This window comes from Schistocerca serialis, chromosome 6 (assembly GCF_023864345.2).
Source record: "Schistocerca serialis cubense isolate TAMUIC-IGC-003099 chromosome 6, iqSchSeri2.2, whole genome shotgun sequence".
Taxonomy (NCBI): domain Eukaryota; kingdom Metazoa; phylum Arthropoda; class Insecta; order Orthoptera; family Acrididae; genus Schistocerca; species Schistocerca serialis.
In genome coordinates this window covers 602,228,915-602,368,256 of record NC_064643.1, presented here as the reverse complement: position 1 = coordinate 602,368,256, position 139,342 = coordinate 602,228,915, and the positions used below count along the sequence as shown (strand labels likewise).

Genomic DNA, 139,342 nt, shown 5'->3' with positions numbered 1-139,342 from the left:
CATGGAGTATGCTTGCCCTCGGGTTCCCTTGCAGTTCACAACAGACTGCTGTCACATCTGAATACCCCACAAATCTGGATATTTCATGACTTGTCCAGATGAGCTAAAGAGACCCACAGTGAGGCCCCTGTCATATTCTGATTACAGTGTTTCACACAAATATGCAACATCTCTATATCCTTCACAGTGGTCTCTCAACATCTGACACTGTTCCCTAATATACCCTTCCAGGCTTGGTAACAACACAAAACACGAACAACATTAATGCACTCTGCTGTTCATTCTATCAGTCAGAGAGATTGCAACTCTAATCATTTGCATAACTGCCAATGGCTTGTATGTGTACTTTTTTGTTGTGAAGTATATACTATTAAGTATTTTACTATTCTTAGGCTTTTTTGTTGTATCACATAATTGTAAAATGCCAACTATCAGTTGGGTTTTTAGAAAGACATTTCAATAGAAAATACTACATTTTCTTTCACTGATCAAGCGTTAAATGCTTTGAATAACCAAGCATCATCCATTGGGACTTTTTTTTTATCTCTCAGAGGCTTTTGATTGTGTAAATGGTGGAATTCTTCTACATAAATGTAAGTATTACTGTATGAGTGGGACAGTGTATAAATATTTTACTGGAAGAGTCCATAACACTGAAAGAAACAGTTCAGAGCTAGTTTTCTTGCTGATGGTCAAAGTACACTACTGGCCATTAAAATTGCTACACCATGAAGATGACGTGCTGCAGACGCGAAATTTAACCAACAGGAAGAAGATGCTGTGATATGCAAATGATTAGCTTTTCAGAGCATTCACACAAGGTTGGCACCAGTGGCCACACCATACAATGTGCTGATATGAGGAAAGTTTCCAACCGATTTCTCATACACAAACAGCAGTTGACTGGTGTTGCCTGGTGAAACGCTGTTGTGATTCCTCGTGTAAGGAGGAGAAATGCGTACCATCACATTTCTGACTTTGATAAAGGTTGAATTGTAGCCTATCGCGATTGTAGTTTATCGTATCGCGACATTTCTGCTCGCGTTGATAGAGATCCAATGACTGTTAGCAGAATATGGAATGGGTGGGTTCAGGAGGGTAATACGGAACGCTGTGCTGGATCCTCGTATCGCTAACAGTCGAGATGACAGGCATCTTATCCATATGGCTGTATCGGATCCTGCAGACACGTCTCAATCCCTGAGTCAACAGATGGGGACGTTTGCAAGACAACCATCTGCACGAACAGTTTGACGACGTTTGCAGCAGCATGGACTATCAGCTCGAAGACCATGGCTGCAGTTACCCTTGACGCTGCATCACAGACAGGAGCACCTGCGATGGTGTACTCAACAACGAACCTGGGTACACGAATGGCAAAATGTCATTTTTTCGGATGAATCCAGGTTCTGTTTACAGCATGATGATGGTCGCATCCGTGTTTGGCGACATCGTGGTGAACACGCATTGGAAGCGTGTATTCGTCATCGCCATACTGGCGTATCACCTGGCGTGATGGTATGGGGTGCCATTGGTTACATGTCTCAGTCACCTCTTGTTCGCATTGACGGCACTTTGAACAGTAGACGTTACATTTCAGATGTGTTATGGCCTGTGGTTCTACCCTTCATTCGATCCCTGCGAAACCCTACATTTCAGCAGGATAATGCACGACCGCATGTTGCAGGTCCTGTACGGGCCTTTCTGGATACAGAAAATGTTCGACTGCTGCCCTGGCCAGCACATTCTCCAGATCTCTCACCAATTGAAAACGTCTGGTCAATGGTGGCCGAGCAACTGGCTCGTCACAATACACCGGTCACTACTCTTGATGAACTGTGGTATCGTGTTGAAGTAGCATGGGCAGCTGTACCTGTACACGCCATCCAAGCTCTGTTTGACTCAATGCCCAGGTGTATCAAGGCTGTTATTACGGCCAGAGGTGGTTGTTCTGGGTACTGATTTCTCAGGATCTATGCACCCAAAATGCCTGAAAATGTAATCACATTTCAGTGTTAGTATAATATATTTGTCCAATGAATACCCGTTTATCATCTGCATTTCTTCTTGGTGTAGCAATTTTAAAGGCCAGTAGTGTACAATAATCACATACAACAGACAAGCATTAGCTGAGTAAAATGTAAATAATGTCTTTCAACTGGTTCTTTACAAATAGTGTCTTGTTAAATTGTAATAAAAACACAACATATACAGTTCTGTACAGTAAATGATGTAACACCTTTAATAAATATATAGTTTGAACAGAAATCTGTGGCTAAAGCAGAGTATTCCAAAATTTTGGCTGCATGCATTGATGAAAGATTGAATTGGAAGAAACTCATTGATGATCAACTGAAATGTTTGAGTTCAGCTACTTACACTATTAGGATTATTGATAAATGTGTCAGTAAATTAGCTTACTGTGGTTATTTTCATTCATTCCTTTCATATGGCATCATATTTTGGTGTAATTCATCATTAAGGAAATAGTATTAATTGCACAAAAACATGTAATCAGAATAACAGCTGGAGCCTTTCCATGATCATTTGAAGCAAATGACATAGTTATGGCAATATAGGTTACTCCAAGTTTTCTCAGAATGTTGCACCATTTTACACTGTCAAATGCTATTTCTAAGTCAACAAATCCTATGCGTGTGTGCTAACTTTTCATAAGTTTTGCTTCCATTATCAGCCGCAAACCCAGAACTGCCTCTCTGGTGCCTGTACCTTTCCTAAAGCCAAACTAATCATCAACTAACAGACTGTCACTTTTCTTTTTGATTCTTCTGTGTATTTTTATCATCAGTAATCCCGATAATTTTTACAGTTATCTGCCTTGCTGTCTTCGGGATTGTGTGGATGATATTGTTCTGAAAATCTGATGATATGTCTCCAGGCTTATTGATTCTACAACCCAATTTGAAAAGTTATTTGGTTGAGACTTGCCTCCAATGATTTTTGGAATTTCAATGGAATGTTATCTTTGCCTTACACCCTATTTGATCACAAGTCTTCCAAAGCTCTGTCAGACTCTGACTCTAATATTGGATCCCCTGTTAGCCATATCAACTCCCATTTCTTCTTCTGTCATATCATTAGTTGGTTCCTTCCCCTCATAGAGGCCTTCACTGTATTCTTTCCACCTATACACAATCTCCTCTGGGTTTAATTGTGGAATTCCTGCTTAAATCTTAATGTTGATATTTTTACTCTTAATTTCACAGAAGGTTGTTTTGACTTTAATGTACCTTGATTCAGTCATCCTGACGACTATTTCTTTTTTGATTTCCTCACATTTTACCTGCAGCCATTTCACATTGGCTTTCTTGCACCCCCTGTTTATTTGATTCCTAAGCTGCTGTATCCTGTCTTTCCCTGAACATTTTTGTTCTAACTCAAGAACACTGCAACTTTATTACATGGAAAAACATAAAAACGTTAGAGGCACAGTTCATACAACAGACAGCACACAAGTGACCAGAAGATCCGTGTGCTCTGGACTGTATTCTAATAGGGGGTGCAGCCAGCAGGTTGCGCTTGCAACTGCTATTGTACTAGCAGGCTGAGTGGCCTGTAGTGGCCAAATCAAACACAAACTTCAAGCATGAACTACGAAGCAGCACACATACAAATCTGGTAGTTACAGCACTCCTCTTCCTTTTAACTCCTCTTCCTTTGCAAAGAAGTGAGCACTTTGCTGCCGCAATGTGCTGTCTCTTGTACGTAGGGTCAGAAGTGGCATGAGTGCTGACAGGTGTGGTACCTGCCCTCCTGTGAGTGACCATATTGCAGGACAGGTGATGCTGGCATGGCTCCTATTTCCACGTCCAAGTCCAACAACAATGAAGGAGGCTGAAGCAAAGATGGCTGAAAAGGCAATGCTGGCTGCGATGGAGGTGACAGTGGCAGAGGCATGGGTGTGACAGCACAGGAGCTGGGTCCCGCTTTGAACCCTAACTGCTGAGGAGGGCACCAATACCAGCAGAGACAGTTATGAATCGTCGGCAGTGGCGGCAGAGAAGGTGACATGTTCATTTCGTCCTGAGCGTTCCATCGGGGTCCGAGGGATAACCAGGTTGCCACCGGTGCCTTCATCTTGGCCTTCGAGGGTGACACATTACCCGAGAAGGTCAAGGTGATGGTCTAACACTGTGATGTCAAGCCATATATCTCTCCCCTGATCCAGTGCTTTAAGTGCTGGAAGTTCGGCTATATGTCTTCCCGCTGTACTTCCAGCCCCACCTGTCGAGATTGTGGACGTCCATTGCATCCCAGTATTTCATGTGCCCTGTCTCCCATCTGTGCAGCAGCCGAGAACACCAGTCACCTTGCTTGCCAGACTGTAGGATTTTACAGAAAGAGAGGAAAATCATGGAATATAAGACCCTGGACCAACTGACCTACACTGAGGCTAAGAGGACATTTGAGTGCCTGCATCCTGTGGCTATGACCTCATACGCCAGTACTATGAGTTCTCAAATTCCTGTTGCCTCTCCAAAATGGGAGACTACACCTGCCCCCTTGATGGTGGAGACCACTTCCCTCCCTGTTGCTCCCGCACCACCTACTTTGGGAGCAACAACCCTGCAGAGACTGACTCAGTGAAGTCTTCCCAGCCAGGGAAACCCAAGGAACAGTGCGAGAAATCGAAAAAGAAGACCCCAAGAACAAGGAACTTTCGGTGGCAGCCACACCACTGCTATGTACAAGCTCTGCATCTGAGGATGGGGTGGAGATTCTGGCGTCTGCTGAGGACCCGGATCTCGCCGGACCCTCAAACACAATGGTCATAGACTGCTCAGGCAAAAAGTTGGTGGCAACAGGTGACTATCAGGTGTAAACTGCCTCACTGAATGTTCCATGCCTTCCCAGTCTCACAATGATATCATCCAGTAGAATTGCAGCAGTTTTTTTTCACTGCCTGCTGAGCTACAACAACTGTTAAGCTTTACACCTGCTTTCTGCATTGCCCTCCAGGAAACCTGGTTCCCGGCAATGCGGACCCCTGCCCTCCGCAGCTATAAGGGATATTACAAGAACCATAGCGACTATAATCAAGTGTCAGGTGGAGTTTGTGTTTATGTCCTAAATTCAGTCTGTAGTGAACCTGTGCCCCTTCAAACCCCTCTTGAAGCTGTGGCTGTCAGAATACGGATGACATAGGAAATATCTCTCTGCAATGTCTATCTTCCTCCAGATGGTGCAGCACCCCTGAATGTATTAGCTGCACTGTTTGATCAACTCCCTCAACCTTTCCTACTTTTGGGAGATTTTAACACCCATAACCCCTTGTGGGGTGACACTGTGCTTACTGGCCGAGGCAGATATGTCGAAACTTTCCTGTCTCAGTTCGACCTCTCCCCTTTGAATACTGGGACCGCCACCCATTTTCGTGTGGCTCCAACTAGTTACTCGGCCATTGATTTATCAATCTGCAGCCCAGGACTTCTCCCATCTATCCACTGGAGAACGCATGATGACCTGTGCGGTAGTGACCACTTCTCCATCTTCCTGTCACTGCCCCAGCATCTGGCCCACGGACGCCTGTCCAGATAGGCTTTAAACAAGGTGGACTGGGAAACTTTCACCTCTGATGTCACCATTGACTCTCCCCCCATGATAACATTGATGTGATGGTTGAACAGGTGACTACCACAATTGTTTCTGCGGCAGAAAATGCAATCTCTCACTCTTTAGGGCGCCCCCGGCGAAAGACAGTCCCTTGGTGGTCGCCGGAAGTCACTGAGGCAAATATGGAGTATCGGTGATCTCTACAGTGACATAAGCAATGCCCTTCCCTAGAGCATCTGATAGCCTTTAAGCAGCTCCATGCCTGTGTACGCCAGCTTTATAAAACAGTGGAAACAGGAGTGTTGGGAGAGGTATGTGTCAACCATTGGGTGCCATATGTCACCTTCCCAAGTCTGGATGAAGAACAGACATCTTTTTCGGTACCAGACCCCAACAGGTGTCCCTGGCATTACCACCAATGGTGTGCTATGTATCGACGCAAACACAATTGCGGAGCAGTTTGCTGAGCACTATGCTCGAGCCTCTGCTTCGGAGAACTACCTTTCGCACCCTCAAACGGCAGATGTAAAGGGAAGTCGTCTTGTTCACTACATGCCACAGTGAACCCTATAATGCCCCATTTATGGAGTGGGAGCTCCTCAGCACACTTACACATTGCTCCGATGCAGCTCCTGGGTCGGATCAGATCCACAGTCAGATGATTAAACATCTGTCATTTGTTTACAAGCGACATCTCCTCATCATCTTTAACCAGATCTGGTGCATTGGCATCTTTCCATCACACTAGCGGGAGAGCACCATCATATCAGAGCTCAAAACTAGCAAAACCTCTCTTGATGTGGATAGCTGTCAGCCCATCAGCCTCACTTACGTTGTTTGTAAGCTGCTGGAACGTACGGTGTGTCGGTGGTTGGGTTGGGTCCTGGAGTCACGTGGCCTACTGGCTCCATATCACGGTGGCTTCCGCCAGGGGACTCTACCACTGATAATCTTGTGTCCCTCGAGTCTGCCATCAGAACAGCCTTTTCCAGATGCCAACCCCTTGTTGCCGTCTTTTATTGGTCTGCGCAAAGCATATGACACCACCTGACGACATCATATCCTTGCCACATTATATGGGTGGGGTCTCCAAGGCCCGCTCCAAATTTTTATCCAGAATTTCCTGTTGCTCCATACTTTCCGTGTCCAAGTTGGAGCGTCCAATAGTTCCCCCCATATCCAGAAGATTGGGGTCCCGCAGGCTCTGTATTGAGTGTATCACTATTTTTAGTGGCCATTAACGGTCTAGCAGCAGCTGTAGGGCTGCCTGTCTCACCCTCTCTGTATGCAGACGACTTCTGCTTTTCGTACTGCTCCACCAATACTGGTGTTCCTGAGCGGCACCTACAGGGGGTCATCTACGAGGCGCAGTCATGGGCTCTCGCCCATGACTTCCAGTGTGTCAAGCACTTCTGTTGGCATCGTGCCATTCATTCGGAACCAGAACTTTACCTTCATGACAATCCACTCACTGTCGTGGAGACATAATGACTCTTAGAACTGGTTTTCGACACCCGATTGACTTGGCTACTTCACCTTCGTCAGCTTAAGCGGAAGTGCTGACAGCAACTCAATGCCCTCCGCTGCCTGAGCAACACCAACTGGGATGCAAATCGCTCTACTCTGCTGCAGCTCTACAAAGCCCTTGTTCAGTCTCACCTTGACTATGAGAGTCTGGTTTATGGTTTGGCGGCGCTCTCAGTATTGTGTGTACTCGACTCAGTGCACCACTGTGGTGTTCACCTAGTGACAGGAGCTTTTAGAATGAGTTTGGTCCACATTGCACACATTCATAATTCTCCTGAGCATCCGAATTACTGTCTCCTTTTTCAACCCGTGGCAGTTCATCTCCCACATCAGCGACCCAGGTCAGCGCTAATGACTGTGGTTGGTGTACGATCCCTTCTGTCTGAACTGGAGTCCTTCCCTTTACCACCTCCCATCCAGGTTCATCCGCATACACCTCCATGGTGTACACCTAGGCCATAGACTCACCTGGACCTTTTGCATGACCCTAAGGATTCAGTTACTCCTGCTGCTCTCTACTGTCACTTCCTCTCAATTCTTGACGTGTTCCAGGGCTCTGAATTGGTTTACATCGACGGCTCGATGGCTGATGGTCATGTTGGCATCACCTACGTCCACAGAGGTCATTTTGAACAGCATTCCTTGCCCAATGGCTGCAGTGTATTCACTGCAGAGCTGGTGGCCATCTCTCGTGCATTTCAGTATACCCGTTCAAGCCCCGGGGAATCGTTTCTTCTGTGTACGGACTCGTTGAGCAGCCTACAAGCTATCGACAAGTGCTACCCTCACCGTCCTTTGGTAGCGTCCATCCAGGAGTCCATCTACGCCCTGGACTGGTCCCATCATTCAGTATTGTCTTTTAACCCAAAACTATTTACTTTCTGCTCATAGTTTGCTATGTCTAAATCAGAGTTTGCTACATTATGAAGTACTCATTGAAGCACTCAGATATTTGAGCTGGGTTTACAACCGATTTTTTCCTTAAATTTGATTTTTGAAATGTCTTGCTTGTGATTTTGGACACCTAATTCAAACTTCACTACAGACCATACTACCCTTGTTTTATTTTTCTGCCCTAGAATGAATTTTTTATTTGCCATATGTTTTGAAGCTTTCACAACTTTTTAAAAAATAGTTTTACAGTGTATAACATATTTTACAAAATTAGGATCTTTGTTGTACTTCAGCTGATTGTGTAGCTTCCTTTTCCTCTCACTGGATATTTTTATTCCTGGTGTGATTCATCTTATCTTACTTGATGTTTTGTTGTGATATGAACTTTGTGGAAAATTTTCATTAATTACTTCAAGAAAACTGTTTAAGAATGTACTAAAAGTTTTCATTTGTTGAATCACCATCCTCGAAACACCACTTAATTTTACTTAGGTCCTCACAGAATATTTCAATATTTGTTCTGTTGAAACTTCTTGTGATACACGTTTTCCTTATATTATGTTTATCAGTTTTTGGCAGTGAGACAAACAAGGCTGAGTGATCTGAAAGTCCGAAGTCTAGACAGAATTTATGTACATTATCAAAGTACTTCATTGTTATAATGTTGTCAATGCATGTTGATGAGTGAATATTTTCTCTGGTGAATTCAGAAAAATTTAGTTTAAAGCCAGACTTTTTAATTGAATCAGGACTGAAGACCACAACAACAACAGCAACAAGATATTAAAATCTGCTGCTATTACAATTTTTTCTTCTTTTCTTTCTTTAGTTTATCTAGCAAGCACTGTAATTTAGAGAGGAATGATGTGACTAAAGCCCTTTCTGGAATTCTATAAATTGAAATGATTAACATATTAAGGTCTTTAAGCTCTATGCAACAACTTTCAAATATGCAATCTTCATTTAAATAATTAAAATCTGTTTTCACTTCATAGCTTATAGAAGAGTCCAGGAGTATGCAGAAACCTCTGTGAGATCTTTTCTCCCTGCAGTAGCTGCTTGCAACATTGAAATTTTAAATTTTATTTAAAATATTTATTGTATTAGGTCTAACCCATGTTCATTTAAACAAATAATTTTAATGTTTTTACATTCTGAGAGAAGAATTTGTAACTCACCGAGTTTGTAGCTTAGGCTGTTGGAAGATTTAGAATTCAAACCATTTATATTCTGGTGCATAAAATAAGAATTTTCACTTGTTTTAATGGTATTAGGCATACACTTTCGTAGACACTCTTCAGCATTTTTCTTTTCAGTTAACAGGCATTTTTCTTTTACATCCTCTCCAGTAAATATTAGTTTCCCTTAGTTTTAATGATTTTACAAGCATCCATAAACATTTTGCTTAAGGTCATCGAATATAGTCTGTTTTGATACGGTCTATCCTTGGCTAGACATTCCTTGCCCAAAAACTTATTTGAGTTTATAAATATAGCACCTAGTCTGTCACAACACTCATTAATTCTGGAGTTGATTCGATTGATGTAATTGTCACTCACCAACCTCCTGTATATCATTCCGCTGATCATTACCCCGGAAGTGGGGTAAGTTTTTCTGGCTGATCGGATTATATTTTTTGATTCATTAATAATTTCCTCTTCTTTGACAATAACTTACATGTTTGAATGGAAACACAGTGTATATCACAAGTTCATGACACAGTAGTGAAATATGCAGCTAAATTTTAGAATATTGAAACATGGACGTGAAAATGGTAACAAATGTGCAACTGAATAGAAAAACTGTCACCACAGCATAATTATAATAAAGGTACTTCATCTGTATCGATTTCCAGAAATATAAACGTGTACATAAATGTATAAACAACTGAGGATGGGAACAAGCCCAAAACCGGTCATGTGATGAATAAATAATCTTTTATTGTAACTGGTAGCAGAAATTTTTCTACATCCTACAACTAGTTTTTGTGTGGAACACCACACAGAAGCATGGGCATGTGAAGTCATACTTCCAAATGGCACAATTATAATTATTGTCTATTACAGAGCCCCACTTGGAAACTGTCAAAAGTTCTTATAAAAATCTGAAACAGTATTATGTAACCTACCTGTCTTAGAGACAAATAATAATCTGTGGTAATTTCAATTTAATTTTTTGAAGTAGCCTAAGTAAAACATTACGTACCAATTTTAATTAATACTTACAATTTAAACCCAGTTATAAGCTTTCTCACCAGAATTGTGCAGGAAAGTAGCACCTTAATAGACAACATCTTTGTATGTGAGGATGAAATCAACAAATTTAATTTTCAACAATATTATGAGAAAAAAAAGTTGCTACTCACCATGTAGTGGAGATGCTGAGTCGCTGATAGACACAACAAAAAGACTTTCACATATATAGCTTTCGGCCATTGGCCTTTGTCAACAATAGACGCACAAATTTAATTTTCATACAGTTGTAAATGGATAACAACTAGTACAATGGGAAGTACTCTCTGCCGCAAACTTCACAGTGGTTTGCAAAGTATGAATGTAGATGTAGGTTACAATAGACAGTTAACAATAATAAACCACATAAGTACTCCATGTCAAGTATAAACTATTTGATGAGCTCACAACAGATAGCTGTATGAGATAATGAATATAAATTTTAAATTCATTGCATTTGTAAGTAGATTTCTTTCTGCTTGCAACAGCTCTTCACTAACAAAAACTGTGAAGTGTGGGATACCAATGATGTATCAGAGGAAAGTTGGAGAACAGCAGGCACTAAAACATCATGTAGCAGAAAGAGATGGCAATACAAAATGGCCAGCATAAGGATAGGCATGCAAACTGCTTTCATCTTATAAAAGGTTCTGTTCTTTTTTGAGAAGAGTAATAGAAATTAAAATAGCTTGCAAAGCACATCAAAGATTAATAATTCTGAAAATATAGTATAAACAATATACTGCACAGTTAGAAGAGAAACAGGAACGGTTATTGAGGAATGAACTAATTTAACAATTAAAGGTTGTGACCAAAAGGCCCTTGACACCAAACATATAGTCGATCTACAGAATGAATTTTTCATTGTGCAGCAGTGTGTGCTGTTATGGAAGTTCATAGAAAATTGAAAATGTACGCAGGCCAGGTACCAAACCAGGAACCTTGCCTTTTATGAGCACTGTTCTTATTGACAGCTATCCAAGCACAACTCATGACTGCCTTTACAGCTCCACTTCTGCCCATGCCTCTCTTTCTCTCCTACTTTGCAAACCTCACAGTTGATCTGCGTACCTTTTGAGACCAGCACCCCTGAAAGAAAAGATACCGTGGAAAAATGACTTACCCAAATCCTAGGGGATTGTTTCTAGAATGGCTCTCTGTAGTGCAATATGTACAGTTATGAAACTTCCTGAAAGATTAAAACTGTGTGCTGGACCAGGACTCAAACATGGAAAGCAGGAGCTGTTTGGGTGGGTTGTGAGTTCTGTCTGAGCATCTGGCAGTAATAGTGCTGCACATGAAAGGCAGTTACCGAGCAAGGTGGCGCAGTGGCTAGCACACTGGACTCACATTCAGGAGGACGACGGTTCAATCTCATGTCCGGCCATGCTGATTTAAGTTTTCCACGAGTTCCCTAATTCGCTCCAGGCAAATGCCACGATGGTTCCTTTCAAAGGTCACAGCCGACTTCCTTCCCCGTCCTTCCCTAATCCGATGAGACCAATTACCTAACTGTCTGGTCTCCTTCCCCCGAACAACCCCAATCTAGTTTACAGCCAGATCTGACACAATTTTAATCTGCATGTACAGGGCGACAATTATTGAACTATACGAAAAAATGTAAATTAGTTACACTATGGTGTGCACACACTTTATTCAACATGTAAACGTCCCTACAGATACTCAGATTTAGGTTATGGCATGTGCGATATTGTGTGTGACCCGCTGAAGCCTCAGAACATCGATGCTGTCGATGACCTCCTGAATGACTGTTTTCAGCTCAGCAACGGTTTTGGGGTTATTGCTGTACATCTTGTCTAATATAGCCCCACAAAAAGCAATTACATGTGTTCAGATCTGGAGAATATAGCAGCCAACCGAGGCCCATGTCAGTGGCCTCTGGGTACCCCAGACCCGGAATGTGGTCCCCAAGTGCTCCTCCAGGACATCAAACACTCTTCTGTTTTAATGGGGTCGAGTTCCATCTTGCATGAACTACATCTTATCAAAATCAGTGTCATTTTGTATAATGGGGATGAAATCATCTTCCAAAACCTTCACATACTGTTCAGTAGTCACCGTGCCATCAAGGAATATCACACCAATTATTCTGTGATTGGACATTGCACATCACACAGTCACCTGTTGAGAGTGAAGAGACTTCTTGATCGTGAAATGTGAATTCTCAGTGCCCCAGATGCACCAATTTTGCTTGTTGATGAGACCATCAAAACAAAAGTGGGCTTCATTGCCAAACCATGCATACTAATTCCCATCTTGCCCCACGGCCAATTGTGCAGTTTGAATGTTCTAACACAAACTCTTCAGAAGGTATGCCAATTTTTTTCATATAGTTCAATAATTGTCACCCTGTACATAGGTACTGTGCAAACCACAGTGAAGTGCATGAAAAAACAGACTTCCTTTTTACCATGTATTAGGGTTTCTTCCTCTTCCATTTGCATATTATGTGCGAAGAATAATTGGTTAAATATATCTGTGCGAGCTGTGATTTTGTCTAATCTCACCCTCATGGTCCTTATAGGAGTGACACGTTGTATTACAGGACTTAATTAGGAAAATTACACTAAGTAACTTCTATTGAATGCCGCACAACACTCCAAAGTGACAAGATACATGATAGCATTTTTCAACATAGTCACCAAATCACTGAAAGCAACAGTCAGAACATTCCACCAATCACTCATTTCCTTGGCGATAGAAATCTAATACTTGGTCATGGAGACATTCTAGAAACACTGTGTAGCGTCAATAGGTCATATCAACCACGAACAACATAATCTTTGGGACTCAGATCACTCATCCGAGCCGCTATGTTAAGTCAGTCTGTTCTTGTACCTTGTCCTGTGTGCATGTGTATGGTCATTGTCGAAATATATGTATGTGCAGATGTTAATGGGGACAGTTTATTCCTTGTACCGATACTCAAATATTTTTCCCATACTGGTGGCCCCGAAGTTTGTACATCTTCCGCGCAACCAACAGGTTATGCCCATGCCGCCATGGCCACCTCACCGAATGCTTTGTTCAAAGATTTGGAAGCCCAACAACGATCGCCGGACATCTTCATTTCTTTGCCAACGACTAGATCTACATTAATTCACAGTGATTCGCGATCTCCAGCCACGTTAACTTCAAACTCTGTCACTCTACAATGGTCGAGTGCTCCACCGCTAACACAAACAATGGACTCGGGTTTCATGCCGCTGGACTGTGCTCGCCAACATGTGAAGTGTGAAGTGAATAATATTCAGAACTGTGTCCCTACCGATTGATTGTATAATGCTCAAAGCAATCTACATTCACACACGTACTTTCAATCTCAACAGGCCGAAACAACAGTTACTGTCGTGCCGTGTGCAGCACCGCCATTATTGCAAAACGCACCTGGCTACTATCAACCGTGACCTGTTCCAGTTTTGCCTCACTGGCAAACTAATCAAGAACATTTTAGTTTGCACAATTCTCCATGCTCATTGAAGAACAACTTAAGCTTTGGTCATACGAGTTACCGACCCCCCCCCCCCCCCCCTCCCTGCACTCACAGGGGGGCCCCGGTTGCGGCCACTCAGTCACTCGCCTTACCCACAGCACCGCCTGAGTCTGCCACACCGGCCTTCCGCATTATTTCCAGGGTGGGTCAATTTAAATCAGCGCCTGTAGCCTACGGCGCAGTTTACGGGACCCCAATGCCTACCACGCAACCGCTCGTTCCCTCAGTACCGACCGTGTCAACCGCGTTGTGTTTTTGCAACACATCAAGGACAATGCAACCTGCCATTGCTATGGACCTTTTCACCAGAAACACACCTGCGCCTACTGTGCCGGCCTATTGTATAGTCTCTCCTGTCGCAGACCAGCCAGTTTTCCAAGAGACACCAAAGCTGCCTTCGTCCCCTCCCCCAGGTCATCTTCCGAAGCTGACACCTTTATACAAGGACAACCCAGTGTCATGGTTTGGGCTTGTCGAGCATCTTTTCAAGTTGCATAACAGGTCCGATGGCAACTCTAAATTCCTGTGCCTCGTCATGCACCTCAATGATCATTCGGACTTAGTTTGCATTCTACTCCTGTCGCCATCACCTCCACCAAAATACGAGTTCGCGAAGAAGAAGATCATAAAATGCCTTGCCTGCTCACCACAAGAATTAATAATCAAGATCTTGTACAAGGACCAAACCCCATCACAACTCTGGTGCCGCCTTCAGTTACTTGTGAATGAGCATACCATGCCGGACATCACACTGTAGGCTGTGTGGTCTGCCGAGCTGCCTACTGACCTACAGATCCACCTGCTACCGCACTCCTTCGAGTCAATCGGCTCTCGTCTCCGCATTGCAGGCCAACTGTATTCATTGCTAGGACAATGCCAGCCAGCTTACCACTCACCATTAGTTGGCACAACTGCTCCCACTTTCCGGCCGTCTGCTGGCATAGGCAGGGCTCGCTCTGCCTCCATGGCTTCTACATCACCTGGCAGCATCCGCTCACTCTCTCTACCATCCGAGCACTCCAGGATCACCCACACACCACATGTGCCGGTATACAAACCACAGCAAATCGATGAGGACAAGTCTCCTCTGCTGCCGCAGTCACCACCAACACCACATCCAGCTCATCCATACTGCTGGTACCATAAGGTTTTTGGCGATAATGCTAAGAAGTGCTGCTTACCTTGGCAGCACCCAAGTCGACCGCAGGACCTAAAAGACGCCGAGTCCTGCGGAAAACCTCGCGGGCGTCCTCATACACTGCACTCTGTCCACTCGTCCGCCCTGCCGAGCGGTCGTTTGTACTTGACTGACATTTTGTCACGGCTCATTTTCCTAGTCTACACTGGTACTGATGTGTCCATCATACATACATCGATGGCGGCCCCCGTCTTTTCACCAATGAGGTCACTTCTACGAGCTGTCAACGTGTCAACATTACAAACCTTAGGCTCCGTTAAAGTTACAGTGCACCTATCTCATTCTCTTAAGTTTTCCGTGGACTTTCTACATTGCCGACATCTGTAAACCAATTCTCGGTACGGACTTTTTGTCCCATTACAAACCCTCTCCAAACGTAGTTGAGGGCTCAGTGCTACACCGTCCCATTAACACTCAGATACGGTGCTCCCACACTGATGTTCCACACTCTGTTACTCTCGTGACATGTGAGTTAGTATGCGAGTGCTCTGCCCTCGCAGGCAATATTGTGACCTGTGTCACTAACCTACTGTCAGAATACGACTCGGCGGCACAACTCTATCACGAAAATGAAGAGCTGAAACAACGCATAACACACACTTACAATGAGCTTGTCGCGGCTCGTACCTCGCTGTTGAAACTGCAGTCCACAGTTCCACCACCTAATCGAGCTTCTCCAGCAGACACAACCTCGGATACTCGTCTGGTTAGTCCAAACACATTAATTGCGTGTGACGATTCGCATCTGTTAGACTCCGCAACCCCGACGCATTCACCACGTTCAGTGCCACGCATTTTAAACAGTGCCTATAATGACAGTTGTGCTCGCGATACAACCAATCCCACCATGCAGGCACCCACCCCGCTTGTTGATAATCATTCCCCCTCTCTCGCGCACCAGCCACGTGACTCAGCGGCCATCGCTGTTCTACGTGCGATGCCAACGTCACTTTCACCTGCACCGGCTACCAAGTGCAAGGTTGACAGCAGACAGTCTCCGCGCATTCCAACTCACTCCGCACTGCATTCGCAGCCACCCTCTCCAAACAAGTGCACGCCGCGCTCATGTACTAATCATGTGACTTTCAGACTGCTAACAGCTATGCCCCGTCACACCCTACTCGTCCAAAAACTTCGTGTCAGGGCAATGATAAGTTTGGCGTGCAGTTAGTTACCATTGCCGGCCCTCCTATTAGGCACAAGGTTAGGCGGCTCAAACCTATTAAGTTGCCTGCGGCTCGGCAGCAAATTAACAAACTTTTGGAGGCAGCTATCCTGCAACCGTCAGACACCAATTGGTCTTCACCGATTCACCTCGTCCTCAAACATGACGGTTCTTTCCAAATGTGTGGTGATTACAGACATTTGAACACTCGTACCATCATGGACAATTACCCCATGCCTAACATAAATGATTTCACTCATATGTTATCGGGTGCTACAATATTTAATGTTATTGACTGTAAACGTGTCTACCACCAGGTTCCCGTAGTGCTGGAAGACATCCCTAAAACAGCTATTATCACGCCTCTTGGTTTGTTCCAATACAGCTTCATGCCATTCAGCCTAAAAAATGTGGCGCAAACATGGCAGTGTTTCATTGACTCCACCTTAAGACAGTTCGAGTTTCGCTTCGCATATCTGGATGACATACTCATTTTCAGCAAGTCAGCTGAGGAACATGAATATCATTTATCCATAGTCCTCCAGACCTTGAATTCCAATGAGTTCCAAGGTCAACAAAGACAAATTCCAGTTGCGCCAGCCTTCTGTCACTTTCTTGGGTTACACCCTCTCCACCGACAGAATACAGCCTCCCAAATCTTATGTGCAGGCCGTCACTTCACTACTTACAAAGAACCCCGAAGTTTCCTGGGCACAATAAATTACTACTGTCGTCACCTGCCTTCTGCCGCCACTGTACAGGCCCCACTGACAGACTCACTGTCAGGTAAACAGACTACAGGACTCAAACCCGTTCGCTGGACTGCACTCATGCTGGAGGCTTTCAATGCATTAAAGACTTCTTTAGCTCACACCGTGACACTCGCCCACCCCGACCCCTCGGCCGAATTGTTCATCACTAAGGACACCAGTGACTTTGCAATGGGAGCGGTACTACAGCAACGCAAGGCAGACACAGTTTCCCCTTTTCATTTCTTCTCTAAGAAACTATCAACAGCTCAGAAGAAATACTCCGCTTTCCGTAGAGAACTCCTTGCGGTCTATGGGGCCGTCAAACACTTCTGCCCCGACGTGGAGGGTCATTCGTTCTTCATCCTCCCGGATCACAAACCACTAGTAGACGCTTTCTGCAACCCCCCCCCCCCCCCCCCCCACCTCCCTCCCGAGGACCCACCCCGTCGGCGTTTCCGCCACTTTGATTTAGTCTCCCAATTCACAACCGATGTTCGCTACATCAAAGGCACAGACAACGTTGCTGCAGATTTTTTCTCACAGATCAATACTATTTCACACATCGTTGACATCCAACCTGGCCACCCTACAAGCCCCCGACAAGGAATCTCGAGCTCTCCTCATGGACCCTCAAACATCTCTTGTGTTTACTAAAGCTGAATTCCCCGGCATTGTGGATGAGGTGTGGTGCGACTCTTCTACTGGTACCTTACGCCCATTACTCTCCCCCCTGCGCCAGCAGGCCTTCAACGCTCTGCATAACCTCGCTCACCCTGGCATCTGCGCCACTACACGGCTCGTCTCCGAGCGTTTTGTTTGGAAAAATATAAAACGGGACCGTCAGACCTGGGCATGCAGCTGTGCCCCTGCCTATGCAACAAAATCGACCGCCACACCACCCACCACTGGGCAAGTTCAACATCCCCCCAGGACGATTTCAGCATGTACATATCGATCTTATCGGTCCTCTTCCACCATTGAAAAGCCACAGATACATTCTACCCACAATTGACCACATGTTCCACTGGGCAGAGGCAGTTCACTTACCTAAAATCACTGCCGAGACCGTGGCCAAGGGTTTTATCTCCTCATGGATTGCTAGGTTCGGTTGTCCGACCACCACCACCACCGACCAGGTTCAGCAGTTTGAGTCTTCCCTGTTCACCATTTTATGTAACGTCTGTGGCATAAAGAAAATTCACACCACAGCCTACCACCCACAAAGCAAAGGGTTAGTGGAACGGTGGCACCGCACTCTGAAAATTTCCTTCGGGTGCCACAACTGCCTCTGGTCCAAAGCACTTCCATGGGTGCTGCTTGGCCTCCGTTCAACTTTCAAGCCTGACTTAGAGGGAACTATCTCAGAATTCATTTTCGGAGAGAACCCAGTCCTATCAGGGGAACTCATTCAGCTTTTTAATAATACTTTATAGGTTGGACCTTGTATGTCATTTTACGTAACACACTTTCAAAAACTGTTTCTGCCACAATTGTAAATAAATTTGATTTTGAGTTAGCCTCTTCTGCGGAATATAATGGCCTCCCATCAGTGTACTCAAAGCGTTTACTTATTTTATTTTGTCCTCTGAATTATTCTTGTACAAAGGTACACATGGTGATGCACAAACACACATTATGAAGTTGGACAAGTCATAGTATAATGTGATAGTTGATGACATTAGGTTATGTGATGAGAAATTACATCATTTTATGAAGGTATTGTTTATTACAATGATATTTTAGTTCGACACACACACACACACACACACCACTTAAAGTAAAGCATGCAATTGGCATAGTTGCAGATAGTACAAACACAAAAAAATTTTACACATATTTTGCAGAAGTGTTTATTTCTCTCACAAAAATCATTCCTGCAATTAGTTTCATATTTATTCACATGCATATGGACCAAAAATTCAGATACAGTATAAAAGAAAAGATCAAGCAAAAAGGTTTTTAGATCCCCATGAAACAAAGACAGAGACTTTGTGCCTTTTTTATTTCTGCTGCCAGTCTGTTGTAATGTTGAATGATTTTATTGGACCGTGAATTCGTAATGTCAGAGGTACAATTAACATGTACTTCCATTTTCTTTCTTGTGCCCTGATCATGGACCTTCACATTTTTGCTGAATTTTGCAACATTATTTTTTACAAACTTACACATTTTTTACGAACTTGTACATTACTAACATGTACAGACTGGCAAGAGGTAAAATGAGTGGCTTTTGGAAGAGAGGTCTACAGCTGTCAGTTGGCTTTTCATTGTTCATTATTCCCAAAGTTCTCTACTGAATGAGAATGAGTTATGTGGGGAGTCTTCCTGGAATATGATACCATATTGTATTAAGCTATGAAACTGTGCATAGTAAAGAGTGTGAACAGGCTCTGGACTTTTGCAGTATGCAAGGTCACATACAGTAAAGCACACACTATTCAGCTTGCTGTTAGTTTTTCTGGTGTTCATTTGTTGTTTCAAGTTGTCCACAGGCCTAAAAGTTTTGTCTCTGATGCGGAGGATATTTCAGACCCACGTACTTTCATGTCTGGCATAAAGATTTTGGTTCTCAGATGAAAGTTCAGGAAGGTGATCTTATTTGTGCTGCTCAGAAGGATAATGGTATCCTCTGTAAAGAGTGTACCAGTACTGAAGCACTAGTTCAACAGTAAGCCATTTATGTAGAGAAGAAATAAAATAGGTCCAAGTATTTTGAACCTTGTGGACACACACTGTGCAATGTCTCCATAATCAGAGTAGTAAGTTCTGATATGTCTGAGATCTTTGTATTTTATTGCTACTTTCAGTTTCCTGCTTGTCAAATGTGAGCTGAACCATTCCAGAGAGTGCCTCTGATGAGACAGGACTGCAGTTTGTCAAGTAGAATTTTATGGTCTCTGATATCAAACACCCTTGACAGATCTAGGAAAATCCCAATTGCTTTTTGTCTAGAGCATCTTGGGCAGAGTGTATGTATTTGTATATAACAGCCATTGTGATTTTATTCTTCCTGAAGCCAAACTGTGCATCATGGAGGATTTTGTTTCTTTTCAGAAATTAATTACTCTCCAGAAGTTTACCAGACGAATATCATAGCTACGCAGTGGAAGTTTCGATAGCAATTCAACATTGAGAAACATGGAAGAGTACCAGGATGGAACACAGTTTGGAAGTCGATTGATCAGTTTTATGCTACCACAAGTGTTACGATAAGGAGCCAGCGGGAAGGGTGAGGACAGTGTGGACACCAGAAAACACTGAGTGGATACGTAATCCTATCGACAGGAGTCCTAGGCAATCAGTAAACAAACATACTGCAGTTTCATATTTTTTCATACAGAAGTGTGTGTGTTGCATTCGCCAGAGTAATTTAACTTATCATCTGTGCAAAATGCACATGACTCATAAACTATCTGGGTGTGGATGTGCCACTTGAAGACAATTCAGTACAGACATCGCCCTACTGGACAAAATGGACATTCTTCTCAACCTCATTGTGTCAGATCAGGCACATTCTGAATTGACAAACCATATCAACAGGCAAAATATGCTCAGTGAGAAAAATAATAATAATAAAAAAATAAAAAATTATCCTCCACAGTGAGGAGGATACATTTTGGTGTGGTGTTTCGACCTCCAGGATTATTGGAATTGAGGTTTTTTAGAATCACACCAAACACAGCCACAGTCAATTCAGAACATTACAGAGGCCCACTGATGATTTTCCAGATTCCAAAATTACACAGACACGGCACTGATATGACTGTTTTATTTTCAGCGTGATGCATGTGCCACGTGAGAGACAATGGCAACTTTACGTACGATGTTCACAGGCAGAATCATCTCAAAGTTTCATGGACATGAAAATTAGATTGACCAGAAGTGCAAAATTGTTAAGCAGGAATGGCTAGAGAACAAATGTAAATATGTAGAAGCTAGGGGAAAGATTGATACCACCTACAGGAAAAATAAGAGACCTTTGGAGAAAAGAGAACTTCCCGTTTGAATATCAAGAGCTCAGATGGAAAACAAGTCCTAAGCAAAGAAAGGAAAGCAGAAAGGTGGAAGGAGTATATAGAAGGTCTATACAAGGGCGATGTACTCGAGGACAATATTATGGAAATGGAAGAGGATGTAGATGAAATGGGAGTATTAATATTGCTACATCATATCTGTATACTAATTCTTCATATTGTCCAACAGGCTTTACATGTTTCCCTGTACCATACTGATATCTTCATGACAGTTTAAGCAGTTTGGATCACAGTCCATGATACTTTGAGTTCGGAGGTGATTGGTAGGAAGCTAGAAGTTCCTCAGACAAATAAGGGACTGGTTCCATATACACTTGCTGTATAAGTGAACTTTGAACCACAGGTTCTGGTAACAGTGAGATTCTTCATGCTGTTACTGTCCTTGCCTTCAACAACATTATTACGGAAAGCTAAAATATGCCATTAGTTCCAGTTTTCTGATTTTATTTTATTTCCACATTTTTGACAGTCAAGCATTAATCGCCTTGAAGAACAGTCAAGTTATTTTTGTCGGTCTGCTAAATAAATTTGGCTTTTATTAATCTTTTCTGCAGAAGTAGTCAATTTATGCCACCACATGGCATAACATTGAAATTTTCACTAAATGTCAGAGGTATTACTTGGAGACTGGCCATTTCTTTACTTACAGTTTTGGAGATACGTGTCTTTATATTTCTTCTTCTAAAGTTGTTCTGGTGAAATCCTTGATGTGTGTAACATTCACTTTTATGATAGTGAGGTATTTGAATTTTCAGCACAGCTTGTACAGTCATTTGCTTACCTTCATTACTTACACACAGCCAGTTGGCATTACCATTTGCGATATTTTCCTGCGACCTGTTAGAAATAGGTTCTTTTCAGCAGTTGCCGGAGAGCACCAGGAAACAGTTGTGTGCAGCTACGATGACGTAGAAGCCCATATGTTCATATGTATGTATAAAGCATTAAGAGAGCTGACATTATGTGATGAAAGAAACAGGACATCGGGGGATACTCCATGAGCATCGAAATTTCGTAAACCATATGAAAATGCTCAATTCACGTTGAAGTATAGATTTGTATGTCCAGTTTCACAATGAAGTATGCCCCTACCTGATATTAAGCTTTTCTGTGTGGTTTCCAGGGTTCAATACTGTATTATCTCATGTCTCATTCTTTATTATGGCATAATGCCATACGTACCTGAAGATAAAGATGTGCACTTGAAACTCAGCGAAACATTGAAACTGGCCAATAGCGTGGAACGAAACACTCCCGTTTCAAATAAATTGACTACTTCTGCAGAAAAGATTAATAAAAGCCAAATTTATTTAGCAGACCGACAAAAATAACTTGATTGTTCTACAAGGCTTGACTGTCAAAAATGTGGAAATAAAATCAGAAAACTGGAACTAATGGCATATTTTAGCTTTCCGTAATTATGTGAATGTATTTTAATTCGCTTTATAGCTCCCCACCACAGAAATCTGTTTTGTTTTCATTTGACATGAGAACTGTAAATGAAGATGAAAAAGTAAAATCACAAAGTGAACATAGGTCACACGGACACTACCCTCTCCCAACTACAACTCAGAATGCTCTGCACATGTGCGAATCTGACAGCTTGGGCGCACCAGAAAATATTTTTGTGGTAGCATCTGACTGCTTGCTGCTCCTACTGACACAGCTAACAGCCAGAAGTAGGAGTAGGTACTGCTCAATCGTGACTCAACTGAGCATGCGCATAAGCCCACTAGCAGCTGTCCAAATGAAACTGATGTAAATAGTTGTGATGCCATGCTCATTGGAAGCAATATGTTGTAATGAAGTATTACTTAGCCTTCGTCCTAAAGCATTTGACACATTTTGTTGTTTGCAGACACTTGTGTGTGCACTGTGTTTAGCTATTGTAAATAACACATTTCCTTTGCTAATGAAGTTTTCTTTTCACTTTTTTCTCTCATTTATGTTTTATTGCTGCAGTAGTGAGATATAGTAAAATTCTTTGTTATAGTGGCAGTTCTTACCAGTCAAAATCACACAAATTTATTAACTGAAAACTAAAACATGAAAAATTCCTGAAATTAAAAAAATCTTATGGTTTTCTTGGTTGTCTCGGGGTCTATACACCCTGTTCTTACAAGGTGCTAATGTAAGGCAAGTGGCAGTTCTCCAGATTCAACACTAGAAACTAGAAATGGGGCTGGACCTGTATCAACCTGCAGTACACAATCTCCACAGGTATTCTGAAGATAAGTAGGTAAGAACACACGCGCGCGCGCACACACACACACACACACACACACACACACACACACACACACACATGCGTAAAAGCTGTCTTTTCAGCCTATTCCTCACAACTGTGAGCCATTGTCGAGTTCCTGTAAAAAGCATTACAGTGGCCTTCTTACTACGATCATAATATTGTTAAATAAAATGAACTGATCAATGGGGCTGACATCAATGAAGGTGCAATGACAAGAAATGATGAAAACTGCTGCAGTGTGACGGCAGTTGAATATCTGCCATAAAAGTACATGTTGTTGTTGTTCTTTTTGTCACCTTCAGTCCAAAGACTGGTTTGATGCAACTCTCCATGCTACTCTATCCTGTGCAAGGCCTTTCATCTCCAAATAACTACTACAACCTACCTCCTCCTGGATCTGCTTTCTGTATTCATTTCTTGGTCCCCATCTATGATTTTTAGCCCCCACACTACCCTCCAATACTAAATTCATGATCACTTGATGTTTCAGAATGTGTCCTATCAACTGAACCCTTCTTCTAGTCATGTTGTGCCACAAATTCCTTTTCTTGCCAATTCTATTCGGTACTTCCTCATTAATTACCTGATCTACTCATCTGATCTTAAAATTCTTCTGTAGCACCACATTTCAAAAACTTATAATCTCTTTCTGTCTAAACTGTTTGTCATTATTTGACTTCCATCATGGCTACACTCCAGACAAATACCTCCCGAAAAGACTTTCTGACACTTAAATCTATATTCAATGTTGACAACTGTCTCTCCTTCAGACACACTTTCCTTGCTACTGCCAGTCTACACTTTATATCCTCTCTACTTCGGCCATCAACAGTTATTTTGCTGCCCAAATAGAAAAACCTGTCCATTACTTTCTGTGTCTTGTTTCCTAATTTAATTCCCACAGTATCACCTGATTTAATATGATTACTTTCCATTATCCTCATTTTGCTTTTGTTGATATATCCTCCTTTCAAGACACTGTCCATTCCATGAACCTGCCCTTTCAAGTCCTTTGCTGTCACCGAAAGAATTACAAAGTAATTGGCAAACATCAAAGTTTTTATTTCTTCTCTCTAAATATTAATTCCTACTCCAAATTTTTCTTTGGTTTCCTTTACTGCTTGTTCAATGCACAGACTGAATAATATTGGGGACAGACTACAACACTGTCCCACTCCCTCCTCAACCCCTGCTTCTCGGTACATATGTCCAACTAATACAGCTGAGCTTATTCAGAAGAGGCAAAGTTAACAAGAATTATTAAACATTTGCTTTGCCATTTAGCTTATTATTAATACTAAGGTATTCAAATGTCAACATATAAAATAATCAATGTATATAATTTCGTTTTCTACTTTATACATATTCATTTACCCATAAATATTTTCTTATGCTAAATAAAATATTTGTGTAATGATCTCGTAATTAGAAATGTTCCATACTTTTATTGTTTTCCAAACCATCAGCAAACTATTAATATTTTATTGATTCAATCACCACTTCTTTTACTTGTTACAGCTAGTGTGTATGATTCTAGTAGTCAGCAAATTTATACTGCAACTGCACTTAAATAACATGAGAAAAATTTTCAGTTAATTTCTGATTACTGATATTCACACTCCTCCATGGGAAACCCATCAACAGAATTCCTGACACACAGTATTTGTCAGCAACCTACGATTTATATGTTGTGAACAGATCAGCTGTAAAAAGTATAATATTTGTATTTTCCTATTTCTTTCTGGGTGATAAATTACCTTAACACAGAGCACAGTACACAACTCAGTCGAGAGTACAAAGTAGTAAAACTTCAGAGGATGATGATTAACCATACCTGAATAAAAGTAGCTTGCTTGCAAGTCAGCTGGCACAGAATGTGGACCACTACTGTATTTTAATGTTGTTAAACTAGTATTGGGAACAAAAGAAATATGTACACTTTGCAACCAAGTTCAGTTATTTAATAATGTTCTGTTAAACAATACCAAAATATGTTTATTGTAAACTTAACACATTCACAACTTTAGATGGCAAACAAAGATGGAAATTAACAAGTTCACCCAAGAAGGAGTGAGTGCTCTTTAAGCAATGAAATAGGCCTTTCACAATACTTTTTTTGTCTACAAGAAGTCTCAGTAACTAGCAGCTGCGAAAACATTAGCAAGAAATTATAGTACAAGAGATCTTTCAATTGACGACACTTTACTAATTCAAAACTTAAGTCTAAACTTGAAAAAACACACACTTACACAGTACATTAAAAAATGTGACACACCCGCAAGAAGTTCATTCTATTGCACAAATGCAATAATTTACAAATAATAATTCACAATATTCAACTGACAGTGTCAGGTGCTGGTGGAAGGAAGACAGTGTTAGGAGACAATGACATTTACAAAATAATGCTTTTGATGTGGCTTTGTATCAATGTCCATTATATCATTGTTAAATATTTAATAACAAAAACAATGGTATATAATTTCATACTCTTAGTAGCAACATATAGCAACTAAATGAGAGAAACCGAAGTTACCAAGGGTAAAGATGGTCACACCGTCCGATCACAATAAACAAGTGTAACGGAAGTAAAAAATTGTAATCACATTGTCCACAGTTCTTTTGGAAATAACTGATAATAAAACTTATCTTCTATTCATTTAACAATTTTTGTTTCTAAATGACTAATTACATATCACAAATAATTTCTGTATTTTCATTGCTTTCAGAGCACAGCATCTGTATTCTTAGTCATGCAAAATTGTTTATTCTGTCAAGTTTCATTCAGAGGTTAAAAAGAAAGCTCAGAAAAATGCGACTCCTGTTAGAATAATAAATATCAACATGCAGGGAATAACCTACACCCACAATATCAGTATCACCAACTGTAGAAAACACATTTGTTCATGATTCCTATTCCTTTACTGTCCCACAATTGTCAAAGTCACTTCATAGGTAATGACTTCAAAGTAACATTCACATTATATGAAATCATCATAATCGTAATCTGCATAGGCTGAATATTCATTCACAATTGTCTGAAACAAAGTGTATATACAAATTACACAATGGCCATGACAAAACAAGTTTATAAATCATTCAGAAATTGTTAAGTTCAATTCAATTATCTTTTGTGGGGAGGGAGGGGGGAAAGAAGAGAGGGGGATAGGAGAGGGAGGAGAAGGCAAGGGGGTGGGGGAGGGGAGGGGAGAGGAGAGAGGGAGTGGTAAGAGGGGGAGGGAGGGGTGAGGGAGAGTGAGGGAGGGGGAGAGAGGGAAGGAGGGGGGGAGAGAGAGGGAGGGGGAGAGATTAAGCTGAAAATAAGTTTATAAGCTAAGCAATTATATTAAACTGAAACCTTTGGATCGTGCAAATATTTATTCAGATCACAAGTGTGACACTTGTTCTTCACGTCTATCACAAAGTTAATAGTAGTTTGTAGGATGCACTGGCCATGTATGCACTGATGCAAAAAAATGAAGTCCCCATTACAACTAAAATAACAATTTTCTGATATTAAAGGAGAACACTCTGAGATGATCACGCAGAAACAGATGTAGCTCTTCACATTAGAGACTATGCTGTTGTTGCAGTAGACAATGGCCAGCAATCATATACTATTAGAGGTAACTGATAGAATACTGCCAAAGTAAAAAATAAAAAAAAGGCTGTGACGAAGGCAGAGGTAATCCATGACACACACCAATGAGAAAAATACATGTTCAGAATCACAGACTGACCCCTGTCCATAAGTAGGTGAGTTAGAATTGAAGGGTGAGGAAATGCAGGGCAGCAATCTAAGGGATAGAGGATAGGATATTGTCAGGGACAGGAAAAAATTGTTTTACTTTATGGCTCATTTTGTAAGTATCACACCCTCCTTAAATGTTGTGTTGAAAACGAAAATATACTCATCAGTTACATAATATTCATAGACATAACAGATAAAATTTATTAGAAAAGAAATGATTTACATTAAACACATTAAATTTAATAAATAAAATTAAAATAACTTTGTCACAATGTACTGTTGAATGATTTCCAAAGGAACACATTGTCATAACTTCAAACTTCTCTTCCAAGACTTTTATCGCTGATCTGTCAACACTTTGTACAGCTTGAAAACAGTTAGCCAGAGTTTGAAATTGGAAATGGAAGACTAACGGCCTTTGGCTCAAGGTTCAACTCAATAGTTTTCAAAGATACCTTCACCTCTGCCTGAAGTATTCATCCCATTATATTTCTCAAAAGCTTGCTGGTTTAATCACCAAACACTCATGGCAATCTTTACTTTTCACGTGGAATGCAAGTAATGATTTTATCCAACAATGGCAGATTTCTCAGTATCTTTGTGCAACAAACTGTACCAAAGATAACATGGTTTGGGGAGATCTTTACCACGGTATGTCAATTAAGCCGCACAGTTTTGCAGTACACAAGAATAAATATGAAAAAAATCACAAAATATGGCACTGTAGCTGCACAAATATGTAAATCAACACGGTGCCTGCTCAATTTGGTTCTATCCGCTAATCAGAGCACAGGGCATGTGGCATCATGCAAACAAGTTTATGTCGGTAACCAGAACAGTGAGACTATTTATTTCAATATTTATTCAATATTGCCATTTCATGAATGAGGTTTGTGGTGACAAGACGGTCTATTACAAAGACTGGGGGCCTATTTTAGGTTGTGATGTAATCAGGCAACATGTCAAATTGCACAACCATGATTTATTCATTTGCACAACTGAAGTACCATACTTTAAGTTTTCCATATTTAAACTTGCATGTTACAAAATTTGTAGTTTAGCTGATGAACCACACTAAACATCTCAAAAAATAAATAAGTAAACAGAACAAATAAATACATTCCTTTGCTGTATAATAAGTTGTGCAAGTGTTGGGAATGTGACTGGAAAGGGGATCACTGGAAGTATGATATTTTCATTTGACATCACTATCACTTACCAATATTAGCAAACTGTCACCTTTACACTTACAATATTTTTACATACGAATATAGGAAACTGCCAATTTCGCATTACATCACTAAAAACCATAAATTTCTTTTTGTTATTTGCTTTATTGTTTACAAAAAATTTTCCTATCCTTAGGCATTGTTAATGACTTTTGAATGTATAACACAGTATTTTAGAAATGGGGTGCCTCAAAAATACGTACTAGTGGGGAAAGATAACACTGAAAAGGTCAATAAAACTTGTCATCAAATAAATAACCTTTGCAATATGAAAACAGTTCATAACCTGTAGTTAAATTGCTACAATACCGAACGCTTCTTTGTTAAAAACAAGACACTCCTGTCACCAAAGCAAATGGAATAGTTCAAGATGTGATTGAACAGATTGGACTGGTGGGGTTATAAAGTGACCAAACTGCGAGGTCATCAGTCTCTCCATACAATATATATCAAGCCCTGGGAAGATTCCTCACAAAGAAAAGACAAACCTTAATGACCCTATTGTAACTGAGAATAAAATCAATAAAACCAAGACATAGAAGCACAAGTGGAAGTGAAGAAGGATCAGAGGGTGACTTGTTCCACTTAAAAAGCAGCTGGAGGCACCCAGGACATGTTATGCAATGGAGAGACATCCTCTGTATCCAACCAGAGTTCTTCCCCCCCCCCCCCAATACAACACAAAAACTAGCAACGCGGACAAGTTGATAAAATATCAAGAATGAGAACTACAAATGAGATAGTAAACAGATGTAAAAGAATAAAACCATTAAAAAGGTGGGGAGGGAAGGGACCAAGCGGGACCACCAAGCAAGGGCAGCCCAGCTGATATGAAATACTTATCATCCAATTTTTCAAAAATCATTAGGTTAAAAAATTTGATTTTTGCACTTCTTACAGTCTGATATCTTCACTCAACAAAGAACTGACTACTTTCTGTTACTCACCACACTTACTATGCTGCTTAAAATTAAGTAAAACATTGCACAAAATTTTTAAGATTTTGCAGAGGTAAAAAGGCATTGGTAAACTTTGTTAATGATTGATTTTGGCTCATACATTGCAGTTTAAAACTGAGAACAAAGCGATTGCTCATTACATTTTGAGTTATTGGAATTTATATCCATGGACAGTTGCGCACGATGCAGCCATTTACATCCTTGGGCATCATGAATCACGTGGTCATAACAATCATAATTTCTCGTGAATGACTGAAGGTATTGAAGTGTTTTGCAAAGGACAACCCACAATGACGCATATTTGTATGATACATACTTGAAACCTCATCATTCACCAAGGTACGGAACTAACTTATCCACAGTAGTGAGAGGTTGGTGGCTGAGGACGTGTACAGATGTCCAAAGCACTGTAGGAAAACCAAATGGTGTGTATGCAGCTAAAGGGTTAAGAAAGATAGACAGAAAGATGGGACTGACAAGAAGACAATGACAGTGAATACCACAGGTGATCAGGAAACATCAGAAGACACTATGCAAAAGCTGGCAAATTTTAAAAAGCTGAGAAATATGTAACAATATGAAATAGTAGCAATGAGGGAATAATAGAAAATACGAAGAAGATGAGTCCAGCCTTCAGCATGAACAGAGATATTTGAAGGGATAGGCAGAAGAAACCGCTAACTCACAAGACAGTTTTTGAGATATTGAATGTTATATGTTTGGTTAAATTCAAAGACATGAACATAAACACGATAAAACAAAACAAATTATTTAGGAGACAGTACTTTCTAGCAAATCCCACAGGAATCCTAAGTGGAGTGGTTAGAGATGGACACACATATGCAGAAGATAACTGTTCAGTAGCATGAGGACAATATCAAAAGAGATCAGATAGAAAAGACCAAGATATGTGGGACACGGGATCAGAAAGAATATCGCTGTATATGGGGAACAACCAGTGGGCAAGAGGAAAGACAAGAATGAGGGTTGTTGATTTAATAGGGTGTATAAGCAGACAAGGACAAAAAATTCCCAGATTATTCCCAGATTTCCAGGTAAAAATAAATTTTCTCACATTTGAAAATACACTTTTTCTGTGTTAAGTGGCAGTATACTTTTCCTTGGAACTGTAAAAGAAATAAATCCTTTGAATGGCTATGGTTTTATACACTGGCGTAGAATTTCTCAGCAGTATAGAAAAATGAGAAAAATGGGGGGGGGGGAGGACACGTTTTGGAAATATCTTTGATGTGTACCAACATGTACACTGCATATTTTCGTATTACGAAAGTATAAATGCGAATTCCACCAAATACCACATGTTACTTTCCAAAGCATTGAAATCGAAATTGCAATGGGCTTTTGTAAGCCAGTCACAGCTCATGTCACGTGATCTCGCCATCCAATGACAGCGGATATTCAGAGCACAGGAAACGTGATGTAGTTAGCCAACAAGAACATCGCTGTTAAGTGGTGCAAACACACAAATAAGAAAAGAGAATGGTTTAAATTAATATACACAGTGTTGCTACAAGAAAAGCAAAGTTTTCATGTATAATATTGGTCTCTCAGATTTGTGGAGACATAGAACCACTGGCTCACCCCACCATAATACTGCTGCCCTACAGCAGCGAGAACAACTTTATCTTTACCAGATCAGTTCTCTGTAGTACGTGCTCTATTCTACACGCATTGTGTATACACTGTGAGAATAAAAGTATTCATAGTAAGTGACGGCAGTGCAAGTGTTTATTTATCATCATAATTACCACACCTGCTCTCCACTGCCTATAGATTAAGAAGCTCCAAGAGAAGCTAAGCTTTCACATATAATGATGATCTCTTTTGCACGTGTTACACTTTTAAGATACATCACACAAAAGTAATCTTCTGGGCTCAAAATTCTTCTAAATAGCTCTTCCTCAAAGAGTCGATTTTTAAATAAGAGTCAAACGTTCTGTGATTTAAGAAATCAGTTTCAGCAGTTGCCACAGAGTGCCAGATAACAGGCGTCACCGTTCTTGCGCAGCTACGATGACGTAGTAAGACCATATGTTCGTACGTGTAAGACATTGTGTCATAAAAGAAACAAGACATCAGAGGATACTCAAAGAGCATCGTAATTTCGTGAACCATATTACAATGCGTGATTCAGCTTATAGTGCACATTTGCATGTCCAGATTCCCAATGAAGTAGGCCTCGACCTGACATTAAGCTTTTCAGTGTAAGTTTCCTTGGACTACCAGTACTGTATTATCTCAGGTTTGGTTTTTTATAATGGCATAACGTCATATGTGCTAGAACATGAAAACGTGCACATGAAATGCAGCAAACAGTTGAAACTAGTCAGTAGCATGGAATTAAACACTTCGTTTCAAATAAATCAACTGCCTCAGCAGAAAAGATTAATAAAAGCCAAATCTCTTTAGCAAACAGACAATAATAACTACATTGTTCTGCAAGGCGATTAATGCTCGACTGTCAGAAATGTGGAAATAAAATACGACATGAAACTAACAACATTCTAGCCCTTCGTAATTACGTGAATGTATTTTAATTCACTTGATAGCTTCTGGTCACAGAAATCTGTTTTGTTTTCATTTGACGTGAAGAGGAAACGGCAAAATCACTAAACGTAAGCAGGGGTCACGCGGAGACTACCCACCTCCGCAATACAACTCAGACTGCTCTGCGCATCTGCCTCACATCTACGATATTTCCGAACCCCTGCCCCAAGCATTTGAGATAGAATGCCGAAAATTAAAAAAAAAAAAATCAACTTTTCAAAAAATGTTCATATTGTAGCACATATCTTTCTGAACAGTCTGATGCATAAAACACACATGTTTGAGGAAATGTAAGACACGACATTTGGTCTTCAGTGTGCCAAAGTGCAGTACCATGCCTCTTCACACAGCATTCTTCTATTGCATGTCACTGTATTTCGCTCTGTGGAATTCAAACGTGTATATTTTGTAATGGACGTCATCAAACTAAATTCACAACAGTGGGAATTAAAATGTCCTGTGGTGTCTCTCCTGCTTCCAGTCGCCCTGTCCCTCTAAAATAAATAAATAAATACAGATAGTACGCAAGACTAGTGTTATTTCTCGATCTGATTATGTCTATTTTGTCACTGTCTGCTAGATGAAATGAAATAGTCCTGTCTAATGTTGCAGCAGTTCTAACACACACCAAATAAACAAGACTGTTTTGGCACAAATGGTCACTTTTATAGCTCGACAGAATGTTATTCTAAAAGTATCAATACCACATGCCAATTAGGCCTACTAACAGCAAAAAGCTTTATGTTAGGAAATAGTTTCACATTTCGTTTATATGCTCCAGCTTCTCAAGCATGAGACAGAAAAGTAGTAGTATGAAATTTTTGTGCAAATTTGTAATCGTCATATTCTTCCATAATTTGTGTGATGTCCCCGTTTCTTCTCCTTCCTCGTTCCAACGAACAATCTTGTCATCACTAATTCTGTAACTATTCCTGCCAGTGTTAAGACTAATTCTCTGGTTAGCTTCACTAACCCTTCTCTGGTTAGGCTTTATTATGTGCCCATACAACGTGTTTTCCACACTAATCTCAGAATTGAACTTAGCAGCTGCTAGCTGGGGACTTTTCTGTCAAAATTTCATTTTCTTGGATACACCGAGTAGATAATATTTAATCTTTCTTAACTCTTATTCCTGTTTGTCGTTTATTTGCACTCTGGTGGTCTAAATCTATGGATTTTCTACATCTACATTTACATCCATACTCCGCAAGCCACCTGACGGTGTGTGGCGGAGGGTACCCTGAGTACCTCTATCGGTTCTCCCTTCTATTCCAGTCTTGTATTGTTCATGGAAAGAAGGATTGTCGGTATGCTTCTGTGTGGGCCCTAATCTCTCTGATTTTATCCTTATGGTCTCTTCGCGAGACATACGTAGGAGGGAGCAATATACTGCTTGACGCTTCAGTGAAGGTATGTTCTCAAAACTTTAACAGAAGCCCGTACCGAGCTACTTAGCGTCTCTCCTGTAGTCTTCCACTGGAGTTTATCTATCATCTCCGTAATGCTTTCGCGATTACTAAATGATCCTGTAACGAAGCGCGCTGCTCTCCGTTGGATCTTCTCTCTCTCTTCTATCAACCCTATCTGGTAAGGATCCCACACTGCTGAGCAGTATTCAAGCAGTGACCGAACAAGCGCACTGTAACCTACTTCCTTTGTTTTCGGATTGCATTTCCTTAGGATTCTTCCAATGAATCTCAGTCTGGCATCTGCTTTACCGACGATCAACTTTATATGATCATTCCATTTTAAATCACTCCTAATGCGTACTCCCAGATAATTTATGGAATTAACTGCTTCCAGTTGCTGACCTGCTATTTTGTAGCTAAATGATAAGGGATCCATCTTTCTATGTATTTGCAGCACATTACACTTGCCTACATTGAGATTCAATTGCCATTCCCTGCATCATGCGTCAATTCGCTGCAGATCCTCCTGCATTTCAGTACAATTTTCCATTGTTACAACCTCTCGATACACCACAGCATCATCTGCAAAAAGCCTCAGTGAACTTCCGATGTCATCCACAAGGTCATTTGTGTAAATTGTGAATAGCAACGGTCCTACAACACTCCCCTGCGGCACACCTGAAATCACTCTTACTTCGGAAGACTTCTCTCCATTGAGAATGATATGCTGCGTTCTGTTATCTAGGAACTCTTCAATCCAATCACACAATTGGTCTGAAAGTCCATATGCTCTTACTTTGTTCATTAAACGACTGTGGGGAACTGTATCGAACGCCTTGCAGAAGTCAAGAAACACGGCATCTACCTGTGAACCCGTGTCTATGGCCCTCTGAGTCTCGTGGACGAATAGCGCGAGCTGGGTTTCACACGACCGTCTTTTTCGAAACCCATGCTGATTACTATAGAGTAGATTTCTAGTCTCCAGAAAAGTCATCATACTCTAACATAATACGTGTTCCAAAATTCTACAACTGATCGACGTTAGGGATATAGGTCTATAGTTCTGCATATCTGTTCGACATCCCTTCTTGAAAACGGGGATAACCTGTGCCCTTTTCCAATCCTTTGGAACGCTACGCTCTTCTAGAGACCTACGGTACACCACTGCAAGAAGGGGGGCAAGTTGCTTCGCGTACTCTGTGTAAAATCGAACTGGTATCCCATCAGGTCCAGCGGCCTTTCCTCTTTTGAGGAATTTTAATTGTTTCTCTATCCCTCTGTCGTCTATTTCGATATCTACCATTTTGTCATCTGTACGACAATCTAGAGAAGGAACTACAGTGCAGTCTTCCTCTGTGAAACAGCTTTGGAAAAAGACATTTAGTATTTCGGCCTTTAGTCTGTCATCATCTGTTTCAATACCATTTTGGTCACAGAGTGTCTGGACATTTTGTTTTGATCCACCTACCACTTTGACATAAGACCAAAATTTCTTAGGATTTTCTGTCAAGTCAGTACATAGAACTTTACTTTCGAATTCATTGAACGCCTCTCGCATAGCCCTCCTCACACTACATTTCGCTTCGCGTAATTTTTGTTTGTCTGCAAGGCTCTGGCTATGTTTATGTTTGCTGTGAAGTTCCTTTTGCTTCCGCAGCAGTTTTCTAACTCGGTTGTTGTACCACGGTGGCTCTTTTCCATCTCTTACGATCTTGCTTGGCACATACTCATCTAATGCATATTGTACGATGGTTTTGAACTTTGTCCACTGATCGTCAACACTATCTGTACTTGAGACAAAACTTTTGTGTTGAGCCGTCAGGTACTCTGTAATCTGCTTTTTGTCACTTTTGCTAAACAGAAAAATCTTCCTACCTTTTTTAATATTTCTATTTATGGCTGAAATCATCGATGCCGTAACCACTTTATGATCGCTGATTCCCTGTTCTGCGTTAACTGTTTCAAATAGTAGGGTCTGTTTGTCACCAGAAGGTCTAATATGTTATCGCCACGAGTCTGTTCTCTGTTTAACCGCTCAAGGTAGTTTTCAGATAAAGCACTTAAAAAAGTTTCACTGGATTCTTTGACCCTGCCACCCTTTATGAATGTTTGAGTCTCCCAGTCTATATCCGGCAAATTAAAATCTCCACCCAGAGCTATAACATGGTGGGGAAATCTACTCTAAATATTTTCCAAATTATCCTTCAGGTGCTCAGCCACAACAGCTGCTGAGCCAGGGGGCCTCTAGAGACATCCAATTACCATGTCAGAGCCTGCTTTAACCGTGACCTTCACCCAAATCATTTCACATTTCGGATCTCCGTCAATTTCCTTCGATACTATTGCACTTCTTATCGCTATAAACACGCCTCCCCCTTCACTGTCCAGCCTGTCTCTATGGTATACATTCCAATCTGAGTTTAGGACTTCATTACTGTTTACGTCTGGTTTCAGCCAACTTTCTGTCCCTATTACTACATGGGCGTTGTGACCGTTTATTAATGAGAGCAGTTCTGGGACCTTTCTATAAACGCGCCTGCAGTTTACTATTAGCACATTAATATTGTTATTCCCTGTTGCATTTTGCCTACTCCTACCTTGCCGCGTCTCAGGAGGCGTCTTGTCGGGCCTAGGGAGGGAATTCTCTAACCTAAAAAACCCCCATGTGCACTCCACATTGCTAGTAATTATAACAAGAGCTGACCATTCGCAAACTGCATCAATCACATAACAAACAGCGATTCGCATTCACCCGTTTGGCTTTATTCCGCTCAGCTCATATAGCTCTGTCCCCTTTTGTCTGCAAGAAATTTTATTTCTAGATGCAACTGAAATTCCTCTGGCAGAGACATTACATACACTATGCATGCATTCCAAAATCAACTTATGATTCATTCAGAAATCAACTTGGAATACGTTAAAAAATGCTAAGAAATCAACAGCGATGTGTTTCAGAATCATATGAATAATCCATAGGCCAATATGCGTTAGATGCTGGACGCTTTGTGAAACAAGGCTTTTCCCCCTCAAGAATATGAATTTCCCCCCCCCCCCCATGCTGCCCGGAGCAGACGTCCAGGTTTGCCCCCCCCCCCCCTCCCTCCAAGGCCTCTAGATCTGGGCTTGGTGCGCATGCGTGAATCTGTCAGCTTGGGCGCGCCAGTAAAATTATAATGGGTAGCATCTGGCTTCTTGTTGCTTCTGCTTATACAGCTTTAGGCCGTGTCCTACGTGAGCAACAGCACGCAACAGCTTCAGGCGACAAAATAAAACCGCACGTGTAATTACGCAAGTGTCCTATGTGAGCGACATCTGTGTCACTGCCTGTCTCCCTCTGCCACTGGTAACGTTTGAATTCAAACATGTTTGAATCTTGTCGCTTCAGCAAGCACGACAGCCACGTGTCTTCTCGGCAAAGCAGTGGAGTGGACGCGATGGCAGCTATGAAATACTTAACATCCGATTTTACGAAAACTATTCGGTGAAAAAATTTTATTCTTCCGCAACCTATAGCTTGATATCTTTAAACAATGAATGTCTGAATTTATTTTCGTTATTCATCGTAGTTGCTGTGCTGCACGAAATTGAGAATGTGGCTAGACGAAAATTTTTCAGAATTTGCAGAGGTAAAATCACATTGTGTAGACTTTCCATATTGTTCGCTTAAGGCCATACATTATTGCGCATTAAATGTAACCAGTATATCTAAATTGTATTTAAATTGAGACTGGAATGATATCACTTTTCATTCTTGAGATATTGGTTGTTATATCCGCAGACGGGTCGCTTGCGGTGCGTCCGAACCTTTCCTGCACTTCAGGAATCAAGTGGTCGTAAAAATCATCGTATCTCATAAAAGGTTCAAGATATCGAAACAATGAATTTTGGAAATGACAGCACGCAGAAAGGACTATTTTATCATATGATTTAACACTCAATACGTTTTTGTAAACGTGTGAGCAAAACAAAAGAAAGACACTATAAATTACACCATAAGGTTTTGTACAAATTTTCACATAGCCAAACAAAGGGAAAGAAACAGGTAAACGGGGTATGAAAGTGACCATGAGGTCTAGTTTGGCATGAAAATATTTAACTGCTTAAAATAATCAGGGTAATTAACGAAAATATAATTAATAAGCTGAGGAAAAAACGAAATATTTCATGAAAATCTGCTGCCAAGCTATGTAAATGAAGTGTCAAAAATTTCATCTGTTCAAGACCTAGCTATTTTGTACTTAAAAAGACACATTGGTGTGGTATTTAAATGTCAAAAAGGCTTCCTTCGAACAAAGTACGTGAGGAAGGCAAACAAGGAGTCAGTAAGATCATGCTTTCTGAATAAAACTTGAAATTAAGAAATGAAAGATACCAGTCAAATATTTTATGATGTGATTTCTGTTAAAAGAAATAAGTACATCAGAGAAACATTCTACGTGCCTCTGAATGATGCTCGAAATCATGAACAGAAAATGAGGTGCACCAAACGTTTCCCTAATATTTTTTATTTATACTTTTAGACAAATCATTACACAAAACGTTTGACTTTCCTTTCAAAAGATTTTTTTAAGTTTTACTTTTACATACTATTTAGAGTAATTGAAACACTTGGCCTTGACACTGACTGCTGTTGAATTACGTTCGCGACATCAAATATCTGTAAAATTTCATGGGTCGCTGTAATTTATTATGAATTAAATGGGTGATATACTGGAATAGGTGGGAAGATCAAGGTTTTTGGCAAGCCCTTAAAAATATACTTATCGATGCAATGTAAACAGTATGCATAGAACTTAGTATACAAAATTGTAGCTGAGTCAGTAACAATACAAGAATGTCTCGGAATCAAATCCCAGACCTTTTCCTACCGCAAAATCACGAACTGTAAACGCTACCCCTACACCACAGCTAGCTTTCATTTGCTGGTATCAATCTGTGTACTTATCTTTGCATTTAGCGTAGTTAGTCATGTAGTAGTCATTCCTCCGCATTTATTGGCTGTTAAAAGTTCTTGATCATGTAAAACAACATTCATATTTAATTTATTGATGAGATAGTCGAATGCTCCTCTGCTCATTCACATGTATTCTAAGAATTTGTCTGGTGATCTTTGTAGTTGATGATATTTATGAAATTCTCCATGGAGGTTGCTCCCTTTGTAAATTTCATGCACATCTTTCCTTTTCTCTTTATTTTCTTAAGTAAACCTAATTCTGTAGCCTTACTCTCCAGCTGCAGTATTCTACAGTATAGGGAGGCCATTTTATAGAAACACCTGGTTGGCTCTAAGCAGCCATCTTGTAGCACGACATGGTCGCGCGCACGCAGGACACCCAAGCTTTTCGCCCGATGCTGCTGCTTGTCGCTGGAGTGTTGTGTATCCTGAAGTTGCTCGCTGTCGCTCGCTTCTGCTGTTCACATAGGACATGGCCCAGCCACACTTCAGTAGCCAGAAGCTGGTGAAGGTACTACTCATACGCGACAAATGCTCATGCTCATGAGCCCGCTCACAACTGCTCAAACAAATGCGATGTAAACAGTTGTGACGTCACGCTCATCGGAGGCAATTATGAAGCATTGCACAGTCTTCCTACAGCATTTGACATATTTTGTTGGTGGCAGACACTTGTATGAGCACTGTGTTTTGTTGTTATATGTGGCATATTTCCTTTGCAACTGAAGTTTTATTTTCGTAATTTCTCTCGTTCATGTTTTATTGCTGCAGTATTATGCTGTGGTAACGGGATACAGCAATATTCTTTGTTAGAGTAACAGTTCTTACCAGCCAAGATTACAAAAATTTAACTGAAAACTAAAACAATGGTAAATTCCTGGAATTCAAAAAAATTCCCAGGTTTTCTCCTGGATGAAAGAACCCCCGCATTTTTCCCGGATCGTATACACCCTGTTTAAGGAAGAACTGATCAGAATTGAGGATCAAGGTGGAAGGGAAGGAAAACTGGAGAAGCAAGTACACATCAACCAAGGTGTCATATATCAACGATAGATAAAGATACAGGAAAAGAACAGTGTGCCACCAGTGGAGCAGGAAAGAAGAAAGGATACAGAAGCTCTCAGAAGCAAGTTGGAAGAGGAGAATAGAAAGAATGAAGAGATTCTGGAAGGAAAAGTAGATAATGCAATCCATGAAGCGGCTATCCATGGTGCAACATAGGATGTAATGAAAGAACCAGAATGGACTTCCATTGCCCATTTCCTAACTTGATGTACCTAATGCTCTATAGAAAACATACTTTTTTTCAATATTTCATTACCTTTTTTTCATCTGACCTGCATTCCTGTAAATACAGTGGAAGTTAGAACAGCTAAAATTTCACTAATTTTACTTATACCAATCCAACAAGCTGAAATTGCACATCTCTGAAAATATTAAAATTATCCAGTGACAAAAACTGCATTACTCATTTACTGGATGTATGCAATTATAAAATGAAAGAATTATGAATGTGATGATTTAATGATGCAGGGATTTATATTTAACTTCAGCTGATACATTTTCACAAAATGAAAATATTATACAGAGCAAGAGCTTCTGCATTTTTAATGCTACATTATCAAAATGTTTACAACACAAAAAAACATATTGGAGCAAAAAGCTGTAAAGAATGTACAAACATATGCAAAACTTACATTGTCACCCTCAACTCTGAGTTTTGCCTTTCCTTTGCCCTTCTTTTTGGCTTTGTCACCCTTTTCTATCTTTGATTTTTCCAAGAACATGTTTTCTATAGTGTTTTTCAGTTTCTTAAGATCAGTGCTGGACACTGTTAAAAACAAAATATTAAATTCATGTGATATCCAAACAAAAGATTAAGCAATAAAACTAAGCTCATGCCAAGATGCAATTACATACTTTGCATTATGATTTACAGTACAATTTATGCCCAAAAAATTTTTAACAATAATTGACACCAGCCCAGAACCTGTTTTAGCTGAAATACTATCAATATTTCTTACACTAACAATTATCAAGTTTACTTGGAACAACTATCAGATGTAAAATTTATTTCTGGTTTTTCATGCAACTGTTCTCTCTCTTGTTAAGTTGTGCTCCGAGGGAAATAGGCAATGAATTTTGCAACTTCAAAAATCACCCACAATTTAAAAATGCAAAGTATTAATAGGTATGGGATTCATATTTCTAACTGCAGTACATATTTTGGCTCATTTACAGTTTGTTCTGATCCGTTATTATGAATTACTCATAATATGTGCTATAATGCTGAGAAAGTTCCATTACAAATTTTCTAGAAGTTATTTAGTCATGAGACAGATAAATAAAATTAGTAAGCACAATTATATCTATCAAAATAATATCATCTAGGGGGAAAAACACCATAAGCCATAGCAACAAGTAAACTTTTAAGTACAGGAATTCACTTACAAACATGGTCAATGAATCAAAAAACGTTTAGCACTTACAGATGACTAGCAACTGTCTCTTGGAAATATCACTATCAACACTATGCCTTTGTAACCATTGAAGCATTTGTGAGGTGTCACCAAGGAGTAATAGGTTTTGAGGTGTCACCATGTCACCAAAGAGTAATAGGAATTTTCATATTTCTTAAAGAATCTATTTATTCACTAATGACAATTTTGTTCCCTTCAAAGTAATCCCCCCACGCAAACAAAATACTTGTGCCAGCACTTTTACCAATCTTGTAAGCACTTCTGCAACTCACTTTCCATCATGGTGTTCAGCTCCTTCAGTGATTCTGTTTTTATTTAATCAATGGTGGCAAAATGACATCCTTTCATAGTTTTCTTCGGCATTGGAAATAAAAAGGAGTCACAGGGGTCATGTCTGGCAAATAAGAAGGCTGAGGCAACATACTGGTTTTGTTTTTTGCCAAAAAATCATGAATAAACATTGAAGTGAGAGCATTATTGTGATGCAATTTCCATTAGTGGCTTTGCCATAATTCTGGTCATTTTCTTTGGGTTGCTTCACACAAATGGCACATAACTTCCAGACAGTACTGACCGTACAACCAGAAGGCAGGAACTCATGATGCAATATCCCACTGTAATCTAAAAAACAGTGAGAAGAACCTTCACATGTGATCTAACTTGTCAAATTTTTTTCAGTCTTTGCCCCTCAGCCAGTTATCATTGGGACAACTGGGCCTTGGTTTCGACGTCATACCCATATACCTATGTTTCGTCACCTGTTATAACCTTCTAAAGAAGTTCTGGGTGGTTGTTGACTTCATTTAGCAATTTCTGAGTGATGTCCAAGCAATGCTGTTTTTGGCTGAAATTCAGTAATTTCAAAACAGTCTTGGTCACTACATGTTTCATGCCCAAAACATCCTTAAAGATTGCTTGGCATGAGTGTAAGGATATGTCCACATCACCAGCAACCCCTCTGATGACGATTCAGCAATTTTGCAGAACCACTTTCTTTATTTCACCAACATTGTCGTCAGTAGCTGATGTGCTAGAGCACCCAGGGTGGCTGTCATCTCCAATGTGCTCTGGACCCTCTTTGAAACGTTAATACCACTCGCAAACTCTTGTCTTACTCATAGTAGCCAAAAGCCACGGTCAACATTTCGAATACAGTGTTGCAGTGTATTCCACTTTGCAAGCAAAATTTAATGCAAATTCTTGGCTCCATCTTTTTCTAAAGTAGAAATTCACTGAACACTCATAAACATGTATAACCTTTTGAACTGCAAACAAACTAAATAATCAAAAGAGCTGAAACTGCAAGCATACAAGTGCACCACCATGATTTAGAAAAAAATAAATAAATAAATTTACAATCAGATGTATTAAGTCCATGAAATTAAAAAATTCCCATTACTTTTTGATCACACCTTGTGTAATATGCTTAGTTAAAACTAAAGTGGCAACAGGTGGAAACAGGAAATTTCATACTTTCGAGACCAGTGGCTCCTTCTCCTAATAGAGGAGAGTAAAAGGAAGAGAGAGACTGGTAAGGGTTAAGATACATACAAAATACAAGTAAATAACAACCAGGCCACAGATCAAGGAAGATTTAGTGAACAGGATGAGAGGGTAAAATGGATTGTTGGTATTAGAGGAAATTTGAAAACCTGAGAACTTTGAAGTTAACAGAAGGGGACTACTATCTGTACACTCCAAGAAAATAGGTTGTCATTGAGAGATAGCTGTCAGTGCCCATTGGAAACATTAAGTTTGTATCGTCTGAGCTAGCCCCCATGCCAAGTATCTTCAAGGCAGCCGTGAATAGTAGTAGTCACAGATAAGTGAAGAGTAACTTCTCACTCATTTCTCTCTTTCATAAGACCCTCTATCTCATTTTCTAAGTTCTCAAGTTCTTCAGATATACGTTGATCCCAACAAATCCATATATATAACACTTATATATATTAACACTTGGTTGAAGAATCATGAAAGAAGGCTGTATACCTGGAATAAGCCTTGAGATACTGACAGGTTTCAGATAGATTATATAATGGTAAGACAGAGATTTAGGAACCAGGTTTTAAATTGTAAGACATTTCCAGGGGCAGATGTGGATTCTGACCACAATCTATTGGTTATGACCTGTAGATTAAAACTGAAGAAACTGCAAAAAGATGGGAATTTAAGGAGATGGGACCTGGATAAACTGACTAAACCAGAGGTTGTACAGAGTCTCCGGGAGAGCATAAGGGGACAATTGACAGGAATGGGGGAAAGAAATACAGTAAAAGAAGAATGGGTAGCTTTGAGGGATGAAGTAGTGAAGGCAGCAGAGGATCAAGTAGGTAAAAAGACGAGGGCTAGTAGAAATCCTTGGGTGACAGAAGAAATACTGTATTTAATTGATGAAAGGAGAAAATATAAAAATGCAGTAAATGAAGAAGGCAAAAAAGAATACAAACGTCTCAAAAATGAGACCAACAGGAAGTGCAAAATGGCTAATCAGGAATGGCTAGAGGACAAATGTAAGGATGTAGAGGCTTATCTCACTAGGGGTAAGACAGATACAGCCTACAGGAAAATTAAAGAGAGCTTCAGAGAAAGGAGAACCATTTGTATGAATATCAAAAGCTCAAATGGAAACCCAGTTCTAAGCAAAGAAGGGAAAGCAGAAAGGTGGAAGGAGTATATAGAGGGTCTATACAATGGCGATGTACTTGAGGACAATATTATGGAAATGGAAGAGGATGTAGAAGAAGATGAAATGGGAGATATAATACTGCGTGAAGAGTTCGACACAGCACTGAAAGACCTGAGTCAAAACAAGGCCCCGGGAGTAGACAACATTCCATTAGAACTACTGACAGCCTTGGTAGAGCCAGTCCTGACTAAACTCTACCATCTGGTGAGCAAGATGTATGAGACAGGTGAAATACCCTCAGACTTCAAGAAGAATATAATAATTCCAATCCCAAAGAAAGCAGGTGTTGACAAATGTGAAAATTATCGAACTATCAGTTTAATAAGTCACGGCTGCAAAATACTGACATTGATTCTTTACAGACGAATGGAAAAACTAGTAGAAGCCAACCTCGGGGAAGATCAGTTTGGATTCGGTAGAAATGTTGGAACACGTGAGGCAATACTGACCCTACAACTTATCTTAGAAGCTAGATTAAGGAAAGGCAAACCTACGTTTCTAGCATTTGTAGACTTAGAGAAAGCTTTTGACAATGTTGACTGGAATACACTCTTTCAAATTCTGAAGGTGGCAGAGGTAAAATACAGGGAGCGAAAGGCTACTTACAATTTGTACAGAAACCAGATGGCAGTTATAAGAATCGAGGGACATGAAAGGGAAACAGTGGTTGGAAAGGGAGTGAGACAGGGTTGTAGCCTATCCCCGATGTTATTCAATCTGTATATTGAGCAAGCAGTGAAGGAAACAAAAGAAAAATTCAGAGTAGGTATTAAAATCCATGGAGAAGAAATAATAACTTTGAGGTTCGCCGATGACATTGTAATTCTCTCAGAGACAGCAAAGGACTTGGAAGAGCAGTTGAATGGAATGGATAGTGTCTTGAAAGGAGGGTATAAGATGAACATCAACAAAAGCAAAACGAGGGTAATGGAATGTAGTCGAATTAAGTCGGGTGATGCTGAGGGAATTAGATTAGGAAATGAGACACTTAAAGTAGTAAAGGAATTTTGCTATTTGGGGAGCAAAATAACTGATGATTGTCGAAGTAGAGAGGATATAAAATGTAGACTGGCAATGGCAAGGAAAGAGTTCCTGAAGAAGAGAAATTTGTTAACATCGAGTATAGATTTAAGTGTCATTCTGAAAGTATTTGTATGGAGTGTAGCCATGTATGGAAGTGAAACATGGACGATAAATAGTTTGGACAAGAAGAGAATAGAAGCTTTTGAAATGTGGTGCTACAGAAGAATGCTGAAGATTAGATGGGTATATCACATAACTAATGAGGAAGTATTGAATAGGATTGGGGAGAAGAGAAGTTTGTGGCAGAACTTGACTAGAAGAAGGGATCGGTTGGTAGGACATGTGTTGAGGCATCAAGGGATCACCAATTTAGTATTGGAGGGCAGCGTGGAGGGTAAAAATCGTAGAGGGAGACCAAGAGATGAATACACTAAGCAGATTTTGAAGGATGTAGGTTGCAGTAGGTACTGGGAGATGAAGAAGCTTGCACAGGATAGAGTAGCATGGAGAGCTGCATCAAACCAGTCTCAGGACTGAAGACCACAACAACAACAACAACAACAACAACAACATATATAGTCTCATCCTGTCTGTCAAGTCTCCATCAATCGAGGCCCTGGATGACTTTTCTTGGGACCTTCCTTAGATCCTAAGCCTTATCAGCCTCTCGAACTCCAACCTTTAACTCTCTTCTATTACAATGTGTATACGCAAACAAGGAAAAAGAATTCTCAGAATTTTCCTGGGAAAAATACACTTTTACCTGGGTGAAAATACACTTTTTCTGGGAGAAAATATTCCTTGGAACTGCAAAACTTATCAATTCCTTAAGTGGTAAAGGTTTTATGCACCACTTCCTAGCACTTTAAGAAATGAAACCCAGCAAAAAAAGTAATGAGTTTTGAGAAGATCTTTGATGTGCAGTAACATGTACACTGCATATTTTCGTGTTACTGAAGTATTAATATGGACCCCACAGCACATTAGTTTCTGAAGCACTGAAATACAGATTGCTACATGCTTTTGTCAGCCAATCACAGCTCAAGTCACGTTATCTTGCCAGCAAATGAAAGCACATATTCAGAACGTAAGACACCTGATGTAGTCAGCCAATAGCTACATCACTGTTAAGTAGAGCGGATAAACAAATAGGAAAAGTCTATGGTTTAAATTAATATACATGTAGTATAGCTAAAAGAACAGCTAACCTTTCACATACAATAGTTTTTCTTTCTTTCTTTTGCAAGCATTACCCTGTAAGATATATCAAACACAAATAAGCCAGAAAAATTTTAAATGATGACACAAATTTCTTGTTTTCTGGGCCCAAAATTTTTCTAAGCCACTGGTCCTCAAAGTCTTAAGTTTTGAATGAGAGTCAATCGCTCTGAAACTTAAGAAATTCATCACACATTTTCACATTTAACATAATTCACCTAGTGGAAAACGAAATTTACTTTGAAAGTAACGCTTCTCGAACCACCATTTGGAATATTTTCCCGCGACCTGCTAGAAACATTAACTTTTGTGACATCACACTCACCAAAAGCAGGTGTTATGAAGTATTGCATAACCTTCGTCGTAAAGCCTTTGACATATTTTGCTGTCAGTGAACACATGTGTACACTGTGTTTTTTCGTAAGTTTTACATTGGTGTTTCTCTCTCGTTTGTGTTTTATTGCTGCAATATTATTCTACAGTAGCAAGCTAAAGTAAAATTCTTTGTCAGAGTATCAGAGTACCAGTCAAAATTATAAAAATTTAACTCAAAAGTAAGGAAATGAAAAATTCCTGGCTTTCTCCCGGTTGAAAAAAATCCTGGGTTTTCCCCAGATTTTCTGGTTGTCCTGTGGCATATACCCTCAGTATTACAAACTCCTGCTTTCCAAAAAATACAAGTTACGGCCTTTCTGCAATGTGACTATCAGAGGTGAAAGGTGGGAGGGGAGGGGACGAGAAAGAAGGAAATAGACAAACTGTTGCAAGTCCTGTGACAGTACCACCTGTCACTTTGTAGGCTTTTCGTGAATGCTTTCTGGAATGCAGATGATGTATTTACAGCACTGGTCATATGTTAAACATAATGCAGACTTCCTTGGCCAGTATTTAGACCCCTGTTGATTTTCGTTATATACGCCACAGAACACACTCTAATGTCCAAGTAACTAAATTAACCAAGGAGACATATTTTTCTTTTATTAACCTAACAACCCTACATCAGTGTAAAATTATTCATGGTTGAATAAATACTAATACTAATTTGTTTTCATTGCAAAGTCATTTGCATTGATTCCAAATGGTTCTTGGTATGCCGAAAAATTGTGCTGAGTTAGCAGCTATTTTGGGAATACTGAAGCATCTCAACATTGCTCAGGTAGGCCACATAATACATGTAGATGGAGGACTGTTTTTGTGAAAGAATATGTCACGATGTTACCACATGGGTGCAAAACGTGAGACATTACATGTCTGTAATCTATCGCTGTACTGTAGTTTTTTTATTTTCTCTTTTCGAAACAACTATTCCTGAATAAAATTTTTCACCTGCTATTCAGGTGAACTTTCATTTTCTTTTTGCTGGAAGTTATGCTAAACCATTGTCAGCTGTTCATGTCTCCCAGGCGTAACCACAGAGTGTCAGCAAGCCTGGAACCTGCACCCTAGTGCAAGAAGCAGAAACAACAAGGGTGTGTCTTCTGTGAAACAGAATGACAATGATTCTCCCTTTGAGAAAACTGCATGTGGGCCCAGGACAGCTGTTGCATCTCATGTCAATGGATAACAATTTGAGAATAAGCACGCCAAAAATCTTTTTATAAATTATGCAGTTGTATGATTCGTAACACATCTTAAAACCAAGCCATTTTTGTTATGGGGGGGGGGGGGGTGGTCTTCTCTCACTCCATAATTTTGTTAGTAGAACTGAATTGTACACTTTCTGCTTGAAGATCATCCCATGATACACCTTGTGAACACAATATGAACATACACATTACTACCATCAACAATCCGAGTTACCAAAAGAAATCATGGCACAAACAGGCTACTACTGCACATTCAACTTGCTCTACAATCTTGTGGTTATCCTGCATTCCTTACATATAAATGATATAAACGGATAACATGTTCATATAAAAAAAAAAAATCAGATTTTGAAAATATAACTGGATGGATATAATCAAGGTAGAAAACACATATAAAGGTCGAAGTAATGTCCAAGCTTTCGAAGTCGGTGGCTCCCTCTTCTGTCAGAATGGTGGAAGGTGTGGAAGAGAGATGAAGGGAAAGGACTGAAGTATAGGAAATCAGTAGAGTTTGGATGAGTCACTCAGAACCCCGGGTCTGAAAAGACTTACCACACAGGATGAGGAGGAGATACACGTTTCTCATTCTGTCTGGTAAGTCTCCCCTGACCTGGTATTCTGGGCGACTTTTCCAAACTCTCCCCATTTCCTAATCCTTGCAAGACCTTTTCCTTCATACCTCTTCCTTCCCGTTCAATACTTTTTGCCAGAAGATGGAACCACAGGTTATGAAAGGTTGCACATTTCTTTAACCTGTATTTGTGATCTCTCCTGCTGCCACATGGTAACATGTTCAGTAACTTATACTGCACAAACAAAATTTATCAAAAACATGAAATTCATTGTCAAACTGGAAAATGATTGTAAGATCATTTAGTCTTTCACTTACAATTCACACATATATTCCTAATTAGTTCCTCAGCAAATTCAGGAAAATGAGGAGACTTTGAATAATGATTAATCTTTTTACAGAGAGCTTCTCTGAATTGGTCAAATTCCTCTTTGCTGTCTGGATTCATTCCATCTATTCCAGTTGATACAATTTCTTTAACACCTGAAAGTAAATACAGTATTAGAATACTACTATTAATAATTCTGCAAAGGCATAAAGTCCACAAACGTATAACATGAAAAATACAGTTACGTATATAGCCAGCTAGTCATGTTTTCAGAGAGAAAATGTAAACCTACTAACACCTTTCATACTGTGAATACAAAAATCTCCTGCAACCAAGATAGGTCGGTATTTTTTATTTTGTTTCACAATGAGCAATTTCGGCAGTATATTGCTGTCATCGTCAGAGCTACAACATACTGATAGTCAAGCCATTACAAAAAGAATTTACCGCTTTGTATAAACAAATTATCAGTGATGAGAAGTACATAAGCACTTGTCTACATATCTTCAGAGAATTCTTATTAACATGAATTCACACAAAGATTACAATGAGAACACTTTCCGTATACAGGAAAAGACACCACATTGGGTTGTCCAACACAAAAGAGAAAATATAAAAAATTCCATTGTGAAAACTACGTGCCCAGGAGCAGAGGTCAACAAAATAGAAATTGCGGTCATCATCATAGCACATCACAGAAGAAACTGAGTGGGCAAGCAGCCTATGGTAGAGCAAGCTGTTCCATAAATGGTCAACAGGTTGTGCGTATGTGCCATGTCAATACTTGACAGTCTTATAGTCAGGGTAATTAATTCTTACAGAATTACTGACATTCTTACAAAAACTATACTGGATAATCAGTACACCATGAGATCCCAAATATACAAATGATGGACAGAGTACTTGATATCTACATAGATATGTGTGGGATGTCCTAAGCTTAAAATGTTAAATTGGCCAAAAGTTACAAACATTCTCTCATGAGTCACTGAGCCTATATTCTCGATCTTTTACAGAACACGAACGTATGTGCTACTTTTATGAATTAATCATTTGGGAAAAAGAGACACACATTTTATTTTTTCTAAATGTTAAAAAAGTTATACATTTTAACAAGTATTATAAAACACAAAACCCTTAATACAAAATAATTTCACAAATCTCTTAATTCAGATATATCAGAAGGCCTTAGGGAACAACAACTGAGAATTTCATTTTTCTACAATAAGTAGACAGAGAAAATGGACATTATATGCAGAAGAAAAATTGAAGCTATGGGAACTGAGCTTCAAAGTTTTTACTTCAATGCATACCTGCTTCATAGTTAGTGTCATCAGAATTGTCCAACAGCTTCCACTTGACGACTCTCCTATGCTGTCTAGCCATCTTTGAATAGATTTTTACTGCATTACCTGAAGACCTGAGCCATTCTATCTCTAAACAAAGCATAGCATCTGCAGTTCGTAATCCTACACAGAGCTCCACCTTCTGCAACATTTTGTACTTTAGTACAGATGAAATAGCATCATAAATGCCCAAATGAAGAGTGTTGATACCCAAAAACATAGTTATAGGTAGTCTTTTCCGTAACACATTGTTCACACACTCATTTTTATTTTATTTTGAGTCGAGTCATGAGGACATTTCTTTAGTTCACTAATATCTGTGAGGTCTCAAAATATTGGTTCTATTATGCAAACTAGCAGGAGGAATACAATGAGGGTAATTGTAAAATCACCTTGCATCTACAGTACTTGCACCAACTACCTTCTTCATGAAGACACAGTTCACGTTGGGGATTCTCACTCCTTAAATCAATCTCTCTCTCTCTCTCTCTCTCTCTCTCTCTCTCTCTCTCTCTCTCTCTTTCTGTGGCAGCGGCGACCCACAACCCAGCCAGCACTTTTCATTATTTCTGCCTAATTGCTAGACCATAGCACTTCTGAATATAGTTTATAGCAGCGGCTGATAGCCTGTTTTACCATCTCAAGTTTTTCCATCACCAAATTTCTTGCCCTTCATGCTAGCCTTGAGCCTTCGAAGTCTTGAGCTCATCCTTTTCTGAATAGGACCAACACACACTAGTTTGCAAATGCTGACACTGTTCCCATAGGGACTCAGTTCCTCAATTTCTTTCAATGCTTTTGAGTCACTAACTCCAAGAAAATTTGTGTGTTGAATGTTGTGCCATTTTTCTGAGTGTAACTACTTCTTACTCCAGCAAATTCCATACTACCAATTGGACCATAATAATTTGTCATGTAATGATTTTTACGTTTACTTTCCCTTCTATCCTTGCATCTGCAATCCTTGGAAAGTACTGATGATGTTCGGTTTGTGGGCCGCTCAACTGCGCGGTTATCAGCACCTGTAGAAATTCCCAACCCTTGCTCAGTCCAATCTAGACACCTACATGAATGATGATGAAATGATGAGGACAACACAATCACAGTCATCTTGAGGCAGGTGAAAATCCCTGACCAAGCTGGGAATCAAACCTGGGACCCTGTGCTCAGAAAGTGAGAACGCGACTGTGAGACCACGAGCTGTGGGGAAAGTACTGCCACATCAACTATCTTGCCAGTGCACACACCTGTGTGTGTAGCCTCTCTTCTGCTAGCTCACTTCAAAAGCTACGGACAAGCAAGCCCCTTCATTATTTTTTCAAGAATAGCTTCCTCAACAGCATATTTCATATTTTCCTGTGCTACATCTTCAATAGCAAAATCTCTTGTAATGATGTGTTTATCAAATTTTGAGGGTAGAGCATGGAGGTTCAGCACGCCACATAACATGGCACCTGCAGCCCAGGCATTACCTGTTGACTGTAATCAATAAACCAGTCTAGCGTTTACATTGTATTCTTTACTTGCATTTGCAGGAACATGCAAGAAATTGAAAAAAAAAAGACTATGTTTGCAATAATTGCACCTTAACTCTAATTCGCAAGCTAGTCCTACATGTATGTTTTCAGTGAAACACTACATTATCCCCACATTGTTTGCAGCACACACTGCTCTCTAAACATCTATTATCTTGTATTTTGTAGTTCCAGCATTTAGTTTCTTGTATCGTTCTTCAATTCCAGCTAGTTTTGAAGCACTTTCAGTTGTAATGGCAGCAGCATCACTCAATGTATCACCATCAGTGTAGAGATTAAACGCAACTCGGATGTCGAATACTGCTGAAGACGATGAATCAGACGATTTCTGAGTACCCTTTACTTCTTGGCCAATTTACACGCTTTTTAAATACCTTCAGTCTACATCTTGGTATGCTGAAGGGGTGACAATTTAATGACTTCACCATATGTTGACTTTCGCAACACGCAACAGATTTATTCACAAAGCAAACAATACAAATCAGACAAAATCGATAGTCAACTGTCTGTAGCCAAAAGAAAAGATAACTTTCCTGTGCGCTGCATAATTTTGAAGGGGAGACTACATATTTAAAAAATGCATTTTCCCAAAATTTGATTTTCTAATCGAAAAATTTATTCTGTACACCCCTAAGGCAAATACTGCTGGCTCTAGTGTGAATAGGCATAACACAAATAATGTGCTATTTTAGCATACCATAATTCACACACCATGGTGTGGGTGACAAAGTGTGATCTCACAGACCATAAATCCAGATTCTCCTCTGATGTAGTTGGGATACGATTGCAGTTTCTAGTTCCTTCACCTCCACTCCTAGGCATCCAGTTCACGCACCTGATACTTTAAATATTGTTTTTTGTGTGTTTGAATAGAAAGTGTTATGTATGGGTGCCATGTATGAATGTTAATAAGAATTTTCTGCAGCTATGTAAACAAATGCTCACATACTTCTCATCATTAACAATGGGCTTGTACACTGTGATAAATTCTCTTTGCAATTCTTTACTTTTGGTACATTGAGGGTCCAATGATGACAGCAAGATATTGTCAAGACTGGTCATTGCGAAATAAAATATAAACATGAAGTAATCTTGGCTGTAGAAAATTTTTTCTGTTCACCAATGACAAACCGCTACCTGTGAACATTTGCACCCTATTCCACATTATAGCAAGCTCTACAGCTTCACCACTTTAACATAAACATACTCATAAAACAAAGCAGTACACCAACTACACATCTTCATTTTCTTAGATTAAAATATTATCAGTTCATTAAATGCATATTCATAGTAGTTTTCAATATACTGTAGTAACACTACATTGGGAGAATGATATGGAAGTGGGATTGAAGTGTAATGCTGTAGGGTTGCTTACCGAATGTCTCCATTGCCACTAGCAAGTCAGCTTCTTCTTGTAATTTCTGTTGTCTCTTTTTTTCTGCTTGAAGTTCTTCAGGTGTCATTGGTTTATTCAGTGCCTCCTTAGCCTGTGCTTTTCTCATGGCTTCTTCACGTTGTTGTCGCTGAAAATACAGTTGAAAGTAAGACCGTATACTTGTATTTGAACTATTTTGTCTCACATCAGAGAATAAACTATTTTGTGTTTATGTTTTCCTCAGCCATTTAAGAGAGGAGTGTGGGGAGAAGAGGTATTTAGGGTCGCTCACAAAGACAAATGCAAGCTAAGTAAAGTTTCACTGAAGCAAAATTGACAGTCTATGAAATGACGATAGTGTTTTTTTATTCATTTAAAGCACCTATCAATCAGAAACACACCTGCAGCAGAACCATCACCTAAATGATAACATATTTATAACTTTCAGATGATCATTAAAAATAAACATACTGGTACAATTGAGACATAACTTGTCAATATATAAAATTAAAACTAATGTTGTGTGATCTTACGGTGCAACATTAGGGCAAGAAAACTGAAAATTTCATCACCCTCGAACTCCAACTACCGTAATCTGAGATGATTCCCTGGGCCAGAAGCAAAAATACTTATAATAATTTTAACAACAATGTTTTGATGAGATAACTCTTCCAGTACTCCTTTTCAAATTTCTGTACCTTACTGTAGGGGCCTCTCCCAGGCTTATGACCAACGGGCTCAATGAATCAATAGCAGCTGCCTGCAGACAAGAAACCTGTTCTATAGTGCTCCAGGATATTTAACACACTGATACCATAGCTTTCATGTCATACTTACATGGTGGGAAACAGATGGTTTTGTAGCTTGCTCTGTAGCCACAGTATTACCTATGTAAGTTTTATTGGCATTTATCAATGCAAATACACTATCCTATCACATTCTGACTGAGGAAATCCCATTCTCAATGTTGTGTCATATTGTGATGGGGTCTACCTTTATGTAGTCGTATGGAACATTGGTGGAAGACTCAGGACAACAGTTATTTCAGGGCCAACTGTATACAGCATTTGACCTTGGGTTAACAAAGAAAACAACCTCAGATAAAGCTTAACTCGGAAATCAGTTCTGTATAAATGTTAAATCCACATCATATCACTGTGAAGTAGGATGAACTTTGACAGGTAAAAATTTGTAGATCAAACTCGGGGGAAAATGTAATTATCAATGTACAATGACATGACATTGTAAAACAACACTTTTGTTTTGTGTACTGAAATAATGAAATAGTTGCTATAAACAAGTAAATATGTGATACTATGCCACTCCCACACTGCTGAAGCTTGAATTATTATCCCCCCCCCCCCCCTCCTTCGATTTGTAACGTTATGTTAAGGAAATTATCAACTACTATGTAAGCAGTGAATGCAGATAACAACTGACCGCATAACAATTCTTGGAGACATCTCACAATTTGTGTGATTAGCTTAAGGGCATTTTATAGAAACTAAGCAGCAGAGTAAGGAAAATTAAAAATATTTATCTAAATTTGGACACCAGCCAATAATGACTGAACGTCCTGTATAAATGTGCCCTCTTGCCTTGACCAGCAGTAACTATACAATATGCATTAATTTTTTAACTACCAAACATGTGTTTAATCAGTTATAACAACTGCATGTGCATGGGTGCATAAATTAAAAGCAAGTCTATGTAAGTTATTTACTAAGGTGATATGTGCAAGGCAGTGTTCATGCGATTGATTCGATAGCTCAAGAGGCTGCACTCTGGCATATAGTGCAGAGGATCTCAAGCTCAAACCCATTAAGTTCTCAGATTTTCTTTCCCCTTGGTACTACTTTCTTTACTGTATTGATAAAGAAACAACACTAAATTTTAAAACCATACCATGCTTTGTCTTTTGAGCCTTCTAGGTCACTGGAGGGCAGTATTCTTTGTGCAAGAACCTTAAACAATATCAATTATATTGTTTCCTTTAAAGATATCTCAGTATTCCAGCATGTCTACTGAGGACGACAAAGGATGAACCCCTTCTTGCAATCAAATGATAAATCATTTAAGCTGAATTTTCACTGGGAGAAAAATAGTGTGCAGAAATTGAGAGAGTATCAGTTGAAACTCATCAAAAGAAACCTACTACTGACTCTAATGTGGATGCTACTTTTAACATAAAGATTTTATGCTATAGGCAGCTTTCAGATAGCAATGCAATTTGAAAAATATGTAGCAAAAGCTTACAGAGCTGTCAACAAGGTATTGGGCTGCATTGCCTCACTAAAAAACATATTCGTCAAAATGCCTGTAGAAGAAAATGACATGAAAACCCAGTGTGATTTTTGTCAAATTGTATGTTTTCCTATTATCTTAGGTGCAACTGACTGCATCCAAATCCCCATCAAGTCTCCTGGTGGCAAAAGTGCAGAGATATTTAGGAATCATCATGGGTGGTTTTAGTTAAACATAAAAGCAATCTCAGATGCTAAGCTTAATCAGAGTGTATTAAAATGTACACAAAGCAACGCGTATAACTTCAGGATGGAAATCTGTCTACAAGCTTGCAGTATCATGAGAAAGGGAAGCTAACAGTAGTCACAAGGCAAGAGTGCGGTGTCTATTCACAATATATTTACATAAAAACAATTACACCACTTCGTTGTTGATCACAGAGACTTTATCATTTTTTCCATTCTATTGTGTTGTCATATTGGCCCAATATGATTTCCAGCAACAAATCTTGTGTGTATGGGGAGAAATTTGAAGATCCCTCTTTTTTCTGTTTACTTCCCTCCGTTTTTACAATAAGACATCTTTTATAACAAATACAATTACCGTATTTACTCGAATCTAAGCTGCACTTTTTTTCCGGTTTTTGTAATCCAAAAAACCGCCTGCAGCTTAGAATCGAGTGCAAAGTAAGCGGAAGTTCTGAAAAATGTTGGTAGGTGCCGCCACAACTAACTTCTGCCGTCAAATATATGTAGCACTACACAGGCATGCTTTGCAGGCACGAAGATAAATACTGGCGCCAAAACTTCTGAGTCAGTAAATAAGTTTAAAAAAAGGTGGAAGATGAGCTTTTTTTTCTCCGCCTCGAGTTTCGACCACTGCATTTTCATACATTATCCAATGAAGTAAATACAAATTCCGTATTGTTCATCTTCGAATGTACCAGCATTTCAATGTACTATGAAAATCCGACTGGCAAGACTGTTTGGGATGTTTGTCAATATGGCCAACTCTACGTTCTGAATTTTTTCCTACCTGTGAGAAGAGATGGTTGCTAATAGCAACTTTTATGAATCGAGAATCACATGCAGTATTCTCTTCACCATAAGAATAATATGAATATAAACATTTTGCCATGTATTCTTTCGTATTTGCTGCTATCTCATTTAAATCCTGTCTGCCTAATTAACTACAAAACTAGTGCGAGACAACAGCAAACGCGGAAGAATATACATATCATGTCATGTTTATATTAATATTATTCTTATGCCTAATAGTGATACAGTCAAAAATGAAGCACGGCAATTGACTAGATTTTTAAATCTAAGACGACTAATTTCTGTGCAGAATGTAATGTACAAACGAGGCGTCTGCAGAGATTTTCAACGGCGAAAAATTTTAGCTAACTCTCGTTCAGAACATCTATCATACGCAGTCTATTATTTGGTCCTTGTTGATCATTATCAAAGAAAGCAGCAGTGTAAGTAACAACAAATAGCACCCTCTTGCCATTGTTTCGCTAATGAGACAATTCCTCTTTTTTTATCGTAAGCGGCGGTAGCGCGTACAAAAGAAGCCATGCTGCGATCGGCGACAGGTTGTAAACACACATTATCAGAATGCGACAAACAATGCATGACACAGTACAATAACGCATTTTCAGCTTAGAGTGACGTAAACACCTATAGCAAAAGGAACAGCACTTATCAGATCAAAGAAAAATAAGCAATCGATTCAAACCAGACGAAGCACGTATAAATACGGGCCTGACGCATAGAAATGGCTACCTGGTAAAGCTTAACTGCTAAACTTATGACTCGAACCAAACTACTGTAGCTGTATCGTCATTCATTCGACCTAAATTGTGTCTCATATTACGATGGACCAACTTTGTTTCGATTTGGAGGTGCGGCCTAAAACTTTTCTCTCCCTTGAATTTCGAGTCTCAAATTTCAGGTGCGGCTTAGATTCGAGTGCGGCTTAGATTCGAGTAAATACGGTAATATACGAATGCTGTGTATCTATGATGTACAAATAATATCTGCAGTCAAATTGCAATTATTGTGTCGACAGCCAATTTTAGCAGTGCTGCCAGGCATATTTCATGCTAACTTAGACCAAACTGGAATCTCCTTTGGTGGATCCAAGTTTAGTATTATAGAATACAGCATAGTTGTAAACAGAGTTCAGTTTTCTGAATTAATGTCAAAACTGACCTCCCGTCACCAACATTTATACAATCGGCCCTCACATCAGTCCTTAAAATGTTGTGAATTCATCTGTCTACAACTTCAGTTGATATTCTAAGATAAAGCTCTTCCGCAAACAGTAATAATTATTCTGGAGCAGTAATAACATGCACTAAATCACCAACATTCTGAAAGTATTTAAAAATAATGAGATTACTGTCTAATCCAAACATGTCTCTACAGAAGATTACAGTATCTCTTCTGCTACACTTCCTCTGGACAAGGAAATGTCACCGTCAGAGTGCAATGTTTACCCACTAACAATAAGCTTGCCAGTTTACACTACTTCCTATCTTATGTCTCGAGTTCAAGCATGATTTTCTGCAAGTTATGCATTATTATACTTTCATATTTAAGTATTTTATTACATTGATCAGGTACTTCAAGATAATTTATGTTAATAATATCATTATTTTAATGGACTGTCAGATGTGATCGAAGTTCTTTTCCCTGCCCAGGGTTCTAACTGGCTATCCTCAACAAATTGCACAGTAGTATGTTCTTTACAGTTTTAATACTTTTTAATATACATGTGGCAGCACATTCTACTGACTAGCTAATGGAAAAGCAACTACTGCCTTTGTGTCACAAGTTTCAACAATTATTGTTATATTCTGCCCTTTCTGAGAGCTTTCTGCTCTGGGGAGTTAAGTTTACACATGCAATGGATGAGCAGCTGTGTCACTAGTCACTGATCCTCAGAAAATCCAGAAACAATACTACAGAATCATAAACAACATTCAACAATGAGAGCACTAAAAATGTTGCAAATATCTTTACCTTACATTTGTTATAGTATCTCTTAAAAGACTGTCTAGAAACAGAAAATAGTGCGTAAGTCTAGAACAGGTGCAAAGCCAGCCTTGACACTTTTCCTCTATGGCTTGTATGTTGGCAATACGTTAGTTTTCCTTAGCCAAAAGGAGACAGTTTTGGATAACCTGTGAGAGGCACAAAAAGAAACAATCTATTTCCAATACCGTAACTGACATCATTCAATGTTCTTTGTAGTGTCTTTAAATTTTCACCACCAGAGCTAACATATAAGGGTCAGTCCAAATGAAGTGGTCCAATAAAAATTAAGTTGGTTGCTTGACCATTTTTAAATGTTTTAATTTTTTATATGTGATTACCTTATAATTCAGAAGTTCAAAACAGTTTTTAAAAAAATTTTATCACTCACCTTTAATGGTGGCCATATCGTTTGTAAGCGCGCGACAATGTTTCAGTTTAGAGACATAGCAAATATACGGGTTAAGTTAAAACATTGCAATTGAGATGATTGCTTTTAGAGAAGTGTCCTCTACAACATTGTCTATTACACAAAATACCCTAAATTAAAAAAAACAGCAAAAATGACCTCCAAAGCTTAGCACCCAAATTTTCAAAAATCCAATTTTTAAGCCCAAAAATAACAAACAAGGAGTGATTTATGAGAGTCTGTTTTTTTCTTATAGTTAGTTCTCATACACTACTACCCTCATATAGAGCAAGAACACTCACAAATGTTTTCTTAATTTTTTTATGAATTTTTGAAATTTGAAAATTTCCTTATTTTGTTAAGTTTGGGGTTATCATCTCAGGTGGGACTGAGTATAAAAATATGATTTTTGCACATTTTGTACACCTATATGATAGCAACATACTGTAAAAATTTCAACATTGATATCCGACTGATCAAAGATATGAATTTTTGAAATTGAGGAGATAATTCACATTACAACTGATCTTATGGCTGTTGCCTATTCATGTGTGATATTGGTGGGATATAATCAATTATTATTGAAGTAAGGTACTGAATTATATACAAAAGTGGAAACATCACTGAAATTAAAGCGGATGGAGATATGTGTGTGTGTGTGTGTGTGTGTGTGTGTGTGTGTGTGTGTGCGTTGTATACCTGTCCTTTTTTCCCTTTAAGGTAAGTCTTTCCACTCCTGGGACTGGAATTACTCCTTACCCTCTCCCTTAAAACCCACATCCTTTCATCTTTCCCTCTCCTTCCCTCTTTCCTGATGAAGCAACCTTGGGTTGTGAAAGCTTGAAATTTGTGTGTGTGTGTGTTTTATTGTCTCTATTAACATACCAACGCTTTCTCATTTGGTAAGTTACAGCATCTTTGTTTTTATATATATAACATTTATATTCTTTGTTTTTATATATATAACATTTATATTATATTTAAAAACAAAGATGCTGTAACTTACCAAACGAAAGCATTGGTACATTGATAGAGACAATAAAAAACACAGAAACACACACACAAATTTCAAGCTTTCGCAACACAAGGTTGCTTCATCAGGAAAGAGGAAAGGAGAGGGAAAGACAAAAGGATGTGGGTTTTAAGGGAGAGGGTAAGGAGTCATTCCAATCCCGGGAGCGGAAAGACTTACCTTAGGGGGAAAAAAGGACAGGTATACACACGCACACACACACATATCCATCCGCACATATACAGACACAGGCAGACATATGTAAATGCAAAGAGGTTGGGCAGAGATGTCAGTCGAGGCGGAAGTACAGAGGTGAAGATGTTTAATGACAGGTGAGGTACGAGCAGCGGCAACTTGAAATTAGCGGAGGTTGAGGCCTGGTGGGTAACGGGAAGAGAGAATATATTGTAGGGCAAGTTCCCACCTCCGGAGTTATGATAGGTTGGTGTCAGTGGGAAGTATCCAGATAACCCAGATGGTGTAACACTGTGCCAAGATGTGCTGGCCGTGCACCAAGGCATGTTTAGCCACAGGGTGATCCTCATTACCAACAAATACTGTCTGCCTGTGTCCATTCATGTGAACTGACAGTTTGTTGCTGGTCATTCCCACATAGAAGGCTTCACAGTGTAGGCATGTCAGTTGGTAAATGTTTCCCTCTGTTATATTCACAACATTTATATTATTTTGACGTACTTAAAATTATTATTTTCAATTAACATCCTTCGAGATACAACTGTTCCTAAACCTGATGGTGAAAGTTAAGAACACTTTTTCTTCAGACAGCTTCTGTGATACAGAATCAGAGCACCCATTCGCTGTGGTAAGTAAACTGTGTCACTAATAGCTTTCTTGAATGATGTTCTTGGGCCAACAGGGTGGTAAAAATGCACAAAACATCATTGTTTTCCAAACTTATTCTTTCAACCTCTGCAAGCCACCACTGTCAATCATACACACATGCCACTATGACATTAAACGTTAAAGACAGAGATGTAATTTTACTGACACAATGATCCTCATAACTTTCGGTTTATGATGTTACATAGCATCAAACTAAGTTTTCTGCAATGTCAAGGAATTTGTGGAAATGCCTTGTTCCTTTTATTGCTATAGAGTTTTCAAATGTGGTTTGAAGTGTTGTTTTCATATGCAGAACCACTTCTTCTTTCTTGATCAGAAAATTGGTAATGCCTTTAATATTATCCTTGCAAAAGATATACATGTCCTGTACTGTGAGAATTTGTGGTTGGTCTTTGTAGGCTGGCTTTATTTATTTCAGGTTTTGTTGTACCTCCTATTCCATCACATGCATTTTTACCATGGCAAGATGCAAAAAAGTGCCATTCAGCCTCCAATCCAAAGTCTATTTTGTGGTTGCACTGATTTGAAAAATTCTTTTTGTTCTTATACTGACTACCACTTCCATCTGAAAAGCATATCGAGGAATCACGTTTCACTTGGGAAGCTGTTTCACTCTCACATAACAAGGACAAATGTCAAGTTTTATTTCCCTCGAACAGGATTTTTATGAACTTTAAGTGGATCACAGCACTTTCTTCCAAAAATGTGGTTGTACTTCAGAATATATTTATTCTCATGATACTCACACACTGATGTTACAGAAGAACTTATTCAAAATTTAAACAAAGTTTGTCTAACTTCATCAAAGTCACTGACATTTTTCAAGTTTTTTTGAAACTTAACCATAAACTGTTTTGTGAAACAATTCACTTGCTATCTGTCCAACAGAGCACTGTTCATCCATTTTGTTGCAGTCCAGTTAATCTCTAAAAAAAACATACAAATTACACACAGGACAAAGCACAAAACACATTCTACACTCTCGATGAAGTATGTACATCCACTCTAACATAGGTTTCAGAACAGACTGACTATAACAATACCACACCCAGCAATAATGTACTTCTTTATTGACAATAAACCTAAATGGGCATTTTTATTACCATATAACAAAAGCGAAAGCTCCTATTGTTTAATATTGGATTATTGAAAATAAATAAACTAAATGAATATTGGGTGACAGTGTTAACTAAACGTATGTCACAAATTTTATTACAATGAAACAAACAATTTAAATAGGCAACAGTGATAAGATCAATTGTAGAGTAATGCGAATTATTTCCTCATTTTCAAAAATTCATATCTTTGTTCAGTCAGATATCAATGTTGAAATTTTTACAGTACGTTGCTATCATATAGGTGTACAAAATGTGCAAAAATCATATTTTTATATACAGTCCCACCTGAGATAACTAACCCCAAACTTTAAAAAAAAAAAAAAAAAAGGAAATATTCAAATTTCAAAAATTCATAAAAAAATAAGGAAAGGTTTGTAAGTATTCTTGCTCTATATGAGGCTAGTAGTGTATGATATCTAACTATAGGAAAAGAAATAGACACTCATAAATCGCTCCTTGTTTGTTATTTTTGGAGGTCATTTTGACTGGTTATTTTTTAATGTAGGGTATTTTGTGTAATAGACAATGCTGTAGATGAGAGTTTTCTAAAAACAATCATGTCAATTGCAATGTTGTAACTTAATCCAGTGCAGAGATATTCAAAATTTTGCTAACGTCTCCATACTGAAAAATTGTCGTGCGCCTACAAATAAAAATGGCCACCATCCAGTAAAGGTGCAAGATAAATTATTTTAAAAAACTGTTTTGAACTTCTAAAATATAGGGCAATCACATATAAAAAAAATTTAAATATTTAAAGAAGGTCAAGCAACCATCACTGGACCACTTCATATGGATTGACCCATATATTTTTGCTACTCGTTAGGAATGTATACCGTAGATTGGTTTATAGTGTAGTCTGAGGTCACACTTAGTACCAGTTTGGTTGAGAAGTGGCAAAACCAACAAACATATTATGGTAAGAAGCTTAAGTACATTCACTGAACACTTCAAGCAATTATTTAGAGGACAGTCATGGATCACAGGTTATGTATGTGCCACATTACTCTGGCAATATTTTGGCTAAGTAACATGCACCACACGTGTAATTTTTTTTTTAATCCTTTGTAATTCTGTCTTTATACCGATGGCAGATTTGAAATCTGAATATATTCACTGGTTACTTAAATCCACCTAATGACTTATGTTTCCACCACACCACAATGTGAGTGCTGCCAACTTTGCTTCAGTACTCATACAAGTAACAGCACTGCCCCTGATCTAGCTATTTAATCAAATGTACAAAATATAGAATCTACTAACTACACAGCAGAAGCATTTTTTGGAGGACAGGCACCGGCCATCACCTGCACTACACACTAAGCGACTGTTTTAATTCTTTCATTGAATCCCAACAAAGGTCTTCCATTATTGTACTACCATATCACAATAATACATGGCTACAACAACATATCCACTTAATTCTCAATAATCTGACACTAAGCAACAACCCAATATTTTATTATTGTAACTTATAAGTACACACATAAAAAAAAAAGTTTTGCATCACCTCTGTTCCGAGGGTTCCAGAACCTGTACAGAAAATTTGGATAGAGATCAACATAAACATCATTTCCGCCCTTTTCATTGCTCGTGAAAACCAGACATTGTCTGTTGTACCATAATACAGAGAGACTTTCAGAAGTGGCGGCCCAGACTGCTGTACACACCGCTACCACTAATACCAGTAGCACGTCCTCTTGCATTGATGCATGGCTGTATTCGTCGTGGCATACTATCCACAAGTTCATCAAGGCACTGTTGGTCCAGGTTGTCCAACTCATCAATGGTGATTCGGTGTAGAGCCCTCAGAGTGGTTGGTAGGTCACGTTGTCCATAAACAGCACTTTCCAATCCACCCCTGGCATGTTCGATAGGGTTCACGTCTGGAGAACATGCTGGCCACTCTAGTTTAGCGATGTTGTTATCCTGAAGGAGGTCATTCATGAGATGTGCATGACGGGGGCACGAAGTGCTGCCCATGAAGATGAATACCTCGCAAATAAGCTGCCGATATCATTGCACTATCGGCTGGAGGATGGCATTCATGTTTCACACAGCAGTTACAGCGCCTTCCATGACCATCAGCAGCATACATCAGCCCCACATAATGCCACTCCAAAACTGCAGGGAACCTCTACCTTGCTGCACTCACTGGACAGTGTGTCTAAGGCATTCAGCTTGACCAGGTTGCCTCCCAACACGTCTCCGATGATTGTCTGGTTGAAGGCATATGTGACACTCATCCGTGAGGAGAACTTGATGCCAATCCTGATCGGTCCATTTGGCATGTTGTTGGCAAATCTGTACCGCACTGCATGGTGTTGTGGTTGCAAAGACGGACCTTGCCATGGAAGTCAGGAATGAAGTTGCGCATCATGTGCCATGCGTCGTGCAGCCTATTGCACACAGTTTACGTCGTAACACGCAGCTGCACGAAAAGCATTATTCAACGTTGCGGCATTGCTGTCAGGGTTCCTCCGAGCCATAATCCATAAGCAGTGGTCATCCACTGCAGTAGTAGCCCTTGGGCGGCCTGAGCGAGGCATGTCACCGACAGTTCCTGTCTCTCTATATCTCCTCCATGTCTGAACATCGCTTTCGTTCACTCCGAAACGCCTGGATACTTCCCTTGTTGAGAGCCCTTCCTGGCACAAAGTAACAATGTGGGCATGATCGAACCGTGGTATTTACCGTGTAGGCAGGGTTGAACTACAGACAACACAAGTCGTGTACCTCCTTCCTGGTGGAATGACTGCAACTGATTGGGTGTCTGATCCCCTCTTTCTAATAGGTGCTGCTCATGCATGGTTGTTTACATCTTTGGTCAGGTTTAGTGACATCTCTGAAGAGTCAAAGGGATGGTGTTTGGGATACAATGTCCATAATTAACGTCTATCTTCAGGAGTTCTGGGAACCGGGGTGATGCAAAACTTTTTTTGATGGGTGTAGTTCAAGCACTGATTACATTTATTGCTTTCCTCATTCAAACCTTCCATTACTACTGAAACAAATAATGAGGGGAAACTCCTTTCAGCAGCAATTGAAATTTACATTTGAGGTGGTGAAACTGCAAATTCTTGAATTTTTTCTGTGCAGCTTAGTGCATCATATGAAATGGGTATACAATATTCTGTCAATGGAAAATTCAAACAAAGAAACATACCTCTTTTTCAGCAATTTTTTCTTGTAAGTTCTTTTGAGGCTTCTTTGACTGGACTGGCTTGACAGGTTCCTGTTTTTCAACATCTTTCTTCTCTTCCTCCTCCTCATCTTCCCAGTTATCCTAGAACAGGAAAAACGAACAGTAGGACCATTGAGAACATATGAATAAAATGTAACTAAGTGGAGTCTGTACGAAAAACTCTTAAATAAAATTTTTCCTGACTGAGGAATATTATGCTTTGTTCCTAGCAGCTGAATTTAGTCTTTGAAACAAACTTGTTCTTTGTCACTTCAATTCTCTCTCTCTCTCTCTCTCTCTCTCTCTCTCTCTCTCTCTGTGTGTGTGTGTGTGTGTGTGTGTGTGTGTGTGTGTGTGAGCGAGAGAGAGAGAGAGAGAGGAGTTAATTTTTCCACTGGAATCATTGCTTTCCTAATGACAATCTTTTATCTTTACGGTCGTGTCTAATTGGAAATGAAGTTAAAAATAGTTCAGAATGTTAAAGCTGTAGTTAGTTTTCTTCATGAAATTAAGGAATTTTGGGTTCTGAAATATACATTTAGAAACATCTTTATGAACAACATGATGAAGACTTTGTAAAACAGCATTTTCATACATTGAAGTTTACTTCGTGTAATACATTAATGGATCCACACAAAGCATAGTTTCAAATGAAATGCAGTTGCTTATTTAGCATTAACAAACCACTCAAATATCTGTATCTAAAAATTAACACTGAACTGCCTAAATGCACACTTTTCAGCACACTAATACTGGAATTATCTGGTTAGAGTGCATAAGCTGCTGCTTTTTTCAATATTGTGTTTCAATCTCTTAAGCGAACTGCATTAGTCTTACAAACTATTTCAAAGAACTGATCATTAAATGATATTTATTTATTTTTATTTATTTATTTAGATTTTTTGTGTGGAGTCATCAATATGATGGCTTTTGCAAACATCGACTACAGTTACAAATACAAAATATATTTAGATCTTAGCCTTACCAGTAGTAATTAAACAGTAAATTGATGCTTGTCAAAAGTAATGTTTTACACATATTAAGACAGCCAATAATTTTTTTAATACTTTATTTAAACCTAACCATTTAAAATTTGCCACGTGAATAGGGAGACTTTTCAATTAAGAATTCTTTTAGTTTTGATTCAAATTGCCTTTTATTATTGTTTATCATGGACTGGCAGTTTATTATACCATATCAATGCATTAGTATATGGGCTCTGGTCAGTCATATTTAATCTTGTTCTTTGTCAGTAATAATTCTCTCTGGACCTAGTTTTGTGGTCATGTATATCATTACATTTAGTTACTTCAGTTTTCTGTGGGACAAAAAAGTAGTTAATTCATAGAGACCAAAGAGTATATAATGAAGTACTTGTGTTGTCTGAAAACATCATGGCAAGGGTCTTTATAGCCTAGTCCATGTATAATCCTTAACCCTCTTTTTTTTGTAGCCATAGTACTCTGTTAAAGTGAATGTCTGCAGCGCAACCCCATATTTCTATACAGTAGCTAAGGCGGGGATAGATTGTCCCATAATACACAGTTTTAAGCGTGTGGGTGGGCACCATTTTGGACAGTTGGTTAAGAAGATACAGCCTATTGCTGACTCTCTCTCTCTCTCTCTCTCTCTCTCTCTCTCTCTCTCCAGCGTTAATGTGTTTCTAATCCAACAGAGGTTTGAGTCCAGATGGATCCCTAGAAGTTTACACTTGTTTGCTTCCTCTGCACTATGCCGCATTCCTCATTTATGCATAAGTGGTGTGAACTGCCAGTTGTAAATATTAGTGTCCGGGAGTTATTTACATTGAACTTTAATCCTTGTGCATGAAAATATGAACTTAATTCTAGCATCCCATTACTTGCTGAAAATTTCAGTTCCTCACAATCTTTACCATGAAATAAAACTGAGGTGTCATTAGCATAATTTAATGTGCGAGTTAATGGGATGTACAATGTCATTAATATATGCTAAAAAGAGGAAAGGTCCAAGAATTGAGCAATGAGGGATTCCCTGTGTCACTGTTTCACTTGTGGATTTAAAAGTTAAGAACTTATTGTCAATTTGATGGATGTGCAAGTTTGGTACGCTGTTTCCGATTCAACAGGTAGGTGGGGTGGACAGAAGTTTCATTGATGCATCACTAATACTAAAGGCCCACAGTTTTTTTATAAGAGAAGCTCTTGGTTTACTGAGTCAAAAGGTTTGCTCAGGTCAAGGAATATTCCGGCTGTGTGCATAGCCCGTTCCATATTGCTATATACTTAATGGAATAAACTGGTAACAGCAGTAGGTGTGCTTAGGTCTTTCCTAAATCTATGCTGCAATTCGGTAAGCATTTTGTGTCTTGAGAAAAATTTAACACCTGTGAGGCATCAGTTGAAAGAGAGAATATCGTTTAGTGGAAGAAACTGAAAGAACCAGAACCTCTTAGCCATATAAATATAAAAAACATATTGTAGTAAGAATGCACTTATTCATTACAGTTACAGATTATCAGCTTATTCTGTGTCAAAAGGTTATGTAAGTCATTTCTTTCTGATATGACAGTAAATTCAGTGCACAGGTGTAAGTCATTTCTTTCTGATAAGACACTAAATTCAGTGCACGGGTGTAAGTCATTCTCTCAAATGGGGAACCCAGGGTATAAATGGGATAAATGACCTTTCACTAACAACATTGCCAGATGGCAAAGTTGCTTTGTCCTCAGATGATACAAACATTGTGATAAATAGCAAATCTAGCATAGTTCTTGAAATAACTGTTAAAAAAGCTTCCACATACATCAATATTGGTTTATAGCCAATTCTTTGCCATTCGACTTTTCAAAATCTCACTATTTGTAGTTCAGAACCTACAAGATGTTTCTACACAGCATGTGCACAAAATATGAGAACATGCAGACAGAAACATTTCATATTTTGCTGACGTGAGATGAAGGAGTCAATAGCGATGAAATCAATAAAGATGCAATGACATGAAATTATGTGAGCAAAGACTGTTCAGAAATGCTGAACCTGCAGTATAATGAACATGCTGTGATAACTGAAAATTTGTGCAATATAGGAACTCAAACGCAAATTTCCATGTGGTCTGATAATTCACAATCCTCCACCAACTATGTTCTCCAAGTGGTGCTGTCCCCTCACAATTCATTGGAGATGTTCTGGTTAACATAACTTATTGGGGGAAAAAAAAAAAAAAAAAAAAAAACAGTAAATCAACATTCAAGACCATTCTGGCACAAATTTTCAATTGTCTCAACAAATTCTTGGTACTGTGATTTCATGATAAAATCTATTGCAAGGAGCACAGCACACAATTGGTGTGACTACACAAATCTTTGTGTAATGTCAATATAACCCAATGACAAAATTTGCTAAATTCCATTCCATGATGTTATACGGATTAATATTTTGGCATAACTCATCAAGCATACACAAAAGTTTATAATATGAACTATCTGTGGTGCGCATCCAAGAACATTATGCAGAAGCCTGCTCAAAGAACTGGGCACACAAAAAGCCACTGCTTCTCTGCACCTGTAATGAAATTTGTCATAATATATCTTGTCTTTAAAACCATTAGCTCTATTCATGGAATGAATAAAAGTCCCAAGGTCACTTACTTTGGTTCTAATGGGTAAGACTCATTTAAAATAACTTCCCAGTAACTGCGTAAATTAATGTACAGTTTATGAGCAGCACAGAAAATATATTAGTGGCTAATCACAAGCTGACTAACCACAAATAGAAGTTTCCACATTTCTGTTGAAACAGACTTCAAGAATTAAAACTAAAACAAACATTTTCACAACACAGCACATTTTCTTTATCCCATTTCATTTTAACAGAAAACCTATACACTGTAGCTTAAAAAATACAGGTTACATCTGCCCAAATGTTTATTAGAGGGTAAAGTAGTCTTTGGTAACAACATTAAACAACAACTTGTCTTTATATAGTAGTAAAGAAGGTAACTGATTCTGCAGTTCTTTTCATATTAGTTTAATTTTTAATGAAATCTTGAAACACACATTACCCTGAATGCTTCAGTTTTACGCCTTTTCAATTTATTCATCCAATGTCATTAGCTTTATACAGCACTCAGCTTGTAAAAAAATGAGATTCCAGTTCTGCCCCTTCCATTGGGTGTTTTTGAAATTTCCACATCTTAAAACATTACTTAACACTTTTCCAAGCATTTTAAATGTGTGAATACCCCAATGCTTGTAAAAAAATCGCTTCAGCCGTACCATAAGTTTAAATGTACCCCATCTCAAAATCTGCAATTCAATTTTTTTTTCCGCCAAAGGTACTGGTACAGTATTCTTGTGCATCTCATCACAAATCAAGCACTGGATTTATAATCAATAGCCTTTGTTTTAACCCCAAACCTATAAGTTATATCAACGCATTATCACCATCAGGTCTTTATGTATCTTTTTATGCCAATTTCTTGTTATGCCATTTCATTGTAAAGCACTTTATATAACCTCCTGTAAACATACGAAGAGTGGAAATGAAAAAAATGCTAAGTACCAAATCACTTGTCAGGGGAATCAAAAAGCAATGTATCTGTTTTGTGCATAACTTTATTTGTATCCAAAAAATTGAAAGGTATTCTGATACCACAGAATTCTTATGCCCATATCATCAATGTAAAAAATGAGACAAATCAGAAATTAAATAAATTAAGAAAGTTTTTGTGTCAAGCGGATTAATATTATAGGTGCTATGTTTCATTTCTAATGTAAATCCAGAAATACAGCAGTAATATTTTAACTAGTAGAACTGTAATCAACAAAAATCATTTCTCATTTCTTTCAAAATTTTTTACGAGAGAAGAATAAAATTAAAATCAAGAAAAAATTGGTCACCACTGACTTCTGTTTCCCACAGAACACTATTCTTAGGATCAGATTTTGCGAAGGTCACCGTAAAACTCCCTTGTTGTTGACAAAGAAATGGCAACATTGTCAACAGGTCTTTCAGATGAAGTACGATATGTCACACACCAGCCAGTCTTTCCTCTCTTGAATACATTGACATTATCCCTTATTTGTATCAGAGTAAGAATTTCTTAATATCAGTTTCAAATGGAAGATTATGACAATCGTCATACTGCATTTGGAGATCTTATATGCCTGCACTGACAACACTGATTCAGCTGCAAGTTTACCACCAAAGTTGCAGTTTTACGCGTTGGAATTGCATGGAGTGGGTTCACAGCTTTAGCTGACAACAATCTCATTTACATCTTGTAGAATCAAGGCCTTGCTTACCCTTCTTTGGTTCCTTATAGCTGCAAAACTTGTTACAGGTCAAAAAACTGTACCCACTCACCAAAAACATGTTATCTCTTCAAACCATCTCTGGTTAAATGGAAGAGACATCAATGTATGGCATTTGGAACTCCAGCAAGAAAGTACTGCTCAGCACAAAGACCATGTGCCACCTATTAACAAATGTTTGAAACATTTTCTCCATGCTCTGACACTTTAAACAAGCCTACAGACATCCAACAGGGGGGGACACATTTATTGCATTTTACCCTACTATACAATTCTGATTTTCATCTATTTTCTCCTTCTTCAGCCTTACGTGTCTCAGTGTATCTCTGTATCCGTATACAGGAACAAAGTATTGAACTTCTCTTCATATGTTCCATGAGCAAATGTCCCATTTTTCAAAAATTCATGTCGAGAGATGCACTATCATCATACTTCCCTGTCATTTAAATACGCTTTGTATGTCTATTTTAATTACCTAAAATGATTAGCAAGTTCTATATTGAGCACATGTTGGTGTGATGCCATTTTCTTAGATACTATGATCTATCCAACCGTCTCACATCCTGAGCAAAAGTAAAAGCACAGGGCCAGTGGCATACTTATGTGTTTCATGCAAGAATGTTGTCAGCGCTTGCCGTGGGGTATGATGGAAACGAAAGTGTGTCAGCTGTTTGTGTTATGCAGATCAATCTACGCAAGTACACTGAGTAAGTAAGTAAAGGTTGTTTTAATTAAATCATGGGAGAAGGTGGCTGGATCAATGTTTATTAATACATCGAACATGTTGCTATTATTAATGAACACCGATCCACCTATCTTCTTCCATGATTTAATTAAAACAACCTTTACTAACACAGTGTGCTGGCGTAGATCGATTGTGTAGCCATTTCACCACCACATGAGATACATTTTCATGTCTCTCCAATTAATCCATGAGAGACGCACCAATGGACGATGTTGCCATGCAGAACTAAATCACTTAAATCAGTCAACTTCACATCACTCACTGCCATAATCATGAAATATTTCTCTCGAAACTCACAAATACACCCAAAAATAGCAAACAAGACCATGGTTTCAATCTCGGTGCTACAAATACTTGCCTGCCTTCTTGCCTCACATTGTTTATGTCTAAGAATCATCCCTCTCCAAAGCGAAATTTTCACTCTGCTGCGGAGTGTGCGCTGATATGCAACTTCCTGGCAGACTGAAACTGTGTGCCGGACCGATACTCCAATTCAGGGCCTTTGCCTTTTGCAGCAAGTGCTCTACCGTCTGAAGTTTGGAGACGAGGTACTAGCAGAATTGGAGCTGTGAGTATAGGTCACGACTAGTGCTTGGGTAGGGTCAGATGGTACAGCACTTGCCCGCGACGGCAAAGACACCAATTTCAAGTCTCAGTCTGGCATACAGTTTTAATCATGAAGTTTCAATCATCCCACTGGTTACGCATACTGATGCATTGTCAACTGATGAGCAGTAGGTAAGCACTCCCATAACTACTGTTGGCCCTGATCTAGACTTCAGCCCACACCTTGCTGTGGATATTAGCTCACTGACTACTTTTAAGATGACAATGTACTCACCACTATTTCAGCCGCCTAACCACTACTATTTTGGCAGTGTACAATTGTGTGGTAATGTGGAATTATTCAACTGCGAAGGTCAACTTTGCTTGATCAGTGAACAAGTATCCTTCTTTATGAAACCAATATGGTGAATATAAACACAAATAGAACACCTAAAAGAAATTTTGTAATGTACATGCTATCATATGTAAAATATTGAGAAATGGACCTGTAGTCAATATATAAAAACAATTATATGCATATTGTTTCTACAGCGAATTCGTATTTGGACAGGTGATTGTGTATCAGTAATGATGTCAACACCAAGAGGGGCTCTCACTCTTTGCAAATTATGTGGTGAGCGAGCAAAGGATTCCACAACCCATATAGCACCATTTTTTTAATCTTCTGTGCTGCAACATTTCTGTCTTTTGTAATCATCTTATGTAGGAAAAGATAAGATTGCTACTTACCATCGAGAAGACACATCAAGTTGCAAACAGGCACAATTAAAAGACACTTACAGAAAGCTTTTGGCCACAGCCTTCTTCAGCAAAAGGTAAACATACACCATTCACACACAAGCAAGTTCACCTCATGCACACACACCCACCAACTCCAGCATCTCAGGCTGGAGATGCTGGAGTTGGGGGTCATGTATGCATGTCTTTTTGTTATGCCTATCTGCTACTCAGTACCTCCGCTATATGGTGAGTAGCAATACCAGAGAAGGAAAGTTGCCACCCACCATACAGCAGAGATGTTGAGTTGCAACAGGCACAACAAAAAAGATTCACACAATTAAAGCTTTTTCGGCCATTAAGGCCTTTGTCAGCAACACACACACACACACACACACACACACACACACACACACACACACACACACACACCTGCAGTCTCAGAGAGCTGGTGAGTAGCAATTTTCCTACATTGTTGACATTCCTACCTGGAGTTTCCATTGTTTGATTATGTAATCATCTGTCACTTATCTTTTTTTTTTCTATAAATGCTATACTCACTGTTCTAGGATGTCATGAAAAATACCTGAATTGCACAAATTATGTAATACAAAGTTGTTAAGGTTTGATTTTATTAATACAGTTATTATGTTATTCTGAACTGCAGCTGTTGTATTACTTTTATGCTAATATCTGGCTATCATAATAACCATTTGCTTTTCAATTTGGATGGAATATTCTGCGTTAACAAATGGTAATGACTATTTAAAACATACAGCTTCAACTCTGATAAAGTTACTCATTATTGAAACAGAAATACTGTTTTATATATTTCTGATAATTATAATTATAATTGTTAACCTACTTGTTTATATTTCCACTGGAACAGCATTTGTGTTTAGCTAGATTTTGTTCAGATTTTACCCCATGTCAAGGTCAGTTTATTCAATTCAAATGTGTGCTGAAGACATAGCTGGACCATCCCTAAGGAATTGTTCATTTTATTATTGTTGTGCTTTCTGACTGATTTCTGGAAATTATACATTTCTGCTTTATTTTCCTCATCCAATGTACTGTAACTAGTAATGATGATACTTTACTCTTGGCCAATAATATATTCAAAAGCTATCAACATTCTGAGTCTTGTTTGCTTATTAACAACTGCCCGCCTCCTCAACCTTTCCTCCTTACATTATTGTTGTGAAGTTTTGTCAGCATAAATACAGATTCAGAATAAAAAGACATTTACACAAAGAGTTTTCTCTCTGCAGCAGTGTGTGCTCGTGTGCTCAGATTTGTAACTTCAAAGATGTTTAACTGAATAAGCCGATATTGTTAGTAATTCATGAAGTAATAATTAAATTAAGAGTAATGCTAAAATCGACGCTGTATGCGATTTGTAAGTATTTGCTCTCCATAATGATGTATGAAAATAATAATAGTGAAGACATGAAGAAGATGTAAAGACGGAGATTTAATGTAATGATGATGGTGGTTTATCAGGGTGTATATGCGGAAAAGAAAAAAAAAATTCCCGGATTTTTCATGGTTAAAATTACACTTTCTCCCGGGTGAAAATACACCCTTTCCCTGTCAAGTGACAGTATACTTTTCCTCGGAACTGTAAAACTTATCAATCCTTTGAATGGTTATAGTAAAAAACACGTTTTGGAAAGTTCTTTGATGTGCAGCAACATGTACGCTGCATATTATGAAAGTGTAAATTTAAATTCAACCAAACGCCGCATGTTACTTTCCGAAGCATTGAAATCAAGATTGCAATGCGCTTTTGTAGCCAGTCCTAGCTCGTCACATGATCTCGCCAGCGAATGACAGTGGATCTTCTAGCGTAGGATACGTGATGTAGTCAGCCAATAGCAATATCAGTGTTAAGTAGCGCGTACACACAAATAGGAAAAGTTAATGGTTTAAATTAACATACACAGCGTTACCACAAGAAAAGCAAAACTTTCACATACAATATTGGTCTCTGAGATTCGTAAGCTGCAAGAGACGCTAAGCTTTAACATATAATGTTGATTTTTTTGCGCGTGTTACACTTTAAGGTACAACACACAAATGCGTCAGTAAAATTTTTTAATAAAGACATAAATGTATGATCTTCTGAGCTCGAAATTTTTCTGAATGTACGTCCTCAAAAGACTTGATTTTTAAATGAGTCAAGAAATTCATCGTACATTCTCGCACATAATGCATCTTGTATAAAAGGAAATTTACTTTGAAAGAAATGCTTTTCAAACAACCATTCGAAATATTTTCCCGTGACCTGTTAGAAATAGGTTCGTTTCAGTAATTGCCAGAGAGTGCCAGAAACAGGCGTCACCGCGCTTGCGCATCTACGATGATGCACGAAGCCCATATGTTCTTAAATGTAAAACATTAAAAGATCTTACACTGTGTCATAAAAGAAACAAGATATCAGAGGATACTCCAAGAACATTGGAATTTCGTGAACCATACTACAATGCGTAATTCGGCTTTAAGTGCACATTCGTATGTCCAGATTCGGACGTAAATTTTATTGAGTACCGGTACTGTATTATCTCATGTTTGGTTCTTTATTATGGCATAATGCCATACGTTCTAGAAGATGAAAACATGCACTTTTGAAATGCAGCGAACAGTTGAAACTAGCCCATAGTATGGATTTAAACACTTCATTTCAAATAAATTGACTGCCCCAGCGGAAAAGATTAATAAAAGCCAAATTTCTTTAGCAAACCGACAAAAATAACTTCATTGTTCTGCAAGGCGATTAATCCCTGACTGTCAGAAAAGTGGAGATAAAACCTGAAACTAGTAACATATTTTAGCCTTCCGTAATTATGAGAACATATTTTAATTCATTTGATAGCTCACGGCCATAGATATCCGTTTTGTTTTCATTTAATGTGAGAGCAATAAATGAAGAGGAAACAGCAAAATCACTAAACGTAAACACGGATCACGTGGAGACTCCCCACTAGAACTCAGACTGCTCTGTGAATCAGCCCCGGATCTTCGATATTTCCGAACCGGGGCAATATTAGATAGTAGCGCCCAGCCACACGTCTGAAGCGAGAAGCGGGGAAAGGTACTTCTCATATGTGACAACTGCACACGCACAAGAGCTGGCCCGCAACTGCTCAAACAAATCTAAAGTAAACAGTTGTGACGTCACGCTCATCGGAGACAATTTGTTGTTAGGAAGCATTGCATAGTCTTCCCAAAGCCTTTGACACACTTTGCAGTTGGCAAACGCTTGTATGAGACTGTGTTTTATTGTTGTATATGGCGTATTCTTTTGTGACTTAGGTTTTATTTTCGTTTTTTTCTTCTGTTCATGTTTTGTTGCTGCACTATTATACTGCAGAAACGGGATACAGTAATATCCTTTGTTAGCGTATTGGTTCTTACCCATCAAAATCACATAAATTTAACTGAAAACTAAAACAATGAAAAATTCCTGGAATTCTGAAAAATTCCCGGGTTTATCCCGATTTTCTCACAGATGAAAAAATTCCCGGGTTTTTACCGGATCTCCCGGGTCGTATACATCCTGTTTATAGATATTAGTTTTACATACATGGTAACAGGTTCTGTTTATGTTGTAAAGATGTTACACAGAGATAAGTTTTGTAACATAAAGTACAAATAGTGGTATAAAGATTATGCGAGCCTATAGATGTTAATTTATGTTGGATCTGCTGTAACCAGTATTAACAATGCAACAAATTGATGAGAGACTTCAAAAGTCCTTACCTAATAAATCCGTAACTGGAAGAATATTGAAGTTAACTATGTATGCCATTTAAAAAAATAAAGATGCACAATGTAGTAGTATACATAAGTTTAAGGTTGTCTGTGTATAACAACTTCCTGAATAAAAAAGGGAACATAACAATTTTCACAGTTAACAGCTTAAAACAGTAAGATTTCACTGTAAGTTAAAGTGTGGATGTCAAGCCCAGACCTGCATCTTCTTAACATCAACTGTTTGTTTCACTGAAAACGATTAGTTCTGACTGTTTTTATTTACTGTACCACATGATTCAGCAAATTATACATATCTATGTCTTGTGCGCAAGAAACGAATCAATGATGGAAACCATGACTGACCAAATTATACAATTGGGGAACGGCTTGCTTAGAGTAAATGTATGGTAATGTTACTTAAGTAACATTTGAACGCAACTGACATAAAAATATCATTTAGGTGGTGATGAAACTAATACTGTCCACATTAGAGAAAAGGTGCTGATACATTACAATTACATTTTACGTGATAATACTATCGCAAATGTTTCTGTTTTCTCACATATTAAGACTTTTTCTTTAATTTATTTACTCTTGCCTGCAGACCACACACATCTCCGAGGTCTGGAACATTTGTTTGTTTAAGTGGTACTGGTTCTAACGTGATGTTGAACTGTTGTAGGTAATCTGGAGAAATATGGAAATTAAGAGACTGCAAAGAGGTGAAACCTATGGTTCAAACTTGAAACAGACATGATGGACTGCCAAACCAAATGTAGCAGCATCATGTGAGGAACACAATATGAACAGCTCACTGGCAATTTCTGTATGAAACTATTATAATTTCCAATACATATTATTTCTTATATAATGGCTTCTGAAAAAGGCCTTTTTTTCTTTTCTATTAGAATATTTTATCACTAATGATTATGTTTGTAATAAAAACAATGTTCTGTGATTGTGTTAGTGTGCTGACAGACTGCCATTTATAATGTGTTTTGTACGGAACTCTGAGGTATTTTGAACTACAATAATTGGGGTCAAGTAGTTTATCTATAATTATCAGAGTGAAAGGTTTAGCATAACTCAGACGAGAGTGGTTTTATCAATCTAAATCAGTTCTGTCACAGTTCATTTCTCTGTAGCAGGTGAATAAGTGAGGTATATTTGTTAGAAAACTCTTGTAATCCTGTCAGACATATTGATGGATCAATCAATATAATTACACGTACATCCAATGAGATCTACATGTATTGCAGAGTGATACATTTGCCAGTGCCAAAGACACATGGGTAAACAGCAGCAGCAGCAGCAGCAGCAGCAAGTTTAGGGACTGCTGCGCATCGCCTCTGCCTCATTTGTCTCAGCTCACTGATGTGTACAACATGCTCTCCAGTGGACTTATTTACAGCTTTTATGATACTTGGCTATTCCCTGCCATCGATGTTTGGCTTTGCACATGGAAATTTCTATTTCCCCAATGTGTCACTGTCACCATGCTCCAACTGCATGTTGTTCTTTCTGCGAGGAAACAGACAGCATCTGTGTACACCGAGTGTGGACCGTACTTTGAGTGCTTTCACTAGGACAAATGTACAGGGTTTCCCAGCACTAAAATTTGAGTTTTTAGTGAACCCCTTAAAGTACTTTGATGGCTAAGAGGTATCGGCCTTCAGAAGACTTCGTTTCGTTTCAAGAAGAATCATGATCTATTACATACTGCAAGTTATTTGTACTTTACTGGTGTTCAATAATGCCTGTATTACTGAAGAAGCAGACTTACAAGAATAACACATGTGCATTATTTTAAGATGAGTTACACAATAATCCCTTACAATTACATTTTCAAAATTTTTATTAAAAAATCAAATCTTATTGACATATGCGACTACGTGGTACAATTTATCAGAGACATTATAAAATCCTTCTTGCAAAAATTAAAGTAATTGAAAAAATCAGCAGCTATGCTGTATAACTTTCCTCTGTTTTGGTGACATCATGGCCATTCACATGTTTGTAAAGGAGTAGAGCATTTACTGAGTCATGACATTTGGTTGAGCATACGAAGAGATAATAGAAACAAGATGCAAGAATTAAAAATGTGTAATTCTTTGATTGCAAGAAAATTTTAGAAGCTCCTTTATACAACAGACAGCACACAGACAGCTCACAGACAGCTTTCATACATGAAAGATGCATAGAGTTTGAGCTTTGACTTTCTAATTCAACCAAGCTTAAGTTTTCCGAGTACAAAAGCATGTCACACGAGTTTTGATCTGAATTCAAGGATAGCCTGCAGAGACCTGTTAAAGGAACTGGAACTAGAAACTACTGAATGCTGTCAATATATTTATTCCTTAACAGGATTTATCTTTTTCATACCAAAAGCTTAGTACTCGGAAATGATACTAAAATAACAATATCTGCATACATAGTAAAGTAACTCAGGGACACACAACTTCCAAGTGTTGCCAGCAACCATAAAACATATTAGCTACTAATAAAACACAATTTAACAGAACCTAAAGTTTTTCTTGATGGCCAACTCCCACCCCCACTTGTCTATATTATTAACAACATAAAATAACTTCAGTATCACATAAATCGAACATTTGCACATCTTCACTGCAGTTATGCTGGCTTTGAATGAAGTGTCATACAATTATCTTATTGACTTCAGTGTATAAACATTTTTGAACAGTTTGATATTAACCTTCTTTTCCTTGAGTCTCATATAACTTAGAATCTATGGAAGCGACATTAAAACATCTCTCTTCTTCTGTTACATAAAATTATTTTTTACATCACATTAGAGGTTATCTTATCAAAATCCACATGCACGGCTCAGTCATCATATAACTGTTGCTTTCTTAACAGCTACTCCAACAGCTCAAGCATATGGAATTTATGTGGTGATAAATCACACCTGTAAAAAATATTGCTTACAAAACACTCACGTAACCCATCCTGAAATATAATTAAAGTGCATGGGAGTCATACCAACAAAAGGGATATCGAACATACACAAAGAATGGTAAGGATGGCCACAGGTCTGTTTGTCCCACAGGAGAGTATCACAGAAATGCTGAGAGATCTGAAGCAGCAAAGACATAAAGGTAGATGTAAAATCTCATGAAAGACTCTTGCAGAGTGGCAAGAACCATAACTAAGTGAGGAATCTAGGAATAGCCTTCAACCTCTTTATTCCATTCCCACAGGGACCATGAAGATTAGTCTAATTACAGTGGGCACACACACATTTAAGCAGCTTGTCACATTCCATACACAAATGCAACAGGATGAAACCCACATACTGTGGGGGTCATTCTGCATCAAGTGGACCAATTTCAGACATGGTTCCCATTTGACCATTTCTGAATCCAATGAAATTTACTGAGTAGGTTTAACAAAGTCTTGAAGGGATATGCACAAAGTTTCAGATCGGTACCTCCTTTGACTCCATTTCTACAATCTCTCTGAAGTGGTCTCAAGTTTGCACTACCTCCACATGTGCTAAACTAGCAATTTCAGCAAGTTTTATAAAAGGTACCCTTAACTTACAAATCACAGCTTTTGTATACTTAAACAACTCTTTGTGCCGAATAAGAATATATTACTGATTAGATTTTTAGACGTATCTGGTGACAGCTGTATTACTTCAAAAATGACAAAACTGTGTTACTTGGAGAGTCTATCTTTAACCAGACATAAATCTTAATTTTACATACAGATTGAGCCAAGAATTGGCAAAGTGACACATGGCCATGCTGTCAATTTGTGCTTTTTGTACATTAGCCTTCGTCCTCCTCTGTTGAAAGTTACTATGTGCAAAATTTATGAACTCTTTTTGGGTGCCAAATTTTGGGACTATATCTCAGCTATATGTTCAGTATTTTTATCTTGCTGTATCTAAAAAGATTATTTCTTAAGTTTCAGATGCTGTATGGTTTCAGTCCTATGCCTGCTTACAGGTGCTCAAAGTTATTACTTGTCATACACAATGTACATACTAGAATGCGACGGAGCAGACATGAAGTAAAATAAGTGAAAACTGATTTTATGTCAACAAAAGCACAGTCAGTTATGTACAAATCAACTTCAAGCAATAAGCAGTAAGAAAACAAATGAAATTCAAAGTTAGAACTTTAAGTCCTCTATACAACTTGAATAATTCATTCCCACTACAGACTGATTAAATTATCAACAGTCTTGTTCATATCCTGAGAAATTGTACTGCTGCCCAGATTTTGAGAGTACTTTTATGATTTTAAATGTGTGTTGCTCTGCAACCCAGCAAGTATCCTTAGTAGATGGCCAGTGGTAGGAACATTCAGGACCATGACGGGCATAAAGATGACCAAGGCATCTTTTTGTTTTAATGAAACTTTACATACATTTCCCACCCACCTCGCACTGCCATACATACAAGCACCATACCACCAGGGTTGTAAAGTTGTAATTGAAACAGCTGTAATTTCTTCATCTTCTACAGTCATTAATTGACAGACACCACTTGAAACTTTTCTTATGCTGCTCTTTTTTTAAGCTAATGGAACTGAATTTGTGATTATCTTTTCCAAGCAACTGTGTGCTCTTTAGCAAACCACCTTTCCCAATCAAACTCTGTTCAATTTCTTTCTGTGAAGAATAAATAATGATGCCTGAAATGTTGTCACTGCAGAACTTGAAATGACCACATGATGTCAACTTTTTGCTATCCAAAGACCTCTGCAAACTAACATGAGCTGCCAGTCTTTTAGCTGTTCCTCCAATTTCATCACAAGGAGATTTTCCATGACTAGTTCCAAAACAATTCCACTCAGCTGAAATACCAAAGTTCTTTTCATATAAAAATTGCTAAAATTCCTGTACCAGGTAGCAGCTCCATCAATAAAGTAGTAAATGTGTTTAGTTGCTCCTAACATTACCTTCAAATGTTTAACCAGTCTCATTATGAACAAAAGATCTACAATGGTATCATGACGAAGACAGTCACTACCAATACAGACAGACAACTGATATTTCTGTACTACTTTACCACCAACATAAACCGAAAAGGGATGTAATGTGGCTTGGCTGTTCTCCCAATGAAACTTTTGAACAGCACCTAGCATGGCAAATGAAGAATTCTCAGTAAGATCCATCAAAATGATCATTTCAATACCTTCAAGATTTTCTTTCAAGTGCTTTAGATTTGGTCGTTGATGCTTTGAAACAAAATGGTGGCTTGTCAGGCCATGAATTTTTTGAACTAAGTTCCTTATCTATAGTTGCATGACGTGTCTCTAGCACATCCCTGTCATTTCTGTTGGATATATTCTTTGAAAACATCTATCAACATAAGATTCGAGCTCAGGTTTTCCAGGACACTGTTCACTGCAATGCAGCATATAGTCTTTTGATTCCAAATAGCACACAGTTTTCTTGATTAGCTCCTTGTAGTCATCATCTTCGATAGATGTTGCAGCCAACATCAGCTCGGCATTTTGATGCATTACACATACAGCACTAACTAATACGTCACTTTGACCTGAGTTTACAAGATTCTGGGAAGTCCGATTCACTGCAATGTTTCTCACAATAAACTATGAACATCTCTTTCAAGTTACAAAGTTGGAAGCATTTCTGCTTTTGAACTTTTTCAGCATCGATTCTGAATGCTGTATAATTATTTTTATCTGAGCACAGCTGAGAAAAGCAATCCTCTTCAAAGAACCCAAAGACTTTATGTCAGATCTTGAGTGTTTTACCCTCCTGTTTTACAGGTACTGCAAAGCTACAGTCTCCATCTTTACTTTCCTTGCCTGCTTCACCATTCTCGCTCAAACGCTAAATTTTTTTGCTGTTTGTTTGGTACTTCAGCTGCTACAAGCCAGGGTTAATGTTTGAACTTTGTTGGAATTACCTGAATGATGCACTTTAGTTTTTAGTTCATTAATTAAAATGTCAGTATCCCTACATTTCTGGCATTGCTTCATCATTTGCTTCAAAACATTAGTGGAGCTCACACCAGCAGCAGCAGCTGCTTCTGCTATAGCTCTGGTGATGGAAACTTCTGCTTCTTGAACTTTTTGCCTTATGTAACCAATGGATTCCCTTCTGCTATTCTGTTGAAGCATTAAAGGCAAATTGGTACGACAATATGGCAGTGCAAAGATCCTTCGGACAGGCATGCATGTCCATAGCAACAGGCACCTAGGCGACTACAGCCATTATGAAACACAGTAAATAAAGTCGCAATTGTGAATAAGGACAATCATCAGCTGTAGAATAATGACAATGAAAATCTGTGCTGAACTGGGACTCGAATCCATATTTTCCACTTACCATATGGCTATCTGTGAACGACTCAGGGCTATACCCAAACGTCCATTTGTCCATGCATCTCTAATAGTTGCTACTGAAGTATTCACTGTGTAACAAGCATCAACTACAGCTGTATAATTAATAGACATTTATTCTTGCTCACCCCGGCTAGAGTTGCTTGTGAGCAAATTCTTATCTCCAAATGGTATGTAGGTTCTGGCCAATTTGAAAACTTTAGGTAGACATGGATTTTCATTTATTTTACTGCTGCTTATTGCTTTAATTTGACTTGTACATAACTACACTTGCATTTTTATTGACATAAAAACAGCTTTCACTGATTTTACTTCCTGTTTACTCAACATAACATTCTAGTATAGACTATGGATGAGAAGTAATAACATTTGAGCAAAGTTGCTCATCCATAAGTAGGCACAAGTATAAAAGTAAACTATACAGTTTCTGAAACAAACAGTATTCTTTCAAGATACAGCAAGATAAAGAGACACTACAGAACTTACTGTTGAGTTATCATCCTCCAAAACTATCCTAAATTTGGCACCCAAAACATTTTCATCAATTTTGCACATATTATATTTTGATAGAGAAGAACAGACACTACTGAACAAAAAGCACAAAATGACAGCATGGTCATTTATCTTATTACCAATTCTTCACTGAATCTGTCCATGAAAATATGATTTACAGCTGGTTAAAGACAGGTTCTCCAAGTAACACAACAAATTTTCTGCAATTCCTGAAGTGTAGCTATCAACAGATGTATTTAAAAATCTAATCATTAAGGAAATACGGAAGCGTCCGATCCCACCCGTCTGCTTTGACCCATGACGTCACAAATATGGCGGAAACAAAAACAAACACACACACTTTCCACAAGAAGCCTAATGACACTAACAGGACAAGCACGGGAAATGGGGTGTTTTGGGTGGGGGGCAAACTAAATATAAACAAATTTAGACGCCTTGCGTAGCTACAACGTGTAAGTGAAGACAGCCATGCATGAATACTCACCCACCTCCCCAGGGGTCGTAACCCCTGCAACCCATAGAAGATAAAGATGCTTCAGTAGCTGATTAGTGTTTTTTGTCTTTTTTTTAAAAAAAGAAAAAAAAAATCTCACGGGATAGAACGAACAGATCAGAAAGATCAATATAACAAACTAAAACAGAAATTCGAGGAAACAGATAATTAAAATAAGTAATAAGTGTTTTTAAATTAAAAAAAAAAAAATCTCATGAGATAGAACGAACAGATCAGAAAAGTAAATAAAATAAGATAAAACAGAACTGGAGACAGCCACACTCAAACCAAAACCTTACGTCACGGGTCAAAGGCGACGCGTTGAATCGGACACTTCTGTCGACCCTCATTAATATATTCTTATTCAGCACGAAACATTGTTTAAGTATACAAAAGCATTGGCTTGAAAGTTAGGAGTATGTTTCTTAAAATTTACCCAAAGTTGGTACTTCAGCACACACGCCGGTGCTGCTAACCCCGACAATCTATGAAAGGCTGTAGAAATGGAATCAAAAAGGAGACATTGACCTGAAACTTTGAACATATTCATCCTAGACATTGTGGAACCTTCCATAAAATTTTATTAGATTCAAAAACGGTTTAGTGGGAACCTCTAGTCCACTTGATGTGGAATGACTGGGTGGTACAATGTGCAGTATCCTCTGTCATGCACTTCATAGTGGTTTGCTGAATCATGATACATCAAACTACTTGTAAATTCATTTCAAAAAACCTCAATAAACCAAAGAAATCTTGGGTGTTTTGGTACACTTGATAATTCAAGATCACGCCACAAGAAACTCCATATCCGATTGCAGCAGCTATGTAATACTTGGTAGTTTGAATTGTTTCATCATTCATCTCCTCTTGACACACCTTTGCTTTGTAAGCAAATACATCACTTACCACAGCACATTGGAAAATGACCGCAAAGAAGTATTCTGTCTTTGCAAAAAAGAAGTGGGCTACTAAGTGTGTGTGTGTGTGTGTGTGTGTGTGTGTGTGTGTGTAAGGGGGGGGGGGGAGAGGGGGGGAGCATGTATTGGAAGGTGTCTATTCTGTCACCTGCACTGTCCACCACTCTAAAGTGGAAAAGAAAAGATCCCTGAAAAAGCACCATAAGGAGAGAGGAAGCAGACCCAGGAACATGAGTTTACACTTCTTGCAGGATGTTTACTGAAATGACTTAGTCAACACAGAAGACAAAAACATACCCACTGGGGGTTATGTGCTTCAAAAAGCCTGAGCCATTCACTATTCACCTGGGTGTTGAACTTACCTTAAAAAAGAGTCATACCTCCATTTTTGAGATCTGTGGTGAAAATGCAAGCACTGATGTACTAATTCTTCAGCATGGAAAAATGCGTTCATAGAAATTTGTGTGTGCCTTCCATTTGAAATGTTAAAATGGATTTAAAAAATTAGACCAGTACAAAAATTGAAGTTTATTTTGAATGGTTACTTTATACTTCCACTTGTACAGAAACACTTGTGTTACTGAAATAGAACTACCATTCTTTAACTTAGAATTTTAGTTCAACTTTTTCACGGTTCTAGCTTGAACGTCAGACACTGAACTGAAATCTCATTATCTGAACTTTTTGTTGGGCCTTCGAGCCTCAAATTAGACAGAGGATACTGTAGTCATTGCACACATTATAGATCATTCCAAAAATTCATCTCAGCGAAGATATATGACATCTTGGTGATACATTGTCACACATCAGAGATATTTTATGAGAATAATATTTATAGCCACCTCCAACAAAATTTCAAAGAATAACTGGCACAGGTCACAACGCACAACTTGATTTGCAACATCTGTAAGGTTCACATTCTACCATGATATGGTCACTGAATCCAATCAAAAATCTTATCCAATACTTGGTAAACTCTTACTGTATTTACTGCACTGATCACAAACTGACAAAAATGCACATTATCTGATACTTTGAGAAGAAATTCCTCACTATACACCTAATGGTCATCCCTACACTCACAGCACAGACCCTGATACACTATTTTCTTTTCTTTTACAGTCAACAAGTACCTTACAGCTTCTTGTGGAAGGAACTTCTGGTACAACAATCTTGTCTCCCCTTCCCCATTTCATTTGTGAATAGTAGGGTGGAAGGATGATGGACAATAAACCTATGTATGAGCTGTAATTTCTCTGGCCATTCATGAGACACACAGGGGAGAAAGTAATATATTACCTAAATCTTCCTGGGACACATGCTCTTGAAATTTCAACAGTAAACATCCCCATGATGCATACCCTGTCTCTTGTGTCTGTTAGTGCTGTCCATTGAACATCTACTGCTATCTCACAGATGAACAAATCCTGTGGCAAAACAAACCCCTCTTCATTGGATCTTTCTTATCACTTCCAACTTGGTAAGCATTCCAGACTACTGAACAATGCTCAAGAGCAATTTAACCACGTGTTTTGTAAGTCAAAGGAACATTCAATGATTGTCGCCGGCTTTGACAAATGACCTTATGTTAATGGCTGCTGTGATATCTTATGGTGCACTTTTTCCAAGTCTGGTTGTCAGCCGGCAAAAAACCCGTTAGTGGTCAGAGATTGATCTGTACCTAAAGCACTCCGTCTTCATACTACAAGTGGCCCATAGGGACCATCCGACTGCTGTGTCATCCTCCGCTGAGGATGGGGATAGGAGGGGGTGTAGTCAGCACACCGCTCTCCCAGTCATTACGATTGTTTTCTTTGACCGGGGCCGCAACTATTCGGTCGAGTAGCTCCTCAGTTGGCAACACGAGGCTGAGTGCACCCCAAAAAACTGCAACAGCTCATGGTGGCCCGGATGGTCACCCATCCAGATCTGTACCTAAGCCCATCTGAAAAAACTGCCACTGATGGCACGTTACAGTTGCCATATGTTTATGACATTTGTCTCATTTCCTTTGGCACAAGTCAAATCCAAAGACCAGTATCTAATATTGCTGTTTATCCATTTTCTTATGATTCAGCCAATAAATTTCAGCCTGGTATATGCTTTTCCCATTATTTGTTTTACGTGGTCATTCCAGATGGTTATTTCCACATATTTTCCGGTAGTCACTGTTTGCCAGTGATCTGCCGCCAATAGTGTAATCGAACACAAGTGGATCTATCTGCCTCAGGGTCAACTGCTGCCCCCTGTCCAAACATCAATCGTCTACAAGTCGCCCTACATTTCGCTATTCCTGTGGCATTACAAACATCAGCATTGTCTGAGCAACTTCATAAAGCCTCCAATGTTGTCCTCTTGATCATTAATATAAATTGAACACAGTGGCAGCCCCGTAACAGTCCCAAAATTACCATAAACACTGATTTTCTTCTGCTAAGAATATGTTATGTTCTATCCACAAGGACATCTTAAATCCAATCACAAATCTCATCCAATACTTGGTAAACTCTTAGTGTGTTTACTAAATGACTGTGCAGACTGTACTAAATGTTTTCTGGAGCAATGTACTTCCTCGGTGTTTGCAGCCTGTCAAGTATTCCTTCACCTTCCTTTTTAAACTTTTATACACATATCTCTTCCCTTGCCACAATTAGAACCATATTTGGAAAGTTGTGTGTTCTGTCACTTACAGAAACACCACTCAAACCCATTGTCAGCTGGATTAATAAGCAACTGCTACTCTACAGAATAACTGTGGGAGTAGTATCATTTGCCCAAGAGTACAATTAGAGATGTATAAGTTACAGAACAGACCACGAGCCTGTTTAATCTTAGTGCAACTAATTCATGCCAGGTAGCCAAAGGTTTTTTATCGTGAGTGCAGAGTTGACAGTCTAACATCATTAGGGTGATATTCAAAATGAAGTTACACTATTTCGGCTGAGCTAGATCTTGAAATGAAATGATCATATGGCATTGTTGGCCGGGAGTCCCCATGCGGGGAAGTTCGGCAGCCGTATTGCAAGTTCTTTTTAGTTGATGCCACTTTGGTGACTTGCGTGCGTCGATGATGATGAAGAGCACACAACACCCAGTCACCATGAGGCAGAGAAAATCCCTGACCCCGCCGGGAATCGAACCCGGGACCCCATGCACAGGAAGCGAGAATGCTACCGCAAGACCACGGGCTGCGGACAGCTAGATCTTAATAGATAGGTAATAAAGATCAGCCCCATTCAGCAACTCCACATTGCTGAATTCACCAAGTTGCAAGCAATCTACCATCACCCAAAATCAGTTCCAGGTCTATTAAAGAGGGCTACACATTTGTTTTTCATAGAGAAATGTCAACAATGAAAGAAATTATTGTAAGCTCCACTGAGTTCATGCCCATTTCTATGTTGTCATTATTTCTTCCTAAATACTAGTACAAACCCAACTGCTGGCAGTTACAAGAAAAAGTGGGACTAATGATTTCCTATCTTCTGCCACTAGTATGCAACAGTGCTTCTCATGCTCAATCTTAGCCCATCTGTTGCTGTAATTTATATTTTTTTTTTTTTTTTTTTTTTTTTTTTTTTTTTTTTTTTTTTTAGAGGACTTCCCACAAAAAAAAGGCAGAAACCAATTAGATTGGTTGGTTTCATGTTCCATGGATACTTTTGCACAACAGACCATAATGATGTGGAACGAGTCATTTTACACTCACATCGCAAATTAATTTCTACATATGATTGCATTCTGAACATTTCTAAGTGCTTTTATTCCCCTACTGTGGCAAGTTAGGACAAGACTGTGTGGCAATTGTGTGCACAAAGTTGGCAGAAACATATCTAGGGAAAGTATATTTCATTCACAAATTCTGGAAAAGAAACATACAAAATGTAAAATCAGCAGATCGGAACTTACAAGGAATCAGAAACCCTAAAAGCACGTATGTGCCAAAAGGTACAAACTATTTAAACTCTCTTCTTGTCATCCTGTTGTATGAAAACACTGAGCGTACAGAAAATGTTGTCTGTGAGAAACAAGCTGAAACATATTAGACGGAGAGATATTAACAGCATTACTTGAGGAAACATAGTACACTAGATGAATAAAAAATGACAAACTGATATCACTCAAAATTGATGTAAAAATGGGTTGTCTGCAATGCAATAGCACCAGTTTATAGAATGGAAAAAATATATCTATCTCCTCACCACAAAAAGGCTACAAAATGTAATGGGCACAAACACGACATTCAAGTGTACTGCAAAGAGGTTCACTACAAAATGCATACTATATTATTTACAAATCCTTCCACTCTTTATTAATTCTTTCAAAGGATGAGCTGACTGCACACCCACACACTTATAAACTCAATTTGTGATGAAATACGTTAACTAAAATTCCTAATCACATGAATAGAAGAAGTGTATTTGCACATGCCTACAAAAAGTCTATCCAAGGTTACACTCAGTAACTCAATGTGAAAATATTGGGTTCCCCACTGAACTGCACGGGATACAATAGTGAAAAATAGCAAATAATGTTCACGAACAAACTCTGCATTATCACCATCACAATGAAGGCATCTAATAACTATATACGGAATAGAAAACAAAAACTGACAGTCAGGAGGCTATCTCCAACACGAAGTTGGTTAACTAAACTGCAGTCATTCTTCTGGGCATTTAGCATTACATATCTTAAAAATCTATACCGAAAAATAAACGAAGATGTATGCGGCGCTGCCAATTGGGTCAACCACACAGCTGGCACATTTCATTTTCTTGAGCGCGCACGAAATATTCAGATCTCCGCTACCATATGGACGAGTACAAGTACATAAATGTGGAAGCAAAACGACAAGAAGATCCACACTGTGAATTAATTACGCACCTTCACATCTTCATCTTCATCCTCGCCTTCCCACTTATTGAGTTTCACAGTTGTCGTCGGCCTAATCTGTTTCACATCGAAGTTCTCGGCTTCTAGAATTTAAATAAAATCTTTCAAAAAAAATTCTTTCCTTAAGTAAAGACACAGCGACAGCTAATGTTACGTACCCCACTCTTCATCCATGTTGAGAATTCACGTGAACTTGCAATGCTTCACTATCCAGGAAATTCTAGATGGCAATGCCGACGTATAATTTATATATTTCCTCGAAGCGAATACAATAAGAGCTGCTTACTCTTAAGAAAGCTTCTATGCTAACAGTTATTTAAAACAGCGCATACTCGTCACAATAAACAAACAATATCTACTGCATATGCTAGCAATACAATCACACCGCATTTCATCCGCCATCTTCTCATCGACAATTCCAGCAGAAGAGACCATACACATCATAGATGTTGACAAACGAGAACGGCGACCACAGATACCCGACGACTACCAACGGTCAAAGATGTTATATTCATCAACAATAACAACACAGAATTTGTATCGCAAGCGAAGGTATTCATCAAGGAGGTTAGAATACGGGGGAAGTGGGGTTATCTATGCCGAGCACAGACGTCAGTTGAAGCCAGTGGGCATACCAGATCGCTAGCTCCGGAGTCCTCGAAGTCGATTTCTCCAAAAACGCCCTGTGTTAAACGTACCCTCATATTGTTACTGCGTTGAAGTGACAGTTCTGAGTATGTGCTTTGAAATAGTAAGCCTTTGTGAACGTACATCGATAATCAGACAGTTGATAAATATTTTTTTTATCGCCAGCTCTCACTCTTCAAGCCAGATGTACATCGTGGCAAAACAGCCGATCGTTTTCTTCCTGTTTCAGATTAGATCGTAGTGTCAGTAGTAGTAACTCTGAGTAGACACACAATAAGACCTATGTAACACCTCACTTCCAGATATACTACTTATATTAGGTGTTTCGGCACCGAGGTCACAGTTTTTACGAGGAACAGAGCAATATTGTATGAAAATTATTGGTGCAGACTCCAGCCGGAGAAGCATTTGAATTGACAGTTCTGAGTATGTACTTTGGAATGGTATACTTTCGTGTATGAATACTCACATCAGACAGTTAAAAAAAAATTAACGTCAGTTGTCGTTCTTCGAGCATGGTATGCATCACGGCAAAACAGCCGATCGCTTTGTTCCTGTTTTAGGTAAAATCGAAGAGTCAACTGTAATAGCTCGCAGTATACGTAAAACAAACCTTTTTAATCATTTCACTGTAAGATATATTAAGAATTTCGCCACTGAGATGACGTTTTCGGGGACACACAAGGCTAAATTGTATGAAATTTATCGGTTTACCTTCCATACCTAGAAGCATTCTTTCTAACATAAATTTTTAGCAATATCACATAAAGCCTTTTTCTTTGTTTTTGCTTAATTTTTCCCTAGAACTATAAATGTTTAGGACATGTTTTTTTCCATTTTGCATAATCAGGACAAGAATTTCAGTTACAATTTTAACTGAACTTTACACCTACCACTGCATGTGTATTCAGCTATGATATCTTTAAACATTGAATTTGGAGTACTAATGCAGAAATAAACTACTTTACTCCCGTTTCAACTTTAATTTTGCGTTGTCAGGAATACACATATCAGTATATTTTACTTAATATTTGTAGGTACTCATGTAGTCACCTATGAAATCTCTAAAAAGAATTGCTGAAGTGTACATTTAGACGATCATTTTATTTACAAAAACCTATAAGCACCTTGGTAATCTGGATGTACGATAAGGGGAATTGTCAAGGCTTCAGAAACTTGAAGCTGTCGTTGGCCATGTCAATTGCGACAATCATTAGCTTCTGGTGAAAGTGTTTCAGTAAATAAACCCCAGATTGCGTCATTTTATTGCTTCGTTTACAGGTGCACTCAGAGTTCTGATTATAGTCTGAAGTGATCAATCATGTAACATAGTGACAAACGTGAGCCAAACACAAAGCGTACACTTCACATCATATAAACTCTGACATACATTTATTACTTGCTTTTCAGAAGTATTCTGTTGTTCTACAAGCTGCGACATGGTCGCGAATAAAACAGTGATCCGGTTATAGCCAGAGTAAATTTCCTTTACTTTACATCTATGGTCACAAATCTTTTGTCTTCAGGCTACTGGTTTCGGTCTATAATGACAATCTGCAGATCTTTTTATAAAAACATGTCCTAATATACTGTAGTCATAGTGGCATCGTCAAATGTTAAACACAAAATCAGCACCAGCATCGTCAAATATATATAAATAACAGCATATGCAAGAGTCATCTTGTCAACAGCACTACTGTAGTCCATTATATTAGAACATGTTTTTGTAAAACAAATCTGAATATCGTCATTATAGACCAAAACCGATGGTCTGAAGACAAAAAAATTTGTGACCATAGACATAAAGTAAAGGAAATTTATTCTGTTGTTGTTTATATGTAATTTGTTTGGACTGAAAAATGTCAAGATGTAGTTATGGTGTTTTATGTTGAAAATAAACTTAATCTGTTTAAACCTACAACATTATGGTGACCCCGATGTGATATCCGATGTTAATCAATGGCCCATACAATACCATGTTGCACGCTACATGCAAAACATCTGCATCAACCATACCAAGTGTCTTCGGCGAATATCACCACCATAACTTCGCAATGCAACATCATCACCAAATGCTGACCTGCCTATGAGTGCAGTTAACAACCGTGTTATGGCTAAGCCACCACCACTCTCGCAACAGAAACTGGTTTTGTGGTTTGCGCAACTAGAGAGTCAGTCTGTGCTTCCTGTATTGACGACACAAAGCCCAGCTATATTTTCGCTGCCAAGCACTGATCGTTACAGGACCATAAGGAATGTCTTGATCATCCGTCTATAACAGTCTGAGACGAATTGGTTAGAGAAGTTACTCTGTACTGAGGGTCTTGGCGATCACACTCCTCCGTAGTTATTGTGCCGCCTGTGGACTAAAGCAAGTAACACCGTTGATGAGCACAGGTTACGGAATATCTGGTGTCGCACCTTCCACCCAATGTACAGAAGATACTGATGTTGTACACTGGTGATCTCGACATGTTCGCACTAACAGCAGATCACACTGCGGAAATGTACCCATCCAAACATGTTTCAGCTATTTGCCCACAGCCTGACGCAAGGCACAACTTGCCAATCTTATTGCATAAGCTGCTGCTTGCAGACATAGTGTTCCAGTCGCCAGTCATATCGTCACCAATTATCAAGAAGCGCAGCCACTTGCCTTCCACTGTGAGAGTCTGTTGGTACCACAGATGGTTCGGTTCAGAGGCGTGGAAATGCAGTCTCCCAAGTGGTATGGCAAATGCATCTGACAGTCAGTGATGATGGCGGTTGGCTCCCCAGTTGGTAGCCATTGACTATTCATCACAGAACATTACACAAAGCTCCAATTCTTAGTGGACTCAGGTGCTGATATGTCAGTATATCCATTTGCCCAGCTATATCGTAATTATAGTGATTGCTGCTGCCTTTTGGCCACCAGTAGTTCCATCATTCTGACATATGGTCGTGCCAGATTGATACTGAATCAAGGCCTCTGTCGAAAGTTCGAGTGGCAATTTATTGTGGCAGATTTGGTTCAAGCTATTCTCGGGGCAGACTTTTTGTCATTCTATCAATTCCTACCCAACCTGTCATAATTGCCTCCTTGACACTGCTACCATCTTAGTTAGTCATGGAGGAGGAGGATATCAGTGTTTAACATCCCGTCGACAACGAGGTCATTAGAGACGGAGCGCAAGCTCGGGTGAGGGAAGGATGGGGAAGGAAATCGGCCGTGCCCTTTCAAAGGAACCATTCTGGCATTTGCCTGAAGTGATTTAGGGAAATCACGGAAAACCTAAATCAGGATGGCCAGAGACGGGATTGAACCGTAGTCCTCCCGAATGCGAGTCCAGTGTGCTAACCACTGCGCCACCTCGTTCGGTAGTTAGTCATGGATGCAAACACTGTGTAGTTGATATTCAGTGTGGACGACTGCAGGTGATTCTCTATTTGTAGAACTACTGAAGCAGTTCCCCGAAACCACTCAGCAACTACACCTCTACTAGCAATGTTTCAGCATTGGAAGTTGCATTATACAAAGTGTCCCATTTATCTTGACCACCCTAAATAACTATTTGTCCAGATACAAATTACAAAATGTTTCAAGCAGATGTTCTTTAGCCGTCAGGGGGACATCAGTCAGCATGATTGATTTCGTTGTGGCTTTGTTTTTTAAGAAGATATGAACAGCAGTATGACTTTTTTAAATGGCACCCTGTATTTTTTGTTTGGTAATTCATTTCCTCTCCTGAAGGCTTATTCAAAAATGTATCACAGTGTACCATTCAATGAAACAACACATTATTCACTACATAACACAACATTGATGTTGATGCTCCCAGTGCTTAGTGCAGGTACTTGGGGTAATAGAACATATCCAAGTGCTGATGTTGACAGATAACAAATGTAAACATAAGAAGAATGCACACTTGTCATTCCTTCAACCTTTGTCAATTGAAGAGTTGTGTGAGTAGAAGATATACCAATGAAGAGGAGGTAGAAATGCTACTCATCTATGGGGAATGTAAGTTAGCAGAACAGTAATTGCAACACTGTTTTTTTATGTACAGGTACGTTTAGTAAAGTAGTTTAGTCCTTTTAAATGCTATTGTGTAGAGTAGCCATACAGTAAAGGCTATCCTTCCTACAAACTGCATCGACATAGCGTTTCCTTTATTGTTTTGTTGTTGAAGGTGGGCGAAATGCTATGCAGGCAGCGGAATTGTACAGAGAGCGATATCCTGACAAGAACCCACCTTCCCGACGGATGTTTTCTCGTCCTGTTACGACGCTTCACGAAACGGGAAGTTTCAACCCACAACAACGCAATCGTCGTAGCACTCGCACAGACGAAGCTCCTGAAGTTACTGTTCTCGCTTCCGATGCTATGAATCCACATGTGAGCACACGACTGCTTGAACACAAGATTGGCATTCCTAAAACCAGTGTACATCATATTCGCACACATCACCAGTTCCATACTTACCATGTACACCTACATCAAGAATTGCAAGGGAATGATTGCCAGAATCGTGTGCAGTTCTGTCAGTGGGCTCAGCAGCAAATCCTCGCCAGCCTGAACTTCTTCTCCAATGTTCTATTTACCAATAAATGTTCCTTCTCAAACAAAGGACACGTAAATGCAAGGAACAAGCATTATTGGTCCAGCAACAACCCACGATGGCTTAGACAGGTGGAACATCAGTGTCAATGGAGAGTTAACGTCTGGTGTGGGATGCCTTATTGGCCCTTATTTCATCAATGGCAGTCTAAACGGCACAGCGTGTGCCAACTTCCTCAGATGAATGCTTCTTCCTCTTCTGGATGAAGTGCCGCTAAGAACCAGAATGCTTATGTGGTATCAACACAATGGATGTCCAGCTCGTAATGCCTTGCGTGCACATCATATTCTGAACCAAAGGTATCCTGCCAGAAGGATTGGTCGAGGAAGAACTGTTACTTGGCCTGCTAGGTCTCCTGATTTAAATCCTCTGGACTGCATTGAAGACGTTGTCTATCGCGATATTCAAACTCCAGAGGACATGCAGGAACATATTGTGCTTGCTTGTGATTCTCCTCAGCAGGCAACACTGGAAGCAGTAAATAATTCTTTCATTCAACGAGCGCACCAATGTATCGGTGGCCAGGGTCACCACTTTGAGCGCCTTTGAATGTTCTACACCTGGGCAATGGTACAGGTGAGACAAAGTCAATTTTGTGTTATGTTTTTACTGGGCTTTCTTTTGTTTTCTGACAACTCCAGTAATTGGACAAGTTTATGACGCCAGGTTCAAAGTCTCTGTTGGGTTATTTAATTAATAACGTTGTGTTTCAGTGAATGGTACACTGTGATACATTTTTGAATAGATCTTCAGGAGAGGAAATGAATTACTGAATAAAAAATACAGGGTGCCATTTAAGAAGGTCATACCGCTGTTCATATATTTGTAAAAAACAAAGCTACAACGAAGGCAATCATGATAATTGATGTCCCCTTGACAGCCAAAGAACATTTGTTTGAAACATTTTGAAATTTGCATCTTGAGAAACAGTTATTTAGGGTGGTCAACATAAAAACCCTGTATACTGACCACATTTGGACCTTGTCATTTAACACCAGAGACTCTGAATGCAGCAAAGCCGAAGTTCCCCTTTAATCTCATACAAGTCATCTGCCCTGTGTTGAGTAGTAATTGGGCAACTCCAGTCCACATCGACTTGAAGAAGAATAATGGATGGCGCCCTTGTGGGGGTTATAGACAGCTCAACACCAGGACTATCCCTGACTGTTATCTGATACTGCACATCAAATACTTTGCATTCATCATCCATGGAAAAAGCCTCTTCTCCATGTTAGACTTGGTATGCACATTCTATCAGATACCTGTTGCTCCAGTGGATATAGATAAATCTGATGTCTGTATCCTGTTCAGACTCTTTTAATTTATCAGAATACCTTTTGGACTATGGTTCAAATGGCTCTGAGCACTATCCGACTTAACTTCTGAGGTCATCAGTCGCCTAGAACTTAGAACTAGTTAAACCTAACTAACCTAAGGACATCACACACATCCATGCCCGAGGCAGGATTCGAACCTGCGACTGTAGCAGTCACTCGGTTCCTGACTGCAGCTTTTGGACTATGCCTTTTGGACAGTACATTTTAGTGGTTCATGGACAATGCCACGCACAAGCTTGACTTTTGCTATGTTTACATGGATGATGTCTTGGTGAAGTCAAGTTCGAGGGCGAAACTCCTAACATCAAGCTTTTACTCGTTTATGTTCACATGGATTACTTACCTACCCGTCGATGTGCCTACATAGAGCAGCTGAGGTCCAATTCCTGGATTACACCATCAACGCCTAAGCTATATGGCCGTCATACTTTCCAGAGTCTTCAACAGCTCGAGAGTTGCGACGATTTCCCGGCACCATCAATTTTTACCGCCGTTTTGTGCGCCACGATGCATCTCAACCACTCCATTGAACAACTTGCTGTGAGATTCACCAAAACCGAGCGATAAACTGCAATGACATGTGAGGCCGAGTTGACATTTACCTAAGTGAGGACCGCCATCATAAAGGCTACTCTGTTGGCAAACACAGTTGAGCATGCGCCTCTTCTCCTGATGAGAGCGCGTCGCCTGGCAGTTCACATACAAAAAAAAAAAAAAGGTCTACACGTCTGACCCTGCAATTAGTTTTGTATATTGCAACAACGAGTCGACGACCACTGGAAGCCATTGACGTTTTTCAGCTAGAAGTTATCACTGTAGTGTCGTGGAATAGTAAAGAGTTGGAAACATGGAATATTGTCAAAGTTTCGTTGCCTATGTCGAGAGTCACAGGCAGCAGGTTGGCAAAGAAGTAAGAGGATTGCACATATATCGGAATGTGTCGTCACGCAGGGGCAATGGCCCGGTTGCACACAACATGCAAGAGAGAATTGCTTAGCATGTGGGTTTGTGTTAGATGGAGACTTTTGTAGAGTGCAAGACAAAGGTATAGCGTCAGCTGTGCTGCATTTCACACCTTCGCGCAAGTCTGTCTTAACAACACGTAACTCTGTCACAAGAACACCTAAGGGGCGAGTACGACAGATGAATCAGCAGTATAAGTGGAACGAATGCGTTCATTACAAACGAGCATGACGTCAGGACGTCGCTCGTGCTTCCTTTAAATACGCCAGCTTTGATAGCAACAAGGCACTCACAGTTAGACTCACAGTTAGACTTGCAGTTAGATGTGCACTGGGTCGCTGCGTAGCGCTCAGCTCGTTGATTAACAAGTTAATCTTTATTAATGAGATGTTGCAGTAAGGGCGGCCCATCCAGCAGCAGACGTGAGGGGACAGTACCATCTCTGGTCCTCTTTGCTGCCACTGTCAATCATCAACCCAGGATTAGCAGACATCGCGGCAGACTCGCTCGCCGCCAATGCTGACCACGTCAGTGAGCCGTCGTCGAGATCGAGTGGGGCCTAGGCCCTGTGCATCCGCCATCACAACCGGGTGAGCCGACGACGCTGGGGGACTGCAGCCTGTTCCGCCCGTCCACCGCGGACGAGCCACCAGGAGGAGCAGGGAAGAAGACAGGGTGGGATACAGTACACTCCGCACTACGAGAACGCCTCTCGTGCCGACAGAGCCGGGACTCCAACCCAGAGCCTCCTGTTGTCCGCCGCCAAGCAGACCGGCCAGCCGGACGCCGCCAGCCACACGCAGACGAAGTAAGGGCACTCCCCCACTACGTCACGGCACGCGGTGCTGCGCTAGCTGGACTGATCGGCCCAGAGCTGGAGTCATCGCTACGAGTCAGTGAGGACTCAGGGAAGGTCGTTGATATCACCAAGCTCAGCCAGTCTGTGTATGCGGGCCACATTGTACTCGGCAGGAATAAAGGTGTTATGAATTAATAATATTTCTTAGGCGTTTCTGACGCATCCACAGTCATTTCCTAGCTTCCTGACAACTGGAGAGGTCACCGCTCGGCCTCCAGTCCACCATAGGCGACCGGGACCACTGGGGTGCCTAGATCACATCACAAAAGAGCTGGGAAACCGAAGATCGGGAATTGTATGCAGCAAGAAGTTCCGCCACATGCTTGAGCAGTTGCACTAATAATAGACCACAAGCCACTGATGTACACTTTCTGTGAGCGATCAGACAAAGCGCCACCACGCCAAATGAGGGAAAACAAAATGTACCAGTGGATGCTCTCTCTCTCAGATATAAAGGATCACAAATGCAATAGATTTTGAAACAATCAGTTTGGCGCAGCAATCTGGCACTGATATACGAAATTACATATTTTTCAGAAGGTCAATATATTTTGCGAGTTCGATATCTATTGCAATAGGTCTGGGGGAAGCTATGGTGTGGTAATGTATGTCATGTACTAAGGTGTTTTGTCCTGTCGTTCTGTACAGAATAGAAGCTTTTCAGTCATTGCAATCGACAGTTACTGATATTACTAGTACATTGTTTGGTTTACAATAACACCCCTTACTCACCCAGGAGCTTAATATTTGGCAGGAGGCAGGATTAACAGTAATAATTACGACAAAACACTAAAAGTGTTAATTTGTAATAAAACGTTACGAAAAAGCTTCTTTGTCAATTGTATATCGACAGTCGCAATTTTCGACCATGTCAGCACAAAATCCCTTTGGTTATTCAGGATGGCGAGAACTTCGAGAAGTCGATATTTACCGAGAGTCCGATGACTTTCCAGACGCCTCGAAAATTTGTGACCAATCAAACCACAGCAGCACATCGAATACTATTGAGGTATCGAAAAAGGCGACGAATCGAGCATATTGATGTCTCGAAAAATGTGGAACACTCGAGAAATTTCAACATCTCGTGAAATATCGACCTCTCTAGATGTATCAACCTAACAAAAATAATCTACATCTCTAAAGACATTGACCTCTCAAAAAGTAAGCCTCTCAAAAAATATCGCCTCTCGAGAAATGTCAACCTCTTATAAAATACAGACATCCCAGAAAATATCAACCTCTATAGGAATGGCGAACTCTCGAGAAATATCGACCACTCGAATAACATTGACCTACCGCAAAACGTCGATATCATTGTAGATGTTGCCATCTCTAAAAATCTCGGTACCTCATAAACGTCGACCTATAGATAAGCGTGGACCACCCATGTATGCAGACCACTCGACTCATATCGACATACTGTAAAAATCGAAATTTAGATATATATTAAAGCAAAGAGTACTGAATAATATCGACCTACCGATATGCATCAACAACCCGAAGAACGCCAAAATCTTGAAAAGTATCGACAATTTGGTAAATATCGCCTGCTCGAAACATACAGTCCACGGGAATAATATCGTTCACTCGAAAAATGATGATATTTCGAAAAATGTCATCTCGAAAAAGGTGGACCACTCGAGAAATGTGGACCACTCGAGGTCTCTCGTTTTGGTGTGTTTTATATTATTCGAGAGGTCGATATTTTTTCAGAGTTCAGCATTTTCGCGGAGTCGTCACTTTTCGAGACGTCGATGCTATTCGAGCGGTTGTTTGTACGACATTCCTCTCAACAGCGAGTAGTTCACCTTCCGTAATGTTCGCACATGCATTGACAATGCACTGACACATGTTGTCAGGCGTTGTCGGTGGATCACGATAGTAAATATCCTTCAACTTCCCCCATAAAAAGAAACCCAGGGACGTCAGATCAGTTGAACGTGCGGGCCATGGTATGGTGCTTCAACGACCAATCCACCTGTCATGAAATATGCTATTCAATACCACTTCAACCGCATGCAAGCTATGTGCTGGACATCCATCATGTTGGAAGTACATCGCCATTCTGTCATGCAGTGAAACATCTTGCAGTAGCGTCAGTAGAACATTACATAGGAAATCAGCATACATTGCACGATTCAGATTGCCATCGATGAAATGTTGACCAATTATTCTTCCTCCCATAATGCCGCACCATACATTAACCTGCCAAGGTCGCTGATGTTCCACTTGTCGCTGCCATCGTGGATTTTCCGTTGCCCAATAGTGCATATTATGCCGGTTTATTTACTGCTGTTGGTGAATGACGCTTCGTCGCTAAATAGAACGCGTGCAAAAAATCTGTCATCGTCCCGTAATTTCTCTTGTGCCCAGTGGCAGAACTGTACACGACATTCAAAATCATCGCCATGCAATTCCTGGTGCATAGAAATATGGTACGGGTGCAATCGATGTTGATGTAGCATTCTCAATACCGTCGTTTTCGAGATTCCCGATTCTCGCGCAGTTTGTCTGTTACTGATGTTCGGATTAGCCGCGACAGCAGCTAAAACACCTAATTGGGCATCATCATCTGTTGCAGGTCGTGGTTGACGTTTCACATGTGGCTGAAAACTTCCTGTTCCCGTAAACAACGTAACTATCCGGCGAATTCCCGTTTTGCATTTTGATCACATTAGCCATACATCAACACGATATCGACCTTTCCCGCAATTGGTAAACGGTCCATTTTAACATGGGTAATGTATCACGAAGCAAATACCGTTCGCACTGGCGGAATGTTACGTGATACCACGTACTCATACGTTTGTGACTATTACAGCACCATCTATCAGAAAGCCAAAAACGTGGTCCATCTAAAACATTCATATTCTTTATGTACTACACGAATATGTAATAAAAATGGGGGTTCCTATTTTAAAAAAAGCTGTTGATATCCGTTTGATTTATGGCAGCGCCATCTAGAGGGCTAACCATAGCGCCATATGGTTTCCCCCTTCAAGCTAGACGAGTAGACGAGTTTCGTTCTTTGTAGTTTTTTCGTTTTTATGCTTATTTCGTGAGATATTTGGCCCAGTCACTATCAATGGACCACCCTGTAGTGGTCAAAAAGTCAGTATAAATTCGAAAACTGAATAAATCACCGAATAATGCAGACAGAGAATTACAAATTGACACACATCCTTGGAATGACATGGGGTTTTATTAGAACAAAAAAAAAAATACAAAAGTTCACAAAATATCCGACGGAAGGAGCTTCATCTGATCAGAATAGTAATAATTAGCATAACAAAGTAAGACAAAGCAAAGATGATGTTCTTTACAGGAAATGGTCAATATGTCCAGCATCAATCCTCAACAATAGCTGTAGGCGAGGAATAATATTGTGAACAACACTGTGAAGCATGTCCATAGTTATGGCGAGGCATAGGCGTCGGATCTTGTCTTTCAGCATCCCTAGAGATGTCGATCGATCACGATACACTTGCAACATCAGGTAACCCGAAAGCCAATAATCGCATGGACTGAGGTCTGGGGACCTGGGAGGCCAAGCATGACGAAAGTGGCAGCTGAGCACACGATCATCACCAAACGATGCGTGCAAGAGATCATTCATGCGTCTAGCAATATGGGGTGGAGCTCCATCCTGCATAAACATCATACATTCCAGCAGGTGTTTATCACCCAGGCTGGGGATGATGCGATTCTGTAACATATCGGTGTACCTCTCATCCGTGACGGTAGCAGTTACAAAACCAAAATCACGCATTTCCTCGAAGAAAAAAAGCCCGATAACGGTAGATATGATAAATCCAACGCATACCGTGACTTTCTCGTCGTGCAATGGAGTTTCCACGACAGTTATAGGATTTTCGGTAGCCCAAATTCTGCAGTTGTGGGCGTTGACAGACCCTCGGTGCGTGAAATGAGCTTCGTCGGTCCACAACACGGTAGTCAACCAATGGTCATCTTCCGCCATCTTTTGAAACGCCCACACTGCAAATGCCCTCCGCTTCACTAAATCGCCAGGTATCAGTTCATGATGCCAATGGATTTTGTACGGATGGCATCGGAGTGTACGCCTCAGTGCCATCCAAACAGTAGTGTATGGAATGCTGGTGCGACGTGCGACTGCACGAGTGCTGACTTCCCCATGCATAGAGGAACCCGCTACAGTCTCCATTTCTTCCTGAACTGTCTCAGCAGCATTATGCCTTGTGCTCAGTCGGCCACTACGGGGTCTATCGTCTAAACAACCCGTGGCTTCGAACTTCGAAATCATTCTCGCCACAGCTGCATTTGTCAACGGACCTTTACCCGTTCCAATCCCCTTCCTATGGCGATAGGGTCGTAACGCTGAACTAGCACATTCCCCTTTCTGATAATACAGCTTCACTAAAAGCGCCTTTACAGGTAACGTCAACATGCTGCGACTGCTGGCGCATCTGATTCTGTCTCTCATTACAGCTCCTCTTATACATGATTTTCATGTGCAGTCACTGACGTTTTGCTGTCCAGCGCCATCTGTCGGACATTTTGTGAACTTTCTTTTTTTTGGTTCTAATAAAACCCCATGTCATGCCAAGCATGTGCGTCAATTTTTACCTCTCTATCTACATTATTCCGTGGTTTATGAAGTTTTCAAATTTATACTGATTTTTTGATCACCTGGTATATATATAATGCTGAACTGAGGAAATGTATAAGAGACTATGAGTAATATCTATATAAAATAATAATATTAACCAACTACATACAGATGTGTATAGGTGCTTACAGAAGTGAACTACAGGACGTGTAAGATACATTTAAGGATATGAACAGTGACAGCTAAGATGAAAGCAGGATACAGAGATGAGGAGCATAAATATCTCACGCTTTATAGAATTTTGTAGATACTTCTCCTTACAGGGTAAGGGCAAGTGAAGCTGGTGATGTACTGGGCAGAATAGGCGAATAAAACGGCTGCATACCGACGTAAAAGTGACCACTGAACTACTACACATTTAGTTTTAGGTTAGTTTTTTAAGTTTTTTCTTTTCAGTGACCAGTGTATCGACGCGACGTGAATGAAGAAATGATAAGCTTTGAGAGTGGCATGGTACCATACAAGTTTAGTGGGCTGCACCCAAGGCAAATAGAATTTAGTTGTAATATATATATATATATATATATATATATATATATGAATGAACGATTGAAAGTATATGCAGTAGCAATCTGGTAAGTGATGTCGTAATGATATAGGTTTGATGCTACTGAACAAGTAAGGGGCTGACCTACACACAGGGTGGTGCAGTCACTGCTTCAGAAACTCCCAACATCCATTTTCCTCTTCACAATATGTATATATGTATATGTATGTGTCCATTATAAACAGTATTATTATTTGCGCTGCGTAGGATAGCAGCTTGGTCCGAGACGCTTTGCCACGGTTTGCGCTGCTCCCCCCCCCCCCCCCCCCATCGGAGGTTCGAGTTCTCCCTCGGGCGTTGGTGTGTCTGTGTGTTGCCCTTAGTCTTACGTTAGTTTAAGTTAGATTAAGTAGTTTCTAAGCTCAGAGACAGATGACCTCATCAGTTTGGTTACATGGGAACTTATCACAAATTTCCAAAAATTATTCGTCATGTGTGAAGAGAAGAAATAACTCCCTCTTTCTACATGTCGAATGACAACAACATTTATGGCAGCTAAACAAATGTCATGAATACTTAAGTTGCACATCGTCTGGCATAAACAATGTCTATTTCATGTAGTAGGAACATGACAAGAATCTACCACAAACAACGCTGATTGAGAGTCTTTTTGTACTGTGATATGTTAGCTATATGTCCTTTCCTTACTAATGCGAAGCGCCTGTAGTCAGATTCCTTACCTCATTCCAAGACATGGTGCTAAGCATATTTAGGCAAGCAGAACGTAGTGTGTTTGCAGTAGATGCCGATGCTTACTCCATATATAAATATCAAGCTCCCATGACTAATGTGAAAGGAATTATGCATAATCTTTCTTATGTAAAGATTTCACATAACCAAACATACAGATTTGTACATATATATAAGGATGATTAATGTAACTGAGGTTAGGCATGTTTATTCTATAATATGAATGTAAATGAATCTATTATTTACAAATTAAACTGTAAAACGTTACTATCAATAAGTTTAATTTGATATCATATACTCATCATTGCAGACGATCTGTCATAGCCGTAGTCCTGGTTTCTTTCAGTTACTGTAAATATTAACTACAAATTTAAATGAATATTTAATTCTGTATTTAATTTCTAGAAGTTATTTATAGCAATTTCAAAATCAAAGCATCTTTGCATAATGGAAACAATTGGTAACATACTTACAATCAAATTAAACAGCTGCATGCTTACTGCTCAGAAACCAAAATCAGACTGACACCCCCAGCGAACATGGCTGTAACTATTTATTCTTTCTCAACAATCCTGCACAATCCTCGGCATTGCTTAAAATGATTTTTTGATTAAATTTTAATTAAAAGAGCGGGAGAGGAGAAGAGAAAGAATGAAGAGGTTCTGGGAGAAGAAGAAGAAAATGCAGTCCACGAAGGGGCTCCCTGTGGTCCTACAGAGGCCGTAACGCAAGAAGAAGAAGAAGAAGAAGAATTAAAACTCATTCTAAAACAAATGACACATTTCAATAATTACCTTGACTCTTACATATTAAACACGTGAGTGAATTCTAGTGCATATATTGATTACAGCACGGATAAACGATTAGGTAACAAATGTTAACAATACACTCGTTATATTTGCATACACCTCTATGTCAGAAATTATTGTTTACGGTTAAAATTTACGTGGTTAAATGGGTCCAATTAAACTGTTACATCTCAACAACCCCCAAAAGTATTTGTGCAACTGAAAGTAAGTGACTAATACATTATATTGGTTGTGTTTTATAAATAATTGAAACATCACCAACAGTTACGTGGTTGAGCCTTATACATAGGTAAGTGTTCACCATTTAGATGTGACTACACAATAAATGAATCATACATTACTGGTACATCACGACAAAACATGGTTAGGCATTATACATTGGTAAGTGTTCACCACTTATGTGTGAATACACAATTAATGAATCATAAATGACTGGTACATCATGACAAAAATGAGAATAGGTTTTATACATTGGTAAGTTGGTTTGAGCATTATATATAAAACATGTTTATGTGACAGAGATTAGTATAAGTGAGTCTTTCCTCATGACAATCTAGTGACATCGAGTGCTGGTATATGGCAGAAAAAATACATAAGTAAATTGTAAGTAGGCTGTTTAGGTTTTTTATATTGGTAACGCCACGTAGCGCTCTGTATGAAAATCACTGGTTGTGCTGTGTGCAGTCAGTGGCTGGTTGGCATTGTTGTAATACTCGCCATTGTAGTGTTGGGCAGCTGGATGTTAACAGCGCGTAGCGTTGGGCAGTTGGAGGTGAGCCGCCAGCAGTGATGGATGTGGGGAGAGAAATGGCGGAGTTTTGAAATTTGTAAGACTGGATGTCATGAACTGCCATGTATATTACGATTTTTCAACACTATTAAGGTAAATACATTGTTTGTTCTCTATTAAAATCTTTCATTTGCTAACTATGCCTATCAGTAGTTAGTGCCTTCCGTAGTTTGAATCTTTTATTTAGCTGGTAGTAGTGGCCCTCGCTGTATTGTAGTAGTTCGAGTAACGAGGATTTTTGTGAGGTAAGTGATTTGTGAAAGATATAGGTTAATGTTAGTCAGGGCCATTCTTTTGTAGGGATTATTGAAAGTCAGATTGCGTTGCGCTAAAAATATTGTGTTTCAGTTTAAGCACAGTCTTGTAAGGGGACGTTTCATATGTCGACCCTTAGCCGAGGGCCGGCCGCGGTGGTCGTGCGGTTCTAGGCGCTCCAGTCTGGAGCCGCGCTGCTGCTACGGTCGCAGGTTCGAATCCTGCCTCAGGCATGGATGTGTGTGATGTCCTTAGGTTAGTTAGGTTTAATTAGTTCTAAGTTCTAGGGGACTGATGACCACAGCAGTTGAGTTCCATAGTGCTCAGAGCCATTTGAACCTTAGCCGAGGATACCTCACTGGAATCTTCCGATTTTTTTCTTGTAGTTTGTGTAATTAGTGTAGCTATTGTTTATTGCTAGCGCGTGATTGTAGAGAGAATCTCCTTTGTAGTTGCAGTCTTTCATTGTTGTTGTGGCATGCATGTAGATTTGCACCAAGTATTTCGCAACTGCGCTTGCAATTAACTAGATATTATTTTCAGTGCTATGTTAAGGTGTTTTCTTATTTTGCTCTTCAAATTGTGCTTTTCTGTGTTGTCGTGTGAAATATTGTGACAATAATGGCATGTGAAAAACGTAATACTAGGCTCCAAAGTAAACTGAGAAATAATAGTGACGACAAGCGTAGTTTATCAGCACCTCTGTGTAATGAATTAACAGACATTCAAAGTAGTAATTTGGTAATTGTGCATAGGGAAATAGAGTGGGCGGCAAATAATGGCGTAGACAGTGAAACAATTAGTGAACAGGGAAGCATTATCGATCGATCGGTCGGCAACAGCTTGCCTCAGCAATCCGAAATGGCAGGACACAATCTCGCAAATACTGTAAATTCAGGTTTTGGGTCCTCACCGTTTTCTCAAATAAGTCAAGACACATTTTCTGCTTGTCAAAATGTGAATGTAGCCGGTGCAAATTCACTGCCGAAAAGCACTGAGGAACATGTTTCAGACACCAGTGCATTGTTATTACAATTAATAGAAAAAATGGGACAAACACAGCAAAAGCTTCAAAAGTTAGACACAATGGAACAAAATCTTCAAAAGTTAGACACAATGGAACAACACCAGAGACAAACACAGCAACAGTTAGACGCAATGGAACAAAATCTTCACACCACGCTTGAACAAACACGTGAAGATTTAACTACTGAGTTACATAAAATCGAATCGAAATGTCAAAAAGTCTGTAATGACGTAAAAACATAAATTTGTGAGCATTTCCAACCTATTTTTTCGCGGTATGAAAATGCATTACAGAATCACGAAGCAGCCATAAAAGAACTGCAAACTATTGTTCATGAAAATGATGAGACCTTGCAAGCTAAAATTGACTCAGTTGCATTTACTTAAAGGACACAGTAGATACTCTGAAAATTGGTTCAGAAAGACACATGGAGGAAATTAGTTCATTATCAGAGAAAGTAGTTGAACTTTCGGATCAGCTAAATAATTTATCTACGAAGGTAGATAATAATCTGAATGACACAAAACCGGTAGTCTTTAATGACACAGAAGAGTGCGAACAAATTAGGAAATTCAAACAAAATCAGAATCAAATTAATACGCAACACCAAAGAGAAATCCAGGAAGTACAAGATCAGCTGACACAGGTAATACAAGAATTACGTATTTCAGAGGGACATATGGGAAGAGGGACATAGAAATACGGAACAGCCACAAAATAATAACACAGCGCATTTCGGAAATTTTGAAAGAAATTGGCAAGGTGCACCGAATTTTGAAATGGAACCGCCGAAACGACGTAACAATGACCGATATGCGACTCGCCGACGTGATGATTTTGACTATAAGCTGTTCATTACTACACGTAAATTTAAAACATTTAAGAATTCTGGCAACGACATTCATCCACAAGCGTGGCTCCATCAATTCTCTCATTGTTTTCCTCCCAACTGGTCATTAGAGCACAGATTAGAATTTATGTGTGGCTACTTAGAGAATGCACCAGCTGAGAGAATGCGATCGGTCATTCACGATTGTCACAGTGAAGGAGAATTTTACCATGCCTTCCTCTCAGCATATTGGTCTCAAGCTACACAAGACCGATTAAAACATAGCATCATGATGATGAAACACTTTGAACACTCTGAATTTTCCAGTCTTATCAAATATTTTGAAGACATGTTGCATAAGAATCAATATCTTTCAAACCCATACTGCCCTTCAGAACTCATCCGCATTTGCTTAATGAAATTGCCTGAACATTTAAGAAATATTATTTTGGCAGGACGTTGCAAAGACGACATTGAAGCTTTTCAGGGACTCTTACAAGAATTAGAAATTGACACAGACAGTCGCGGGATGCGAAAGCAGGAAAACAATCAGTACATGTCACATCCGTCACAATTCCGTGACGACAGAAACAATAACTGGACACGACAAGTCTATTCTTACAACGCAAATCGTGACCAAAACAGACACCACCCATATGACAACCACTGGCAGAGTAATAATAGTTACAGAGAAAAATCGCATTTCCGTAGTAATGAATATGACAGAGATTACCATAGAAACAGACAATATGGGAACAACAACAATTATTATCAAGGGAGACAGAATAACTTCAGACGCAACAGTTCGGCGCGCAGTTACGATTCCGGGAGAAATTCTCCACCACATGACCGACAAACAAGAAACTATGTAAACTACCGACAAAACGACAGACCTGAATTCCATCAGAACTGGCGGGATTCAAACAGAGCAGGGCGCTCTCGACAAGGTGAATTTGTAGAAGTTAGGTCTCCTAATCCCAATAACGACGCACGCCAACAAAGAGACAGACAATGACTCGCACCACAGGCTGCCACGTGCACCGGCTGGCTCAGGGAAAAATTACATAGACGCTAACCTTGAGAAAAATTTTAGCATTCTTTACCGATGTACGATATACCACATGATAATTCCACTGAAGCTCAAACTCTGCGTACTAGGAAGAGCAAAGGTTTACGCCACATTTCACATGTAAAACCGTTTATTGAAAGATAATCTGCTTTTTAGCTTTGCCTTTGCCATATAACTTTTCACTTTACATTACCAGTATGCATTGTCAGACTTAGAAACTGTTACCATGCAACAATGTTTGAAGTTAAATATCCAATCAAGAACCAAGAGAACTTATTTAAACAGAAATTACGAATGCATTGTTATAGTGAAAGATGACACAGTGTTGTTATTTGTACATTCTTGCTTGTTAGTTGCACGATCACATAACGACTATAAGGCTCACATACTTAGAACATATACCGGCACTGCTAATGAGATTTTAATGCAACATTTTGGTTTACTTGAAAAGACATTCTTTATTTGAAATACTTTCTGTGGTATTAAAGATGACTTAGCATTTGGTTTCTTTGACAGCTACACAATTATATCATGATGCTACCAATGTGTGACACAATTTACATTGTTGCTTTTGTGCTGTATCTGCTTTATATCTGCACAGTTTTTCTGAATTCTTCTGGAAAGTAAAACATGTTTAATAGTAACTTTGTGGTATAGCTACAATAAGACAGCCTTTTTTTTTGTAGCACAACAATACGTTACAGTGTAGTACTTTCTTGATCATGGTACTGTACATAATAACTACGATATCTATACGCAAAGCATTTCACTTTTGTTTATCATGAGGTAAGTACATTGGCTTCTGCAGAACTTAGCTTTCGGAGAACAATAACTACGACACTTCCACAGAGATTATCTTACAGCAAGACGCACATTTAGCGCTACAGGACACGTATTTGAGTGATTAATTTTGCACTTAAATCATTTATTTTTAAAGATATTTGAAGTACAATGATACAAAGGTTTTCCGTGATACATTTCATTCCATTACTGTAATCTGTAATACCTGAGGGTATAATTACATTAATCCTCGGGGGGGGGGGGGGGGTACACGCTTGCTTTGTGTACCATGTGTTTGGCAAGTGCAAGGAGCCCTAGCTAATATGGTATTTGCTTATACAACTTTACACATCGGTACCACATTTCTCTAACACACAAATTACACAGCTATCTGATCATTTAACTGAGAGATAAACATTTTTTTTACTACATCAGTGACACATGTTTACGCAATTACACAGTTGGGTACCTTCACACTTATGAAATTGTATTTTGTTTGTACTTTGTGAACTGTTCATATTTTTTCGGAACAATTGTGATACAATGAGGGCTTTGAATGATATATTTGGTAAGGGAGCATGATTTTAAAGCTCGTTTGAGGTAGACGACACTATTGAAATGAGCAGAGAATTTTTTTTAGGTTTTGACATTATTGCAGAAAGCTACGATGTTTTTGAGATTTGACTGAGGTGTTATGATGTTATTTTTACGACAACGATGTGTATTATGCTGTTGAGGTATGTTTATGATCAATGAGATGATGCTATATGAGGAATCTGATTATGCTATGTATTTATTATGATGAAATATTGAAGACATGTTGATGAATATGTATATGTGTAGTAAGGTAAGGAATAAGGAGTAGTGGTTAGGGACTCTGACTTGTGAAAAAGGATGATGGAAACCAAGAATCGTACTTTAAAGTTATGAAATGTGTGTAAATGCGTGAATGTATCACAATGCTGACGAAAATTTTTTGGACTCTATTATTTTTAAACGATTTTGTTTCTACACATTTGTAATGCAAATTCTCGACCTGTGAAATTTTATATGAGACTGTCACTGTAGTGCAAACTGGTGTCATAAATATTTCGGTAAAAAAGTTAAGTGACCACCTTCATGTAATGAGTCGTGGGCACCCAGCTGCGCGACAGTCGCCTGGAAAAAAGCCATTAGTGTGTGCCTTTCAGAGGCACAGGTGGAGAAAAAAAAGGGGCCATTATCCTCGCTATTGACATTCCTTTGTAGAAAGCATTGCAAATACGACACGCTCAAACTTGAAAACATATGATAACACTGTGGAGCTCTTAATTTATGATATTTACTGAAATGCCTAATGAAATGACGAGAAATATTTTTATGACTATACACCTGATTATGACTACTGTCTTTCTAGTTGAAAGAATTTTTTTACTACCTTATGAAATGCCATATGGCTAATGAATGATGTTTCATGCCTTCTTTTGTACATATTTGCTCATTTCCTTTAATATCTAGTTTCCAACTTCACTGCAGCATTGGTTATTATAAAATTTAATAGATGTACTAATATCACTATTTTCTGTCTACAGATCCAGTAAAGAATACGTTTATGATGTACTTTCTTAGAAAAGAGAGCACAAATAGACTTTTCAATTCACAGGAATTGCATAAATAATTTTTTAATGACTTGGTAACTTTCTTGCAGAGTAAGTTTTTGTGATGCATCACTCTAGTGTTAAGATGTGATATAGGTATTAAACATGGCAATTTTTACTGTAATATTTTTTCTGCTTGAGCTATGTCATGTTTAAATATAAGTTATTGCATTTGCTGCTGCTGTTTGCCAGGCATAGTGCTACTGAAGTTCACTTTATATTACTCTGTTAAGCCAGTTTTACTACGGATATATTTTTCTCGTTGCTGCTCATTGCCTTATATTAGTTGTAATATTGCAATTACTCGTCTAATTTATATTTATTGCTGCTTGCTTTGCCAATTTCCATTTTTTTGTCATTGTTGTTTGCATTAATTGTTTTGCGCTGCTGCATTGCCTCGTTGCTTAGTTTAGCATCTGAGCTCAGTAGACTTAAGTTAGCTTAAGATGGGGTAGGCTATATGTGAGAACGAGTTGTGATGAATTGGAAGAAATGCATTGAGAAGCTATAAGAAAATGGTTTGGCCAAAAAAGTGTTTTGAAAGAGGATATGAACAAAAAAAGTAGGGTTTAGGGACAACAGGCTTAGGTAGGATTTTCTTGGAAATAAATGATGAGGTAAGATAATGGAAAATAAATAATGAGGTTTGAAATGTGTGAACATATAAATACAGAAAGCATGCTTGGATAGAATTTTTTTGGTGGAAACAAATGTTGAAATAAGAGGAAAGATATATGGAATGAAGTTTTGGGGTCCAAATGTCACACTGAAAACAAACCCTGTCCTGTATTTTTGTGTTATTACACTATATGAATTTGTGTTTTTCCTGTCTTAATGTGTTTAGCTAATAAGAGTTATGCTGTAGAATTTTTCTGATAATACGTTATTTTCTTTGTACAGATGTTTAGACATTATTTATGCTGTTCTGTTTTAATGCTCATGTGTGAAGTTGATGTTTCGAAAGTTATTCTGATCTTTTATGCATGTACTCATGTCATAATTCCTGCAACACTGATGTATATGTTATTTCGATTCTTTTGTAAAGCCTGTACTACAAATGTTATCTGTATTGTTATGTTCTTTAATGATGTATTTTGTACCTTTGTAATTGTATTCTTATGTTATAAAATTGCAATTGACACCAGGTCATCATATTATTAACTTGTAAGTTCCATTTCACTGCACACATTTCTGTTGGTCATAGTATATGGCCAATATATGAGAAGTAGGGACTGTTAGTGTTTGCACATGTGTTAATAATTCAGCAAGGGACTGGGTAACAGCATTGCTGGTTCTAAGGACAATTCCAAAAACTTTGTGAGTGCACAAGTGGTGGTTATGGACTTGCTATATTGTCCGCAAGATTCTTCGATGGTGATTGTGCACCTGCACAGTCGCAGCAGATGGCTGCTGGCCATCTCTACAAGGACTACAGTGGGTCTACACCTTTGATGATTCATCAATACCATTATTTCTACAAGGACTGCAGTGGGTCTGCACCTTTGGTGGCCCACCAATACCATACTCTCTACCAAGACTATACTGGGTCTGCTCTGTGATGACCTACCTACCAATATTCTTCAAAACGTCGAATGACTCTGCTGTGGGTTTCCTCTGTTGTGGCCCATTACCTGTCTGCATGTCGAGAGTCAGCACTGTCTTTCTATTGGAAGGACAACACTACTTCTTCAAGACTGCATGGAAATCCACTACTTCCATGTGCATTTTCTTTTACTGCTCAGACTGTGAGAAAAACACTGCAATTTTACTGTGATGAATGATCAGGACTGTCTTTATGGACTGTGAGAAAATTTTAGCTTTTGACCAACATTGTATCAATGAGCGTGTGCATTTGATATATCTGTTATTGCAATTATGAAAAATTTTATCAAATAATTATTGGCCACTGCCCAAAACAATTTGTAAAATTTTTTTGTGGGGAATATGGGGGCTATGTAAGTAGGCTGTTTAGTTTTTTTATATTGTTAACGCCACGTAGCGCTCTGTATGAAAATCACTGGGTGTACTGTGTGCAGTCAGTGGCTGGTTGGCATTGTTGTAATACTCGCCATTGTAGTGTTGGGCAGCTGGATGTTAACAGCGCGTAGCATTGGGCAGTTGGAGGTGAGCCGCCAGCAGTGGTGGATGTGGGGAGAGAAATGGCGGAGTTTTGAAATTTGTAAGACTGGATGTCATGAACTGCTATGTACATTATGATTTTTCAACACTATTAAGGTAAATACATTGTTTGTTCTCTATTAAAATCTTTCATTTGCTAACTATGCCTATCAGTAGTTAGTGCCTTCCGCACTTTGAATCTTTTATTTAGCTGGCAGTAGTGGCGCTCGCTGTATTGCAGTAGTTTGAGTAACGAGGATTTTTGTGAAGTAAGTGATTTGTGAAAGGTATAGGTTAATGTTAGTCAGGGTCATTCTTTTGTAGGGATTATTGAAAGTCAGATTGCGTTGCGCTAAAAATATTGTGTGTCAGTTTAAGGACAGTCATGTATAATTGTTCAAAGGGGATGTTTCAAAATGTTTAAAACTTAAAGCATCATACATGATGCATTTTCATGTGACAGAGTATACTTGCGTCAATTAACGCAGAAATGCTAGCTTGTTCCCCAGATCCTCCTATAAAATAGGCTTTAGTTACTTAATAAAGCTGACACAGTAAATGAGAAGGATCTCAGCAATAGATACATATGCATGTGGACAGAGGGAAGGAGAGGTTGGTACTCGGATGAGAAGTAAGAAATGAAATAAAAGATTCGGAGTGTTGGAGCTGAAGAAGAAAAGATGACAAACCCAAAAGTCAGGAGGCCCACCTACCCAGGACCCCCGCTGTTCCAGTACTTCACTGTGGTGCTGGAGGGAGAAGTGTGTTCAGCATTCCCTACAGAACGGACTTGCCACAGCTTCACCTTCCCAGTCCCCGAAAATTAACTCCAACACTCCCTATTGACTGATCAACGAAGTGTGAACAATTAGCATTCTGCAAGATGGAGTAAATGACATATATATAACGCTGTGTTGGTTAATTCATGTAACAAATGCTAGATACAACCAGCTGACTTACAAGCAGTTCCTCTAATATCTGGGTTTGTTCAAATATAATTAATTAAGTAAACATGAACATATTGAAACCTGTGATATATCTGATACATAAACATGGGAAAACTAAAGCGAGGAACAGAGCTACTGTGTTCCTCTGATATCTGTTGCAGCTCAAACATAAATTAGTACATAAACATGAAAATATAGAAATAAGGTACACAAATATCATATTGAATTATTGCATATCCCATGTCCATATATAAACAAAGTGAGATGCCTCTTTGGGCGGATCATCCAAGTGTTATAATGCTTATATTATGAGAAGTACTTTATTGTGCATCAGTAATTTGCTAAACAGCATAAAGTCAAGTGTGAAAATGACAAAAAAAATTATGTCACATTATCAAAATTAAGCAGGGGGCAGGTCTGAGATATAAAATTTAATTTTCTGGATTCTCATTCATATATGGTCTCTTCTCAACTGACCCCTTTAGTCAACTGTAGTGCGTCGTAACTGCAGTCGGCTTCACATCTCCTGTGCAGCAAGCTACGTAAATGTAAATGTTAACTATGTTTTTCTCACTTGTAACTTCTTTTTCCGTGTGTTTTTGCTTCTAGGAAGCTTTAATTTTCGAGTACTAGTAATACTGTTCCATAGATTTCGTGTTTGTTTTGAATACAGTCCAGAGACAGTTAGTGCTTATTTTAATTGTTTCCAACAAGAAGTGTCTAGTAACCACAGTTTAGTCAGCTATCAGCCGCCTTTAGTAAATTAGCAGTCTAGTTAATAGTTGATTACTGAACTCTCTACAGTAAATTGTTGGTTTCTTAGGATGAATAGGATGTGTGACTGCTGTGTACAGATGTAGGAGAAGCTGGCCACTGTTCGCGAACGGCTGAACTTGTTGATGGCCGCGGTCAGCCGCCTTCAGGCTGCTGTCTCGGGGTTTAGCGGGAGTGGGGAGTCTGGTGCGTCGCATGGTACACCCCAGGTGTTACATGCTTCACCCATGGTTCCTGCTGTCGAGACATCTTCGCAGGTACCAGGCGCGGTTGCGCCACCCTCTCCACAAGGGGAGTGACGGGTTCAACAGCGTTCGCATTGCACGAGGCAGAGGGTCAATGTAGAGGCTGGCCATGTGGCTTCGCCCACTCTGCCTGCGAGTGGACATGTGGCTGCTCCTTCAGCCAAAAATGTCCAAATGTGTGTGAAATCTTATGGGACTTAACTGCTAAGGTCATCTGTCCCTAAGCTTACACGCTAATTAACCTAAATTACCCTCAGGTCAAACACACACACCCATGCCCGAGGGAGGACTCGAACCTCCACCGGAACTAGCCGCACAGTCCATGACTGCAGCACCTTAGACCGCTCAGCTAATCCAGCACAGCGCTCCTTCAGCAAGGTCAGAACAGGTACATGGGGGGAGGGGTTTATTAGTGATTGGGAGCTGCAATGTTAGGTGGGTGATGGAGCCCCTTAGCGATATAGCATAAAGGTTGAGGAAGAAGGCCAGTGTTCACTCTGTCTGCTTGCTGGGGGGTCTCATCCGAGATGTGGAGGAGGCCCTGCCGGCGGCGATAGAGAGCACTGCAAATTGTTGCACCAATGACTCGTGCCGTGTGGGTTCAGAGGTCATCATCAGTTCATACAGATGGTTGGCGGAGATGGTGAAGGCGGAAAGCCTCATTGGCGGGGTGGAATCTGAGCTAACTATTTGTAGTGTTGTTCCCAGAACAGATCGCGGTCCTCTGGTTTGGAGCCGAGTGGAAGGCTTAAACCAGAAGCTCAGACGGTTCTGCTATCGGGTGGAGAAATGTAGGGTCCCCCTGAATAGGTCAGGCGTGCACTACACGCAGGAAGCGGTCACAAGGGTAGCGGAGTACGTGTGGAGTGCACATGTGGGTTTTTAAGGTTAGAGAATTCCCTCCCTAGGCCGACAAGACGCCTCCTGAGACGCGACAAGGTAGCAGTAGGGAAAACGCAACAGGGAATGACAATATTAATGTGCTAATAGTAAACTGCAGGAGCGTCTATAGAAAGGTCCCAGAAGTGCTCTCATTAATAAATGGTCAGAATGCCGACATAGTACTAGGGAGGGAAAGTTGGCTGAAACCATATGTAAACAGTAATGAAATTCTAAACTCAGATTGAATGTATACCGTAGAGACAGGCTGGACAGTGAAGGGGGAGGCGTGTTTTATAGCGATAAAAAGTGCAATAGTATGGAAGTAAATTGACGGAGATCCGAAATGTGAAATAATTTGGGTGAAGGTCATGGTATAAAGCAGACTCAGACATGGTAATTGGATGTCTCTATAGGCCCCCTGGCTCAGCAGCTGTTGTGACTAAGCACCTGAAGGATAATTTGGAAAATATTTCGAGTAGATTTCCCCACCATGTTATAGCTCTAAGTGGAGATTTTAATTTGCCAGATATAGACTGGGACACTCAAACGTTCATAATGGGTGGCAGGCACAAAGAATCTAGTGAAATTTTTTAAAGTGCATTATCTGAAAACTACCTTGAGCAGTTAAACAGAGAACCGACTCGTGGCGATAACATATTAGACCTTCTGATGACAAACAGACCCGAACTATTTGAAACAGTTAACGCAGAACAGGGAATCAGCGATCATAAAGCGGTCACAGCATCGGCGTTTTCATCCGAAAATAGAAATATTAAAAAAGGTAGGAAGATTTTTCTGTTTAGCAAAAGTGACAAAAATTAGATTTCAGAGTTGGCTCAAATGGCTCTGAGCACTATGGGACTTAACTTCTGAGGTCATCAGTCCCCTAGAACTTAGAACTACTTAAACCTAACTAACCTAAGGACATCACACACATCCATGCCCGAGGCAAGGTTCGAGCCCGCGACCGTAGCGGTCGTGCGGTTCCAGACTGTAGCGCCTAGAACCGCTCGGCCACCGCGGCAGGCAGATTTCAGAGTACTTGACGGCTCAACACAAAAGTTTTATCTCAAGTACGGATAGTGTTGAGGATCAGTGGACAAAGCTCAAAACCATCGTACAATATGCATTAGCAGAGTATGTACCAATCAAAATCGTAAGAGATGGAAAAGAGCCGCTGTTGTACAACAACCAAGTTAGAATACTGCTACGTAAGCAAAGGGAACTTCACAGCAAATATAACCATAGCGAGAGCCTTGCAGACAATCAAAAATTACATGAAGCGAAATGTAGTGTGAGGACGGCTATGTGAGAGGCGTTCAACGAATTCGAAAGTAAAGTTCTATGTACTGACTTTGACAGGAAATCCTAGGTAATTTTGGTCTTTTGTCAAAGCGGTAGGTGGATCAAAAAAAATGTCCAGACACTCTGTGACCAAAATGGTACTGAAATAGATCCTCTAGACAGACTAAAGGCCGAAATACTAAACGTCTTTTTTCAAAGCTGTTTCAGAGTGTCGCACAAATGACAAAATGGTAGATATCGAAATAGATGACAGAGGATAAAAAAAAAAAATAAAAATCGCTTAAAAGAGGAAAGGCCGCTGGACCTGATGGGATAACAGTTAGATTTTACACAGAGCAGGCGGAGGAACCTGCCCCTCTTCTTGCAGCGGTGTACTGTAGGTCTCTAGAAGAGCGTAACGTTCCAAAAGTTTGGAAAAGTTCACAGGCCATCCCCGTTTCCAAGAAGGGACGTCGAACAGAGGTGCAGAACTATATACCTATATCTCTAACGTCGATCAGTTGAAGAAGTTTGGAACACGTATTATGTTCGAGTATAATGACTTTTATGGAGACTAGAAATCCACTCTGTAGGAATAAGCATGGGTTTCGAAAAAGACGATCATGTGAAACCCAGCTCGCGCTATTCGTCCACGAGACTCAGAGGACCATAGACACGGGTTCCCAGGTAGATGCTGTGTTCCTTGACTTCCGCAAGGCGTTTGATATATTTCCCCACAGTTGTTTAATGAACAAAGCAAGAGCATATGGACTACCAGACCAATTGTGTGATTGGATTGAAGAGTTCCTAGATAACAGAACGCAGCATGTCATTCTCAGTGGAGAGAAGTCTTCTGAAGTAAGAGTAATTTCAGGTGTGCTGCAGGGAAGTGTCATAGGACCGTATCTATTCACAATATATATAAACGACCGTGTGGATAACATCGGAAGTTCACTGAGGCTTTTTGCGGATGATGCTGTAGAGTTCAATTTACATTAGTGAACTGAGTATCAGTAGGTTCCTTCCAGAGCACATATTGCTCAACAACTAGCTGACAGATTTCTCGTTGATCATCACCACATTTGACATAATGCATGATCATCAGATCCGACAGCTCAGAAGATTGGGCATAGGTAAGGTAAATTCCCACATAGTTTAAGGCAAAGGGTAAAGTACCACTAGTTACATATGAATGGGCCACAACAAAATTAGGAGAAAAATGGTTAGTTCGCCCATTCTAAGGTTATTGTATATGTGTATATATTTTCTCATCAGTTATGTAATAATGAATCAACTAGATTTCAGTTGATAGTAGATGTCTGCAAGAATAATAACTATACCATGAATACAAAACCTCCATCTTTAGTTTTTCCTATGCTACTTATTACATAAGAGTATTTTCAATAAGATAATGGGGAAATTTAACCAGTTTTCATTAGAAATCAGATTGTAAGCTAACACTTGTCTATGGAAATCTCAAATTACAATGCTTAGAAACCTAATCGATTTTTCAGATTTGTGTAGACATTGTGACAAAGAACACCTCGTATCTATACCAAGGAGATAGCAAGACATAAACAGATACCAGACATGTAGCAAACATCATCCCTATCTTATAGTAGTAAGTTGGCAAAAGAACAGTTAAATAAGACCACCAATGGTTGATCATAATGCTCACTGAAGCGGTAGAAAAAACATGAAAATAAAACTGTGTGAATATCAAAACTTGGGAATAAGAAACATTTCTGTCCCAATAACTATCTCCAACAAAACTTTCCATGTTCCTCGTGCTCCACAGATGTAGCCATTATAGTAATATAAAAACAATATATTTCTTTCTGAGAAATGTTCCTTTGCCAATTACACAGTAGATCCAATGCATATTAAGAACAAGATCATGACATAGAATATTTTCATACCTGATAGTAAATCAACATCTATCCAGTGACTTTCACATAATTGCTATAGACAGTAACCGCACAAGCCAAATGAGAACACATATATAAGACTACAACAGTCTAACCTAATTGTAATAACATCCCAGTTGCAAAGTGACAAAGTTTCACTATATCTATGCAGACACCAACAGTGAATTTCACTCAATTTCCTCAAAATTCATACATGTGTCAACCTTTTACCAAGTTATAAGCATAATGAAAGTATAACATTATCAGCACAATGAGAGTATAATGTTATCAGCAGAATCAGAGTATAACATTATCAGCACAATGAGAGTATTATAGCCAAAATATAAAGTAACAGAGCTTCATTTTAATTGCACAGACATAATAAGTAAATATCACGCCAACTATCCTCAAAATTCATACATATGTTGCATTATTAAACCACACATTATTAAACTCGCCTAGAGGTTGTACATGAATTCAGATAACCAGGAAAAGGCAGCTGGCTTAGTATGAGATATGTGCACCAATTCCTTTTGGCATTCAGTCTCTAACTGTTGGTCCAAAACAGAATGTGGAAGAAGGTCAGTTTGTACAGAAAAGTAGGAGAGGATGTGACTTGAAAAGGAAAGAGTCACACCAGCACAGAACCTTGGGTTCGCTAACCCCCAAATTTCAAAAAGAGCTTGCAACCTCCTGAGGAAAAACAATAAATATAAAAAAATTTCTCTATTTTTCTGTTTAGTGCTTTAGATTTTGTGTAACTTTTTGTCAGAACTAGACCTCCAACTTTGAATTCTGTGTTTTTTATTTGTTCATCATGCCATTTCTTTCTTTTTTCATAATAATCTTTCATAGTTCCTCTAACTACCTCCTCTCTTTCAGCTGCTGTAATGCTTTTACAAACTGGAAACTCTATAAGTTCTTGGATTAGGTAAGGTGGTTTTTGGTAAAACATGATCTCATAAGCAGAGTACCCTATGGTGGTATGTTGTAGGCTATTCATAACATCTTCAAATTCATTAATATAACATAAGCAATTTGCGTGATATTTCTGACAGTAAGTTCTACATAATCTACCAATTTCCCCCATTTACCATTCAGTTGGGTTGCAGTTAGGTGAATAGGATGATATTAAGATAGGTCTGATGTTATGTTCTTCTAAAAATTCCTTCCAAAATTTCGAAGTAAATTGGCTCCCATTGTCAGATAAAATTGCTTTTGGTATACCCACTTTAATGAAGTAGTCTTTCACAAATTTAGTAGCTATTTTCTTACTAGTTGCTTTCTTTAAAGGATAAAATTTCACATACTTAGAAAATAAATCTACAATAACAAAAATATGTTGAAACCTCCTTTAACTCTTGGAAGTTCACCATACAAATCTATTCCTACCAAATCCAACTGTTTATGTGGTACCACGTTCTGTAAAAGTCCCTTATTGGTTTTATTACTAACTTTTGTTCTTTGGCATCTGTCACACCAGGCAAGTATGGTCCTAACTCTCCTAGATATGGTATGAAAATATATACATTCTTGTGTCTTTTGAATACATTTCAATGCACCACAGTGTCTGAAGCTTTCATGTGTGTATTTTATCAAAGTATTTATGTGAGAATCTGGCCAGCAAACTCTCCAGGCATCACTATCTGTGCTGTGTCTATAAAATAGAATACCTTTGAAGACCTGATAATACATTTGCACTTTCTCATGACCTTTCTTCCCTAAATAACTTTTAACAAGCTTCCAATGATCATCATTTTGATATCTTCTCAACTTATTACAGAGTTTCCTAATTTCACTTTCCTCTCTGTCAGCTTTAAAATAAATTATTTTAATTTTTTTCTCCTGACCGTTGTTTTCATTATCATTCCCATTCCCCACTGGCATTCTTGACAGGGCATCAGCGATGACATTTTTCTTTCCTTTAAAAAATGAACTGTGTATTTGAACTTCTGTAAGTACATTGACAACCTGATAATTCTCCCATGATACAATTTACACTCTTGTAAGTAAGTTAACGCTTTATGATCTGTATAAACTTTCACTTCATGCCAAAACAACTAATTATTAATTTTTTTGAATCCCATACAAGTGCCAAAAGTTCCTTTTCTGTTATCATGCAATGATTCTCACGTTTTTGTAAGGTTCTGCTTACAAATGCTATAGAGTGATGTTCAATTTTCCTGTTAATTTCTTTGTCTTGGAATAAATGTGTTCCCAGTCCATAATCACAACTGTTGGTCATCAGATAAAATGTTAAAGGTAAATCAGGTCTATGAAGGATTTCACTTTCTGACAATTCTTTCTTACTTCTATCAAAAGCTAACTGGCATTCATCAGAGCAATCCCACACTGAATTTTTTCTTAGCAGTTTGTTCAAACATGGTGCAGTAAGTGCCTATGTTTTCACGTATTTTTGATAGAAGTTTACTAATCCAAAATAAGACTTTAAATCTTTTTTTATTTCTAGGTTTTTGGAATTTTGTGATGGTTTCTATCTTTTCTCCATGAAGCAAAATCCCTTTTTCATCAATGCAATGGCCAAGAAATTTTAATTGTTTCATTGCAAATTTACATTTTTCTAATTTCAGAGTCATACCCCCTGTCTCATTTTCTCTCCAATTTCCTTTAAAATTTGAGTATGTTCCTCCTAGGTCTTACTTGATTCCAAAATGTCATCCACATAAATAATTAACTTTTCCAAGAGTTCTTTACCCAAAACAAATTTCCAATCCCCTATTAAATTCTGCCACAGATACACTTAAACCGAATGGTATAACATAATATTGAAAACATTTCCCATAAAACAAAAATGCAGTGTACTTTCTAGAATCACTTTCTAGTTCAATCTGATGAAAGCATGAAGTTAATTCTTGGCTAGTCATACATTTTACATGTTTAGTAGTTCATCTATACTTCCACAGTGGTCAGTTTCTCTCTCCAAATATTTATTCAGATGTCTAGAGTCAAGCACTAAACGCATACCCCCATCTCATTTCGAAACTACCGCTAATGGGTTATTGTAAGGACTACAACTTCTTTCTATTATTTTCCACCTTTCCATTTTTTGAAGTTCTCTTTCTCCCCCCTTTCTTTTACAGATAGGGATAGCATACGGTTTTATGAAAAATGGGTCATGAGCTTTCTATTTTAGCCTGCATTGATAGCCTTTTACTCTTCCAGTTTTTACATCAAATATATCATTATAATCCCACAAAAAGTCTTCAAGCTCTCGCCTGTTCTCTGCATTAAGGCATTCAGTTTCCGACACTTTTTTCACTACCAGTTCACTTTAATAATCAACACTATCCTCATTAATATCAAATTCTTCCCCTTCCTTACAATAACCATCACTGTTAGTCTCTTGCATCCCTGTAATCAGACTACACTTTTGATCACCATACTGATATTTGCTACTATAGTCACTAACTACACTTAGAACTCTATCACTAATTAAATCTTCTTTTCCGATTTTACAAACACATTCAGACACAACATCACTAATATCAACTGGCAATATTGATCTATCTGGCACTGATCTTCTGGTTTCTAAATTATTACTCGAACACATATCAGAATTTCCAGAATCATTCAGCATCAAATCATCAACTCTAACTCCTACATATACCATGCCATCTAATTCTGTAAGTAACATATCATCATCAACATCATTATCTCCATCATCTGACACATTCTCATCAGAAACATTATCATCACACTTAATATTATTTTCAACACAAAGCTCATTTATCTCTTCACACCCTTCTTCAACAACCTCAACACTGTGACCACTCTGTTCTATGACATCCTCATTTTTCTGTCTATTGTCTACTGGAATTTCACCTGGAATTATGCTCTCATTCTCATTTTCATTGCCAAGCACATGAACATCAGCTTCCACACGTACAGCACCAGTATCAGCTTTTTCACTCATTTCACAGTCCCTCAACATTCTCACTAAACCATACTCATCAGATCTGTTCTCATTACTATCAGCAACAACTACTGCATTACCACAGTTAAATAAATTACCAATGTGTTTTCTTCTAAATAAAATTCAGATTTTCTACTCTTTTGTTATTCTTTGATTTTAGATTAAAAAATTTCTCAAAATGCCCTAACAAACATTATTTTATTTACTTCAGATTGTGTACTGGGTACAAAGTTTTGGTACTTCCTACTCGTTCTTCCTCTTCCCCTTCTGAATTTACAACACTGTGCCTGATTATAATCCCTGTGTCTATTTGTCCCATTTCAGCAGGCTCCAAAAGGGGCAGGTCTTAGTTTATCAGACCATTTCTTCTATTTTCGAAATTGTTACTATTGTTTCCTTGATTTTGTCCCCACTGCCTATTTCCTGGTTAAAAATTTCTATTCTCTGGTTTCTGCCTATCACTTCTCTCCCCATTTCTTCTGTCATCATTTCTGAATCTAGTGTTAAAATGATCATCGAAAGCTCTGTTATTGTTATTTCTGCTATCATCTGTCATTTAATCTGTCATTTCTTTCCCATGCTAAGTCCAATTTGTCTACATATCTAAGAAACTGTTCAATTGTGTTGTCAGATCCATAGGCAAGACTCCACTGAACTCTATTTGGCAGTCTACGTTTCAATGCTTCAATTTGGATCATTTCATCGAGTCGTTTATTAAGATGTACTAAAGTTCGTAGGTGTTGTTCACAAAAGGTTTTCATGCGACCACTACCCTGCTTGAAGTATGGGCCATTCAAAAATTCTGACGTAATTCTGGCTTGTCTGATCTCTGACCAAAATTTGTTCATGCAAGCACATTCTACCTCATTAAACGACATTTCAGGTTTGATTGCTTGTTTCGCCCATGACAAAGCCTCCCCATCTAAAAATCTTTTAAAAAATTTTACTTTCAAATTGTCACTCATTTTATAATCAAAATTATCCTTTATCTGGCACATGAAATCAACTGGATATATATTCCCTTCCCCTGAAAAAGTTTTAACATTGAAATTGTTCCACTATGGATTGTAATTACTGAAAGATTTCGTAACAACCGAATCTTCGATTTCTTGGAATTTTGATTTGAAGTTTGAAATTTGACCTAAACAAGTACCTACATCGTCCTTAAATTCTGCAAAATTGCCATTTGCGATTTTTGTGGAATTTTGTATGCTATTCCCAGTTTCTGAAAATTACTTTACGACCTCTTTACTAAATTCTTTTAATTGTTGCACTTATGCACTTGCATTTATTCTAAATTATCCCCAGAATCTAACCTCTCTTCAAATTTTTTGTGTTCCTGTTTTAAGATACTAATTTTCCCTTCTATATTCGACACATGTCTGGTATTCTCATCTACCTTTTCCCAGCATCTTTCTAAACACTCCTTTGTCTAACGAATTTGGGTTCCATGCTTGTCTAATTTTTTATCTATTGAATCAAGAAATGTTTTCTGTTCATCAATTGATCTTTTTTGTTCATCAAACGGTTTTTCGATTGACCTTTTTTGTGCATCGAATGATCTTTTTTGTTCATCATTGATCTTTCTTCCATTAACTGAACTAATCTATCTAAGGTAGATACATTTGATTCAAATCCACAAAACGGTGAACATTCGCTACTGTGATCACTATCCACTATGAATTCATAGTCCCAATTAACTGCATTATTATCAGTAATATCTACGCTATTTTGCATGTTTCTATTAACCTCCCCATTATTGCCAACTTCCCTATTGTTTTCCATACTGATAATGCAGCTGAAATTTTTCACAAGTAAATTATTAAATATATTTTGTACTCACAGTTAGTTTTTCCACTTTGCGTTTTACATAAACATTATTAAGTACTTCTTTGTAGAGTTGCTCATTTTCTTTATTGTGCCATCGTCAGAAAAGAAATATCCAGAATACTTCGACAAACAAATTAACTCTGAAACAAAATACAAGATTAGTTTACAGAATTACACTGTATCCCAGATCCTCCACCACATAACACGTTACTAAGCATAAGTTTAATTTAATATCATATACTTATCGGTGCAGACGATCTGTCACAGCCATAGTTCTGGTTTCTTTCAGTTACTGTAAATATAACTATAAAGTTAAATGAATATATAAACCTGTATTTAATTTCTAGAAGATATTTGTAGTAATTTCAAAATCAAAGCATCTTTGTATAATGGAAACAACTGGTAACATACTTACAATACAAATTAAGCAGCTACATGCTTACTGCTCAAAAACCAAAACCAGACTAATCCCCCTGCTAACATGGCTGTAACTAGTTATACTTTCTTAACAATACCGAACAATCCTCAGTATTGTTTAAAATGATTTTCTGAGTACATTACAATTAAAACTCTCATCCTAAAACAAATAACACATTCCAATAATTACCTTGTCTCTTATATATTGAACACGAATGAATTCTAGTCCATACATTAATTGAAGCTTGTATAAACGCTTATGTATCAAATGTTAACAATACACTTGTTATATTTACTGATTACAGAACATTCATTCCATATAAAATGTTCCTACCCATTAACAGACTTCTACAAATTAGTGTAATTAAGATTCTGTAATTATTTTCTTCGTAACTTTTTCACAAGTACATATTTGGATACACCTCTATGTCTGCAATTACTGTCCATCGTTAAAATTTACGTGTTTAAATGGGTCCAATTAGACTGTTACGTCTCAACTGATATGACTGTTAATGAAAGTAATCAAAGCGAATGCAGAGTGTTAAATATTCCCAAAATGAAACTCAATATGAAGTAAGTGTGAGTGGAATATCTTCAATAATATGTAATACATGAACATATAAAAATTGTAACTATGTAAACAACGATTTGTTTAGAGAGTAACAGCATACGAAAGCAGGCACTTTATGAGAAATAAGTCATTAATGGAGTTGGACTCAATTAGTCAAGAAACCTGTGTAAAAGAGATTTTTTTTTCAAAAGTGAAGTTTGTTGATGCTTAGTACAGATGTGTAAACATACAAAAATTTTCACTAAACTACACTCAGCTCTGAATAAATGGAGAAGTGTTTTATAATGAACTTACCTTATCAGCAGGTACTGATAGACGGATTTCCTCTCTGCTGAATAAGCCTGTTATGATGGGTAAACAATGGGTCCCAGACTGTAAAATTGGAGGTCTTCTGACACAGCATCGAAATAACCACAAGCGCACACACCATTTCCAAGAAATGAACAATGTTACTACAAGATGTTTCACTGCATGACGGAATGGCGATGTACTTACAACATGATGGATGTCCAGCACATAGCTCACGTACAGTTGAAGCGGTATTGAATAGCTTATTTCATGACAGATGGACTGGTCGTCGAAGCACCATACCACAGCCTGCACGTTCACCAGATCTGACGTCCCCGGATTTCTTTCTGTGGGGATAGTTGAAGGATATTATCGTGATCCACCGACAATGCATGACAACATGCGTCAGCGCATTGTCAATGCATGTACGAACATTACGGAAGGCGAACTACTCGCTGTTGTCATTACACGTATACAGGGTGGTCCATTGATCGTGACCGGACCAAATATCTCACGAAATAAGCATCAAAGGACAAAACTCCAAAGACAGAAACATGTATAGTTTGAAAGGGGAAACCAGATGGTGCTATGGTTCACCCGCAAGATGGCGCCGCCATAGATCAAACAGATACCAACTGCGCATTTTTAAATAGGAACCCCTATTTTTTATTACATATTCGTGTAGTACGTAAAGAACTATGAATGTTTTAGTTGAACCACTTTTTTCGCTTTGTGATAGATGGTGCTGTAATAGTCACAAACAGATGGCTCACAATTTTAGATGAAGTTGGTAACAGGTAGATTTTTAAATTAAAATACAGAACATAGGAACGTTTGAACGTTTTATTTCGGTTGTCCCAATGTGATACATGTACCTTTGTGCACTTATCATTTCTGAGAACGCATGCTGTTACAGCATGATTACCTCCAAATACCACATTAATTCAATAAATGCTCAAAATGATTCCATGAACTGCAATGCATTTGGCAATATGTGTAACGATATTCCTCTCAACAGCGAGTAGTTCGCCTTCTGTAATGTTCGCACATGCATTGACAATGTGCTATCGCATGTTGTCAGGCGTTGTAGGTGGATCATGATAGCAAATATCCTTCAACTTTCCCCACAGAAATAAATCCAGGGACATCAGATCCGGTGAATGTGTGGGTCATGCTTCAACGACCAATCCACCTGTCATGAAATATGCTATTCAATACCACTTCAACCGCATGCAAGCTATGTGCTGGACATCCATCATGTTGGAAGTACATCGCCATTCTGTCATGCAGTGAAACATTTTGTAGTAACATCAGTAGAACATTACGTAGGAAATCATACATTGCACCATTTAGATTGCCATCGATAATATATGAGGGTCAATCAACCATTCCTTCCATAATGCTGCACCCAAGGTCGCTGATGTTCCACTTGTTGCAGCCATCGTGGATTTTCCGTTGCCTAATAGTGCATATTATGCCAGTTTACGTTACCGCTGTTGGTGAATGACGCTTCATCGCTAAATAGAATGCATGCAAAAAATCCGTCATCGTCCCCTAATTTCTCTTGCGACCAGTGGCAGAACTGTACACGACGTTCAAAGTCGTCGCCATGCAATTCCTGGTGCGTAGAAATATGGTACGGGTGCAATCGATGTTGATGTAGCATTCTTAACACCGACGTTTTTGAGATTCCATATTCTCGCGCAATTTGTCTGCTACTGATATGCGGATTAGCCTACTTGGGCATCATCATTTGTTGCAGGTCTTGGTTGACGTTTTGCATGTGGCCGAACACTTCTTGTTTCCTTAAATAACGTAACTATCCGGCGAACGGTCCGGACACTTGGATGATGTCGTCCAGGATACCGAGCAGCATACATATCACAGGCCTGTTGGGCATTTTGATCACAATAGCCATACATCAACACGATATCGACCTTACCCGCAATTGATAAATGGTCCATTTTAACACGGGTAATGTATCAAGAAGCAAGAACTGTCCGCACTGGCGGAATTTTACGTGATACTATGTACTTATACGTTTGTGTCTAATACAGTGCCATCTGTCACAAAGTGAAAACAGTGGTCCAACTAAAACATTCATATTTCTTTACGTACTACACGAATACGTAATAAAAATGGGGGTTCCTATATTAAAAAAACGCAGTTGATATCCGTTTGACCTATGGCAGCGCCATCTAGCGGGCCAACCGTAGTGCCATCTCGTTTCACCCTTCAAGGTAGATGAGTTTCGTTCTTTGTAGTTTTTTCGTTTGATGCTTAGTCCGTGAGAAATTTGGCCTGGTCACTATCAATGGACCACCCTGTATATATATATATATATATATATATATATATATATATATATATATATATATATATATATATATATCTTATAAAATTCTTAAAGATGAGGAAACTCTTAGTATATATGAGGACCTATCTTCCTTTAAAGGAAAGTCACACAGTTATCTATGAAGTCTAATATTATACATATTTATGACCAAGGTACTATCACAACTGGTGATATAATCATAGTGCGCGCCATTTATGACAGTGGCCGAGTTTAGGTTCGTTCTGCACATCTGATATCACAAAACACAGTCAGCCAATGAGCAGAGAACGACGTTGCCAGAGCTCTCGCCTGCAGTGCAGAGCACGGATGGACGAGTGACTTCAGTTTTAGAAATGTTCAGTCATAAATAAAGTAATTGAACAAAAGCAATGTGTTGATAGCAGACTTTCTTTTATAGAAAGTTTGGAAAAAGCATTCTTTATACCAATTACTTCATATTCTATTAATTAATTAAACCAAACAAGCAATAAGCCTCCTAATTCAATTGATAGCATGGAAAGGTGTTTGTATCATTCTCACGAACAGCTTCTTCACAATAAAGAACAGTGGTAATTGTGTATTTCCTATTGTACTTCGTCGAAGCGTGAATAATTCATAGTCACAGCAACAGTGTTTGTTGATATTTTGCATGATATGTTAGAGTCCTTCAGGTCTTATTTTGAGGGACGAGATGCATTAGTGTAGTGGTTGCGGTGTTTGGTTTCTAAGCGAAAGGCTCTGAGTTCAAACCTTGTTTAGTGCTTAATATCTTCTTTATTTAAAAAAAATATCGAAATGTCTTACTTCATGAATTTTATTCATTTGAATGTAATTTTTTGAAATTTCTAGTGCTTTGTCTCTTCATTATAATCGTAATAAGTTTTTGGTTTTTCTAATTTTGTCCTCCAATATTTCTTCTCTCAGCAACTAAAAACAATGAAAAGGCACACATAGAATATTCGTGTTATCTGTTTTGTTTGTATATCTTCTCTTCCGCAGTCGCTGTTTTACTATTCATATTGAGATATATTCTTTGCGACCGTATTAGAAGTATTATTTAGAGCAGAATTTCGGCTCGTACATCTCCGAGCTACTTGATTGTCTGACGCAATTTTTTGCTTTGCTGCTTTGGCAACATCATCATTTTCAATGTTTTCGTCAACTGATCTATGTTTTGGCAAGTATTTGCTGTCCGTTGTGACAAACAGAAACTGTTTGCGCACTGCGCCTCACTGACAATATATTTTAGTTTCTATGTTTTATTACGTCCACAATTCAGTTTTGTGTACTTCTCCAATTTTGTTTTAATCAGAACTTTTCAGAAAAAAGCGAAATGATTCTGGTATAAAGACGGAATATTTCTCAGTATTACATACGACACCTAGCTGGTACTTAAATTAAATGAGATATTGTTATACAGTAAATTTTATATGAAATTTAGGTATCTTGTCCATATTTCATTCTCAACATTGTGGCAACGAAAATCGACCATACGGAAAGTATACTCTATGGACTTTTACCTCTGCAAACTCTTCAAAATTTCGTGCCATGGTTTACTTCATTTAATGCTGTACAATAATTGCGTTGAACATCGAAACAAAATTAAGTAATTTATGGGGGGAAGGTATCAGTCAAGAAGATGTGTAAAAAACAAATTTTTGGTCCAAATAGTTTTTGTGAAAACGAATGATACATGTGTCAAAGCAGTCAGAACACCATGTGTCAGTAGAGGCGAGCAGTGCAGTGATGACAAAATCGCGCACAGTGCGAAATGCGGGGAGCATGTCTCTGTAGCAGCGAAAGGGTTAATTCACCGTGGTGGCTTTACTTCATAAACTGCGCGCTCCCCCCTAAACGTAAGTTTGCGAACTATGCTATACTATGGCGCTGCTTCTCTTGGCGCGTGCGTCGTTTGGCAACGCAGCAATCTCCCGCGTCTGGGCGAGCATGCGCGAGCCGCCAAGATAAAAGACTTGAACTGTAGTTGTCACAACATAAAAAAAAGATTGATGCAAAACCCAACGGCAGTCGACGTATTAAGAGAAATATAGGAAGCAAAGACCATGCTATGAATATTCACAAATACCTTGCGGGCCTAGATTATGCAGCAAATCGAAGTAAAAAGGTATAATTTGGTTTCCTTTACATTACTTAACAGGTCGGCATTACCACAGTGAAACAAACCAACAAGGATCTCAAGTCCTACTTAATCATGGGGAGTCCTCCAAGTTCTCAGCCGACAATGTCATACTACCCTGTGTGATCAAAGGTATCCAAACACATGGCTGAAAATGACTTACAAGTTCATGGGGCCATCCATCAGTAATCCTGGAATTCAATATGGCGTTGGCCCACCCTTAGCCATGATGGCAGCTTCCACTGTCGCAGGCATACATTCAGTCAGGTGCTGGAAGGTTTCTTGGTGAATACCAGCCCATTCTTCACGGAGTGCTGCACTGAGGAGAGGTATCGACTTCATGAAAAACATGACCACACCATAACACCACCGCCTCCGAATTTTACCATTGGCGCTATACATGCTGGCAGATGATGTTCCGCAGGCGTTAGCCATACCCACACCCTGACATCAGATCGCCACATTGGTAAGATGATTCGTCACTCCACACAACGTTTTTCCACTGTTCATTCGTCCAATGTTTACACCAAGCGAGGTGTCGTTTGGCATTTACGACCGTGATGTTGGCTTATTAGCACCCACTCGACTATGATATCCACGTTTTCTCACCTCCCACATAACTACCATAGTTCTTGCAGTGGATTATGATGCAGTTGTAATTCCTGTGTCTTGGTCTGGATAGATGTCTGCCTATTACACATTATGACCCACTTAAACTATCAGTGGTTTCTGTCAGTCAACAGACGAGGTCGACCTGTACGCTTTTGTGCTGTACATGTCCCTTCAGGTTTCCACTTCACTATCGCATCTGAAAAAGTGGACCTAGCGATGTTTAGGAGTGTGGAAGTCTAGTGTACAGACGTATGACACAAGTGACACCCGATCATCTCACCACGCTCGAAGTCCATGAGTTCCATGGAGTGCCCCAAGTCCCATTCTGGTCTCTCACGATGTCTAATGACTACTGAGGTCGCTGATATGGAGTACCTGGCAGTAGGTGGCAGTACAATGCACCTAATATAAAAAACGGATACTTTTGGCGGTGTCTTGATACTTTTGGTCACATAATGTATTTCCCTGGGAGTGTAAGGCAATACCCTAACGACCTATCTATAGATGATGAACCCATCTAAAATAATAAGATATAGCAAGTTATGTGCCTATAGGTAACGTGGGTATGGAAAAAAAGGTAAATGAATGTGCAAAGACCATCATATCATCATAGTTAAAGCCCACAAAGTGAGTAACGTAGTTGCACTCCAAAAGGGTACCTATTGTGGGTGAAAAAGAGTTTGTTAGCAGGAACCATATTAAGAAGTACTCAAAGCATGGCCAGTAAAGGAGTAGCCCAAGGCAATGAAAGAAAGTGTTAGTGTATATCCGAATATGTATAGATTATATCCCACAGTGGTAGCCTATAAACGCACAAATTTTATAACTAATGGCAGGTCAATATCAGACCCCGTGAACACCAAAACGTATCTCTAGAAAGAACATCACAGCTGTCTGCCTACTATGTACAGAAGTAAGGACAAGGTTGACACGCTGATAAACTATCAGGGTCCAAATTATACTTATAAGATGCAGTCAAGACATATAGAATTCCCACAAGTGAACTGGAGAATGTGTCAGTTTGGGTCTAGAAATGCAACTGGCTAAAAAGTGGTAGCTGACAATAGATAATAGCATTTCCACCGTAAGTAAGCAGTAAAACACTTCATTGTCTTAAGTATAAAAATAGTGCATAAGATAAGAAACTGAAAACATGGTCACTAATGAAAACATGCTGCCTACCAAAAGGGAAGACTGCTATGAAGTGGGATACAAAGGGCTGCAGAAACAACCAAGATCTACGATCTCACATGTAGGAGACATGTTGTATGTCTTAACCAAATAAATCAATGGATTACTGTAATGGTAAAAAAGTACATTCATACTAAGATTCTCATGCAGCAAAATTATAGGTGTAGAAATATGTATATTGTCAGAAATATAATGGTCAAACATATGAAGGCTTAAATTAATATAGATGTGTATAAATATGGATGAATAAAAGTAACACCTATCATCGAAAGAAAAACCCCAGAGTAGCAATATGAAAGTTACTCAAATAAGTCCCAGAAGTGACATATGACTAGACACTGACGTGCCCAATTCGTCATGGGATATGCTAGCTAAATTAAAATGGCCATATAGTAATGGCAGAATAAAATTAGTCGCTAACAAACTACATGTCTCGTTCACAGAATCGACTATACCATGGCGAAACTCCTCTAAAGCCTAGTATCAGGTAATATGCATTGTCAAACAAATGATGGAAGCCTAAACTGTGTCAGCCAGCTAGGTATTCACAACCAAAACCATAAAACCACGGAGTCCTATTGTGGGTCAAATCGATCTCTCATATGACAACCACTTCAACAAAAAAGTCCTGTTGCATTAATGATATGAGCACCCACTGACAAAGACTATCATGTGAGGGACAAACTGATCTGTTCTTAAAACAGACGTCATATGTTGACCAATAATTGTAAAATGCAATGCAAAAACCTATTCGACCTCAAGTCAAAACTACTTCAATACAGGAAATCCAATATTTCTAACTGAACACAAGTGTGTTGGTCCAATTGAATGGATGAAAACCATAATATTGTAAGTTACATTTTTTTGCAAAACTGAGTTAAGTGTACTTTCAACAACGAAACAAGGGATACTTTTCAGTTGCACAAAGAGCCAGGTGTCTTCTGTTAATGTCTACCATTTATCGGCACGTGGTATAGCTACATTTATCGAATCACAATCGATAGGCAGTGACAGGACGTTACAAGCAACAACGTGGCGGACTCTCCAAAGAATCGCAATTTAGGCTATCAATCGCTGACGAAATCTCGATCAGAAATGAGTATTTCTACCTTTCAGGTATTCATTGTCGTTCAGAAACGACTGATGAAGATTTATCAGATGATGATTTAGCCGCAGACAAAGACTACGTTCCTGCTCAAGGAAACCAAAGTTCAAGCATTTTGTGTACCATTTTAGTGACTGTGTAAGGTTTTGTTTTGAAATTTTCAATGCTTTTTGTGGCCTTTAGAAATGTCTCAAACTGTCTTTAGTACATCACATCACATCAAACTAGCATAACAACTTCTCCGTACTGTCAATAAAAATTATGTTCCATGTGAAAAACACTGTCATGATAATATTGTCACTTGTACCGATATGTCACTGAAATGCTTAACATATTTGAGGTACGTTACCATTCCTTTAACACAATTGCATTCACCAAAACGACGAGATTATTCTGGAAATTTTACATATGAAACTGATATTTATATAGATATTTGCTTTATATCGATGCTTCAATGGTATATTTCCTTTTCTATCCAGATGCATTATCTTCCGATGAAAACGAACATCATAGCAAGCCAGAAAAAAAGCCTGACAATAAAAAATTCATAACACAGTTGAAAAATTGTGTGTAGAAGCCGCTCATGAAGAAACTCAAGACAATATTGTTTCAAAAAAGAGAAAATGGAATGAGGAGTCATGGAAAGTGAATAAAGGAAAACGCCTAAGGAACCTGGGACAAGAATATACATCTACGAAAGGAAAAATTATGCATGCAAGATTTAATATTTTTTTTGTGGTATTCAAAAAATTTAAAAACCTCTCTCACACCGGCCTGATTTAGCTTCACTGATCAGGATAGTAAAAACATGCGTATCTTAAGGGAATTTTCATTCACAAAGCAGGCTTATCACATTCACATAGTTCAATACTATTCTATCCTGATTAAATTGAGCTTAACTTAAATTCCATAAGGCAGTGAAGCAATTTCGAAGTCTCGGTGCGACGAAAATTGTCAGTGGATCTCCTGAAAACATTTGTAATAATTATTAACTTTCGGTGATCACATGGGGAAGATCGGAGATCTGCTGGTAAGACCGTGTTAGCCTATTTATTTGAAGTAACTGGATATCTTGAGCATACAAAACGGCAGGTTTGTCCAGTGTAAATCAGATGTTCCCCACTGATCCCATGCAACACAACGTAGTAAGCAGACACTGTCAATAATAATCAGTTAAATAATACGCGAACACACTTACTATAGTTTAGTTCATGTATTAAATTCCTTCTCATACAGAATCTCATCAACATGGCGACTAGCTCAACAATACATACATATACATCCTCCTTCTTTCACGGCTAATCGGCCAACATCCTTCATTCTTTTCATAAGAGAAAACATGGATAGCAGAGAAGTTATTCCATGGAGTAAATGGACGCTCCAAGGAATAATAGGGCTTGAAACTACTTTGCATTGATAATAATCGTATATTAAAGTTTAGGAATCGGTAAGATAAGAAGAGATATTTCGAGATATTTACTGAGTTATATAATTTCTGAAAATATCACGGAGAGACCGCTGCAAGAGACATTACATCGCCCCTCGCAGCGAGCAAAGTTGATATGTATCCACTTTGCGAGCTAACTATTGGCTTAGCTAACACGTTAGAATTTGTGGAACATATGTTCCTATAAATTTTAAGAAGTTAGTAAGATTTTTTGGTTACAAGAATTGAAAGAGATTTGGTATAGGTAACACCGATCTTCGTTACCTAGATACCTAGTTGTTGCTTTCACGTGTACTGGGGCATACCCGCATCCCACGTACACAACCAGGGAAGATGGACTTTTATAGTTGTTAATCAGGTCTACCTATTCAGGAACTGGCCTTCACAGGGATATCCCAGAAAACCTGAGGGAGGCCAGACCCCAACTAGGTATCACAGATGATAGGAAATACAGAATAATTTAGAAATTTGAGATATATTCTAGTATTTATAGGAAAGATATAATCTGCCTCATAGCCAAAAAAAAAAATCTTTACACACGCAAATTTTTACGATCTTCTGAAAAATTTGCTTCATCGATGTCTTGCTGAACTGCGGTGAAACTGATCGAAGAGGAACATGGGACACGGCACGGAGGACAGGCGTCGCATTGGCGTACCGGACAGGAGACGTAACCGATTTGAGAGACCAGAAGGAACCTCAGGAACAGGTACTCAGGATTGTGGCATGAAACAATCGAAATTAGTCTAAGGAATGGTCAACTATTAAAGATTCCTGGAAGAGAAGGGTTAGTCGAATTTCTCCAGATTCATGAATTTCCTTTCGCTGTCTTGCTTTCTCTGTAATATTAATGAGAGCATTGCGAATTTTTTCTTCCCATGACATTTTGGTGTCCTCGAGTTTAGGCAAGTTATCTACCCAAAAGTTTCTTTCGTTATCTCTGAACATCAGTTCATTCAGGGTAAAGTTTGTAGAACTATGTGGTAAATTATTATAAATCTGCTCAAACTCAGTCAAATAGTTTATCCAGGTGGTTTGTTTATCATGACAGTACGTTCTCATGAATCTGTTTAGTTCTCAGAAAACCCGTTCAATTAAATTCCCTTGTGGATGGTAGCAAGATGTAAATATCTGTTTTATTCCTAGTTGTGATACTAATTTTCTCCATAAATATCCAGTAAATATCTTCGCATTGTCAGAGATTATAGATTTTGGAATCCCTGCATGAGGAATGTAGTCATTTACAAACTTTACTGCAGCAGCTCTTGCAGTTGCTGATTTTATAGGATATAGTTTGACATATTTTGTAAACACATCACAGAATCCAATAATGTACTTAACACCACCTCTGGCTCTAGGAAGTGGTCCACAAATATAAGTGATCTTGGTGCTTCAGGTATTGTTGAGTGAAGTGCAGTTTTATTTCCCTTGTTGTCCGGCTTAGCCTTTGGCAGAGAACACATTTCTGTATGACTTTGTGCACTTTTCGCCTTATATTTGGGAAGTAACAATAATATCTAATCTTATTAGCACACTTTACAACACCAACATGACCCCTTGTCAAATACGTAAACCAAATTAATCGTTCTTCATATTCTTTAGGTATGCAGACACACCACTTTGGATTCTCAGCCTTCCCAGATTTAAAAAAAAAAAATTACTCACAAGCCGGTAGTATTCCAAATTGACTGTAGGATTTTGTTGATTGAATTGTCGTATTATAACATTCCATCGTCGATCCTTCTTCTGAAGTTGAGCCATTGTCTTACATAAATGAATATAATATAACTTGTAATTATTTTCTTGAAGAAGAAGCACTGGAAATTCTGGCTTATTATTTACATCCATTTCAGGTGTTATTCCTTCTGGAGATCTTGACAACGCGTCAGCTATAATATTTTCTTTCCGGCTACATGAATAATTTGAAAATGATATTCTTGCAGCGCCAGCGTCCACCTTGACAAGCGAGGATGCAGCAACTTACAAGTTCTTAAAAAGGCTAGTGATTGGTGGTCACAATAAACGGTTATCCTTGAGCCATGTACATAATAATTAAACCTTTTCAAAGACCAAATATCTGCAAAAGCTTCCAATTCCGTAGTGGTATATGCTCTTTCACAGGTGGATAAAACTCTGCTAGCAAATGCAATTGGACAAAAGGTTTTTACACCATCGATGTACCTAATTTGAAATAAACAAGATCCTAATCCCACATATGATGAATCAGTGGCTAAACAGAATCCAACATTCATATCAGGGTGGTATAATAACGGAGCATTTATCAGTTGATCCTTAGTTTCACAAAAAGCCTTTTCACAATCATTATACTATTGCCATGATACATCTTTCCTCAGGAGCCGGTTTAGTGCTTCAGAGTTCATTGCTTGAGTTTTAATAAATCGACGAAAAAATGAAGCCAAGCCTATAAAGCCTTTCAGTTGTCTTCTGTTTCTTGGAGTTAGAAAATTTTTTATTGCACTAATCTTCGCTTCTGTTGGAAGAATGCCTTTTGCATTAATCATATGTCCTAAGAATTTAATTCTCTGTAGAGAAAATTGGGATTTTTTTAGATTTGCAGTTATACCAGTTTGTTTGAACACAGCAAAAATCCTCATAATAAGTTGTACATGTTCCTCCCAAGTTTTAGGGGCAATTAATAGATCGTCCACAAAAATTGTTATTCAACTACGTAGTTCTGGCCCAAGGGCATAATCCAACGCAGAAATAAAAACTCCAGAGCTAATATTGAGACCAAACGGAACGACCTTGAACTGATAGCTTCTCCCTCCATATATAAAATCAGTATATTTTCTTGAGTCCTTATCTAACTGGACTTGCCAGAACGAACTTCTCAAATCAATACTGGATAAATAGGATACATCTTGAAATTTCTGTATTAACTCATCGATGTTCTCCGGATGTGTGTGCACAGGTACTATAATTTTGTTAACTTCCCTTGCATCTAATACCAATCGAACTTTTCCTCCTGGCTTTGGTACAACAAGCAACGGAGAACAATATGGGCTGTTCGACGGTTCAATAAGATTCCAGTTTAACATTTTTTGTATCTCCTCCTGAATTGGTTGTTTTAATCGCCAGGGAATGGGATAGTGTGTGTGGCAAAATGTCTTATGGGGCTTAATCTGTAATGTACAAACATATCCTCAAATAATTCCGGACTTTTCATCGAAAACTGACTCATATTCTGTTAATATATTGAATAATTTTTCCCTCTGTCTATCCGTTAGGCAATCTGACTCAGCAATCTTCCGTTCGACTGTTTGTCTGAAATCCTCTACTTGAATTGACTTGATCGGTAGTCAGTTCATATTATTATTTTCAGAACAAATCAACTACACAGCAGCACCACGGAAATATCGCTCATACACTGCCTCCTTTGTCAGTAAGATCAGTGTAACAAATTGATCTTCGATTTTAAAATGCACCTTTCCTTCCACCAAGTCCAACTTGCAATTGCAGGCTTGCAAAGTTCCAGTGCCAAGAATACAATCTACTAACAACTTTTCCACTACAAGGAATGCACATTGTTTAGCTACATTTCCCAATTTTATCTCTATAAGCGTTTGTATCTTGACGTTCCAGGATTTTGCTCCCACTGCACCTAGAACTCGGCAATTCTGTACTGATAGAACAGGGATTTTCTTAATTTTACTAATTCTGCGAAACAAAGTTCCAGATACTACGTCTGTAGATGAAGCTGTGTCCAATACATCATTGGTTAAAATTCCTCCCACTTCTGTGATGATCTCAGACACAGGAACCCTTTTATCTTCGACTACACAGGCCTCTAAGTCTCTCGTCAATTCATCTGTCATTAATTCGCCCTCATTATATCTCAACATTGCCACGGAATTAATTTCGTTTAAAACAGGTTTGCCCTTTTGTATTTCCCGGCCGACTTTACGGAGCAGAAAGCGGCCCCCTTCAGTTTAAATGTCGATTATTATTTCCTCTTGAATCATCTACTACTTCTGTTATGATTGGTTGTTGTTGATGACTGGTTGTGTTATTTGCTTCAAATCGAGGGTCAGAATTTATGTACGCATTATTATTGTTTGAAAACTGCTGGTTCTGATAATCTCTTGCATTTCGAAACATTGGGTTGTATCTGCGACCTGTTCGATTGTCTCTGAATCTGCCCCTCGCAGCACTGTTATTGAAATTTCCATTTCCGTTGCAATTGTTTCCGTTGAATCTCTGTCTATTCCTCGTATAATAATTATTAAATCCGTTTCCGTTCCAGTTTATATTTGGCGCCTCAATCGCTCTCCTCTGCATAACCGGTTGCCTTTGCTGATGTTCATCTTCCTCGATCATATCTATAGTGTGATGCGTAGTCATGAAAGAGTCAAGGTCATGCTCATTATTATATAACATTTTATTTCTGATGCTGGCCGGAAGTCGAGATTTTAATATGCCAATCACGTCTTGTAGAGGCATAGGCTTATCCCAATACCGCGATTTGTTTATATATTTCTCAAAGTATTTCTTTAAAGACCCACTTGAAAAGGAAAAAGATTCCGGGTATAATACCTCCTGCCTTAAACGTTCTTGTACTCCTTCGGACCAGTATTTGGATAAAAATGCTCGTTCAAAATCTTCGTATGTGTCCTAAGTTGATATCATATCAGATGCCCATATAGCTCCTGACCCCTGAATATAACCGGTCACGAAACTAACCTTTTGCCACTCACTCCTATTTTTTGGCAATACTTCCCTAAAACTTCTTATAAACACTACGGGATGAACATTTTTCCTGTCTGGGTTGTAGATCTGGAATTGACGTTGTTTCAGCATTTTCTCCTCAGTATTGCTTTTACAATTACAGTCATTATGACTACCCTTATAGTGTTGTGATTGATGTTGATTGCAAAAACGAACGTGTGCATTAATGTCCCTTTCTGTACTTGATTGGTTAAATAATGTAGCTTCGTTGATAGATCTTGTTATGGGTTCATTTCCTTGCGTGGAATGCAAATCTTCTCGAGATAGGTTTAAAGATCTCTCAATGTTTTCTTTCCATTGTTTAAGTTCTTCGCCTAGTTGCTCTCTGGCTTCTCGCAAATCTTTATTAAATAAATTTTCTTCAGAACTCTCAGTCATAGATTGTATAGCTGCTCTGACCGTATGTTCAATATTGTCTGAAGAAATGCTTTGCCTTTCCAACCTTAACTGCGAGAATTTTCCTGCGAGAATGTTTACCTTATGATCAACCTCGTCTTGTCTCTCCTTTATGTTATTTATGGATTTATTCAAATTTTGGATGTCCTTCGGAATTTTGTCTTGTGATTGTCTCAAATCCTGCATATCTGCTGACATCTCATTTACTTGTTGCTTTAATTCATTTTGAACTTCAACTAATACAGGAATTACCGCCATAGAACATTGCATCTGTTCTTGTGCTTGAACTATCTGTGGGATTGACTCGACCTGCTCTTATCAAGCTTAGTAGCAACATACTTGGTTACCTCTAGGGATAACTTCTTCGCATTTTCAATACACTGCTGAGTGACTTGCTCAATTTGAGCAGCTAATTTTAATTCTGTCTT

The 139,342-nt window shown here is 38.9% G+C and overlaps 1 protein-coding gene across 1 annotated transcript; it reads right to left on the bottom strand.

The window, feature by feature from the left end:
- Window positions 1–25,076: 25,076 nt before the first annotated feature.
- Window positions 25,077–88,695, bottom strand: LOC126483810 (eukaryotic translation initiation factor 3 subunit J). The gene is made up of 7 exons (XM_050106995.1): window positions 88,418–88,695; window positions 88,251–88,342; window positions 64,007–64,126; window positions 52,153–52,300; window positions 47,887–48,051; window positions 39,702–39,835; window positions 25,077–26,172 (listed from the first exon to the last, which is right to left on the bottom strand). The coding sequence occupies exons 1-7, from the start codon at window positions 88,431–88,433 to the stop codon at window positions 26,116–26,118; spliced, it is 732 nt and encodes a 243-aa protein (XP_049962952.1). The 5' UTR covers window positions 88,434–88,695; the 3' UTR covers window positions 25,077–26,115.
- Window positions 88,696–139,342: the final 50,647 nt, after the last annotated feature.

What these genes read in the sequence shown, in the direction of transcription:
- LOC126483810 (XM_050106995.1), bottom strand. An exon ending in ATGAAGATGAAGATGTGAAG is followed by an intron (nt 64,127 to 88,250) that starts GTGCGTAATTAA and finishes TTCCTGTTCTAG; the next exon opens with GATAACTGGGAAGATGAGGA. An exon ending in AAAAAATTGCTGAAAAAGAG is followed by an intron (nt 52,301 to 64,006) that starts GTATGTTTCTTT and finishes CTGTATTTTCAG; the next exon opens with CGACAACAACGTGAAGAAGC.